Source organism: Peromyscus maniculatus, chromosome 21 (genome assembly GCF_049852395.1).
Source record: "Peromyscus maniculatus bairdii isolate BWxNUB_F1_BW_parent chromosome 21, HU_Pman_BW_mat_3.1, whole genome shotgun sequence".
Classification (NCBI taxonomy): Eukaryota; Metazoa; Chordata; class Mammalia; order Rodentia; family Cricetidae; genus Peromyscus; species Peromyscus maniculatus.
In genome coordinates, this window is record NC_134872.1 from 32,412,185 (window position 1) to 32,536,919 (window position 124,735).

Sequence of the window (124,735 nt, forward strand, 5' to 3'; positions counted from 1 at the left end):
TCCTATTCTGAGCTGTGTTATTTTAAAATGCCTTCATTTAACCCAAGGAATTTACTGTGTGCTTTCAGCATCTAGGGGTGAGAGCAGGCCACCCCGGGGCTAGTTTCTAGTGTCTTTCTGTGCAAGGCTTTTCCTATCATGTACACATTATTTTAAAATTTTTGTGTCATCTATATTCTACTGGAATATAAACTACAAAAAACATTTTTTCTCTTTTAAAAATTTTATTAAATAAATAGATTGTTTTTATCCTTAATGCATAGCAATTTATCTTCCTACTCTCTTGCAGATACCTTGATCATTACACATTTTTCAGAACCATACATATAATGATATAAGATGATCATAAACAATGAAATTTAGTAAACTAATAGTGTTTTATGATTTTTTTTAACCCAGACTCAGAAAGACAAACATGGTATGTACTCACTCATAGGAGGATACTAGATGTAAAACAAAGATGACTAGACTGCTACTCACAACTCCAGGGAGGCTACCTAGAAAACAGGACCATAAGAAAGACACAGGGGTCACCCAATGACAGAAATGGATGAGATCTACATGAACAACCTGGACGTGAGTGGGGGTAATGAAGGGCAAGGTTTGAGGGAAACAAAAAACATTTTTATAAGTTAAGTGGCCACTGCATATAATGCATCTTTTCAGGGAGGCCAAAGGAGGGACAGACTGACACTGGCCTTGGTGCTGTGGGCCTGTGAGGAAGGAAGCAGTTCAGCTCCCAGCAGGAGACCCAAGCAGCTGGTCATTCTCTCTCCTTACCATAGATTCCTTATGCTTGATGATGTCTTCATAATATCCCAGCATCGTCTCTAATCCTACATGGAGCCTTGTGTGTACAATACCTATTCAGTGTAGACCACGTCGCCTGTACTTTGGTATCAGCACGAACCATACATTATACATATAAGCCACCTTTAACACTCAAAAACATTAATTTTACGAAGCTCAATCTAATCTCAAGCTACTGAAAAATATTTATAAATTCCTTCTTGGAAGAGTCCCAGGCTAAGAGCCAAGTATTCTGAATTAGATATGATAAATTTAGTACTTAAGATTGGAAGTTAAGAAGTCAGAGTTTCATTCTCAATTTATTCTTCAGAACTTTTTGGTCAACATTTATGTGCTGGCTAGTTTTATGTCAACCTGACACAAGCTAGAGCCATGGCAGAGGAGGAAACCACAATTAAGAAAATGTCTCCGTAAGATCGGGCTGTACACACACCTGTTAGGCATTTTATTGATCAGTGATTGATGGGGGTAGGGCCCAGCCCATTGTGGGCGGGGCAGCTCCTGAGCTGGTGGTCCTGGGTGCTGTAAGAAAGCAGGCTGAGCGAGCCAGCCTTGGTGAGCAAGCCAGTAAGCCACACCCCTATGTTGCTATTTAAGGGTCTTATCGGGTCCCTTTTCTCTGCCAGGTAAAGAGTCAAAAGGCAGGTGACAGTGGAGAAATCTCAAACACCTCATACAACAGCAGACAGAACTAGCAGTTGAGGAAAGGCGTTTGTTGGGGTTGAGGAAACACAAGTATGCCGTAGACACACAGAGAAAAAGACCCTCTGCGAGGCAGGGGCAGGGATAATGGCAACAACTAAGAAAGCAAGAAAAAAAAGAAATCCAGTCTCTAGCTGGGCAGTGGTGGCGCACACCTTTAATCCCAGCACTCAGGGAGGCAGAGGCAGGCGGATCTCTGTAAGTTCAAGGCCAGCCTGGGCTACAGAGTGAATTCCAGGAAAAGGTGCAAAGCTACACAGAGAAACCCTGTCTTGAAACACCACCACCAAAAAACCCAGGCTCTTCTGGCTGGGATTTTTTAAGCCCCTGAAGAGCTTTCCTCCCCTAATTTAGGGTTGGTCAGTTTGAGAAAAGGTAAGATGGTTGACTGGCCCATAACTGTGGTGTAAACATGTCCTGATCCTGTCTTGAATTTGTTGAGCCTGCTGGTGGGAGAAAATGGCCCACAAGGCTTTGGTTTTAAGTTGCCAGGCTTTTGTCTCAGGTTAACAAATGAGATGGGCAGAGGAGATGGCTCAGTGGATAAAATGCTTTCTGTGCAAGCATGAGGACCCGAGTTCAAATCCCTAGAGCCCACTTAAAAACTAAACTAGGCAAGGTGGTGATGTGTCTGCAATCTCAGCACTGTGGAGAGTGAGGGAAACGGACAGATCTTGGAGCTGACTGGACACCAGTCTCACAGACTCAGGAAGGTGTGTGAGTGTCTATATGCATTTGCGTGTGTGCATGCGTGCATGCGTGTGTGTGTGTGTGTGTGTGTGTGTGTGTGTGTGTGTGTGTGTCTGTGTGTCTGTGTGTGTGTCTGTGTGTGTGTCTGTGTGTCTGTGTGTCTGTGTGTGTCTGTGTGTCTGTGTGTTGTTGTCGAGTGGCTTTGGATATAGAAGCAAAGGGATTTGATGAGGAATGCAGAAGTCATTCTACCCATTCAGAGTTTTAAACATTCAAGATAAAATCAGAAGCTCTGTGACTTTCACACGAGCTGGGAGCATGGGTGCCCAGACAGTTACCTAAAAGGTCAGAGGGGCTAACACTAGGGAGCACTAGAATTCTGCCATGTCCACACAGTGAGGCTTCCTGGGGAAGCTTCAGGGTTTCTGTGCGCACGCAGCCAGCAGTGTGGGAAGACCCACGCACCTGCCACATCTGCGCCACGCCTTCCTGCCTTTCCAAACTTCATGAGGTTTCTTATAAGTCAAGTCTACCTAGGCAGGAAAATGGGAGGTTCCTACTCCACCACAAGCAACCCAGGCATAGCCTGGACATTTTTGCGGGATAGACCTTGAGTTGGTTTAAATGTGAGAGCATTGCATCCTCCACCAAGTCGTCTCGTTCCCTGCTTAGCCACCAGAGTTCATTCAATCTTCCACATTAAAAATCCACCTGCTATAAAATGCTTCTAGCACAGTTACTAAAAATACCACCATGGTTCCTATCATTTGCCATTGATTTTTATCTTTTTTTTTTCTTTTGAAACAGAAATGGATTCCAGGAAGTTGGTAGGAATCTATTCAAATGAATCACCAAAAACTGCAGTCTGCTGCATGCAGAGAGAGGATGTGAGTGCCTGACACAGTGATACACAGGCAAGAAGAGGGCATTGCTGTTTTTATGCAAAATAAGCAACGCACTGGGGGTTGCCTTCAGGGCCATTTGCCTTATGTGTTATTTTGGCAACACACCTTTTTGGGACAGTCTAAATGTCATGACCCTGATCCAGGTGTGTTTATTATCTAAATAGCCACTTGCCTGTTGACAAAACCCCAGGTGTCCTCTGAGACTTAGGTCCTCACTAAATTGATTGGTCCTCACTGAACTTGACAATCCCTTATCAAAATCTGGACTAAGCTTGGCCAAATGAGCCTAGAAGGAATGGATATCTGCTCTGAAGCCTTTAGGGAAGGTTTTCTTCACTTGGGTGCCCCAAAATCTCCACAAGGGAAAGCTGGGTGGTGGTACATGCCTTTAATCCTAGCACTCAGAAGGCAGAGGCAGACAGATGTCTGTGAGTTCGAGGCCAGCCTGATCAACTCACTCTAGTTCCAGGACAGGCTGCAAAGCTACACAGAGAAACTCTGTCTAGAAAAAAAAAAGGGGGGTGTCCATAAGGGAGAACAGCTCATCTACAGTCAAATTTGTCGAACTTGGATAGCCCTAGACAAAGTCCATCCAGAGCCCAGCACAGTGCGAGGACAGACACATCTGATCCTTAATAAAGTCAGAGAGATCAGGGAACTGTTGCTGAGCCTTGCCCTTTCTTGGGACTCCTAGAGATTTTGTGCATCGTCTTTTACATCCATTGAATTGGGATTATTCTCACATAGCATCAGCTCACCTGATAACAGAGCTCCTCACCTATGATCCTGGGTGTCCTCGGTAACCAAATGAAATGATGGTACAAGAACTATTCTGCATCAGCCTTGATCTGCTGTCACCCCAATATCTTCACGTCTGTCCTTTGTTCCTCTTGTAAGTAAGGTGATGACACTTATGCATTATAAATAAGGTAGTGCTTGTCAAGTCATGGGTATAGCCAAGACTTCTACTCTGTTATGGTCCATCACTAGCTTGAGTCCATTCTCAATGGATTTAAATGAAAGCTATATATGTGGTATTAAGCACCAGGCTCTTACCATATTAAACTGGCAAACTGGATCAGGCCCCCTGAATGGGTGAGACAGTCATTTGGCTTGATCTGTTTGGGAGGCAGCTGTGCGTTGGTGCTGGGTCCTGGGCTCGTTGCATGAGTTGGCTGTTTGAATCCTGGGACTTATGCAGGGACGCTTGGCTCGGTCTGGGAGGGGGGGACTGGACCTGCCTGGACTGAGTCTACCAGGTCGACCCCAGTCTTCGGGGGAGACCTTGATCTGGAGGAGGTGGGAATGGGGGGTGGGCTGGGGAGAGGGGGAGGGGGCAAGAGGGGGAGAACAGGGGAATCTGTGGCTATTATGTTGAACTGAATGGTGTTGTAAAATAAATTAAATAAATAAATAACTGGCAAAGTGATTCCTATTGTAATAGATGGACAAATTTTATTTGGAAAACACTGGATTTTCTCATGTTTGTATAATTCTCCACTAATAGGCTAGTTCAATCATATATATGTGAACCTTTCTGTTAGGGAAAAAAATAAGACCAGGCTGGTTTCTTAAGGCAACCAATTGTGATAAGTTTAACTTCTCATTTGTATAAGGCTTTACGCAAAGGCAGCATACAGAGGGTGCTGATAAATGTATAAATAAGTGAATGAACCCACAAGATGTCTGGCTTGGAGGTTTGACAATAAAAGAAGAGGCGATGATGGCTCCAGCTCTGTTGCTAGTTACTCAGGGTTGAATACAGGCTCCAAGCCCAGCTTTGCCACTCAGCACCTGAGACCATTGCGATGATACTGAACACGCTCCACAAGCATCAGTTTCCTCATCTACAGAACTAAGGTTGAGGCAAGCACTCCCATGAGGGCTATGATCAGCGAGCTGCTGTTCTGCATAGACATGTCCATCCTGGAAGGAGCGGCTCCTTTACAGATGGCAGGGAACCACATCCAGTATCTGCTGGCTATCCCATGGGTTCTGTCTCCCCTCTCAACATACCGCTATCACTGACAAGAGCGAGAGCTAGTCCTTGTGCAAAAACTGACACCAATGACCATGTCAGGACCACCCCCGGGAGAGTCTGCCTACACCTGCATCAGGAAGATTCACAGCTTACTTATGCTAACCAGGACACCAAGCCTACCAGTATGGCATCAAGCTCAGGAGATGGAGTAACCAGACAATTCCCAAGTCAGCATGTGTCTAGTGTCACGTTAAAATGTTTCTGCCTAAGAGGTCAACTTGAATAATTTAAAAGCATTGAGAGACTATCAATTTAGTCACCTATGAGTTATTGACATAATCCTTAGTCAAGTCTGGAGATGTTTCTCTGTTTCTGTGGGTCCTTCCTCTCCGTGAAACTGAAAGCATTACTGTCCTGAAAGATACACAACAAGCCCTGGGACTCGGAGTGGACACTGGTTCTCAAAAAGGGCCCCAGGCCAGTGGCATCAGCATCCCCTGTTGGAAATGCAAATGACTAAAACAGGGAAAGGAAAGGGGGAAATGCAAATTAACCAGACGGTCCCCAGACTATAGAAGCAGACCTTGAGTGGGGGAGTTTTAGCAAGCCTTCCTAGATACCTTGTGTACATGCATGTTTAAGGACCTGTCTGATAATGGCCGGGCTTTCACACAAGGAGGAGATCACAAGACAGAAGTAAATAACATAGAAAGATCCTGAGAAAATAAAACCTGAAGGACAACATCTCTATACCAAACTGTAAACTCCAGAAACCTCAGCATGGAAAAAGAATGAAATAACCTTTCCTTATATCCAGATTTCTCCTGGGATAAATACTCTGGGACTTGGTTTTCAATGAAGTTCCAAGGATCTATATTAAGTGACAATAAAGCTACCATGGACTCCTGCATATGTACCAGGTCCACACTATACCTTCTAATATCTCATTTCATCCTCACAACAACCTAGGACATTGGTACTGATTATTATTATTATTATTATTATTATTATTATTATTATTATTATTATTACATGTATGGGCTTAAAACACATACTGAGTACAGAATAGAGTTGATATCTTAGTCCATTTCCTGTTGTTATAACAAAATACCTAAGGCTAGGTCTTTTATAAGGTAAAGATGTTTACTTATACTCATAGTTCATGAGCCTAAACATCCAGGGTCATAGACTACTAGCTGTTTGGCCTCTGATGAGGAGCATCCTAACTGTGCAGGGCATGGCAAAGCAGCTGGAAAGGAAACATAATTGCATGTAGAAGAAGCCAAGAGCATGGGCTAGCCTCTAGTAACAACAACCTGTTATTGTTAGAACTAACAGAAGTCTCACAAGATCTACAACAATCCTACCCAATGACATATCTCCATAACTCCAGCACCTTCCAAAGCCCCACTACTTCTCATAATTAGGGAGCAAAATTCCCACACATGAAACCTTGGGGGACACTTGAACCATCTCTGACATGGCAGTTGGCTTCCAAACCTTTGTGACCGGAGTCAGGGCCTCAACCATAACACTTGGCAACTTCCCTGATCTAGCAAAACACTGTAAACACCCATGACTCAGAAAGCAACTAGAGGGAACAGAAGCACGAGGCAGGGCCATTTAGGAAGATCTGGCAGTCCTCTGAGGAGGGCAGAGGACAGAGCAGCTGGAATTTGAGACCCACAGATCAAGGAAAGGCGTGCCAGGAACTCTGCTGGGAGCGCAGTGGATGGGCGATAACTGAATGCAAGGGAGAGGATGGGAGACTTGACCGAACATCAAGGGGCCTGGAAAAGAGAGAGCACGGATGGAGAAGAAAGAGCAAGTGAGTGTAGGGCAATAGTGGCCTGCAGGGTCCTGGTGGGTACGCAGCAGGCTGCCGAGACAGCCCCCTGTGAGTGGAAAACATGGGCAGAAAGCAGAAAAGGCCCTTCCAGAGGGCTTGAAGGGCCTTGGGTGCCACAGCAGACACTTGGAATTTCTATCTCTGTCATTCTGAGCCTGGGAGCATCGCGATTTATTCTGTCTCTCCTAAGAGAGGTCCTGGTGAAGAAGGAAATTGTAGAGAGAGAGAGAGAGAGAGAGAGAGAGAGAGAGAGAGAGAGAGAGAGAGAGAGAGAGAGAAGAAAGGAAGGAAGGGAGGGAGGGAGGGAGGGAGGAAGGAAGGAAGGAAGGAAGGAAGGAAGGAAGGAAGGAAGGAAGGAAGGAAAGAAAGAAAGAAAGAAAATGTAAAAATTAACAGCAATTGGAAAGGGAAACAAAGTGAAGCTTGGTCTGTGCATAAGGGAGAAGCCGTCGCTACTACAGAAAAGAGCGTCTGTTTGAATAAAAAGGTTGTCACGCATGCATGTGGTATGGCATGCCTACATAGCTAGAGCTTGGGAAGCTTAAGCAGAGGAGTGGAGAGAGTTTGCAGCCAGCCTAAGCTCCATATTGAGACCCTGTCTCCAAAAGAAAAAAAAAAAAAAGAGCAGGAAAAAGAAGAAGACGGGAGGGAAGGAAGGGGAGAAGAGGGGAGGGGAACAGAAGGGAGAGGAGGGGAAGTGACTCCTCTCAATTGAGGGTAGCTCTTATAATTTAATGATAAAAATTAATTGTAAACAGTGCCAAAGTTTACAGGAAATCCAAAAACATGAAGGCTAAATGAAGATGGGGGATTTGAAGGTGGAAAAGCAAAGAGGCTTATGCCTGACCCCACCCACTTCTTGGAACAGGCTAGCTCTGCTCTGTTTTACAAGGACCAGTAACTAGGGCTTGTAAAACACAGGATATATTTTGGAAAGCAAAATGTATTTCTTTAACACTTCAGACTCATGAAAGTAATTCTGGGGAACACATAATGTGACCTGTTCTTTTAGTTCCTTGTGGGGCAGGGGTTCCTTGTAATAAAAAGGCATTTGTCTCATGCAACTGTCTCATGTTTATTTTTCTTTTTGAATTCAGAATATACGGCTTGATTAGAACATCGAAGATAAAAGACACGGATGCTCTTTTGATTTAAAGAAAAATAGCTGATGGAAAATAATAGTAACAGAAATGGAGTTACAGAAAGAGTTACAGAAAAACAGAGCCTTCCGATGTAGCAGGACGGCTACCAGAAGGAGTAGAACAAGGAACAAGAAAGCGAGGAGAAAGGATGCTGCACCTCTACAGGACCATATGGGTGCTGGTCTTTGCTGTCTATTCAAAGCAGGCTTTGCTCTCACAAAGCTGCCATCTACGAGTCAATGCAAGCTGATCACAGATGGTGCACGGAAAACATGTATTTCCACTTCAGGAACTCAAAAGCAAGTGTCTGTCACTGTAACACAGTCACATAGATCGGGTGGCTCAGAAACACCGGAAACTCAGGAAGTCCAAAGTCAGGATGCCAGGTTAGGTGTCTGCTGCGGTCCACAGATGGCCGCTCCTGGGCTCACTGCAGTATTCTTGCCATGTCCCTACAGCACAAAGGATAACAGAGCTCTCTGGGTCTCTTTTCTGAGGATAGAATCACACTCATGGGGGCTCCATGAGGGCTCTGCACTTGTGACTTGACAATCTCCCAAAGGCCACACCTAAAGCCACATTTTGACCCTGCAGCTCCAGTTTTGATACACGTGTTTCAGGAGGACATAAGCATTCGATCTGCAACACAGAATATCTAGTATTTCAGTGGGTCAGTCTCAAAGTTGAGAAAGAAATCTGAGTGTCTCTGTCCTTGAAGAAGCCTGGCTCAGGAGCTAATGCTGCCAGTATAGAAGCAACAAGACCCTGCTCTAGGCACAGGCTGGGCAGATTGTTACATGTGTATTCCTAAAAAATATCCTTTTAGGCTATGTGAGGGCTGACAACATGGCTCAGAGAGCAAAGGCACTTGCTGCATAAACCTAAGGACCTCAGTTCAAATCCACAAACCCCCGCAAAGGTGGAAGGAGATAAACAACTCCAAAAAAGTTGTTTGGACCTTCACACGTGTGCCATAACACGTATGTGCCCACACATTCATCATACACTATACACACAACAAAAATTAGTAATTTTGTCAAAAACCTTAAAAGGAAAAGTTATATGAATACCATATTTTAGTACATTGGTTTTTATACAAAATGCACCACAACAGATAAGTAACATTTGCGTAGTGATCTCTTCACATGTCATTTAGATTAATGCACAGATTAGCCGTCATGATGTGAGTAGCATAATCCCTATTGTCTACATGAGAAAAGTGGAGCTCTCAGAAGAAGGACGGAGGAACGTCCTACCATCATCAGAGAGGCCTACAGAGGAGCCAGGGTACCACCTGTTTGTGGTCCAGAGAAGAAAGGGCTCTCAGCATGAGAAATGAGTAGCAGAGCTAGTTGGCACACAATGGACAGAACGTGGGGGCTGCAGGAGCCCAGAGAAGGGAAGAAGTGGGGCCAAGGTAGAGGTGGAAGGTAGCCCAAGCAGTATGGGAGGCCCCGGAAGGCCGTCTGAGATCTGAAGCATGACTAGCTTAGGGACAGGAAAGCCCTCGGCACAATTCTGTGCTGTCTCCCTTGGCCTCACCTAATATGCAAATCATTCCTTTGTTGTATCCAGCCTGTATATGTTACCCACCGACGTCTTACTCCATCACTCTCTCCATCTCAGGTCTACCGTCATAGTTTGCAGGTCTACGTTCAGATAACCCTTCCATAGAAGCCCATTGCTGTCACAGTGTTTGTGTGATCTACCTACATTTAACTCGCTATGGAGCGAGAGTGCCGTCTCTCCTCCTCACAGGAAGAACAGTGTATGCAATATTGGAAGGGAGAAGCAGTCTGTTTGTGTGACTCTTACTGTTGGACATAGTTAAATACTGTTATTAACATGGTACCAAGTCTAATTTATAGGTTGAACTTTATTATCAACATTAATGCACAGAAAAATAGTATGCATAAGGTTTGATGCTAGTCCACTGGAGGGTTTGATGCTATTCAACTGAAGTCTTATCATGCTTTTCCCATGGGTAGGGGACTACTAGTACCACTGAAGGACACACCAGAGTACAAAAAATACATACTGAACATATTTACCAAACTTTCTATGTTTATGTACATGCATAGAGTCCAAAAGGAGAACATGGAAGCTATCATTTAATCAAAGCCTCCTTAGTGAATGTTTTCCATATATGTACAATTTTCAGCCAACTAAAGCTTAAGTACCAAAATATTTTTAGTTAAAGCCATTTTATATGGGAATATTTCTGCAATGAGATAATCCCTGTAAAGCACGGAGCACAAATCCTGGCACAGAGCTCAATAAGTGTTAGTTATTTTGAATGTTAATTAAATGTATTATGTAAGTGCCTGCCTTAGATCAGAGTATAATTTACTCCTCTGATGGCCCAAGGTCATCATAAACATTAATTACTTAATGAAGCTATGAGTACAAGGACATCTTGGAAGTGACCAGGAACTCTGGGGTTCTTGGCCCCTGCTTAAAACAGCCCTACCATGAGGATGGCTAATGGTGGAACTGACTGTCAGCTCACCACTGCTCACTCTGTCAGGCTGTCACTTTTCATGCCTGCCCTAGCCATCTCTCACCTCACAATTTCCTACCACTCACTGTCTTTGAGCTGAGACATGGAGCCACTTGAATATTAAAATACATCCTAACAAGAACTCATCTATTGAACCTCCCTCAGCCCATTTCCCATTTGTCCGGAAACCTTGAAGCTTCCAGAGCGAAATCTGTGAGTCTAGCCAGGTGTGATGCTGTATAGCTGTAATAAGAGCAATCAAGAGCCTGAGGCAGGAGGGTTGCAAGCTTGGGGCCAGCCTGAACTACATAGTGATACCCTATCTCAAAATAATAAAATTATTAAGTGGTTCGCCAACACTGGAAATGAGAGTCAGGACCCTCTAGTGACTATGGCATCCAGAGAACAAGTCATGGTGATCTGTTCTCCAAAACTGGCAGCACCATGAGATGGCCATTTGCTCCCACAGTTGACATTGCAGCTACATCCCTTCAGCAATTTACTCTCCAGTCTCTTCTATGAGCGTCAGGCACTGGGCTGGGCAGCCTAAAGGCTGCAAGTCTGCCACTCCAAGTGTCAACTGTACTGAAACTGCGTCAGAACATGGAGTAGAGTCCTCCCACTACCTTTCCACATCCTAGGTGTAAATGCACAGACACTTGGCATCTCACAGACACATGCCCCTTCATTTTGCCAACAGTCCTCAGAGAGCCTGAGAGCAAAACTCAGAAATATGCAGTTACTCACCTCAGGCCACTCACACTGCAACACTGGGATTTGGACCCAGGTCTTTTGTGGTGGCGTTCACCACTTTTCTCCTCAGTATAAGGAGAGGGAAGGACTCTTGGCTATAGAAAGAAACAAAATTGTAGAACAGAAGTTTGTGTACATGCACATCTACAAGGAGGCTTTTTCCTGAAAATGCTTCAAGCTGGTGTTGCATGATATAGAATGTTATAGCTAATACAATAGAAAGGCAGCTTAATTTAAGGCAATACCTGCAGACTGGGGAGATACAGAAGCAAATGAACAAACAAAAATAGACACAAGAGTAGAATACAGTCCGGCTAAGTTCTGTTTTACTCTGAGAGTCCAAGGGATTCAGGGCAGAATAGTCAGACAGAATTCTATAGATCCCTAGCCCCACATGGTTCCACAGAACTCAGGCAGCAAGTGAAACAGAAGTCTCCCAACACTCACTCCTCTTTCTCTTCCCTTCCTTTGGCCATCATTTCAGCCTTCCTGGGCCCCAACAATGATGCCCCAGTTTCAGCGGAAAGTAGTTATAGAAGAGATTACTTCATACCTTATCATCAACAAAAGGCTGGCATGTTAGCTCTCAAACCCAGGACAAGGCTCACTCAGTACCCGCTCCTCCCAGCACTTCTCACCCTGTCCAACATCCATTGTGAATGGTAAGATATAGTCTGTGCCATTTTATGTTGGAATTTGCTTGTTTATTTTACAGGGGTTTATAACTACTAGATGGCCTTGTGTCTCAGAAGAGACTTTGGGCTTTGAAACACTGTAGAGACTATGTATGACTATGTGTACTTTTGAAGTTGGATTAAACTATTTTGTGTAATAATATGACTATGAGCCTACGGGACCCAGAGAGTAGAAAGTGGTGGTTGGAATGAGACTGGATCTCATAGACTAATCTGATGCTTGGTCCCTAGTGGGTAGAATTGTTTTGGAAAGAACTAGGAGGTATGGTCTTGCTGGAGGAGATGTGTCACCGAGGATGGGCTTTGAGGTTTCAAAAACTCTAGCACCTCCTGTCTGCTGCACATAGATAAAATATAAGCTCTTAGCTACTGCTCAGTGCCATGCTTGTCTGCCTTCTTCCATCCTCTTTCTTGATAGTCATGGAATCACCCTCTGAAAACTGTAAACAAGCCCCCCAATTAAATGTTTTCTTTTACAGGTTGTCTTGATCACGGTGTCTCTTCACAGCAATAGAAAAGTAACTAAGACACCGAACTGCATGTCACCTTATAATCAACTGAATACCTTCACCCTACTCTGAACACATACACATCAACACACACACACACACACACACACACACACACACACACACACACACACACACACACTCGCCAGTGAACATCCTCACCTCACACTGAACAAACTTTGAGCAATCTCACTATGGACTAGACATATTCACCTCACATAAGACACCCTGATTTCAGCTCACTCCACACTGAAAGCCATCACTTGGCAGTGAAATCCCAGAAGCAGCACTGAATGTATTCACACAGAACTGATTACCCTTACTGAAGACTGAGCAACATACAGTTGACTCAACATACTCTCCCTCAACACCGAGTCCTCTCACCCAACACTGAACAATTTCATCATGGATTGTACATGTTCCCCTTACTGAACATCCTCACCCAGCACTGGACACTGCATCCAAGACTAGATGCTCATGTCCCTCGCTGGACACCTTACTCAGCACTCAAACACCCTCACACTATAGCGAACACGGTTAACCAAGACTGACAAACCTCACCTTCACCCTACACTCTGCATCCTCCCATGGCAATGAACCCTGTCATCCTGGCTTGTAAGCTTTCTCCCCTCACTGAACACTCTCAAATAAGACAGAGCGATGCCACAATGTACTAAACACATTGATCCCTCTGTGTGCACCCTCATACCATAGTGAACATGTGTAGCCAAGACTGAGCAACTTCACAATACACATCTTCATCAGATACTGAATACTCTCATCCAAAAATAAACACTGTTGCCCCAGAATAAACTGCCACTCCTATCATTGAAAACTATCACCCCAAAACTGGATGCCATCACACCATAATGAACAAGCACAGGCAAGACTGAGAAAACTCACAATGGACCAAACACATTTACTCCACAATGAACACCCTCAACTCACAAAGAACAGTCTCACTTGGCACCAAACACCATCATCTGAGATTGAGAAACTTCACAAAGGGCAGGAAACCCTTGGCTGGCAACAGTCACATTGGGCAATGAAAGCACTCTCACCTAAAAGAGAATGTCCTCGTTTGCTTTCATTGGCTGTGATAAACAACACAACCAAAAGCAACTTGAGAAAGAAAGAGTTTCTTTTACCTTACAGCTTAGAGTCCATCATGAAGGAAAGCCAAGGCAGGAACCTGAAGGCAGGAACCAAGGCAGAGAACATGAAAGAACGATGTTTTCTGGCATGTGCTTCAGGCTCACATTCCTTTCTTCCCAGAGGTGATACTGCCTCCAGTGGTGGGGTGGGCCCCTCCACGTCAATCATTAATCAACACAAGCCTCATAGACTTGAATTCAGGTGAATATGATGTAGGTGTTTTCTCACTAAGGCTCCTTCTTCCCAGATGACCCTAGTTTGCACCAAGTTGACAAAGAAACTAAACACCACAGATAGCAACCTCATAACTTTTACTCCACAAAGATTACCTCTGTCTGGCGATGAACACTCTCACCTGGCACTCAAGAGCCTTATCTAAGATTAAGGCAACTCACAAGTGACTGAACACTGGCTCCTACACTGAAAACCTTCATTGTGCAATGAGTACCTTCACCCCAGAATAGACACCCTCACTCATCTGAGACTGAGCAATGGCACAGTGGAGCAAACACCTTCATACTACACTGATCACACCTGGTAATGGATACACTCACTAGGCACTGAACTCTTCTTGCAAGATTGAATGTCACATTGTACTACATATCTTTACCCCACGAAAAATACCCTCAACTAGCAATGAACACCCTCATCTTGCACCGAGCACACTCACCTGTCGTAAGTAAGCACACTCACATACTTCTCCCTCTTTGAACTCTTCCACTGTCTTGGTTACTTTTCAGTTGCTATGACAAAACATTGTGACCCAGACAACCTTATAAAAAAAAAAGGATTTAATTTGAGGCTCATGGTCTGAGAGGATTATAGTCCATGCCAGTGTGGTGGAAGCATGACACTAGATAGGGCAGGCATGGCACTGGAACAGTAGTTAAGAACACACTTTTTGATCCACAAGCATGAGGCAGAGACCTAACTGGAAATGGCTATCCCCGGTGAAACACCTCCTCCCAAAAGGCCACAGCTCGTAATCCTTCTCAACAGTTCCACCAACTGGGGACCAAGCACAAAAATATGTGAATCTAAGGGGCCCATTCTCATTCATACCACCACATTCCACTCCCTGGCCCCCATAGGCTCATAGCCATACCATAATACAAACTGTATTCTGTATAACTTCAAAAGTCCACATAGTCTTTCAGTCTCAAGATTGTTTTAAAGTCCAAAGTATCTTCTGAGACTCCCAGAAATCTCTTAATCATAACCCCCTGTAAAATAAGAAATCAAATTCCAATATGGTTCCAACATGAAATGGTACAGGATATATAATATTACTCACAATGGAGGAATGGAAGCATAGTAAAGAAATACTGAACCAAAGCAAGGCCAAAATCCAGCCAGGAAAACTCAAATCCTACAGCTCTTCCTTAGATGTCAACGGGCTTAGATGGCTCCATTCCTCCGTCTTTCCTGACGGCAATACCCTTCTCTCTTTGGAGCTGGTTCCACCGCCGTGCCTAAAGTGGTCCTTCAGAGATATCCCATGTCTCTGGAATCCTCAACATCTTGGAATTTCCAACACAATCCATGCTTAACTTTCATAGCTCCATGCAGTGGCCTCTCTGGGCCTCCATGCAGGGACGCCCCTGCCACACACCTGGCCTCAGCAGCTTTCTTTAACTATGGAGGAAAACTCCCCAAACCTTTTGCTCCTGTATTCATTGTGACTCTGAAGCCAGAACCACTTGCTGAGTGAGGCTGCATGCTCCAGATAGAACCTAGCCTCTCCTTGAACTATATTAGCATAAGCTTTATTCGTTACTTTTTCCTTAGTTACATAGGCTTTACTTTGTTTCCCGAGTTGAAAATTCCTTAGATATTTCCTTTTTTTTCCCCCTACAAGTTGGAAGCTTAACTGAGTGGGGCTTTTGCCCTGAGGGACCACTCTCTTTAGTCCATTTTGCATCTGGCCTCTTATCTCTTTGAATACAAGCCTTGACTCCAACATTAAATTTCCTGGTGTTCTTTTTCTCCTCAAACTATACATTTTTTTATTTTATTTTACAATACCATTCAGTTCTACATATCAGCCACAGATTCCCTTGTTCTCCCCCCTCCTGCCTCCCTCCCCTTTCCCCCCAGCTCATCCCCCATTCCCACCTCCTCCAGGGCAAAGCCTCCCCTGAGGACTGAGATCAACCTGGTAGACTCAGTCCAGGCAGGTCCAGTCCCTTCCTCCCAGACTGAGCCAAGCGTCCCTGCATAAGCCCCAGGTTTCAAACAGCCAACTCAGGTAATGAGCACAGGACCCAGTACCACTGCCTAGATGCCTCCCAAACAGATCAAGCCAATCAACTGTCTCACCTATTCAGAGGGCCTAATCCAATTGGAGGCCCCTCAGCCTTTGGTTCATAGTTCATGTGTTTCCTTTCATTTGGCTATTTGTCCCTGTGCTTTATCCAACCTTGGTTTCAACAATTCTCGCTCATATAAACCCTCCTCTTTCTCGCTAATTAGACTCCCGGAGCTCCACCCAGGGCCTAGCTGTGGATCTCTGCATCCAGATTCCTCAGTCGTTGGATGGGGTTTCTAGCACGACTATTAGGGTATTTGGCTATCCCAATCACTAGAAGAGCACTTGCTCAGCTATGTTCACATCAGCATTGTTTGTAATAGCCAAAACCTGGAAACAACCTAGATGCCCTTCAACTGAAGAATGGATAAATAAATTGTGGCACATATACACAATGGAATACTACTCAGCAGAGAAAAACAATGACATCATGAGGTTTGCAGGCAAATGGATGGATCTAGAAAAAATCATCCTGAGTGAGGTAACCCAGACTCAGAAAGACAAATATGGTATATACTCACTCATAGGAGGATACTAGATGTGGAACAAGGATGACTGGACTTCTACTCACATCACCAGGGAGGCTACCTGGAAAACAGGACACCAAGAAAGACACGGGGATTGCCCAATGACGGAGAAATGGCTGAGATCTACATGAACAACCTGGACATGAGTGGGAGTAATGAAGGGCGAGGGGCGATTGAAAGAGAGCCTGTGGGAGCAGGAGATCCCAGCTGGATCAAGAACAGAGAAGGAGAACAAGGAATAGGAGACCATGGTAAATGAAGACCACACGAGAAAAGAAAGAAACAAAGTGCTAGAGAGGCCCACAGAAATCCACAAAGATACCCCCACAATAGACTGCTGGCAATGGTCGAGAGACAGCCGGAACTGACCTACTCAAACTATACATTTTGTATTCCACCCAAGCCCTGCCCCTGTTCTTTTTCATTGTAGATCTGTGTAAGAGTGAATACTAATAACCACATAACAGAGTCAACATTAGGCTGTCTTAAAAATGTCTTCTGCCAATGAAATTAGTCCATTACATTTCAACTTAGCCTTTGGTAAATTCTTAGGACAAGGGCAAAAATCAACCAGAGATTCTTTGGCAAAATCTCACAAGAATGGTCTCTAGCCCAAATGTTAATATTGCCTCCCTCTGAAACCTCTTGAGCTGGGCATTCACAGTCTGCAAAGTTCTCAGCACTACCTCCCAAGCTCCTTCTAGAATTTTCCACTAAGGCCCCACTTACAGTGTCCCACCACTTTTATAGTCTAAAATGCTAGTCTTCCACATTCCTTTAAAAGAAAAACAAAGCAAAACAACAACAACAAAAAAAAACCCCACAGTCAGGCCTGTCACAGCAATACTCTACTCTTTGGTATCAATAAAAGAAAGCATTTGGGGTCACAGTTCCAGAGGGTTAGATAGAGTCCATGACCATCATGTCAGAGAGTATGGCTGCAGGCAGGCAGGCAGGCATGGCACAGGAGCAGTAGCTGAGAACTTATATCTTGATCCACAGGGACAGGGACAGGGAGAGGGAGAGGGAGAGGGAGAGGGAGAGAGAGAGAGAGAGAGAGAGAGAGAGAGAGAGAGAGAGAGAGAGAGAGAGAGAGAGAAGTGCTAACTGGGAATGATATTTACTTTTGCAGACCTCAAAGTTCACCCCCATTGACATACCTCCTTCAACAAGGCCACACCTCCTAATTCTTCCCTAACAGTTCCACCAACTGGGAACCAAGTATTCCAATATATGATCCTATGGGGACATGCTCATTAAAAACATCTTAACCCCACATTGAATACCCTATCTTTGGACTGAAAACCCCAGACTAATCACCTCCTTGTGGGACTGATCACACTCTCCTCAGCATGAAACCCTAATCCTAAACTCAGCTCTCTCACCTCCAAATGAACATCCCCACCATAGGACACTCCTGGAAGACAGTGCTGAGGGCAACTTCCGGTGGCTTCCATGGAACTGTTGTAACATTATGAGATAATGATGAAAGACTAATCCTGAGAAAGGTGCTACACTGTGTCCAGGAAATTTCCTTTAAACAAATGCTCATCTGTGATGCTTATTCTATTTGAAAATTTTTATAATAAAGTTTAAAAAATAATTTTATGTTTTCATTTAATAGTTATATATAATACATAAATAAAATACTCTAAAGTAAAAATTAAACTTAAAAAAGTTTTCACTCTCTTTAATTTTAAAAGAAAAATTGTTGCCGAGTGTTGGTGGTGCATGCCTTTAATCCCAGCAATTGGGAGGCAGAGCCAGGCAGATCTTTGTGAGTTCAAAGCCAGCCTGGTCTATAGCATGAGATCCAGGAGAGGCACCAAAACTACACAACCCTGTCTAGAAAAACAAAACAAAAAAAAAAAGAGAGAGAGAGAAAGGGAAAAAGAAAAAGAAAAATCCTTTCCAGGTGAGCGATTCTTCAGAGCACAATTTCAGTAGCCCATTCCTGATGTGATGAGTACACTAGCTAAAAAACTGGATGTGTGAATTCACTCAACCACATGAATTATACACGACGGTTCTCTCACATGAAGGAGAATATTCTGATCTGTAGCTTAGGTGCTAATTAACGCCTCCAGGTAAAACACCATCTTCTCCAAACAGCCATGGAGTCTTTGCTAGCTCAAATAAATTTCACCTTCCTTCCTAGGGAAGGCGACAAGAATTCCCAAGATGGTCTATTAGCACTTTTTTTTTTTTGGCAAGGGTTTTGAGTTTTCACTCTTAATACAATTGTCCAGTATCACTGCGTCCATGATTTAGTTAATGCGCTTAAAATGAGTTGGATTCTGGTAATGAACAGATTCACAGCAGGTCGAAATGACGAGAAGGAACAATGTGCATGCCCTTGACACCAGTTTTCAAAAGCAGACTGTGAACAGTGAACATGTGCATGCAGAGGCTGCCCTCCTAATGGGCTGATGCAAAATTAATTGCTGTGCACACTCCAGAGACATCACACTTCTTAATTTAATGTTTGCTAGTGCAAACTTCATGAAATAACCAGTTGAAAAGTTGGTTTCCCTGTATAATGTGCTTCCTGGGAGTCGGGTGGCCAATAAGTAATACCTAGCAGCCACAACAGGGCATGCACATTAAAGACCAGAATTCATTATCTATTCATCAGACAATATCCTACCAATGAGAGACAGTGCAAGACCTCAGAGACTAATCACAGTTCACACTTTGCAGGATGTAGAAGACCACAGGAGGGAAAGCTTTAAGGAAAACCTGAAGGACTTTTCTTTCCCTGTCCATCACTAACACAGCCAAAGGCACTCAGGTTACTGTGTGTTCTTCCTGCTAGTATTCCAAATGAAGACGTTTGGAATTAATCATTTCAAAAACCCTACTCATCGCACAACAGTGTTCTTTCTGGAACTGATTCAATGTATCAGCAGCAAATTCTGTGTTCTGATGTTTTGTTGGATGGCCAGGAGGTAGACAGGGAGAATGGTCTAGAAAGACTGCCATGTGAGTATTGAAGATCCTTGTCTCTACCCTATCCAATATGTGCCTGTGTTTTTATATAAAATAAACACTATCAGATGCTAGAAGTAAGCACCCTGGAACCCCTTCTTACACCTCCTAACACAACGGTTTTGTCCAAGGATCATCGACCCTGTCAGATCAGCCCCTGGAGTTTTCATCTGGCTTGAGAGGGCCTCTGCTGTGCATTATGCTCTAGTCCCACTTGGTCCTTTAGTCATTCGGTGCCTCTTATTGCCTCAAGTGGAACAGACTGCTTTAAAACCAATGCCTAGGCTTACTCCATATCCCCATAGTACTGGACTTCCGGGAGCCAACAGGAGTCGAGGTATAGCTGAACTCTCCAAGTCGATCCCTCAATATTGTCCCTGCTTCAGGAATTTCCCCAAGTTTTGACAGTCAGCCTGTAGCTCAAGGTTTCACATCCAAGGATTCAGCTTGAAAAACCTGGGCATGGTATACACACATAATTTCATCCCTCAGGAGGTAGAGGCAGGAGGATCTTCAATTCAAGACTAGCTGGGATATGTGTGAGATTCCCATCTTCATATACCCATCCTCATGGAATAAAAAGAAAGAAAAAAAGAAAAGGAAAAGAGGATGTAGAGGGAGAGAGATGAGGGAAAACAGAAGGAGAGAGGAGAAGGAAGGAGAGACTGTTTAAGATGTTATTTCTGTATTGAACATGCAAAGATCTATTTTCTTGTCATGATTTCCTAATAGCCCAATGTGTTTGCATAGTATCAACATTGTATTGGATGTTGTAAGACATCTAAATTGATTTATGGTCTAAGGAAGATGTGGCTAGATTCTGTGCTCATACTACAGTTTTATATAGGAGGTTTGGACATCCCCAGATGTGATAGTGATGAAGGGGCCTATTACAAAAATCTCATGAATACAGAGGCCTGGCCTGTATGTTGACTGTTAACTACTCCTATGGAAGCTGTCAAGGTTATGATCAGAATCCAGGGGACGACTCATTAATCCATTAGTCTGGCCCATGTATGGTTAGACAGGGTCAGTGTGGGGGAGGTAGCGCAGATTCAAACAGTGTTCACCAAGACACCCCCCCCCCCCATCTTGTCTTTGATCTGGTCCCTTCTCTGACAAAAATGGTCCAGAGAAAAAAGAAGAGAAAACCAAGAGATCATGACTTTCGGTGCTCTCTGTTTTTTAACTTCTTCCTGAAGACATCTACTGGGAGGGCCACCTGCAGGAGGTGGTCTAACATGACCAAAACCCTGAGCTCTCCCTCCCCTTCTGCACACCAAAACCCTGAGCTCTCCCTCCCCTTCTGCACACCAAAACCCTGAGCTCTCCCTCCCCTTCTGCACACCATAAATAACCATTAATCACAGGCACAATAGTCCTTTTCAGGTGAGGACACAGGAAAGAAGCTGGGATCCAGTTCTCCTGCTTTTCAAGGCCAGGTTATGTGTGGTCTGATGAAGCCAAGAATTCTTTTAATCAAAGCAAGAAAACATCTATTGCTATGTGCTGAGAATCAGCTTTTGCTCAGGGTGTTCCATACCTGCCCAGTAACTGAGTTTAGATGTGGTCATAAGTAGAATTCATATGATGGCACAAGTGGATTTAGAAGAACAAGTAGAGAAACCTTAGCCAGCATATTTGCTCTGTCTCGCCATGTCATGCCCTCATCATGTCATGATATAGCAAGCAGGCCCTCATCAAACACTGTTGCTGTGTTCTTGAATTTCCCAGCCTCCAAGGCTATGAGTCAAACAAACTTATTTTCTTTAAAATGTATCCAGTCTCTGACATGTTGAGATAATTACAAAAATTGAACCAAGATACTCAGTATCTTTGTTTTGTTTTCTAGGCAACTTGAGTATAGAAATATTGAGGGTTAGAAGTACAGATTTAAACAATTTTTTTAGGGCCAGTGAGATGGTTCAGTGGGTTGATGATCTGAGTTCTAGCCCCAGAATATGTATTGTGGAAGGAGAAAACTAATTTCTACATGTTGTCCTTGTGGTTCCCCCATCATGAACCCCCCAGAGATCACCAGGAGTCTGAGTTCATATGCAAAAGCAAAGAGCCTTTATTGCAAGATTGAGCTTGGGCTTTCCATCCATTCCGACACAGCAGTTGAATCAGGAAAGCCTTTAAACATAAAATCCATGTTTTGGGGTTGACATATTTCAGTTGACAAAAACAATTAGCCAGAAGCAGAACTAAAGGGGTTAAAAGCAAGGCTAGCACATTTGCATATTTGCCCAGAACTATAGGCATTGATGAACTAGATCTTTGTTTTAAGGCTACCTATGTAGCCTTCTGATTATTAACCTTGTGTTAAAGTTTTGAGTTAACCTTTTTGTTACAAATATTATAGATTTTAACTATGACCAATAAATGTATAAACCAATAATTCTTGGTTGCTCTGCTCTTGTTCTTTTTGTCTGCCAGTTTTTAACCTCAGACATAGAGACTTTAAAGCAAGTCTGAGTCTGAAATAGGGTGAGCCATTGCCTAATTTCAGAGGCAGTTTTTTAATAAAACAGAACAGTGCAAAATAATTTTTATACAGGGTGTAGTTCTAATAGCCAGAATGCCCAGGGATAAATTCTGAGCCCGGCTGGCTGGTCAACATTGAGTTGACCCCATGCATTCATAGTCACACAGTCCTAAATGCAAAAAAGGGATAATGTGTGATGGTCGAGCTCTTCCCCAACATAAAATACCATGAAGAAACTCAGATGGAATTAGCCTTGTCTACCCTCACCCCAAATCTGAGAGGACTATAGGAGCAGCCGCAATAATGCTCTCCCTGCTGTATCATACCAGGAAGCCCAAGCTCAATCTTGCAATAAAAGTTCTTTGCTTTTGCATACGAACTCAGACTCCTGGTGATCTCTGGGGGGCTCATGATGTGGGCATAACAGTCTTCTTATTTCTACATGTTCACTCTGGTCCACACACATGTGTGCAAGTAAACACATCCACCCACATGAGCAAATAAATATTTTAAAGTGATTTGATTTTATAATGTTTAACTCAATAATATTAATAAATATATTTACTGATTTAGCTACACTGCATCACAAAGCAATGAAATACTATATTCATTCAAAATATTAATTTTTCTACTTTTATTTCCAGTTTTATTTAACTCTTCATGCAACTCTTGGCTACAGGTATTTTTATAATGCCTATAGTCAATGCTGAGCCTTTTATAAGCCTTCCAAGGTGCATGACTTCTGGTTTGGGCCCACAGAGGGTGTGACACTCTGTCTCCATGAGATATGCCCACCGGGAAAGAAGTTCAAACCACAAGCTTCTGTTGACTGGAGAATGAACTCAAATCACAAGCTTCCACCTCATGACTGACAAAGAAAGATGATTTTTTTCTGTTCATCTTGTCAGACTCTTCAGAATTTAAACAACTACCCCTTTCTCAATTGATATTTAAAGTCTGTGTACAGTGACTTTCAACAGTTCCAATGTGAGACACTTATACTGATCATTAACCTTTCACAAGTGGATTTCCTTATTTGTTTTCTTTATTAATGTTTTCTTGGGTGGCCTCAATTATCACCCTAAACTGACATTAATGAAGGCCTTTGTGGAGTTAAATGTTGTCTAAACCAAATTAATTGGGATCACATTCTATGCTATGAATCTTTGTGGTGACTTAATGTTATAGAATATTATTTTAAGGCATGTTACATTTTTTTTCCTACTGCTTTTGTTTTATTTGTTTGATTAAATAGAGTTAACCTACAGTCAGGAGGCTGAATCAGCAACTAGCTGACAGGAAAAGGTAGATGGGATAATTTAAAGTTAAGAAAAGCTGGCAAGAAACAGTTCAAGTTAAGGCATTCATAATTAAGAATAAGCCTCTGTGTGTGATTTATTTGGAAGCTGGATGGTGGGCCCCACAAAAGAGCAAAGAGTAAAAAAACAACCATCACCAACTTGACATTAAATGATTCTTCCTAATAAGGAAACTTCAGGAGAGGGGAAAGAGACTGTCTTCTGGTGGGGGACACAGGATGTAGTTCACTGTTGATCATCACAAGGACCAACGGTTGAGCTTCCCAACTTGGGTGCTGGGAACAGAATGCAGGTGCCCTAGAAGATCAGCAACTGCCCTTAACTGCTTAACCATTTCTCCAGTCCTGAAATGTGGGTTTTTAAAAATAATAATAATAAAATGAAACTGAACAAAACCTTGCAGAGCAAAGTAAAATGAAAACACTCCTAAAAATATGGTAAACAGAAAAAAATGGGGATACAGGGGGTGAAAAGGGGAAAGACAGAAACAAAGATTGCCCACCAGTGAATGAATTTAGGTTGGTTGTTATTTTCCCTTTAGGGGTCCCATTAGCTTCTGCTTTCCATATTTTGTAATGGATATACTTATTTGGAGCCCAATGTTTATCTCCCCCCCCCCTATTCTGGAAGTTTCTCTTTGAATTTGATGTTTTGTGACTTCTATGATAAAAGCAGCTCATTCTAGACTTATTTATTTATTTTGGTTTTTTGAGGCAGGGTTTCTCTGTGTAGCTCTGGCTGTCTGGAACTTGCTCTGTAGACCAGGCTGGCCTCAAACTCACAGAGATCTGCCTGCCTCTGCCTCCCAAGTGCTGGGATTAAAGGCATTCATCACCACTACCCATCTGACTTTTTTAAATTTTAGTTTTTATATATGACTCACAATTTGTTTTCACTCTGAAATACTAAGCCATGGCTTCTTCAAATGTAGCTCTTACTCACCTCTTGTGATTCTCTTCTTCTGCAACTCTTTATCCATATGTTGGGTTTTCCTCTTTTTATGTGTTTTATGACCCATTTCATATATCTATAGCTCTACACTGCATTTTAATCACATTTATTTATGTGTGCATACATGTGTGAGGGTGTGTGTAAGCCTCAGAGGTGCATGTGGAGACCAGGAGACAGCTTGAGGGACTTAGTCCTCTCTTTCCACCATATGTGTCCCAAGAGTTGAACTCAGGTCATCAGACTCTGTGGCAAGTGGCTTTACCTGCTCAACCATCTTGCTGTCCCTGGCTAAACACTGCTTATCACAACAGGCTTCTTAAGGAGAATAATAGAGCTCTTTGGCTTACTTTACAGCCAAACAGACTCAGTTGCAAATGCTTATCTGATAACGACACACACTTTATCACTAAAACATTTTTATGCAGACAGGTACCGCAAAATGCTGACATAAATCCATGAGCACATGACTTCACTGAGATCACCCGTTGCTCAGGAGCCACCCACCGAAGTTTATCAGATCCTTTTCTTGGAACATGTTACTTTGCATATCAAATTTCAGCTTAGCCATTTATAAGCTAAAGCTTCTTAGCTGCATTATTAAAAAGAGTTTGAAACGTGTGAGTCTCTTTTTTCCTTGCCTTGAAGTCTCATGCATACAGCGAACACTAGAACTTCAGTTCAAAAATGAAAAAATGTATGCACTGTGACTTTCATGGAAATAGAGACATTGTTTCTTCTTTTAAACATGGCAGCATGAGGGGTGCATAAGCAGCTTGGCAAACTGTGAATGAAACATTAGTTGTTATTGACTGGCTTCCCAACCGGTTGAGTTTTGAATGCAAGTATTGTTTTACCCTGTAATTTTAGGATAGATTCATTAAGAAACATCATTAAGCCTGTGAAAAAGGTAATTCCCAGAGCTATTCAGTGTTTAATAATGGACTTGGTGCAGTTCTTTTGTTCAGACACACTGTACCCCTGAGCTAAAACAAAACAAAAAACCTGCAGTAAAATTTTGCCATTGGTAAGCCATGGATCTGGTGTGCAGCGGAGAAGGGTAGAATATGATAGGGGTGAATGGAATTTCCCCTCTGCCCTCTGGAGGTTTGCTGGAATAAAATGACGAAGATAAATTAAATGGGAGAAAAGTGGGAAAATGCATTAGTGTGAATAGCCCAACATGATTCAGAAGTGTTTGTGCTCCATTCTCTCCCGGGGAAGTGAAATACAGGAAATGTCAGGAAAGCAGTGTGCCGGTTGGTTTTTGTTGTTTGTTGGTTTTGCTGTTGTTTTTGTTTTATTTGTCAGCTTGATATAAGCTAGGTTCATCTTAGAAGAAGAAGAACCCTCAATTGAGAAAAGGCCTCCATGGCCGGGCGGTGGTGGCGCACGCCTTTAATCCCAGCACTCGAGAGACAGAGGCAGGTGGATCTCTGTGAGTTTGAGGCCAGCCTGGGCTACCAAGTGAGTTCCAGGAAAGGCACAAAGCTACACAGAGAAACCCTGTCTGGAAAAACCAGAGAGAGAGAGAGAGAGAGAGAGAGAGAGAGAGAGAGAGAGAGAGAGAGAGAGAGAGAGAGAGAGAGAGAGAGACTGGCCTGTGGACAAATCTCTTGGGCATTTTCTTGATTGGTCATTGATTTGGGAAAGCCCAACAAATTGTGGGCAATGCCACCTCTGGGCAGAGAGTCCTTGACTGTATGGAAAAAAAAAAAAGGCTGAGCAACCATGGGGGACAAGGCAGTAAGCAGCCTTCCTCCGTGGCCTCTGCTTCAGTTCCTGCTTCCAGGTTCCTGCTTGACAGGGTTCCTGCCCTGACTTCCCTTCATGATAGATTGTAAGCTGCGAGATGAGATAAATAAAGCCCCAAGTTGTTTTTGATCGTGATGTTTATTACAGCAGTAGAAAGCAAATTAGAAGGAATGGTAAAAACTTTTAAGGGAAGTCATGGGGTTTGAAGAATATACAATAGTTTGGGGTAACATGCATTTGTTCTGGAAACCTTGTAAATAATTCTCTATACGACCAAAACCTGAGAGCAAGCGTGGGGCGATGCTTATGTCAAATCTTTGAGAACATCACACCCGAGGGCTCCATTATTACATCTGATGAAAATCCAGCAAAAGGCTGAGAGGACTTAGGGGGACACCTCTTGCACTGTGAATGTCTTCTGGCACAGAGCTGCTAGATCATACCCTGTATTTTTTTTTTTAACCAGCATCTGTTGTTTGTGACAGTCCTTACCAGGTAATGCGACACAATTTTAAAACGGATATTTCTTTCTTCACTAAGAAAAGCAGTTGTGAGGCTGAAGAGATGGCTCAGTGGTTAAGAGCACACACTGTTCTTGCAGAGGACCAGAGCCTGGCTCCTAGCACCCACATTGGGAAACTCACCAAGTGCCTGTAACTCCAGCTCCAGGGAACCAGATACCTCTAGTGTCAGAAGGCACCCACCCACACACACACACAGGCACACACATACTAAAAATAAATAATTTATAAAAGAAAAGCAGCTGTCAGCTTGTCTTAATAGTGCATTTTGTATATTTTTGTTTCTGAAAACAGATTGGGGGGGGGTGAATATTAGCAAAGTTCAGTGTTAACAAGACCACGTGGGAAGGATGTCATTGAAATCAACCCAAAATGCTAATTGCTAGAGTTGCCTTATTCCCGATCTCCTAACAGCCCCAATGATGTGAAAAAGCTGTTTACCAGTATCTGCTTATTGTTGGCAGCTGTCCCGCATAGACTAACAACATTAACACCAATGACAGAAACAGTAACTAATGTTTATTTTTGAATGCTTAAGTATTGTGCTGTTTACTGCATATTCTGCCTCGAAGTGGCTTGTTGTTCTCTGGGTAATACACTGATATTTGCTATATGAAACTTTAATCTAAATATCAAAAGAAGCACTGAGCATATTTTCTTATGCCAGCATGAATGTAAACATCTCTCCACAGCCAACGATGACACAGATATTTATTTAGTGAAGAGAAAAATCCCCGAATATTGCAGACCACCACCAGTGCAGTCAGGGGGCTTCAGTCTCAGTGATATGCCCTTATCAAAAAGACATGTGAGGGCAAAGGAAACATCTAAAGCTGGACTTCTGGTGAAAGTGCGTGTGATTAGTCAGTTCAATCGGATTGTCATGAATTTTCATTCTGTGAAGCTCCAAAAAGGAGCGCCATAAAAGAAATTAAGCCAACTGAGCTGGAGATCTAAGTAACAGTCCGCACAGGTTGGCAGTTATTGCTTGCAGAGAGCACTAAGGTTTTACTATGATTCTGACCTCTTCCCAGCACAACAAAGCCAACACCCACCATTAACAAAGTCAGCCAGAGGAGTTTCCTGCCAGATTTCAACAGGCACCTTAGAAAAGACCTTGATAGACATTTTAACGTTACTTTAATTTTGAAATATACACGAATAAATGGAGTGAAATAGTTAAGAAATTGACCAAAGTAGGTTAACATTGCTGTTACTGAGTTCCAGCTTTACAAGGCCCACATCCCTGTCACTTTATGGTGAGGGAGAGCCTTTTATTTACTATTATTTTAAAATATAGATAACACGAAAGATATCATTTTTATCTTTCTAAGTTGACAGCTGAGTGACATTAAATACATCCACGGTATTTCGAGACTAATTCCCATCCACTGCCAGAATTCTTTCATCAGTCCAGACTTGAAATTCTATATCCAATAAACACTAACTTCCTACTTCTCCCTCTCCTGGCTCTTGGCAACCAACAGACTACTTTCCATTGGTACCAGCTTGGTATCTCCAGGCTCCTGTGCAAGTACATTTATATAGTACTTGTCTCTGGCAACTGGTTTACTTCTTTGTGTGTAATATCCTTGAGGCGTCTACGCTCCGGCATGTGCCATTGCCTTTAGTCTGGATCGTGTTCCATTTGTATATAGTGTGTGTTCATGTATGTCTGTGTGCATCTGTTGACCAAATGTTGACCTTGGGTATTGTTCCTCAAGTACTATCCACCTTGTTTTTGAAGCTGGATCTTTCACTGACCTTGAGGTTAATAACTTAGGCTAGACTGTCTTGGAAGTCAACCCCAGAGATCAGTCAGTCTCCACCTCTCCAGAGCTGGGATGATAGGCAGAACACTGTATATCTGGCTGCTGGATTTTGTTGTTATTGTTGCTTGCTGGTTTGTTTATTTTTGCGTTGTGGTGTCTGTATTGCGTGCACGTATGCGTGCGTGCGTGTGTGTATGTGTGTGTTTCTAAAACCAGCTTGGGTCTCTAGTTAAGTTTTAAAAAAATGTTTTACTAACATATATTATACATTACATATTATACTATACATGATAATGGGTTTCCTTGTGGTGTTTCTATGCATATAGGTAATGTATTTTGATGATGTTCCCCAACCTCCTTAATTTTTCTTGGATTTGCATTGACTCTGTACATTGATTTTGGTGGATGGCCATTCCATGAGCATGGCAAGTCTTCCCATTTTCTAGTGTCTTCCTTAATTTCTTTCTTCAGCATCTCAAAGTTTTCATTATAGATGTTTTTTCACTTCCTTGGTTTAGTTTATTCCAAGGAATTTTTTGCTTAGATTTTTTTTTTTTCAAGACAAGGTTTCTCTGTGTAGCCTTGGCTTCCTGGATCTCACTCTGTAGACCAGGCTGGCCTTGAACTCACAGAGATCCACCTGCCTCTATGCCCTGGGTGCTGGGATTAAAGATTTGTGCCACCACTGTCTGGCCTTGAGATTTTTTTTTAAGTGATTATGAATGGAGTTGTTTTCCTGATTTCTTTCTCAGTATACTTTTCATAGATATATAAAAAGGCTACTACTACCGACTTTTATTATATCCTGCCATTTTATTGAAAGTATTGATCAATTCTATAGGTTTTCTTTAGAGTCTCTGATGTATAGAATCATATTATCTGCAAATAGAGATACTTTAACTTCTTTCTTTCCTCATTATATCCTTTTTATTTACTTCTTTAAATTGTTGCCCCTAAGATTTTCAGTACCGTCTTGAATAAGAGTAGGGAAAGTAAAAACCCATTTTTTCTCCCCTTAATGTAATGTAATGTTGGCTATAGATTTACCATATATATTATTATGGTGAGATACGTTCCTTACATTATGAATTTCTTTGAGATGTTTGACATGATGTGATGTTGGTCTTTTCAAAAGTTTTCTATGTCTATCAAGATGCTATTTGATTTCTAGCCTAGAATCCATTTATGAGATTTATAAAAAAAAATTATTGATTGATATATTGAACCATCTCTAGAATAAACCCAACTTGATCATGGCGAATGATCCAATTGTTGTGTTATTGAATTGAGTTTGTATTTTGTTAAGAATTTTTGCATTTATACATATTCATCTTAGAGATAAGTCAGTAATTTTCTATTTTGTTTTTATCTGATTTTAGTATCAGCTTTCATATTTAGTTTCATATAGAGTTTGGCAATATGTCATTCCTTTCTTTCATGGAATAGTTTGAGAAACATGGGTGTTATTTCTTCTTCAAAGGTCTGCTCATTTCTTTTAATTGGGAGATATTTGATTACTGCTTCAATATTTTTTGTTTGTTTGTTTGTTTGTTTTGACCCAGAGTTTCTCTCTGTAACTTTGGAGCCTGTCCTGGAACTCCCTCTGTAGACCAGGCCGGCCTTGAACTCGCAATGATCCACCTGCCTCTACCTCCTGAGTGCTGGGATTAAAAGTGTGCCACCACCACCCGGCTACTGTTTTTTGCTTCCATAAAGTTGTTTCAATTTTATATCTCTTCATGGTCTAAATTTGGTGGGTCATATGCATCCAGAAATCCATGCATTTTATTTTAGAGTTTTCCAATTTGTTTGAGCATATGATTTTTAAGGTAAGACCTAATGATTTTCTGAATTTCATTAATGTCTATTATAGTGGCTCCCCTTTCCTCTAGTTTACATCTAGTTTACTTTGCATCTTTCCCCCTCTATTTTTATATTTAAAGTTTCTGATAATTTCATATGTGAATTCTGTATTTAATATTGTTTTCACACACACCCTTTCCCCATGTCAACATCCTCCTATTTCCTTTCTCATACTTGTGACCTTTTCTTTCTTTCTTTCTTTTGGCTTATTTGACTAAGGGCTTGTCTGTGGAGGTCTATAAAGGTTTCCTAGTGATATCTGAGCTTGCTTTACCCAGCAGAGCTGCATTAGAGGATTGCTTGACCATGTGCACGATTACTACGTGATTGGAAGGGTCTACACTTGACTATGCTAGGGGGAGGTCTTTTGATCCACCCCTTTGCATTCCTATAAAATAGCTCTTTAGAAGAGACAGCAGGGGCTGGTAGGTAAGGATCCAGGCCCTCTTGAGGCTATCCTATATTTCTGCTTCTCTACCCTCTGTGTTTCTATCTAATATCTCTTATCCCTCTTTCCTCAAGAGCACCCTTTTGTAAAATGTGGGAGCTGGTCTCCCACACTTGTCTATTTTCTTTATATTTTTGCAGTAATGACTCATTTTCACTGAATATTTGTATTTTGTTATGGTTTTTGTTCTTGTTTACATTTAATCCATTCCTGACCTGATCTTGGAGATTTCTTTCCATATACTTATTTGGGGTTTGGTGTATTCTTTTTGTAGCACTTCCTGGTGCATCATTAAGTTATTTCTTTGACATATCTACTTTTTCCTAATGTAGACACTTAGAGATACAAACTCTTATGGCTACTTCCATTATGGCCTATAGATTTTGTACTGTTGTGTTTTTTCATTTTCACTTGATTCCAGGAGTATTTAAATTTTCTTCTTGGTTTCTTCGAAGACTCACTCGTCTTTTGTTACTGTGTTGTTTTAATTGTCATGAGTTTGTGTAGTTACTCTTACTGTTCACAGGTAGCCCTATTCCATTGTGAAAAGAGAAAATATAAGGGATAATTTCTTCTTCTTCTTCTTCTTCTTCTTCTTCTTCTTCTTCTTCTTCTTCTTCTTCTTCTTCTTCTTCTTCTTCTTCTTCTTCCTCTTCTTCTTCTCTCTCTCTCTCTCTCTCTCTTTTTTTTTTTTTTTTTTTTTTTGGTTTTTCGAGACAGGGTCTCTTTGGGTAGCTTTGCGCCTTTCCTGGATCTCACTCCATAAACCAAGCTGGCCTCTAACTCACAAAGATCTGCCTGCCTCTGCCTCCCAAGTGCTGGGATTAAGGCACGCGCCACCACCGCCCAGCACAAAAGATAATTTCAATGTCCCTCTGTTAAGTCTTGTTCTGTTTCCTAATAGAAGCTCCAATTTAGAGAATGTCCCATGGTCTGCTGATAAAAGCCTACATTCTACGGTGTTAGAAAGTAATATTCTGTAGATGTGTGTTAAATCTGTTGGATCTATGACATCAGTTAATGTAAATTTTTGCTGGGATGATCTTTCAGTTGAGGATTGTGAGGTATTGAAGCCATACACTACTGTTGTGTGGGGGTTAATCTGTGACTTTACATCTAGAAGTGTTTGCTTTATAAAATTGGTTGCACCTGCCTTTAAGACGTATATGTTTAATGTGGTCCGGCTGGGTTGCTTTCTTAACTAGGATAAAGTGGCTTTTGCTACCTGGTTTCATTACTGTTGGTTTGAGTCTATTTTGGCAGATGTTAGAATAGCAACAGCATCTTCTTCTCCTAGCCCATCTGATTGGTATCCTTTTTTCCATTCTTTTACTCTGAGGTAAAGTCTATCTTTCATGGTGAGGTGCATTTCTCAGAAACAACACATAGACAACTCTTGCTTTTTGATCCGATATACTAGTCTGTGTCTTTGAGAAATTAAGATCATTAATATTCAGAATTTTAATCCAAACGTGTGTACTGACTCCTGTTATTTTGTAGTGGTTTTATTTTTCCTTCCTTTCTTGCTTAACTTTAACTCTAGCACAGTTTTCAGTTTGTTTGTTTGTTTGCTTAAGACAGGGTCTCACTATGCTGCCCTGGCTGGCCTGGAACTTGCTATGAAGACCAGGCTGGTCTTAAACTCATAGAAATCCTCCTGTCTCTGACTCCTGGGTGTTGGAATTAAAGGCATGACCATCACCTTCTTTAAGTGGTCTCATGGATGGGTTTGCTTTTTTTCTTCATTCTGGAAGATTCCTTCAAGTACCTCCTTTAGAATGGTTATAAATTCCTTTAGTCTGTTTTTAATCATGGAAAGCTTCTATTTTTCCTTCAGTGGTGACAATTTTGCTGGATACAGTAGTCTGGTTTGGCAGTTGTAATGTTTCAGAACTTGAAATATATCATTCCAAGCCCTTCGGGCTTTTAAAGTTTGGTTGAATAATCTGCTGCTGTTCTTCCAATGGATTATCCTTTATATGTGACTTGGTATTTCTGTCTTGCTGCTTTCAGTACAGTGTTCTATTCTGCATATTTAGTGTCCAATAGGATGCAGGGGTTCTCTTCTGGTCTTCTCCGTTTGGTGTCCTAAGTCATGCCTTCTGTGTCTGGATTGGCATCCCTTTTACTAATTCCAGGAGAAAACTTCTGTTCTGATTTCTTTTGAAAATGGCTTCCATGCCTTTAGAATGAGATTCTTCTACTTCTTGATGTCTGTAATGCATAGACTTTGGCATAAATGGCTGGCACAGTTCCCTGAGTGAGTTGGAAGGTAGAGAGTCCTCTTTCTGCCGTCTTCCACCAGATGTCCTCCAGCTTTGGAGGGGATGATACAGTTGCTTCGCTTATGGCCAAGCATTCGGTGGTCACCTATTCTCTGGACTTGGACCATTTGGAAGTCTCTGTAGTGACTGCTCCATACCCACAATGCCTAGCTTTTTTTTGTCCCTACCATGAGGTCTAGGATGGAACTCAGATCCTCAGGATCGTACAGCAGACACACTTTCACTGACTGAGCTATCTCTCCAACCCCTCCATTCTAAACTTACATTCCATTTCTTTTCCATGCTTGAGGATCATGTGGGTGATGCTCCTTCATCTCAGTATTATTTATAAATACTCCTGAGGGTACATCATTCGAAGTTCCCCATTTTTTACTGCAAATTTCACTCAGGCCAACTTTGATTCAGGAATAGCTTCTTTTAGGATGCCAAGAGAGCAAGACCTCCTGGAGCTGCTGTCCCCCCAGCGCACTCTGCTTCCCCCGAATCCTGCATCTTAAACTGGGCCCACTGGGCTTGGACATGAACAAATGGGTATCCATGCATGGAGCCTTCTGCTTTTCTCTTCCTCCCCAGTCTGTTTCGTTCTGCTAAGAAGTTCTTTCCCACTGACATTAAAAGCCTCCTCTCCCATCCCAGCTGAGGTCTGCATACTACCTTCCAATGGAGATTTTGCCACATCATGATCTCTGCCTTTGCCTTATGCTGGTCATGGACAAGCACAGGAAGTCTGATAGTAAAGAGTGCCTGACTTTTGCATGTGTCCATATGAATGTTGGCCTTCAAAATCATCACCTTCTTAAAGGGACTGTTTTCCTGTCTGTGTTATGAGCTGTATAGTTCCATGGTGACCCCCTCCCTTTCCTTTGACTCAGTTCAATCCCATCCATCCCCTTGCTCTATCTCTGCCCTCAACTGTGCATCTCTGTTCAGTGGAGTGGAGCTGGAGGACACGGGGAGACAGACTATTTTATGGATGCTTTTCATGTTGCAGCAGCTTGCTGCCTTGGAGTTGCCTTAGTAATCATTACCTGGCAGTGCTCCAGGAAACCCTATTAGAGCAGACCCAGCTACACAGCTACACAGCCCCTTGGCCTTTACCCGTGCACAGGGAATGCAGTTTCTTCCTTTTTTTCTCTTTTACCTTTACATGGCATCACTCAACCCCATTTCCTTTCCTGGACGCACTTATGACGTACACTTGTATGTCTGCACAATGTCACAGACAGTAGAGTATATATTTATTATGACAATTCCCTGGTAGATGCATGTAAGGTGTCTTAAGGAAGGCAGAGGGGGCCTTCTCTGATTCTTATCTAATACCCCAAGGTCTAGCAGGACCTGGGCTTCTGAACTCCTTTGTATGTGTTCTTTTTAGATATAAGGTCTGACAGGTACAATGCAGTACTGGCTGATACAGTCAACAATGAACTCCCATCTACTATCACTACTGCTTAGAGCAAAGCCATGGGTCAGTTTTAGGGACCTCTGGGCTCTACATCATTCCATAGTTACTTTTGACTGGCTGTAGACCAGACAAGAAAGTTTTCCTATGTGATAGGACGTGGAAATTTTGCTCAAAATTATCCTTTTATTCCTGAACTGGAGAGGACTTACAGGTGGAGACTTGAAAACCCAGAAAGAGTCACAGTCTCCTGTCCATGTCCCTCCTTCCTTGTCTTAGTTAGGGTTTCTATTGCCGTGAAAAGACACCAGGACCACAGCAGCTCTTATAAAGGAAACCATTTAATAGGGTCTGGCTTGCAGTTTCAGAGGCTTAGTCATTACCATCATGGCGGGGAGCATGGCAGCATGCAGGCAGACATTGTGGAGAGGGAGCTGCTACATGTTGATACAGAGGCAAGAGGAAGTAGACTGAGGGTCAGACTGAGTGAAGATTGAGCAAAAGAGACCTCAAAGCCCACCCCCACAGTGACACATTTCCTCCAACAAGGCCACACCTCCTAATAGTGCCACTTCCTTTGGGGGCCATTTTCTTTCAAGCCATCACACTCCTCAAGCAGACATCCCAACATCACAGTACACTCCCACTATCTGGAGGATAGCAACCCTTTGTCCATGATCCCCAAACCATCCTCATGTTTCCATCTTCTATCAGGGCTGTCATCATGTGAGTCTCTCGGCCACCACTGAACCTCATTTATATTCAAGCACCTGAGAGGAAAAGCACCTTCGGTCTCATTGAGCTATGCCCCAGGAGAAGCCATGCCCAGACTATGACACAAGAGTCCCATTTGAGCAATCTGTCTCCCTTTTGACAACTATGATCAAGAAAAGTGTCTATTGTTCTAAAATTATTCCCATATACTTTGTACCATGATTCCTGATCAGTCTTGCCTTCCCTACTGCAGGAGGGTGGCACCCGCCTTTAATCCCAACACAGTCTTCCTGGACAAGGAGAAGCCAGCAAGTGACTGACAGTCATATACCATGGTCTGTAGAAGAGAGAGCAGACTCTTACCCCGATCAAACTTACGATGTGATTTTTAAGGATGAGAAACAAGGGAGGGAACATGATTTACATAGAAAGATGGTTTTGCTAGCAAGAATAGTAAAAGGAACTGCCATTGGGATTGTAGCAAACAAGGAGTCAAGAATTCTAGCATTGGTGTGAGGGGACTAAGTTGGGGGGGGGATAATGGGAGAAAAGCAGGAGGAGTGATGAAACTAGGGTGGGGTAGGGGGCCTACAGTGGAGAGGGGACAGGAGAGAGACAGGATGAATGATGGGACTGTCGTGAGCCAGCCAAAGCACCTCGAGCGACACCGCTATCCATGTGAATTGGAACCGAAACATTTGACACATGGAACACAGACGGCAGGAGTGGGTTGCTTACTTTGGGAATGAGAAACTACAGACAAGCCAGAGTGGGACAGAATGATCCCTGTGGCAAGAGATTAGCATTTGAGACCATCAGCAGAAAATCTCATTTATAGGACCACAAGTTATCTGTAGAGATATTTAGTGACGTATGTATCCATGCAGGATAGAACAGACACACACACACACACACACACACACACACACACACACACACACACACGCAAATGCATGTGCAGATATAGACACACATGCACATGTCTTCACACAGTTAATTAAGAGGAGCCTAGAAGCAATCACTCCATTGCTAGCAGCACACATAGCTGCAGTTCATGGTTTCCAGTACCATTTCTCAACAAAAGGAATGAGGCATCCTTGGAGAAGTTACTGATTAACTTGACCTCCCCTTGATCTCTCCAGTCAACCGAGCTTCTACTGGGCCATTTCTGAAATTATTTCCACATCCTTCAAACATGGCTATGACCAAGGCAGGGAATTGAAAGAAAGGCTTCTGGCAGCAGGGGGAGTCCATAACGATAGGAGGTAATTAAAAGGGCACAGGAGCCACCGGATGGTGTTCCCTGTAACATAATCTTGAACAATCTGAGCAATACAATAAACAAGGCAGTATACTTTAAGTCAGAGTATAAAATAAACATATGAGTCAATACTAGCATAAATGAATGATAGAATAAATTTAAAAAGGGAGAAAAGAGATAATTCCAGTGACTTCCAAATAATTTATGTATATTCCCAGGCCTCAAGGAGAAAGTGTCTCCTCCCCCACAGTCTTTACGAGTGGCTTCTTCCAAAAAGTGCAGCCTATGGGCAGAGTGTGGGGCATTTACTCACCAACCCCACAGTTCCCCAGTTTTCTTGAGTGCAAGCAGCAGGAAATATTAGATAGAAGGATTTAGATTGTGGAGATAAACAGATAGAAAATAAAGAATAGCCTAAAGAGGGCCTGGAACCTATTCCAACGAGCCCTGTCTGTCTCTGCCTCAGGGTATTTATAGAGATGCCAAGGGGTGGAGCAAAAGACATCGCCCCAGCACAGCCAAGTGAACACCATCTCAGACACCTGCACTCAGGCCCATGGTCCTAATCATCCTCTCTATGCAGACCTGCTGGGTAAAACCATGAGGACCTGTAGATATAACCAACCGTCTTATTAAATAAGAAACACAGAACCAATGTAAAAGAGAAAGCCGAGAGGTCAGAGCTCAGAGCTAAAATCTCACCCTTCCTCCTGCGTGCTCCTAGCTTCCTGAAAGAGACCTATTTCCTGTCTGTCCGTCTTTTCATAGTATTTTGTTCTGCCTTCTCATTGGTTGTAAACCCAAACATGTGACTGCCTCGTCACTGTCTGTATGTACAGCTCCCAAGGTCTTAAAGGCATATGTCTCCAATGCTGGCTGTATCCCTGAACACACAGAGATCTAGGGGATTAAAGGCGTGCACCACCACCGCCACACTCTGTCTATGGCTCTAATAGCTCTGACCCCCCCCCCCCGGGGCAACTTTATTTATTAACATACAATCAAAATCACATTTCAGTACAATTAGAATACCACCACAAGGACCTGAAAACGGGCTCCCACAACAGAGTGTCCTCACAGTGGAGAAATCTGATTAACACTATCTGGTAAAGTATGGGGATAACCTGAAGCCTTGATATGAACTAACAAAATCTCATATGAATGCAAGGTATAGGGAAATGGGCATGGGTTATTTGGCAGTTTAAATGAATATGGCCCACATAAGCTCATATGTTTGAATACTTGGCCCCAGTTGGTGGAACTGTTTGGGAAGGATTAGGAGGTGTGACGTGGTTGGAGGAGGTGTGTCACTGGGAGTGGTCTTTGAGGCTGCCAGAGCCTCCTTCCATCCAGTGTGTTCTCTGCCTCCTGCGTGTGGGTGGAAATGGGAGCTCTCAGCTGCTGCTCCAGCCATCCACTGCTCTGCCATCATGATCCATTTCTGTTTTAAGATGCCTTGGTCATGGTGCTTTATCACAATGACAGAAAAGTAACTACTGCAGGGTATAAAGACATCTTCTTCTCTCTTCAAAAGTTTTCTGTAAAACTATCCTTTAACAGGAGGATTTGGGGGCTATGGGGTTGGCCCAGTCAGCACAGTGCTCTCCACAAGTCTTACTTTACATGTTGCTGTGAGAAAAGCAACTTGAGGAAGGAAAGGTCGGTTTTGGTTCACAGTTCCAGGGTACGGTTCATCATGGCAGGCAAATCATGGCAGCAAGGATCGCTGAACCAGCGCTGCCCTCTGTCCTTCACATACATACAAGTGAACACACATAAACACACGAGAACATGTGTAACACACACAATCTCAATTTTAAAGGGTCTTTATAAAAGTTTGATCCTGAAACCTCTTGTACATCCTCATGTTTTGAATGCTTGTTCTTCATATAGTTGTATGATTTTGGAGGTCTATGGAACCTATGGTGGTGGGGCCTATGTGGAAGAAGTCCAACACTAGGGTAGACCTTTGAGTGTTGTGTCCAGCCCCTGGTTCCTCACTTGCTTCTTGTTCTATGATGGGAACAGCCTCTGCCACATGCTTCCGCCACCAGGCACTGAGAGGCTTCATCACACCATCCCTTTCCTCCCACGATGAACTAAAACCATGATTAAGCCAAAATGAGTCCTTTAGACCCTTAATTGTTTCTGTTGGGTACAGTGCTCAGAGTGATCCAAACCTCCAGGAAGATAAGACATCCATACTTATTCTGGGATGATAGTCAGGTAGGAAAGGTACAGGGCAGAGGGTCCCACTTCTCCATCTACCCTCGGTTGAGAATCATGGAAAGTGAGTACCATTCTCCAGAAAGGACTGTCATACAGACACTGTGCTCATCTACCAGCAGGAAATAGCCATGGTCAGGGCAGAGCTTGCACGGTGTCATGGCTCTTTTCAGTGATATAACTCAAGAAAGGCCTGGACCAAGTCTTGGATCTCAAATTTCCTAGAGGGCAATGCACCAGAGAGGCCTTGTCAAGGGAGATACTGTAAATATTCCAAATAGGAAGGATTTAATGTAAGGGTGTTTGGGCAGCAATTTCCTTTGTGCTAAAAAAATCTTTCCTGGAGGGAGGAGGGAAGAGGAAGGAGAGAGGACAGAGGAGGGCGGAGGGAGAAAGGAGGAGGGAGACTTTTAAAATTCAGGCATTCCATGAAACTTTATTAAAAGGCTCAGGAAGACTTATGAAACTCTGGAGTCCCGGAAAGGTATAAGATCCACAAGGTTTCTTCCCAAGGTTACATACAAAAGCAGCAATTACTGGGGAAAAGAGGTTCTGGAAAAGGTAAAGGACACAGCTTTTCTGCATCATTATCTATGCTTGGGTGTGCTTTATTGTGACTGAAAAGTCCTCATATTCTTATAAGAACCCCCTCACTTAATCTCCTTTAAATATCCGGTCAACTCATTGGTTCACTAGGCTAGACCTAAGTGGGATTACTTTCTTGGTCTGTTGTGGATTTACGCAGGATCATTTTTGGATATGTTACTGGTACCCTATCTAGGGTGAAGAGATGTTTTCTCCCGTGTGACCTGGAAAAGTAACACACGTGGTTTAGATCTAAAGGTGTTGATAGGATGAAGAAAAGGAAGGCGAGGTATTGTGTAGGAGCAGAGAAGATGAACTGATCCTGAGACCAGAAGACATGAAGGCCTGTGGGTGGTCAGTTCTGACCAGCCAAGATGACAGGTTTCCTTCCTTCCTTCCTTCCTTCCTTCCTTCCTTCCTTCCTTCCTTCCTTCCTTCCTTCCTTCCTTCCTTCCTTCCTTTCTTTCCTTCCTTCCTTCTTTCTTTCTTTCTTTCTTCCTTTCTTTCTCTTTCTTTCCTTCCTTTCTTTCTTTCTTTCTTTCTTTCTTTCTTTCTTTCTTTCTTTCTTTCTTTCTTTCTCTCTCTCTCTCTCTTTCTGTCTTTCTTTCTTTCTTTCTTTCTTTCTTTCTTTCTTTCTTTCTTTCTTTCTTTCTTTCCTTGTTTTTTTTTTTCGAGACAGGGTTTTTCTGTGTAGTTTTGGTACCTGTCCTGGATCTCGCTCTGTAGACCAGGCTGGCCTCGAACTCACAAAGATTCGCCTGACTCTGCCTCCCGAATGCTGGGATTAAAGGCGTGTGCCACCATCGCCCAGCCAAGATGACAGGTTTGAGAATGAATTTTCCCTAGTGGTTGCTGCTGACCAGAATCCCCCCACTCCAAGTGCTGCTAGAGTAAATGGCAGCCATCACCTAAGCTTAGCAGCAACTTGCCAAAGGCCAGAGGCAGAAGCACCTCTCTTCTACCCACTGACTTGCAACCCAAGTGTCTCCTTGGCAGAACCTCAGAGAAAGCCAAAAGGTCCAGGATGCATGTGCCCAGTCCAGTCAGAGTTCAGAGAAGGATTCAGAAGTGAAATGGAAGCCCGGATGGCAGAAAGCTGGCCTTGCTAAGGCATGATGGGTGCTTGGTTTGTATTGACCCATGGACCTTTTGGGGATCTTTTTCCTCCCACTTGATTGACTGATTTCCTATCCAACTGTATCCCGACCTTTGCTTCATCTCTGTAAGAAAGATTCTCAGGTATGTCATCTATAAGCCTGTCCATCCCCAGGACTCTCTTTTTGCCAGAATATTCATTATATATATAATGAATACAGAATATTCATTACTTGCCTGTTGTTGCGATCAAACACCATGACCAAGGCAACTTACACAAGAAGTTTATTTTGATTTATGGTTCCAGGAGGACAAGGGTTCATCACAGTGGGTAGGCTTGGCAGCAGGCAGGGATCACAGCCAGAGCAAGAAGCTCAGAGCTCTCATTCTCTCCCACAAGCATGGAGCAGAGAGAGAAAGCTGGAAGTAGGTGTGGGTTTTTAATCTCCCAAGTCTGTCCTCAGTGATGTATTTCCTCCAGCAAGGCCACACCTTCTAAACCTCCCAAACAGTGCCATGCCACCAACTGGGGACCAAGTGTTCAATTGCCTAAGAACATGGTGGACATTTCTCATTCAGACTACTACATTCCACTCCCTGGTCCCCACAGTCTCATCAGCCATATCATAACTTAAAATGCTCTTAGTACAACTTCAAAAATCGCCACAGTCTTTCTCAGTCATGACCCTGTTTAGAAGTCCAAAGTCTCTTCTGAGACTCAAGGTAATATCTTAATTGTAATCCCACATAAAATCAAAAATTAAATGACAGACTTCCAGCATATAAAAGCATAGCATAAATGTTACCATTCAAAAAGGGAAGAATGAGGACATACTAAAGAAATCACAGACCAAAGTAAGATGGAAACCCAGCAGGACAAGGTCCAAATCCTGTAGCTCAATGTCAGATGTCAAGGGGCTTATTGGCTTCACCCCTCCAGCACTGCTGTATGCAGCTCTCCTTGGCAAATATCCCACAGCTCTGGCGTCTCCAGCCTCTCGGGATCTCAACCACAACCTAGGCTTTGTTTCCACAGCTTAATGCAATGATTTCTCAGAGACTGCATGCAGCAACTACCCTACCACACACAGTGCGTGGCCTCGGTGGCTCTCAAATGGTGGATAAAGAATCCATGACCTCTTTACTTTTGCATTATGCATGCCTCTGAAACCAGCACCCCATGGATGACCTGCCAAATCGGTGGATAATATTGCCAAGTTTGGCTCTCAGCTTGGGATGGACTCTGGCCCCTTTGAATCACATTAGAGGCAACTTTTGTTTGCAGTTGCTTTCTAGGAGCAAAAGACTTTATTATTATTATTATTATTTTTTTCTATTCATTTTACATACCAACCACAGATTCCCCTCTCCTCCCTTCTCCTGCCCCCGAGCCTTTCCTCTCAACCCACCCCCATTCCCACCCCTCCTCCAAGGCAAGGTCTCCCATGGGGATTCCCAGAGCCTGGTACATTCAGTTGAGGCAGGTCCAAGCCCCTCATCCCTTCACCAACGCTGTGCAAAGTGTCCCACCATAGGCACTGGGCTCCAAAAAGCCAGCTCATGCACCAAGCATGGATCCTGATCCCATTGCCTGGGGGCCCCCTAAACAGTTCAAGCTAAACAACTGTCTCGCTTATCCAGAGGGTCTAGTCCAGTACCACGGGGGCTCTTCAGTTAGTGGTCCACAGTTCATGCATTTCCTCTAGTTTGACTGGCCATCTCTGTACATTTTCCCATCATAATCTCAATGTCCCTTGCTCACAGAATCCCTCCTCTCTCTCATCGATTGGATTCCTGGAGCTTGGCCTGGTGATTAGCTGTGGATCTCTGCATCTGCTTCCATCAGTCACTGGATGAGGGCTCTATGATAACATTTAGGGTACTCAGCCATCTGATCACTGGAGTAGGCCAGTTCAGGCACCCTCTTGACTATTGCCAGCAGTCTAAGGTGGGGTCATCCTTGTGGATTCCTAGGAGAGCAGAAGACTCTTTAAGCCTTGCCTAAGGTAACAGATGCATGCGCCAGCAGAAAATGGAAGAGGGCATCAGGTGTGGAAACCAAACTCCAGTCGTCTGCAAGAGTGGCAAGCTCATTTTACCACTAAAGCCATCTCTCCAGCCCCAAATCTATACTTTTTTTTTTCCAGAAAGCAGTGGGGGTTAGAGATCCTCCCACTCTATTAGGGTCCTATGTTTATAGATTAGAGGGGAACAGACAAAGGAGAAAAGGAGTTTGTTGATATGTGCCCTAGGAAGACTTCAAATTTGTTCAGTTGTGAGTGGGGTTTAATTGGTAGATATGTATCAATCTGAATGGACCAGAAACTTTTATACGGACCTCCTTAAGTCTAGCCCTTCTCATTGAGTATTTATCTTACTGCCAGGCACTATTGCCAACCACCAGCAGCTTGGACAAAGTGCATGGAAATACTGTTGACATCACTATCACTAAAGTTGATACTGTCGTCCTCACTGCCAACCAGAAGGTGTTGGTGTCCCAAGACCCTGGCGACACTCAGTGTGTGCCCAGTGGAGGTAAGAAGACCTGAGGACAGGAAGATACAAAGAGGTCCTGGAGCTTTTCTGCAAAGCCTTGACCCTGGCAGCTCCTTCTACACTCCCTACCTTCACTTCCCCAAAGGGCGGGACTCCTGTCCCAGCCTCACCTTGCCCTTGCAATCAACCCCTTTATTCTTCTAATAGATGGGTCCACAATATTTTCAAGCAATTAGTAGTCATAAGACAGTGTTCTTGGCACTTAGACTAATTTTCAAAAAAAAAATGAATCATAATATAGCTCCTTTTCTATGGGGGGGAAAAAGCCTGAGGGGCTTTAAATTTTTTTTTTTAATTAAAGTTTAACAGTGTCCTAAGGATACTAAGACCTCACCTGTTACCACATTTCATTTTGTAATAACACTGTGAGGCTGGGTACAGTTTTGCTATCTATTAAAACACACACACACACACACACATATTTAATCGACAGATTTAATCCAAACTCTAAATGTCAATGAGGAAAGTAATGCTGGAAAACAAGTGATTGCTGCATACATGTCTGCTCTGGGGAATGGCCTCCCTGGGAACCCGGGAGTAGGCTCCCATGCCAGGCATTTTGTCATCAGGCATAATCCTTGCTTACCTCAGGGGCAGGTTGTTGGGCTTGCAAGAAGCAGATAAGGATAACAACAGATGACTGTCCTTTGGGGGCACTGATCCCTGGGTCTCTTAAAGATTGGGAATGAGTTACAGGGAGGGACCATGAGGGAAAGATATTTGAGTTAATTAGTTTAAATGATGGAATATACTATCATTTGCTTTATTGCCTGTTGGGACATTTGTCGTGGGGATTTTCTTTTTTCTTTTCTTTTTTTTTTTTTTTGAAACTGAGTTTCTCTGTGTAACAGCCCTGGCTGTTCTGGAACTTGCTTTGTAGACCAGGCTGACCTGGAACTCACAAAGGTCCACTTGCCTCCGCTTCCTGAGTACTGGGGTTAAAGGCGTGCTTCTGGATGCCCAAAGGTTGTCTTTGGGGGATTTTTAATAAAGCCAAAGTACAGTTCTCAATGACTGAGTTTAGTAGAACTGGGGTTGTAAGAGGTCAGAGGCTCTGCTCCCTCCAGCCTGAGACTCGGGGAGGGCTGAAGATCAGCAGCTCCCAATCCCTTTGGAAGGAAGGTGAGCATAAATAACAGTCAAACTTCTCTTTGGATCTCGTGGCCAGCTTGATCCTCCTGGACTCTATGATCCATTTGTTTGAGGGAAGCATTCAATACATATTTATCTAAGAAATTAATCCAGGCTGGAGGGCTGAGATGCACACCTATCATCCCAGCACATCAGAGTCTGAAGCAGGATTCTCAATACTGGATTACAACGAGACGCCACCTCACATAAATAGTGCAAAGACACGAATTCAGTTCACAGGCAGTCTGCACAGCATTACAATCACACAACAAAGATCATTCCCCCCCCCCACCCCGGCAAATCACTCAATTTTATTTACCCCTTTCTTCCTTTATCTAGGAAATTTTATTGGCACATAATAATCAGAGTAGCTTTCATTATGGCATGTTCATACATGCATACGGTATACTTCGATCATAGTCATCCGCTATCTACTCCCTCCAAACCAATGGTCCCTCTTTTGCCTCCATGTCACCTTTGACCATGGTTTGTCTTAAACTCCTATAATTAGCAACATCTTTATGATAGATAATATGCGCTTTATCTTTAAAAGGAAGAAACTGCTGTCGGTGCGAAGAAACAGTTGCCGATTCGCTGGCAGTGTTTGGGATTTATCACTTTCCTGCCCTGTTGCAACTGAAGCAAAAACGAACAGCTTGGAAGGCCGGGCAACTTCCTGCGCGCTGCGTTCACAGAAATGCAACTGTTCATTGACAGACCCACCAACTTCAGCGTCGCCCGCGATTCAGGGATAGGGACGCGCAAGCGCCCAGAGGGCTGCGGTCGCACCTCCGCGACCAGTGCCAACCGTCTAACGCTGCATCGCCCCGCCAGAGCTTGCAAACACATCCGTCTGGGCATGCGCGCTCCGCGCTGCCCACTACGCCCGCCCTTCCCTTCTTGAGTGACACTGTCTCAGAAAACTCAGGCGCCACACTGCGCCTGCGGGAAAGGAGGAGGCGGAGGGCGGGGCGCGGTTGTGGGCGGAGCAGGAGGCCGGGAAGGAGCCGCGCGAGCGCAGTGGCTCAGCGGGCAGGAAGCGGAGCGCGCGGGGGCGGGGCGGGCGCGCGGGGGCGGGGCTCGGGCCGCCGCGCATTGTGCAGCGGCTGGCCGGCGCGGCAGGCCCTGGACCCGTGTGGTTCCCGGGCATGGTGAGCAAGGGGCTGCTGCGCCTGATCTCTTCAGTCAACCGCAGGAGGATGAAGCTGCTGCTGGGCATCGCGCTGCTCGCCTACGCCGCCTGTGAGTGCGCGCGCGGTGGGCGGGAGCCCATTCATTCCCGCGCGGCGGGGAGCGGGCGCTGCGGCCGGCCGAGCGGCGGGCTGTGCAGGGTCGGGAGCCGGGTCCCGGCTTCCACGAGGCTGCACTTGTGCAGTGGAGCCGGTGGCTGCTTGGCTTGCAGACCGCCCCCGCGTAGGCCCGGCGTCCGATCCGGTGACCGGTGGAGGGGCCTTTGCCCCGGACGCGGTGGTCACGTTCCCCGCCCGAACCGTAGGCACTGCGGACTCGACCGACCTCGTTGTCCCCGGCAGCTCGTACTGGCCTGAGCGGCTACGGTGTCCATGGCGTCCGGGGAGCCCGCTCGGTCCGGGTTAGCGATCCTGGAGAGTGCCGCTTGGGGACACCCTTCGAGACCGTGCTGGTTAAGTAGGATATAAATACTGTAGCCATTGGCAGGGACCCCGCTCTGACTGTTTGCTCCGCAGGAAAATTACTCAGCATTTAACTCTGGGGGGAGCTGAGTGTTGCCATCCCCCGTGGATGTCCTGTGTTGCGATGCTCCGGTATCGAGGCTCCCCGCCCCCCATGCCGCGCCAGGTACTCCTCAGGCGTGGCGGGACTAGGGCCAAGCCCAGGAAGGAGGCACAACATAGGGGACCGGGCAGGGAGGATGTCATTTGGGTCCTTACAACCTGGCTACTGGAGAGAGGGTAAAGCCACTGCGCAGGCAGGTGAGGGACCCTCAGCTTCTCAGAGGAGGCAAAGTCCTATTTTATTTTGTTGTTGTCTTTGAGCTTTGCCGTGGGGATATAATAGCTGCTATTAATACTTTACCAAGTACCAAAATTGGGCTAAAAATAGCTCTCAGAGTGAGCTGCTTCTAAATCCTGGCCACCCTGGCAGACATACTCAGATGAAACCTGCTAAGTGATTGAGTTTCCAAGGCTGTGATTCCCAGGTGAGTAGGTACTTCGGAAAGTGAGTTTAGCTGATGGGTTGTAGGCGCTGGTAAGATGCAGCCTGCCTGCTACAGCTCAGCTGATCCAGGAGGAGGAGCCAGGACGCTCTGGAAAGGCTTCTGGTTGCTAGGAGAAGTTTTAGGTCTGGGTTGCTTGGTAGATCTGATTGGTTTCTGCAGGAAAGGAAGAACTAGCCTCAAGTGTGATCTGTGTTAAGAAGAGCCCACATTCAAGAAACAAGACCCCTTACAACCGTGTAATTATTACTGTGATAATAATAGTAATGCCTAAGTTAGCTGAGCGCTTAACTGTATGTGTAGGTAGGATTCCTGTATGGCCGCATTTGATTACTTCACATACCTGAAGATGTGGGTAATATGATTATTTTTACCATTTTATGGGTGAGAAAATTAAGAGCACGAGAGATGAGCACCTTTATTATCCTGAGCCCAGATTCATTCCGGCCTCAGAAAGGGCGTGAGCTGGGGCTAGAACTCAGGTCCCTGGACAGCAGTTTCAGTGTTGATTTACTTACCGAGGGCTTCTAAGGTGAGGCATCGGTGTTTAGAATTAGGAAGTGGGGAATTTTTGGAGCTATGGCAAGCGTTTTTACCAGTCGTTCATTCCACCAGCGCATTTCACTCGGTTTTCAACGTTGTCAGTTGTTGAATGTGGCAGCCAGGCACAGCATGAGTGCAGAAACACCAGGCTTTTGCTTTGGTGGTACAGACCCTAGACCCAGTAGTTTGGCACAGGGTTCTCACACTTGAGTGCATCAGAGTCACCCAGAAGCTTTTTAAAAACACTTTGTTTTATATTCAGCAGCTCTGGGATGTGTCCTGAAAACTTTCCGTTTCTAATAAAACTTCTCCTAAGATGCTTTTGTTGTGGTTTAGAGAATCTTTTTTTTTTTTTTCTTGGTTTGTTTCATCCTGTAGTCCAGGGTGGCCTTAGATTCTCAGTAATGCAGAAGTCCTTCTGAGGAAGATCCTGCTTTGAAAACCATTTGCCAGGAAAGAGAAGGGCACAGATCCAGTACTCCTGCAAATAAGGTTAAGCTCACAAACTGAGGTGGCGGGGGTGGGGGGGTGGTGGTGGGGGTGTTCAGTGTTTACGGCAGGGACTCCTAAGTGAGAGCAGCCAAGGATGTTGGTTTCCCTAAGAAACCAGGATGTGAGCTGGGAATGAAGGATATGGAGGAGTTAACAGGAGGGGATACTTTCCAGAAAAAGCAGCGCTTGAAGTGGTCCTGTGGCACCGAAGAGCAAACAGTAGTCTAGAAATGCAAGGGAGAGCAGTGTTCTGGGAGTGTGGAATCGCAGCACAGTGATGAAGCTACCCAGGCAGGCAGGCAGGCAAGGACTAGAGTTGGCAGGCCAGGAGGTCTTGGCTCAGCTCAGAGAATGGGTACTGAGTGTAGCTATGAGGATTTAAAGGCTAGGTTGGAGAGAGTATTAATAATGAGAAGTAATGGTAAGTCTGAGTTGCTTTGCCATGAAAACATTATTACAGGGCTTCTGATTGGTCATATCAGAGGATGCTGAAAGTGTAGTCTGTGGCACCACCTGTGATGTCTTTTTAACTAGAATACTGTTTGTTCTTTGGCAATTTCACACATGGAAGTAATGTATCCTGATCATGTCCACCCCCCCTCTCCTAGATACCTCCAACCCCATCATGTCTTCCTTTTTGTTGTTAGTAATTCACCACGTCCAGTCAGTGCTGCCTGTTGGAATGGTAGTGACCCATCCTGGTGACTTGATCTTGCGCAGGTAACCATAGCTGCAGGGAGTCCATGGGTGCGGTGGCTGTGTCGTCCTAAAGACAGCATTTCGCAGCACTCCTTCCCATCCTCCAGCCCTTCGGTGGTGGTTTGTTCCTCCCTCCTGTTTTCTAAGATGTTCCCTGAGTGTTGGGGGAGGGGCGAAAGAGATGCCAGCGTTTAGGACTGAGGATTCAGTAGACACTAATGTCAGCGCTTTGACCGGATCTTTTTACTAACTTGCAGAGAGAAGCTTCTCCGGCCGAGGCTGAGGGCAACACTGACCTGTGGGCCTGAGCATACATATTTAGAAGCAGTTGGACAACATGTCCTTTAGCAGGCCCTGGAGCCCGCGACCTTCTGAGCCGGGTGGTGGGCTTTTAACCAGCTGTATAGCACTAGGTCTGAATTCACTCTTGTGGGTCAGGATTCCGACCAATCCGAAGCGACTGGTTGCCCTCTATCACTTTTGTGATGTCATTGCAGCTCTGGGCTCATCTTGCCTGGAAGGTTGCTGTCATAGCCTGAGAGTTGCCTGCAAGGATACCATCAGTGATTCCCGGCCCCCCCCCCCCACACCCGTGTAACACTTTTTGCCACAATGCATGCTGGACAGCAGGGAGGATGTTTTCATACTGGTTCCAGCTTGATGTCTCTGCGTCCCGCAGCCACAGTGTGTTGTCTTCAGCGGTGAAGATTTATCATCTAGTTCTCGCAATGCCCGTGATTGCTAATCTCTGTTTCTCTTATTAATAATCCCGCCTTCCTGTTACAATAGAACACCTCTGTGTGACAGTACACAAATACCCCTAGTTATGGCACTTTCCCCTTCAGTCCGCTCTCTAGAAGTGTTCTTTCTGTTCTGCCAGAAGAGCACGAGTTCTCTGAGCTCTGAGCCCTTGTCGTTCTCCCAGCCTTGGCGCCTGCTGGGGCCGACCTGCTGTCCTTCCTGCTGTCACTGTACCTTCTGTGTCAGGACAGCAGGCACGTGTTACCCGAGGCTAACTCAGTGTTGCACTGGAGTTCTTTTTCATGCAGATGGATGTTTCTGTCTGCATGAAATTCCCTAGCCTTTGCATCGGCCCACGTGGTACTTAAGGCAGTGCCCATTGAGAGAGCCCAAGGGAATGAGTCGAAATTCACCACAACCTTCCATGTAGCTGGCAGAGGTTCAAAATGCTCACCAGTAGCGCTTTTGGTTTTCAGCTTGGGTAGAACTGAAGAAGATCCGATGAGTCTTCGCAAGGCCTGTGGTCAGCAGTCTCCTCTGCCACCATTGCCCCAGCACTTAGCACCAGGCACCCCACTTCGGGCTCATGGTTTTGATGGTTTGGGTCTGAGTCTTAGGTTTCTTGATTTTTCAGATGGAGCTGTAACTTGTGACTTCATTCTTTGGAAAGTGATCAGGTGTTTGCTTTCTTTCCCCCCTCCCTCCGCCATGCTCCTGCTGACCCCATCCCCACGTCCACACGGTATTATATTTGAGATCATTTGGTGTTTACATACGTGACTAAATGCTGCTGGATGGCAGCCATGCATGCCCTGTGTTTTTGTTCTGGGCTGTCTCCCCTACCCCCTTTTAAACGTGTTTTCTCTGTATTGTGACTGATCCAATGCGATTTTTTTTTCTCTTTTTTTGCCAGTTGTCTTTGTCTAGGCTGCTTGTGTATTAGAACACCCTTATGTTGGCGCCTTCCAGAGATGTGGCTGGGGATAGGCTGCCAGCCTCAGTACTCCCATCTGCCTGGCTCTGCCTACAGTCGGGCACTTTGACATGATGCACGGTGCCCTTTCTGTGTTCATATTTAGGGACTGAATGAAGATAGAATTTCAGAAAAGCATCTTTTCAGGATTTGGAAGCATTTTCCATTCTTTCCCAACTTCTAGTACTGTTTGAGAAGCATGAAACCAGTTCTAATGTTTCTGGAAAACGTCAGGTTCTGCACTGTGCCCCTGGTAGCCACTGTTTCCAGGCTACTGTCCCTTCTCTGGTAGCACTTTCTCTTTGCTTGGTGCCCAGGACAGAACAGGCGTGCTGATCCTCACCTTCGGGCTAGAGTTCTGATGTGAAAACAAGCTAAGTTGTTGCGTTTCATTTCTCTTCCTCTGGCGTGGCAATTAGCCACGGTTAAGGCGATGGAGCAATTCACTTCCTCTCCATCTTGATTTTGAGACTGGTCTCTCACTGAACCTGGAGCTCACTGATAAGGCTCAGCTGGCCGGCCAGCCAGCCCACGGATCCTCCGGTCTCTCTCTCCCTGGTGTTGGGATTTTACAGACCTGCACTGCTGTGCAAGCTCTTTGGCATGGGTGCTAGGGGTCCAAACTCAGGCGCCCATGCTTGTGTGGCAACGCACTGTACCCATTGAGCCATGGCCTCAGTCTTCTTATTTTCTAAATAGAGAATCCAGTAAAGATACACGTGTTGCATTTCATTTGGTTGCCATGTCTCATAAATTTCCTAAATGAGGAGCCTTACACACACACACACACACACACACACACACACACACACACACACACACACTTCTCATGATATTTACCTTTTTGAAATTTAAAGCCCGCGTCAGTGGTCTCGCACAACACTCTCATTTTGGGATTTATCTGATTGCTTCGTTGTTATTAAACTGGGGTGTACATTTTAGTACAGACTTGGGATACAGTTCCGTGGCATTGTGGTTGTTGAGCACCAAAAGCAATTTTCCTAATTAGTGCTTGCTAAGTGATATCGCATTAGGAGACACGTCGTGTTGAGTTGGTTCTTCTGCTGGTGATGCCAAACCTGATGGACTGGAAGGGCTAGCTCTTGCATTGCTTCACTTACAAGTGCATGCCCAAAGCATCGCTTTAGAGTGATTCTTGAGTGATTCTTGTGTGTGTGTCTGGTTCTCCTGCCTGGTGCAGTATTTATATGGGGAGGGGGGTTACAGGTGGTGATTTTTCTAATGTAGTTAATCCATCTGCACAGACTAATCTTTCTGAAAAGAACTTTCCATCCTTCCCTTTTCTCTCATTCTCTGTATTAGTTTCCGGTGGGTGACTGCTGTTGCCCAAGTTAGTTGGTTTTAGGACAAGAGAAATGTATTCTGACGTCAGAGTTGTCAAGCCTGAGCTTCCTCCTCAGGCTCTCAGGGCTCCAGGTGCCCCTCCCTGGCTTGTGTCTGTATAGCTCCTGTCTCTGCCTCTGTGGTCACATGGCTTCCTCATCTTCCAGCTGTAGAATCCTCATGGTGTTTTTTCAGAGGGCATTTGTCACTGGTTCTAGGACACACCTAGATAATCCCGAAGGATTGTTTTATCTTGAGACGCTTATTCACATCTGTAATAAGTTTATTCAAGTTCTCGAAATCAGACCAAGATACATTTTGTGAGCTCTTTCTTTCAGTAGTCTTTGTATGGTCTTTAAAACAAACAAACTGCGGCGCGCTCCTCGGTCAGCGAGGAAGAACGACCACCATGCGAGGATCCGTCTCAGAACACACTTTATTGGAGCGCCTCTTGATTAAGGGAGAGCGGGAGGTGAGGGGCCCCGAGGACTAAACTACAGCTGCTTATATAGGGAATCAGGCAAATGTGCCGTACTGTGATTGGGTCCCGCCAGAATGCTAGCACGGGGAGCCACGGGATAGGCTGAGGACATAAGGCCAATTACCATACTCATGCATCATAGCCAAATATGGAGTTGTTTACAGCTAGGCTACCAGGAAGCCAGCGCCATCTTAGAATGGCGGCTCCCTACAACAAACAAACAAAAAAAAAAAACGGCACTGTGTACTCATGCATTGTCTTTGAACATTTGTAGCTTCTCCATGCTCCAGCCTCATCTTGTTCTTCCTGTACCCTGAACCTGGGATGACCCATCCCTGCTCCTCACAGCGGAGCCCTAATGCTGTGCATCACTGATGGGTATCATTGCCCTCAGTCCGTCACTGTGAATAGCTGGGAAATGCAGCTATTTTTTCTGTGAGTTTTTGGTAATACTTCCAGTATAAATTTCAGTGTGGCTGGCTTCTTCCCTCCCTCCCTCCCTCCCTCCCTCCCTCCCTCCCTCCCCTATTTCACAGTGCCATTTCCAATGTGTTTACTTATTTGTTCTGTCTACAGGCAAAATACTTCAGATAAATTTTCAGCTTTATGGTGTTGCTAAAAACGTTCAAATTTAGTAGAAACCAGAGTTCAGATTTTCGAATTTGGGTCTTCCAGGCTAGCAATATGCAGTACAGCCCTTGAGGGTTGTTGGGCAGTGGCTAAGAAAAGCAAAGTCCTGTAGTGCCCACAATCTGGATCCTGAGGGGAAGCTGCTCGTGGTAGATAAGGTGCTGTGCTGCTCAGCCAGCATGCACAGACGTTTTCAGTTTGTGAAGAGTGTTTACAGTGTGTAAGCCATGTACACGGTACAGAACAAGACCATCAGAACGGTCTCTTCCTGCTGCCCCACCGTGTAGTTCCCATCATTAGCTTGGTTATCCATCCTCTGTTGGATTTTGATAATATAGGCACACTTGTGTGTCTGCATGCCTGTCATCTTGTTAAGAAGAGTGAGGATTTATGGATGCCACCCCTTTTTATTGATGTGTAGTAATCCTCTGAGCAGTGCTTTATTGTTCTGGACCAGTATCCCATGGAGAGGGGACGTGGTTTCCTAATACTTGTGCAATGGATAGACTTCTGTACAGGCTCCCACCAGCTTCATGAGAAGTGTGCCCCCCCCAAGAATGTATTTGCAAATGTTTATTTTTTACACATGTGTGAAAAGGGAAGTTGGGGTTCCCTTTTGTGGGTTCTTAGATTCATTGATGAGTACTTAAAAAAAACTGCAAAGAAGCTCGAGAACCATCTTATCAGAGAGAGCAAAACAGCAGGGCAGGCAAGCTGTAAATCCCCAGGGCTGCTGGGAAGAGGTAGAGAGGTCGGCTCAGCAGCAGAGGGCTGTGGAAAGAAAGAAGGTTAGAGTGTATGAGTTAGACGGCAGGAAGTAGTGAAGCAGCTTGGGAGAGTGAGGGGGCAGGGGCGGGTTCTTCAGAGACGGTGAGAGTGCCCAGAGTGTCTGGGTTGGCAGCCTTAGGGTTTGGGCCAGCATCTAAAAAATCAGAGACGGGAAGACAAGTTGCACTTGATGGAGAACTCCGACAAGCTGGATTGGAGGGCACAGCAGTGAGGCTGGGTGAGCATCTACATGGAGGGACATCTGGGATGTAGGTGTACATAAATCTCATTAAAGGGTTAGTTATTGTTGTCAGCTTTCATGAAGGAAGGCATGTCAGGTGATTGACGGGCCCATTTGAATGAACTCTTGAGAAAGAAAGCAGCAGTGTCTCTGTGATGGATAATTTTGGGGCAGTTTGGAAGGCCATGTTTCTACAAAGCGTCAGAGACAGGGTTCATACTTCTTTCTGTTGGCTGTGTTGGCTGCTGTTGGCCTTCAGGAATGCTTTGCCAATGCTGGTCTAGCCACCTTTGGGGGTTTGAATGAGAGTGGCCCCCATAGGCTCATGTATTTGAATGCTCGATCTCTAGATGGTGGAACTGTTCTGAGAAGGATTAGGAGGTGTGGCCATGTTGCAGGGGGTGTTTCACTGAGGGTAGGCTTTGAGGTTTCCAAAGCCCCAGCCATTCCCAGTCTCTTGCTCTCTCTCTCTCTCTCCAACTTGGGGATCAGGTATAAGCTCTTAGCAGCTACTGCTTCAGTGCCGGGCCTGCCTGTCCGCCGCGGTGCTCCCCAACGGGATGCTCATGGATTCACCCTTTGAAGCCGTAAGCATCCCATTAAATGACTCCTTTTGTAAGTTGCCTTGGTCATGGTATCTCTTCATAGCAGTAGATCAGTAATTAAGTCACCACCTAACACTAGGCCTGTAGTTTTAATTTGTCCTTCTCCACCGCTCTTTTTGAGTGGCTGAACATCTTTCAGATGTTTGAAAGTTATTGGTATGCCTTTTTCTAGTGAATTTTTAGTCTACTCTCCTCTCATTTATTGGGAGTCAGTATTGGGGTGCTAGCTACTCTTCATGTTGTAAATGACAGTGTCTCAAGCCTGGTGTGATAAAATACAAGGATATATTTGGTTTTGCTCTGGGTTCTTGGCACAGTTGTTCTAAACCCTTGGAATCTACTGAGTGATGGGAATGTCTTCTGCCCCTTCTTAAAATACTCCAGTTTATGCCAGCTGGTCACAAGGGAGCCTGCCATTGAGCTTGAAGCGTCAGCCCCACTCACTGGACCTGGGGGCGCTGGCCACAGACCTTAGTACAGTTAATTTGAGTTTCCTCATTGGGTCAGTAAAGCTATCTGAAGTGCATTGGAGAGGGCGTGGCTACTACCCCAGTTCTGACCTTGGGGTACGCTGCTGCTTCATTTGACTGTTTCCGGTTACATCCTTTCTAAACAAACAGGCAAACTAGTAATTATAAGCAGAGTGCCCTCGAGTTCTGTAGCTACTCTAGCGGGGGTGGGGGGTGGGGGGGGGGGACGGGGGGGGGGACACAGGGACTCTGCTGTGCAGCTGGTCAGATGGAGCCACAGATGGTCTCTCAGGTGGGAACGGCTCCAGGGCTTAACTTTTCCTGTGAGGTCTTGGTGGCAGAATGAATGTGTTTGTTGGGAGCTCAGATTGGCATTTAGAGTGAGTGCGCTCCTGGTGTGGGGAAAGTCCACACATTGGGTGTCAGAAGCAGGGCTTAGGACCCGTGGTCTCCATTGTCAACGGTTCCCTGATTCTCATGTCGTTCTTTAGAACTTGGTCAAGATAGAGTGCCAAGTGCCATCAGAATCGGAAGGAACAGGGCGCTCTCAGTGCAAGGGCAGCGTTCAGCTGATAGACAACATTTGGATGTTGGAGTTGAAGGCAAAGGGGAACCTGAGCCAAACCAGCAGGAGGCAGGGCACGGGAGCCTGAGTTCTGAAGCCAGCAAAGCAGAACATGGAAGAGAGTGGGCTTGGAGCAGAACCTCTCTTTAGACTTTCTGCCCTGGACGCTGCCTCTGTACATCTCGTGGGTGTTGCATGTTGGTGTTAGACCTGCTGGTGGGTTTTAGTCCTGGCATATGCTCTCCATGCCAGCGCTGTGGACTGACCACGGCCTGGAATTCAAATGTTGAGGAAGTAGAGCCCTGGGAAGTGATTGGGTCACGGTGTTGGAGGTCTCATGAATATTAATGCCCTGGAGGGCTGGTTTGTTCGTCAGCCCTGTAACCACTTGTTAGGAACGTGTCATCGTGTCATCCACAAACCTGTGAACTCTCATAAGACAAGAGCCTGTTTATTCTCACAGCTCTTAGCTTCAGAACTGGGTGAAGCACAGTTAGGCTGCTTATAAGTCATGGAGTCTGGAACTTGGTCACAGCTGTCTGAGTTGACTCACACAACCCCAGGAATGTTGGCTGTGGAGTCTCGTGGCTCTCATGGAGAAGCATCTAGCTGAGGAGACTAGTCACCAGATTCTCTGTGTGCACCGACCCACATTAAAAGAGTCTTTATAGTCTGCAAATGTGACAGTTTTAAGAACACCCAAGAGAGCGGATGAGCGTCAAGGCAAGGAACAGTCACTTAGGGCTGTCTCTCTTTTTGGAAAGAGTGATATCCTCTGTCCTTCTTCAGGAAATCGTCACTTGGGACAAGCCTTGCTATTTCCCTTAGAAAATGCAACATATTGCACTATGCTTTTCAGGGATAAATAAATACTAAAACCTACTGTGAGGAAAGGCCGGTGTGTGTAAAAACCATGGAAACAAACTTCTGGTGTGGGTGCTTCACTTGAAGGGACCTGTGGGCCCGGAGGGCAGCGGCGGCTCTGCGCAGTGACTCTCAGGTTTATTGACCAGTTTTGTTTTCTTTCCTTGCTGGTCAGCTATTTTGAGTTTCTTTAACCAAAACAGATAAGTGAAGTGGAGCAACAGCAAAAAACACTTGGCCTCCTTCAAGCAGCCTTCTTTTCAGAGGGAGTCTGAACGTGCTGGAGAAGAAAAACAGTGTTGTCAGGGTGCTGAGATCCTGGAGTGCTATTCTTAGTATCCTGGAGCCTTTTTATGGCCTCTTCAGAAATTGCAAACAGAACACGCCAGTTCTCGTTGACATAAATACTGGAGGTGCCTGGATTTCATTTGTTTTTGTTTTAAAGAAGGGAGCAGGCAGCTGGGTTATGTCAGCAGCAGCAGAGTGGGCAGAGTGGAGGTGTGGGGGCGGCTGGGCTCTAATCAAGAAAAAGAATCCGATACCTGGGATGCCAGTGGGTGGGAGCTAGTGGTGGGCAGGTCTTGTGGGATGGCCATGAACTCTAAGGGGTTCTCTGAAGGAGACTGCCAAGTTAGGATCTTTTTTACTCTTAGTTTCCTTTGCGATTGTGTAGCTTACTTATAATACCCCGCTCCCTTTACTCCAGTGCACCTTAGTGATTGAAAAGACCACGGCGGCTCTCCCAGGTTCTTAATGTGGTGCAGGAAACCCCACCACCACCACACACACAGTGAGGCAGCCTGTGCCCTCTTCAGGCCCCCACTTGCTTGTGTCCTCTACCCCTCTCCCCACCCACTAGTACAGCTGCAGCCGTGGGTGCTGGAGCCGGAGTGGGGGCCCGCTGGGTCCGTTCACCTGGCTGTCCTACTGGTGAGTTGAACTGGGGATGTGCTCTGTTTTATAGATGGGAAAACTGAAGTACACAACAGTTATATATTTTGCCCTGGTTTAGTCTGGCAGTGAGCTGTGTTGTATCGTATAAGGATCAAAAACATTCCTATGACCATTTGTTAGCTTTTAGGTAGGTTAATGCTTTGTTTCAAAATTATGATAAATACACATAAAAGATAAAATTTACCACTTTGGTTCTCTCTCTCTCTCTCTCTCCGTGTGTGTGTGTGTGTGTGTGTGTGTGTGTGTGTGTGTGTGTGTCTGAGTATGCCGATATGTGTTGTATCACTATTTCTGGCTCAGCCTGTGTTTTAACCATTTCTAAGTATATGGTTCAGTAATGCTAAGTATATTCACATTATTTTATAGTCAGGCCCCAGGACATTTTCATCTTCCCCCACTGATGCTGTGGACCTTTTAAATAGCTCTACCAGCCCTCCTTCCAGCTCCAGGAAATCATTGTGTTTTCTATCATATGAATTTGACCACAGTGAAAACTTCCTTTTCATGTATTCATACATTTTGTGTGTGTGTGTGTGTGTGTGTGTGTGTGTGTGTGTGTGTGTGTGTGTGTGCGCTTGTGCATAAGTGTATGTCTGAGCATGTGTGTGCATGTGTCTGTGTGTGAGTGCCTTTTTACTTAGGCGCATCCACATTGTAGCATGTATTCGAATTTCCTTAAGTCTAAGTGATATCCCACTGTGTTTATCACATTCTGTTTATCATTCATCTGATCATAGGTACTCGGGTTGCTTCCACCTTTATACTGTGGAAAATGATGCTGCATAGCTATAATAATAGCTTGAGGCTTTGCTTTCAATTCTTTTTTATTAAATCTTTGAGAATTTCAAACATACACCATGTATTTGGTCATATTCCCCTCCCACTCCTCTCCCTAATTTTTTAATATAAATTTACTTATTTTGGTAGTTTGTACATGACGTGGTATGAGTATGGAGGTTAGAGGATAATTTTGGGGAGTCAGTCCTCATTCTACCTTGTTTTAAAGGCCTCTCTTATAGTTTCTGCTGCTGCTCTGTCTATTCTGGCTAGCTGGCCCTTGAGCTTTCTGGTCGAGTTTTCAGTATAAATGCTGGGATTAAAGCTGTGTGCTACCTCACCTGGCCTTTTCAAGTGGGTTCCTGGGGCTTTCATGGCAAGCCCTTTTTACCTCCTGAGCATCTCTCTGGCCTCTCTTCTTTGGTCTCTATACTCAGAACTGAGTAGGTAGATCATATGGTAATTGTGTTTTAATTTTTTTAGGGAACTGTCAATTTATTCCACAGCAGCCGTATTGTGTTCCTCTGGCACTAAGCTAGAGACCCAACTCATAATTTTGTCTTTGCAGCCATTCTAATGGTCCTGAGGTGGGTATAAGCTTTTCATGAGATAAGTCCTGAAGGAAATGTTTCCTTGAGGCAGTTCTATTGGGATGCAGATAAGATGGAGGGAGCAGGAGGTATAGTCAGCTGTATGTATTTGTGTGTTCCTATTAGAGAGCAAACCAACCATGGACTGAAGATACTAAAAAGTGGTATTGAACTTGCCCAGTTTTTTCTTCTGATTAGTCCCTAACCAAAAGCATAAGCATATTTATACAGTATTTATATTGTAGTAAGTAACCTAGAAATGATGTAAAGTATGTGATGGGTTATATACAAGTACAAGGTGAGGAGGAGGTGAGCATTTGTGAATTTTTCATTCCTGAGAGGAGTCCTGGAGCCTTGGCAGCATGGATACCAGGGAAAACTGGGTTTGGTTGGATTGAATTGGGGGTATTTTCCTTTCCACCTGCTGTTTTTTATTGGTGAGTGGTCAGCAGCCTCCTGTCTTCTTCCACTGGACATTTGATGTGGCTAAAGAGGAGAGGGCTGCACTCTATGGTCCTAGGTGGTCTGTTGTCAGTCTGTCTAGACCAAGTCCTCCATAGACTGGGTTCCCTGAGCTTAGGTAATGGGATAGCACATTCTTCTAACCAAACAACGATGGTCTCTTTCTGTGTACCGTGTCTGCGGGGCCCTCAGTTATTCTAAGCATGGTGGCAATGAATCTGCTTTGTAAAGAGATGTATTGAATGTACTGTATATGCCTGCCCTGCTGTACACATGCACCTGCTGCGTTTTACCATGACTGGCTCCTCCAGAGACACCTCCCCATTCCTGCCTCCTTTGCCCCGCCCCACAATTGCTGTCCCCCTCCACTCTCAGAGTCCCCCACCGCAGCCCACCTCTCCCACTCCTCACACCCCTCCCCTCCTCTCTCCTCTGCTCCTTACTCTTGGGCTCACCCCTGCTCTTGCAAGACGCCCATTTCCACACATACTTGACTCCGCCTGCCATACTCCACCCCAGGGCACATTGTTAGCTTGATCTCCAGGAACAACTGTTCACATAGGGTCCGCCCACTTTGATGGCTACCCCCATGGAAAATGAGCCCAGCGTGCTTCCTCAGTTAAGGTACAGCCCACTGAGGGCCATATTTGTGGACAGAGGAACAGATGCAAATTGTGCCCCTGGGCATTTGGCTTAGAGGTTATCATTCTAGACCCCCTTCCCCACATTCTGGCCCTTTGCTCCCATGAACTCAAAATGAAAAGACTGACTTAACCATTCAGAACTTTAAGGCTGTGTTCTAGGTTTTCAGGAGAATCCGCAAATAGAAAAATAAGTGCCCAGTGTGGGAAAGATGGGGTGGGAAGGACAGATAGGATGAAGGTCACGGTGCTCCTAAGTGATGCGTAGAGAATGTCTTCCCGTCTAGAAATTGGCACAGTTCTACATCTAGGCAGCTCTCTGTCTTGGCTCTCTGGAAAGTTTTTGTAATTTCTTTCACATAGATGTCTGCTTTATTTATTTTAAAAGTAGTTTATTTCCAGTGAGTCTCTTCGCATTCCCCCAAAAGTTCCAGCAGCAATTCTGATGTACACAGTGAGCAGGAGCATTACCCCAAGGCTTAATTCATTAAAAAAAAAAGTTCACCTTTCCTTCTGTGTTCATCCTCAGTATATGTATGTTCCCCCATGTTATTCTTTTGTTGTTGTTCTTGTTTATTTGTTTTTTGTTTTTCGAGACAGGGTTTCTCTGTGTAACAGCCCTGGCTGTCCTGGAACTTAATCAGATCTGTACACCACGCTGGCCTCGAACTCACAGAGACCCACCTGCCTCTGCCTCCCAAGTGCTTAAAGGCGTGCGCCATCACGCCCGGCTCCCCCATGTTATTCTTAAATACCCGTGTCCATGTTGTTCTGAGTGTTCTGGGTCTGGTTGGGTGGCAGGCACCCCTTTAGATCAGGAAGGGACAGCTGGATTGATTTCCTTTTCCTCATGACTACTGTTCCTCCCCCATCCCTACTTTCTTTGTATCTGTGACTCTAAGACTATGGTCCTAGATGGCCTGTTTGAGGTTGTTCTCCAGCCCTGTCTGTGGTGGGATGGAGATGCAGGTGGAGAACAGTGTTTGCGACACACTGCTGTCTGTCTGTTTTCTACATCAGCAGCCCGACAGACAGGTGGAGCGGCTTGCTCTGTCTGTGCTGGGCCCCCAGGTACTGCCTTCTGCTTCTGCCTCTTTAGTTTGCACCCTTGAATGACGAGGCCTGGTGGCACTTGAGCTTTGTGGGTACCAGAGCAGTGGGGAGAGTGATGCCTTAACAACTTTCCCCACAGACCTTGTCTGATGCCGGGGTACTGGGGGGAATTTTCTCCCTTTGTTGTTCTCTTTTTAACAATTCCATTTTCATAAGAAAGGCTAAAGAGATAGCACTCCTTTAGTAGCATCAGGGGAGGTATATTTCCATTCCTTGAGAAAAAAGTATTGCCACACTGTCCTTAGGGTCATCCTATATCTGTTTAACAAGCACAGTGAGAAACACGGTGTGGTTGTGTTTCCTGAACCACCCGGGTCTCTGTTGGTGTCTGAGGTTCCTTGGAGAGAGTAAAGGTGAGTTCACACTCCTTATCACTTAACTCTGTCTCTTGATGGTTGCAAAGTCACTGTTGTTTGTTTTAGAATGAGTCTCACCCTGGAGCCTAGACATTTGCTGTGCAGCCTGGCTGTCTACACACTCATGGTCCTCTTGCTCCAGCCTCCTTCGGTGCTCTGATTATATGCATGGTCCACCATGCCTGGCTCTTCAAAGAAGTTTTGCTATTTGAAGATGAAAAGTTGTTAGGTGTATTTCTTTCCGTTTCTTCCTGATGTCTTTACCAAATTCGATGTTGCTCTCCAGACTTGTAAAGATTGGGATATGTTTGTGTTAAGAGGAGATTCCAAAGACTAGGACTTTGAGCGTGACACAAGACCCACACATGTCCTGCTGCAGATGGCAGGAATGGTGTGGCTCTGTGGCAGAGATTTGCAGACAGAATGCCCAGTTCCAGCTCTAAGAATTAGCCACACCACTGTTATTAATGCCCGTTCCCGGCAAACTTTCTCTCTGCAGTCCTGTTACTGTGGAGCGCCAGGTTCCTAAGGTTAAGGGCAATTTACAGTTGGATAGAAAGGTTCTGGGCTTACAGAAAATTTACATATCCTTCTGAGGTTTAGTTTTAGTTCACAAGTCAACATTCAAATAACCCAGGACACTTAGAGAGTCTCTTCCCCTTCTAGGTAATCCAGTTGCCCTCCCCATAGGTGTATGTATATGGTTCATCTAAATAGCTTTCTTTGCATCCCATGTCTCTCAACAACACTTAGACATTTTTAATGTGCTGGTGGCTTTAAACCATCAGTTTTTCTCTGATGTACCATCATTTCTTTGGAAGAAAGTTTTCTGTGCAGGGCACATCTCATTCATCTGATGGTTGCACAGATGATGTGCATAGACATCCTACTGTATCCTCATTTAGCTGGAAAGCCTGTGCATGAGGACCTTCAGCATGAGTGTTCTGCTCCTGCAAATTGGTTCTTACAGCATCCAGGACTAGTAATAGAACTGTAGCTTAATGCCTGCCTCAGGGTTCCAAGGTCAGCTGTTTTAAAGTTCTTCCTGTCATCTGTACTAGCTAGGGTTTGCTAAAGGAAGGTACATGCACGTGCACACATACATACATACACAGAAGAATTCATAGAATGCACACATACAACACACACATATGTATGCACACACATTTATTAGAATGTATTGGATCAGCTTAAACAATACTCAGGAAATAGTAACAGGTTGCATCACACTAGAGAAGACCAAGAGTCTAGTGTTTGCTTAGTTTGCAAGGCTGGTGCCTCACCAGCCCATGTCTGATGCCAAAAACCTGGAGGATTCCTGGAGAGCCACTGGTCCTCAGCCCAGTGAAGGCAGGAAATGTGGGTTCTAATATCTGAGAAAGAATCAGCAGCAGCAACAAAGTAAATTTATTTGGTAGCAAGAGGCAAGGCCAACTGAGCAAAAGGCAAATGATTTTTCTCTTTTCCATGGTCTCCTGAAGGTGCTACCCAAGTTTGGGGTGGGCCTTCCTGCATCATCAGTCAAGGGTAATCAAGACAATTCCTCAGGTGACACTTTGCTCAGGTGATTCAAACTTGTGGGAAGTTGACATTTAAAAGCAGCCATTACAGCAAGTTCATTCTTTGCTAATGGAATCTACATTGTGTTTGTGCAGGTAGTTAGGACAGGGACATGTCCTCCCTGAGCAGGTGAGGGCTCTGCAGTGGAGCAGAGGAAGGACCCAAAGGAACATCTGAGGGGCTAGTTGTCAGAATCTGGGAAGGCTGGAGACAGGAGAAGAAAGGATTGATGTGAAGAGAGTATTCGGTGTTGTGTGATCCCTAGAGATGAGGCCAGAAAAGTGGTGGCAGAGTCTCATTATAGAGGGTTCTTCCAGCAGCCTGCTCAGGAGTATGAGACAGGGGCATTCTGGGGTTCACCTCTGTGGTAAGAATGTCCCCCATAGTCTGGGACATTTGAACACTTGGTCTCCAGTTGGAATTGTGTTTGGGGAACATAGGGGGTGTAACCTGTTAGAAGAAGTATGTCACTGGAAAGTCGTGCGCCGCTTGTACTTTGCTTTCTCTGCTTGGTGCTTACAGTCAAGGACATGAGCTCTTGGCATAGCATGCATGATAACATGCTTACCTCTTCCCTACCATGATGGAGCCCTTACCCTTCTGGAACTGTAATCCCAAATGAACCCTTGTTCTATAAGTTGCCTTGGTCATGGTGCTGGACTGTGGTCATCATGCCGGACTTTGCTGTGCTGAGTGTAGGGCGCGGAACTTACACCAAACGGCTGCCCTGGAATCCTGCACAGCAGCACTTGGGGATGGTCAGAGCGAGCTGCCTCAGCACCTTCCTGCTTTCCGTCAGAGAGACTGATTTGTGTTGAGACACGGATTGTTTGAGGACGGGATGCACAGGTGTGATGGAAGAGATGGGAAGGTGCTCCGTCCGGGTCAGGGAGGCTGCTTGCTGCAATGGAAGTTCAATTACAGCACGAATGTTGGAGAGACAGTCAAACCGTAGCAGTAGAGCAGCAGGACTTTATGACGTAAGCCTGGGCAGTGTGAGCCTCTGATAAGGGTTTTGTAACTGAGGTTCAGGACCTATCAGCAGGGGCTGGTTAGGGGTTGGGAGCCACAGGGCAAGGCTAGGGCCACAGGGAGGTCTAGTAAGTCTTGCTGTGCCTGTGCCTGAGGCTCACGGCGTTCAGTCACCATTGTCGTGGGGACTGGTTTCCATCCTGGGTGATCTCTTAGCACATACACACAGGACCTGGCCTGTGAGGATGGAGAAGCTGCAGTTAGAGTGTGGGCAGCCCCTTCAGTGAGGTTCCTGTCGCCTGGCCTGTAGCACCTCAGCTCTGTCTGCAGTGGGAAGTGGGAAACTGAAGCTTCCCTTTTGAATTGGAAGGATGAAAAACCAGCATCTTCTCATTTGAACTTTTTGGCTAGTTAGACCAGAAGTTCACTGTTGCTCTTATCACAAGGATGATGGATGTTCTCGCGTGCTGGGGGGGAGGATTTTAACTAGGTCACCCTAAAGCCCATCCAGGGTTAGTCACATGTTTACCCCATCCATAGTTTTTGCCTTGTTGGGATTTTGAAGGTTTGCAAGGCCCATCTTCCCCAGGAGCAGCTGATATTTCGTTGGGGGCCTCAGTCACTGGGTGGTGAGGATCTCCTCGGAACTGTACCCTATACACCACTGTGTCTAAAGACAGTCTGATCCTGTGAATTGGTTGCTTCTGCTGAGGGAAATGCAATAGGTAGGCTGGTTGGAATGCACCTCATACCTGCTTCTGCTGAGGGAAATGCTACAGGTGGGCTGGTTGGAGCACACCTCATACCTGCTTCTGTTTGAGGGCTGGAATTGATGTCAACATCTGTGAGTTAAAGGGAATGATGAACCGAGCTCTGCTCTGACTCAGGCTGTTTGACCACTTAACTACCATTACATTGTATCGTGGCCTTTGTGGTTGGGAATTGAGGGGAGATGAGTCTTTTATGTTTTCTAATGTCTGGGACTTTGGTTAGAGTTAAATCAGACAGCCAGTGGGAAGACCCACCAGCACACGGCTTCTTGGCTAGCCCAGGAGCAGTACACTCAGCACTGGCTGTCAGTGTGTCCACAGTACTCCCCATCCAGCCTTCTTCCACGGTGACGCAGGGCCACCAGGTTGACCGTGCCCACCTTCAGAAGTCACCTCTGATCTCCTTGTTTGTGGTCAAAGCAGCACAAAGCCCATGGAGTTCAGAGAAGGACACAGAGCCACCCACCCTTGCGACAAGTATTACAGGTGTAATCTTTGAGTCCCTGTGGTGGTTTGAATGAGAGTGGCCCCCACAGGACCATATGTTTGAATACTTAGTCCTCAGTTGGTGGACCTGTTTGAGGAGGATTAGGGGGTGTGGCCTTGTTGGAGGAGGTGTGTCATTGAGGGTGAGCTTTGAGGTTTCCAAAGCCCATGCCCCTACCATCTTGCCCATTCTCTCTGCTTGTGGATCAGGATGTAACTCATCTACTGCCAGCGCCATGCTTGGTGCCATGCTCCCCACCATGATGATAATGGATTAAACCACTGAAACTAAGCAAGCCCCCAGTTAAATGCTTTCTTTATAAGAGTTGTCCTGGTCATGGTGTCTCGTCACAGCAGCAGACCTGTGACTAAGACAGTTGCGTTGGTCTTTGCTTTGTCACAGTGATAGAGAGCAGTGACTAAGACAGTCCCTTTGTGTAAGAACACAGTGACACCATAGAGCTTTGTCAGGAGCACTTAGCTGATAGAGCTGTAGGTCAGAGCAAGCATTTTGATTCACTAAACACACTCAGAGGAGCTAGAGGCAAGCACTCACCTGTCTACTAGCAGAATGGGTGCAGTAACATTGTTCTGGAACTTTCTTTGCCAATTGTACTTGAAATGTGCTCAGGGTGCCTTCTGTTTGTACAATTTCTGTTTTGAATATTTTCTAAATTAAAGTGTTCTGGGCTTTAAATTTAATTAAAGTGGTGACAATAGCTGGTCATTTTCCTGGACTGCTGCGAGTCCTTCATAGGGGAGCAGGTTACTGTCCACCAAGCACCTCTCTGAGGGCGGTATCACTGGGGAACATTTGCCGCATGGCATCAGGGTTGGGGATCAGCTTAGAGGGCAGTTTTGGAAATGAGCACAGTGCCATGCTTCTCTGAGAAAGTTTTTAGATGGATGCAGTCTAGATGCTGGTAGCTTGCACCAGTAATCTCAACACTCGAAAGAGTTTGAGCTAGGAGGATTGCCACAGGTTCTCATCGGCCTGGGCTACAGAGTAAGACCCCAGTTTAAAAAACCAGTCAAGCAGATCACCTTTCATCCCAGTACTTGGGAGGCAGAGACAGGTGGATCCGTGAGTACGGGGCCAGCCTGGTCTACTTAGTAAGGCCAGTCAGGTCTGCATAATGAGGCTGAATGAGAAAACAGGCAATAACAGAAATTTTAGAAATACTCTACTTAGTTTGTCTCTCTTTTAATTTCTCCCATTTCTTGCTTCCCACTGGTGAGCTAGTTCAGGGCCCTCCCACCCCCCCAGTACTTTCCTCCTCTCCTTGAGTGAGGTGTTTTTTCTATGTCAGCTACATTCCCCTTCTTGACAATGAGATTTCTTGTGTGGGATGCTTTGGATGCTGATCCTAGTCAGATCTAATGGCAACAAGAAGATGCTTGGGCCCATTGCATACTAACTTCAAGGTCTTCCCAAGCTCACACAGTACCCAGCCCTGTCAGCAAAGACATTTGTCCACAGCGTGTGTGAATTTCCCATACCTGACAGGAAAGAAGACAGAGAGGAATGTGGGCAGAATGTCAGGACTGAGCATTGATAGCATAAGTGTCTATGATATAGTCCTCTGCACGGTAATTTAAAGTGGTTTTGCATAGTCTAGTAAGTTCCCTATCCCTTATCCAAAAAAAAAAAAAACCAGGGGCTAGATATGTTTCAGATTTTCAGAGTTTTTTTTATTATTTTGTTTTTTTAAAAATAATTTATTTGATTTTATTTTATGTGCATTGGGGTGAGGGTGTCAAATCCCCAGGAACTGACGTTACAAACAGTTGTGAGCTACCATGTGGCTGCTGGGAATTGAACCTGGGTCCTCTGGAAGAGCAGCCAGTGCTCTCAACTGATGAGCCATCTCTCTAGCCCCTCCAGAGATTTTTTTTTTTTTAAAGAGTATTTGCATGTCCTTGAGTTGTCTTGAGAAAAGAACAGACTCTAAACGCAAAGTCCATTTGTTTCTTATACTTGCAGCCTAAAGATAATTTTATACAATATTCTAAGAAATTTTGAGCATGAAACTGAATTTCACGGCATGGAATTTCCTGATTGTGGTAGCTCTGAGCCAAGGCTCAGAATCAGATTTGGGCACTTTTCAGATACCAGATTTAGAGATTCTCAACATTTTTATGTGTTTAGATATCTATGAAAAGATGTCACTGTTGGGTCGGGACGAATTCTGCGGAGTTAACTAGAGGTCACTGTGCTCAGACACCTGGTAGATAACCCGCTGGTCAGGTGCCTGTAACCAGATGGGGAGAGGACTGGCAAGTACCCACTGTGGAAGGAGGCGGGTAAGTGCTGCAGTGAATAGCGGACTGCCACCTCGGGCCCAGTGAGCCGCTCTGGGCTCTGACTATCGCCATGCATAGGGAGAGCTTGGACTGAACCCCAGCTTCTTTAAGGTGTGCAATTCTTTGACTTTTTTTTTTCTAGGAATGAATCTTTCTTAAACAGAATATTGAGGACAAAATGTTTTTCAAAGCACATCCTTGTGTTTCCAAATGCCAGAACGGCAGGAGTACATAGGAATCTTATTTTCCACTTTTTAGATAGTCTTGATTTTCCTGAAAACAGAGTATATGTTTTACTGTCTTTGTGAATTGTTTTTTTTTTTTCAGTGAACTTTAAAAAGTGTATAAAAATTAAAATTTGATCAGTTGGAATCCCTGAATATTATAGATTTAAATACTGATTTTGTTTTTCTTTTTCTTTCTCTTGCAGCCGTTTGGGGCAACTTTGTTAACATGAGGTAATTGTTTTTCATTACTTGGGCATTATGGTTGGGTTTTATAGAGTCAGTTGTAACTCAGTTGGCTCATGAGTTAATTGAATATCTTTGATGAGCTGCTGTGCTGTTCACACATCTGGGTGTTTCATTTCTCCTGTGGGTGTTCTCAAGGGAGGCAACTGATTTTCGAGTTCATCCCGGTGACGTTCAGATAGAGACGATGGCCAGTGTGTTACCTGACTCCCTCCCCTCCTCCAGTAGATGCACACTGTTGACACTCGCCTTTACCACTCACGTGTGAAGTGCATTCTGGGTGGCTAGAGCTCTCCCACAAGGAAGATGTCTTAGAAGTCAGGGTTGTCTTCTTGCCTCAGGGAACCAACTACACCTTGAGCCTTCCCTATCTCCAAAATGCTCAGGACCAGAAGCATTTAGATTTTAGAGAGTATTTGTTTGTTTGTTTTCTTTTACATTTTTGGAATATTTTTGCGTGTAGAATGAAATTGTGTGGGGTAGGACCTATGTTTAAACACGGAATTCACTTGTATTTCTTACACTATACATAGCCCGAAGGTGACTTTATAGATACTTCTGGTGAGACTATGTTTTAACCCTGACCTGTCCCTTGAGGTCAGCTGTGGAATTTTCTTGTTGGTGTCCACCTTGTTTCAGATTTCGGGGTATTTGGGCTTTTAGATGTTTGGATTTTCAGGTTAGGGTTGTTTGGTCAGTATTAGATGTGGTTGTCTAGACCTTCCTGTCTCGGGTTAAGGCTTGTGGGACCCTCTAGTTTGAGCGTGCATGTTTTGTTTTGTTTGGGACAGAGTATTACCATGTAGCACAGGCTACCTTTGAATCCTCCTGCCTCAGCCTCCCAAGTGCTAGAATTAATAGCCATTCATTACCAAACTGGCTTTCTAAATGTTGTACCAAGTTTAAAAACAAAACTTAAGAAATCAGCTGCAGAGTAACAAGCATTCATTTTGCAATCGGATTTGCTACAGTAGTGCAGTTGTCTGTATAAAGAGACTTTTGCTCCACTCTGTTATCTCCTGGTATCGGGACACGGAAGACTAGCGCTGCTGTTCTGATGGGGAAGTTGGCACTGGGAGCTTAAAGCTGAGCACAAGAAACAAGCTGGCCTCCCCACCCTCGGCAGCCTCCCCTTGTGGAATTGGTTGTGTGAGGCTGGTGGGGCTGTGTTGATCTGATCCCACTGCCAGTGTGTGTCCCCTAACAAAGGCGGCTGTGTGTGGATAGGTGGGGTGCTCTGGTCTCCTTTAAAGGTACTCTGTTTTTACTTGGAATAACTCCATTTTGTGTTAAATCCCCGAGAAAGCCCAATAGACAAACACAGACCCCTATAGACACGCTACACCCTGCGTCTTAAAATTTCTTGTTGGGTGTGACATGGAAGTAAGATTATTTAGTTTAATTGAAACAATCTGTTGGGGGGAAAAATGCCACTTGTTCATAGACCTGAGGAGATTCCCTCACACTGTCCTATTTTTCTCTTCTGTGCCCCTGCTGGGGAGAGCTGGAAGTGGCGCTCAGTACTTGAGCAAGCTGGGCAGAGGGTCCAGGATTTGCTTTGGGGTGATTGGTTCAGAAACAAATCTTGAAGACACGAAGTCTTTCAACTGATCTCAGTTCTGCAGCTTTCTGCTCAACAGGTCTATCCAGGAAAACGGTGAACTCAAGTTCGAAAGCAAGATTGAAGAGGTTAGTCTGTCTTCCTTCTGCTCTGTTCCTGTTTCATTCGCTTATCTTATCAATCTCCCCTTCCTGGGGGAGGGGGGGTTCTTCATGGCAGCTTGATGCTACTCAGTGCTTCTGCAGCTGAAGCGTGATCCTCTTCCATATGGGGACTTTCTGCTGGTCAGTCTGAAGACCATTTGCCCTATTAAAATCTGTTTTGCTGTATGTGTGACCCTCCCGTGCTAAGCTAGGGCAAAAGAATGGAAGGTCTGTGTGCTCTAAAACCGATTTTTGTTCTTGTTCCAGATTGTTGAACCACTAAGAGAGAAAATCAGAGATTTGGAAAAAAGGTATGCACCCCTTTTTTTTTGTTTTGGTTTTAAGAACGTGTCTTAGATGGGTGACAGGAAATATCAGTGTTTAGAATGTTCATCTCAGTTGAGTTCATTATGTAAGAAAATACATATGAACTTAGAGAATATAAAAGAAATTAAGGCATTCTCAAGAAAGGACTCGCCCCTACACCAGAAGCTGGGTGTTTAAAGTCAGAATGCAGCCATGCTTGTTTAGAGACAGCCTGTCTGTGATGTGCAGACTCCTGGAGCCCACTGTATCCTTACGGGCCTCGAGCTCACAGCCCTCCTGCCTTGTCCTCCGAATGAATGCTGGAATTATGAGCCAATACTACCACACCAGGTCCTGGATGTGGTCTTCTGAAACCCTTTATCATGAAGGACTATTTCCTATGAAAACCATAGAGGTCCTTTAAGAAAACAAAAAGGGAGATTTTATTTGTTTGTTTGCAATCTGTTTGAAGTTAATTTTTACTGTGGTTTTGCTGAAGCCTTAACAAGGGATCCTAAACTTAGAAAAAAAATCCTTCTAAAATCAGGACTAGGGAGATACTACAGTGGATGAACACTTACCCCATAAGACTGAAGGCTGGAGTTAGGAACCCCAAATCCCACATGGAAGTCCCATAGATGTGCGGCTCCTGCAGTGCTGTGGGACTGTTGATTCTCCTGCCCAGTTCTTTATTTTTAGTCTACCCCCCCCCACCCCCCCACCTGTGTGGTTACCCCTCCCCTCCCCCACCCCTTCCTGTCCCCGCCCCACCCCCTCTCACTTTTTTGCTGTTGTTTTTTGGTAATGCACTGAGTCCAGTTAGTGATGCCTGCTGCCATGTTGACCAACCTTGTGCAGGTCACCATACCTGCTGTGGGTTCATGGGGACAGTGGCCATGTCATGTCCCCAAACAGTATTTCACGGCATTCCTTCCTATTCTTTGGCTCTTTGCTTCTTTCTACCACTTCTGCGGTGTGGATGAGCCTTGGGGTAGGGACATGGGCTGACACTTAAGGCTGAGCACTAGCAGTCACTTGTTCTCAGCACTCCGACAGGTTAGGAGTCTGTGCATTAACTACTGCCAACTGTTAACACAGGTGACTCTGACCAAGGTTAAGATAAGCGCTAATCTAAGGATATATATACATCAATGTGTCCATGAGGTAGTTTGACGTTATGTCTATATAGTAAATCATCAGTTGTGTGTACCTGCCTGAGGCCTAGCACCTCCCTAGCGACAGCCTTTTGACCAGGTTTACAGTACCAGGCTTGAGCTCCTTCCTGTGCCTCAGTCCACTCTGGAAGCAGTTGGCTATCCTGTAACCTTTATACCACTATGGCACTAGTGGGTACATCTTACTGGTGGTTGGTACTGTGGCATTCTGGCTCTTCCGGTTGACTTTCCTCCCCAGTGGCTGGCACAGTACCATTTGGCTGTGTAAAGGCTAGCCAGCAAGGGAGAGGTTCTCAGGCCAGTTCTAGCCTTATTCCTCAGTGCTCAGTAACCAAAGTGTCTTATATCTTCCGTGACAGAGTCTTGGCACCTGGTTATAGTGCAGTGGTGACAGCTTGTATTATTTTGGGTGCTATGAGGCCTTCCCTATAGATAACACATAGACACTGAGATTTTAGTTAAATAATCTATGTCTTCTAGGGGCATGATTGTCCACCCATGCAGGGCACCTGTATTAACTAGTGGTAGCTATGATATAACACCATTACCATAGCAACTTAGAAAAGGAAGGGTATATTTGGGTTTATGGTTCCAGAGGGATGAGTCCACGATGGCAGGAAGTAGCAGGCACGGTGGTGGCAGGAGCAGAAGCTGAGAGCTTTACATCTTAAACCTCAAGCAGTTCCTCAAGCAGAGAGAGAAAGTAAACTAGAAATGGTATGAGTGTCTTAACTCTCAAAGCTTTTCTCTAGTCACATACCTCCTTTGGCTATCTGGGTCTTTGCTTCCATGTGAATTTTAAGAGCCCCCTGTAAAGAATATCATTAGACTTTTGATATTGCATGGAATCTATAGATTGCTTTTGGTAGAATAGCTGTGTTCACAGCATTAACCTTGCAAATCCATATGCATGGGAGGTCTTTCCATCTTCCACTGGCTTCAAACCTGGGCTAGTCTTCTTAGAGGAGCTCTCTTAACACTGAAGTCTTCAGTTGTAGTCCAAAAACCCCAGGGAAACTGGCTAAAAGCCAGCCTGTTTAAAAAGTCTATACGGGCCATAGCTTTATATAGGTTCAAGTGGGTGTATGCAAAGGAGGTATAGAATAAGGACCAATCAGGAAAGAGCTTGTCAGCCTGGGAAATGAAAACAAAGCAGACCAAAACGAGGATTTCCAATCTAGCTCATCCATTGATGTTATTGTGCAAGTGCGGAAAGCAGGGCATAGCCACTTGGTACTTAGAGCCTTGACTGCCAACCTGTGTAGCTGGGACCTCTCCAACCCCATTACCAGCACTTAAGAGGTGGAAATGGGATCCTTTCTGACAAGCTGGCTGGCTGTACTCAGAATCAGTGAGAGACCCTGTCTCAGTAAACAAAACGGAAAGCCATTGGAGACACACAGCATCAGCTTTGGGCCTCTACACCTACACACACACACACACACACACACACACACACACACACACACACACACACACACAATCCTTCTAAATTCATCTTGATTTTTATAAACTATGACAATCTAAATATATGTCTATATAAACATTTTTGTTTCTTTCCTCCAATTAAGTATAGTATCTCCATAAAACACTGGAAGAAAAATGTAGGTGTGTTGAGGTTTTCCTTATCCAAGCTATGTGAATTCCTAAATTCTCAGTGCACATAGATTGAGGCTAATCCTTCCCTGCTTGCACTTGTGCAGGGTGGTCTTATAGAAAGGTTCAGAACAGGAGAGTCATCTGGAGGGTATAAAATAAAATGCTGTGTGGAGCCTGTGGTCTGTCTGCTCAGTCATCCGTCTGCCCTTGCTGCAAAGTTGCTCAGATTGTCAGAACTTAGTTCTGGTCAAGGGGCTGGGAGGGAAGAATTGAACGGCGGAGGCTTCCAAGTGGATCGGGCTCCAGCAAATGTTCTCCTTATCACTTTGACTTGGGGGTATCTCCCCTTAGTGCACAAGTCTGTCGTACAAGCAATTTCTCTTTATCACTTGCAATTCTAAGTCAGTCACATCTCAGGCACTAGGACTTACTCCTGTGTTAGGTGACAATTTTGTGGCAAGAGTAACAGTTGAGGGCCTAGAGAGATGGCTCAGCACTTAAGGTCACGTGCTACTTTTGACGAGGACCCAGGTTCAGTTCCCAGCACCCAGTTGGGCTGCTCACAACCACCTGTACCTCCAGTTCCAAGAGATCCAATGCCCTCTTCTGGCTCCTGTAGAGAAACGCACTCTAATATACATATATCCACACACTAATACACATGTACTAATTTTGTGTAAAAACTAAAATACATCATAAAAAAGTAATGATTGAATCCTCAGAAATTTAAAAAAGAAAAACTAATACAAAGGTTTTCTTTCCTGGGATGTTTTAGTTATTAGTGTTAGCATTCTGTAAGCCCCTTATCAAGTTCAGAGCAAGGAGGAGGAAATGGAGAGTCATTCCTCTTTGATTTTAAAATGTCTGAATGACTAATGGGCATAGGAATGGAGAAGGAGCCAGCAAGCATGTCCACTCATTTTCCTCCCATCTTGAGCTGAGCAGTCAGGCAGACTCTTACCTCCAACTCTCAACGAAGGAGAGGTCATTGTCAGCAGGTTCCCTGAAGAACACAGAGCGGAACGAAGCAGAGGCAGAGGAAGTACAGAGGAAGGCCCTGTCCTCAGCCAATTAATACAGCGTTATTTGTGGTTTCAAAATCTCCTTACCATGATTTGTGCAGAAATTCTATTGCTGTTTACATTTTCATTGGCTAGAAGCCAGAAACTCTTTTTCCAGTAAGACTGTGTAATTTAGAAATTTTTTGTTTGTTTTTGTTGTTGTTGTTTGAGACAGGGTTTCTCTGTTTAGTTTTGGTGCCTGTCCTGGATCTCTCTCTGTAGCCCAGGCTGGCCTCGAACTCACAGAGATCCACCTAGCTCTGCCTCCTGAGTGCTGGGATTAAAGGCGTGCACCACCACCACCTGGCAATTTAGGATATTTTAATATTTTAATCAAGGTTTTTAACAAATAAAAACTTTGTTCATGTTGTTGTTCATGGGAAGAAACAACCCATTACAGGGTTTCATTTCTTTAAACAGACTCACTGGTTAACTTACAGAAAACTCAGGGAGGCAGGCAGCTTCCCCGAGGCAAGGGTTTGCAAACAGAATCCCTCAGAAGGCAGCGGTGGTGTGGCTCCCATTGACACCTTTGTGATGTTCTTTGTGCTTTTAAACTAGAGGAGACATGGGAGCATTTCCACAAATGCAGTTTTGTCAATCTGAAACAGAACTGCCTTAAGAAAGAGGCAGGGCTTGGCCTCTGGGTCTCCATATTGATTTCTTGCTAAAACAGCCCGGCTTTCCTTGGTGAGTGAGGCCTGGGGGAAGAGCTGGAGTGCTTTCTTCCCTGAGACCATCTCAGGTGTGACTCAGAAGGCTTTGTGCTGGAATTCACTGGACCCCTGGTTTCACTTTCTCAACTGAAGCATCCTCTTGACAAGATAGGAATGCTTCTGGAAATAATGTGCTTTTTTTTTTTTTTTTTTTTTTTTTTTTTTTTTTTTTATGTGTTTGTTACTTTGTACAAAGTGGTCTACAAGAAATGAGGTGGTTGACAATTATGTATAGGGAAATACGTGAGGACAGTGTTCTGAACAAGCCTGAGCAGCAGGAGTTATATGTGGCCTTCCCCTCCCCTCCCCTCCCCTCCCCCTCCCTCCCTCCCCTCCCCTCCCCTCCCCCATTCTCTCCCCACATAGCTCCCATTCTCTCCCCTCCTCTCTGCAGACAGTCACACTGTAGCTCATGTTGTCCTGAGCCTGCACATTGGTTCCCATTTGTTAATACTGATTTTGCAGTCATTCTTGGTGTTTGGTGTGGTTCTAGTACCTTCCACAGAAAAGTAAATCCTCAGGTCTTCCTTACATAAGGTGACATAACCTGCACATTTAAATCATCTCTAATGATTTGCTTTGCAAGTAGGAAGTAATGACAGGGGGAAAGTGTCCACTTACTCCATACACTGAAAGCATTTCTCATCCACAGTTGGTTGAACTCAAAAAGCCTGTTGCATGTGTCGCTTTGATTCATTTCCATTTCTCTCAATGTTCTTTGACTATACTGAGTAATGATGATGATTGGATTTTCCTTTAGTGTGGTGTGGGGTTTAGAACCCAGGGCCTCTGCATGCACAGTAAGCACTCTGCTCCTATGCTGCATTCTTAACCCAGTGGAGACTTAGTAGAGTCCTAATGAGGTGCTTCCTGGTCTTCTGAGTGTCCTAAAAACCCAAGACTAAAGTCTAGAATGACTTTAAATAATTGATAAAGTGATAACTGGGTCCTAGTTGTTTTCTGGTGAGGTGCTGTGTGTCACTTTGATAGCAGGGATTCACACCATCGGCTTTAGGTCTAAAGTATACTCCCTGAGAAAACTACTTACCATTTTCTTCCTGGGATAAATCACACACCAAGTTTGCTAAGAGGCTGTAGTTGGCCTTCCATATCCTCAGATGGCCTTCCACATCACTTTCAGCCAACTATAGTTAGAAAATATTTGGGAGGACATTGCCTCTGTAGTGAGCATGAGCTGAAGTTTTGGTTACTCCCCAAACTACGGCATAGTGACTGTTGATGTAACCTTGGGTTGGTGTTGGATGCCACATGAGAGGATTCAATGCGCTACTGTCAGGTCTGGACCAGGTTTGTTCACTCTTCCAATGAAAGGCTTTAAAGGCAGGGGAAATCTTGAGTGCAGCACACAGTTGCAGCAGGGAGATCTACTGCAGGGGGATCCTACTGGGAGGGGTGGGGGCTGTGGGAGGTGCGGATCCCACCAGGCCTTCAGGCCTTTGTCTCAGGTCATGAGTTTCAGGAAGAAGCTGGAAGTTTGACATCTTTGTTATCCATTTGTGACCCTTCCATATCTGCCTGTCTGGGATTGCTCTAATTCCTAGTCTCAAAAGCATACTGGTGTGTGTGTGTGTGTGTGTGTGTGTGCGCGTGCGCGCGCGCTCTGTGTAAGAGACTTGAGCATCCTTCCCTATTAGAATCTTCTGGTGTCTTAGAGCTAACCCTCGAGAATGCTGAAGGGTGACACTGTGTCCAGAGCTAATAACTTGGATTGGTCTGTGGCTGATGGATACGCTCGCTCCTGGGATTCGCCTGGCAGTCTCGTACATTGGTCCTCTCTGAACCATGTCTCTCCTCTACCCCTTTGTTTTTTCCAGTGTGTACCTGCCAGCTCACTCCCCTGAGACACAGAGAGTGAAACTCCCGGGTCGGCAGTGTAGTTAGCAGTACAGAGAGCTTGACTAAGATCTTAGCAGCCCTCAATTTGATACCCAGCTCTATTCGAAAACAACAACAGAATAGAGAGAGTCTTGAAGAGGAAGCCGCAGGGAGGGAAGGAAGCACCACCGTGTCCAGTTCTTTCTGCATTTTTCCTGGCCTAGTAGAGGTCATGTCTCTGCTCTCTGTTGCTGCTAACTGGTGGCTTCTTTCATCACTACCTCTCAGCCTGTAGTATGGGAAAACAAAGTGACCTGGGACCCAACTGAGAAGCTGGAGCGGTATGTCTGGACCAACTGACTTTACACACCATCCCTCACATGCCTCAATGAAAGAGATGGTATAGCAGAGAATCATTTGGCTTTTCCAGGTCTTCCAACATAGCCAGAGGCCTCTGTCTGCTGTCCACAGCACGGAGCATTCCACATTTGCTGGCTCTAAGCAGCATATAGCAAAGACAGTCTGTGACTGGGATGGCCACCGTGGGCCCTGGGGGAAGCAGGAAGTGCTGAGCTGCACACCGCTGCCCGGCAGCTTGCTTGGAGGCCACAGAGCTGAGAGCCCAGGGTTGCCGCACACGCCTTCAATTGTGCTTCTGTCTGCCTGTGCTTACAGTGTGCAAGGAAGCTTGTCATTTTGAGAACAGGAAAGCTCTTTCTAGGGAAATTCTGCAAAGGAAAGGTCTCTGCTCCACTTCAGCCTGACTGCCTGTTCTCAGGGAACAGCCCCTGTATCATGAGTGTGGTGTTCTGTTCAGTTCAGTGACCATCAACACATGCTCTGTGTACCAGCTCTGTGCATGCTGGGGGGGGGGGGGGGAGGGTTGCCGACAGCCTCACCCCTCTCCTGTTACAACAGGAACTGCAAAGCTGCACACGGATTCATCTAGAGTGCTGCCAGGGAGTCTGGCAGAAACTTCTAGAGCTTTTATTCTGTGTCTTTGCTGTCTTGAGAATCAAGTCTTCCCCATGGACCTGTGACTTCACATTGCTCTTGTGCTTTATCTGATGCAGTACCCCCACAGAACTGCCAGTGTGTGTGTGTGTGTGTGTGTGTGTGTGTGTGTGTGTGTGTGTGTGTGTGTGTGTACTGAGGATTGAAGCCAAGGTCCTTCCGTGTTTTATCACTGTTACATCCTCAGCTCTTTTTTACTACAGTTGTGGGGGAAGGCAGAGTCTCACCGTGTTGCTCAGACTGGCCTGGAACTGTTGATCCTCCTGCCTCTGCCCCCCAGGCTGAGGATTAATGTGTGTGGCAGGCACTACCACGTCTAGTACACGATCTTACCTGGCTGAGTACAGGAAGTGCTTCTCCTCTGCTGCTGCTGCCAGCAGCTTCCTTAACCTTAACTCAGCCTGAGTCTCCAGCTGGAGCCAAACAGGGATATCAAGGAGTGTCTCGAACCGGAACTAGCCGATGTCCCCTCTGTTCTCCTCTGGAGGAGAAAGGAGCGATGAGAGCCATGCTCTGAGAGCAGACGGAAAAAAAATACTCACCTGAGATGGTTTACTTCAACAAAAAGATATACATGTATATATACTTTAAGCCAGGCATTCCTTTATCAGTACCGAAAAAGGTTCAGAGCTGTTTGTCGTAAAACCTGTAGGGCTGGCATACACCTCGGTGGAGTGCTGCTGTTTCCTGCATGGATTGCCAAGCCAGGCTTTGTCCACAGGGTTCTGAGAGTGTCCCCTATACCATCTATGCAGAGCCTGGAGAGTGACCCAGGAACCACATTGGACTGACTTTCCCTTTTAATCTCTTCGTATTATAGTTTCACCCAGAAATACCCACCAGTAAAGTTTTTATCAGAAAAGGACCGGAAAAGGATTTTGGTAAGTTTGCACACCAGATTCACATTTATATTATTAAGAAATTTGCTCTATGTTGAGATTTCTGCACTATTAAATTCTACCTCCTCATTTTTATATTTTTAAATATAAATTTTGGGTATAAATATATATATAATGTATATGTATATTTATATCCCATTTGATGTTTTATATTTTGTTGGCATTGTTTTAATGGCATCACATACAGACAAGGAACCTTGTACCATTAGCAGCTACTTTTCCTTTCTGGCTCCCAGCATCCACTAAAGCTGCTCTCTATCCCCAGGACTTTGCCCAATTCGAGTGTTTCATGTGATGAAATGATGCACTGTGCCTTCTTGTGTCTGGCTTCTTTGACTTAGAGTAATGTTTCCAGTGTTGTCCCACCACCTTCCTTTTCATGAGTGAACAATGTTCTCTTTTATACATATGTGCCATATCTTGTTTGTCCATTTCTCAGTTGATGGACACGAGCAGGTTCTACTCTGAAGCTGCTGTGAATCATGTTGCTGTGAACATAGGTGATGTTGTGTAGGTGTGTGGCTTCTTTCTTTGTACTCAGAGATAAAGGAAATCTACATTGAAAAAGCCAGAATTAAACTGTCTGTAGTCAGAGATGACATGTTTGTATTTATAAAGCCCAAAGAATCCTTTAAAAAAGAATTATTAAAACTAACCAAAGGGTTCTGAGTTGAAGGATACAGTCTATATGGATATCCTCGAAGCTCCATACATGCAACTTTTAACCTTCTCTGGTTTTTGGATCACAGTGGTGACTACTCTGGGGGCTTCCCTGACTAAGAGTCTCCTTGTTTAATATTAATTCGAGCTCTCCAGGAGAGAAACCATATCTTATGATTTTGTGGGACACCACAAAAAGATTTTACTGTTGTACTTTTTTTAGTTACATCTTTTTTGAGGCACCATACACATAACATGCAATTCACTGTTTAAAGTGTAATTCGTTGGGTTACTTTCTTTTGTAATCCCAGAATAGTACAGCCCTCACCAAATCCAGTTTACCGTAGTCATGATGCCTCAGAGCCACCATATGGTAACCCTAGGCAACTGCTTACCTCTCAATCTATATAAGTCTACCACTCAGCTTCATCATAACAGATAGGGTGATGCCACATTTGTTTGTATGTGATGGCTCCTTTTACTTAGCATGTTTCCAAGGTTCATCCATGATGAACTGGGACTATTCATGAGCTTATTAACCATTTTTGTATCTTGGGATATTTTTTAAAGGTGGCTTTTCCTTCTTATTACTGGATCATAATAGAGGTTTTTGTCTATTTTTGCAGGTTATTACCACATTTTTGTTTGCATGTTGTTTTCCCATTTTGTGAAAATTCAAACCATCAAATCAGCATGCATTTGGAGAGATGGGAGAACTCCTCTTTTTACATGGGCTGTGACTCAAACTAATGCTTTGGAGAAGTCCAGCACCCTCCTTAATAGGTCAGGTGACAGTGTGGTCACCCAGCAGTGGTCCCTGTGTCCCCTGACCACCAAAAGGAATTTTTTTTCACAGTTAAGCCTGTTTAAAGGAGCAGAAATAGCAAGAACAGATGTTTTGCTGGTCCATGTTTTAAAGATAGCAATAAATGCACACACAAAAAAAAATTGCAAGCAGCGTAAAGGCACACAGACTTGACAGGTAGCCATAAAAGTGTGCCTTTCTCAGCTAACAGACACACAATATGACTTTTGTTCAGATAGCTGGACACAAGGGAAGAGAGAGGGCATCTGTCCTCCAGGCAGTATCTAGCAAGTGTTTGTCTTCCCCAGATAAAGGAGTTGGGGCATTAGCCAGCAGGTAGAAATCAGCACACCAATAAAACTTAGACTTCTGCTAAACTATCATAATGAGATGCACATAAAAGTATGTGTGTATGTGTACGTGTGCGTGTGCGTGTGCGTGTGCGTGTGCGTGTGTGTGTGTGTGTGTGTGTGTGTGTCTGTATCCCTATCACTTCTACTTCAGGTGGTCTGTTTTTTGCTTATTTTTTTTTAACTTTTGATGTTTGTGTTTCGATGGTACAGTTCAGAAGTTATTGTCCAGTCTAAAGTCACAAAGACTTGTCCTTTTCTAAGAGTTTTCTAGATTGGAATTTAAATTTAGGTCTGTATTATTATCAAATGTGAGAACATGACTGCTCCACGGTACGGTAGAGGAGAAGGTTTTTATTGTGGATGAGGGAGAGAACAGCCAGAGGGCATCTGGAAGAGTCCAGAACAGGGAGAGAAGGTAGTAGACTGGACAGGGCCAGTAGACTGAACCAGGCCATGAGAGGAGAGATGGGGGCAGAACAAGAGAGGAAGAATAAAGTGGGGGGCTAAAAGGATCAAGAGGGCACATGGCCAGAATGGCAGGATTATGTAGGAATGAGAAGCGAGGGCCCATGAGCTGGAGACGTTTAGGGTAGGGGTGGGGTGAGAAGAGCTGAGAAGAGCCACGGGTACCGAGTGAGCCTGGAGTCCAGCAAACACTTTGGTGTGCTGCTAGGAGCTACAGTTAGCCATTTGTCCTGAGTTTCTTTTGGACCTGACAATTTTATTTGTAGTTAATTTCTGAATATAGTGTTAGGGAAAGGATCTTCATTCTTTTGCCTCATTTGTCCTTTACAGTTTGTCCTGGTATATTTGCTGGAAGTGGAAAATCATCTGAATATGATTATTTATATCTGGACTGTTGTGTCCACTGACTTATAGATCAGTGTTGATTATTATGGTTTTGTAGTAGGTTTTGAAGTTAAGCGGCATGTCATATACTTTGTTACTGCTCCCCATCTGTGTGTGAGTGTGTGTGTGTGTGTGTGTGTGTGTGTGTGTGTGTGTGTGTGTGTGTTTCTCCAAGATAGTTTGACTATTCTGGGTCCCTTTGAAATTCCTTAAAAACTTTAGGATCAGCTTGTCAGATTTCCCCAGGTTCTGGTAGAGACTGTTAAATCCGCAGCTCACTTTGGACCATCTTGCTGTCTTCACATTAGGCTGCATTACTCTTGATAGGATCATGGCTGTCTTTCTGCGGTTCTGGTCATCTTCAGGGTGCCGGTAGCAGAGTCTGTTCTAGTCCGTGTTGCCGTGTGTCCGACTGACCACAGAGCTGAAGGTCTGCACTCGTATTTGTGTTGCCGTAATTTCCACGGTGCAGAGTCAATAGTTTCTGATGATGAGAAATGTCGTGGCCCGTGGTTCTGGAGACTAGGGTCCTGCATCTGACTCTGTTAACATGTCACCCATCGACAGGAGTAGAGGGCAGGGGAAGACAGAGGCGGAGCCTTTGCCTTTATAAGGACCCCACTCCCACAGTGATGGCGCTCATGCGCCCAGGAGGGCAGACCCTAATGACCTTAGGCTCCACCTCCCATCCCTGTTGCCTCAGGAAGTGACTTTCTGACAAGGGGACTTGGATGGACTCAAAGCATAGGCACACTGGTAGGTAGATACCTATCATGGTCTTGCCAAGGCTTTCTGGCAGGTTTTCTTTCTCTTTATACCTTACTGCCACAAATGCGCTTAGAATTTCTGGTTCATCTGCCATCTCGTAGGTTAAGGACATTTCAGCATCGTTTGATACCTGAGTCTGGCATATTGTCGCTAAAACCTAAGGCCTTTTGCATAGTGGTCGAAGCCTTAGAGGTTTGTCTGGAAATTTATTTTTGTCGATTTGAGGGGCAGCGTAAATTAAATGCTCACCTTAAACAAGACTATTTGAGCTATCCATTAGTATCCAGAAGAGCAAGAAATGCATGGGTGTTGACATGAGCTGGTAAGTTCAGAGCTGTGCCATGTCTGGGTTCACCATTGGTCTTCCTGGGGTTGTTTCCATGTGAAATTGTTGTCTGATGGGATAAAATTTACAATTAGAACAGTATAACTACCTAGGTACGTTAGGAAAACCCTTCATTATTTTCTCTAGAAAGGAATTGCTTAAAAAGGAAACAAAAGGAATCTAGTGTACCTTAGTCCATGTTGGCAAAAGATGCCTCCAGGAGTTGCCTGCTGAGGGTGTGGGAATGTTAGAAGCAGGCATGTGTAGGTAGCCAGCTGCATTTCTGCTCCTTTGGATGTCTGCAGGTCTTCTGGCTACAGAGACACTAGAGCACCACGGAGGAACTCACCTCAGAAGCATTTGCGCAGGGATAGGTGGAGTGTCAGTCAAAACAGTGAGAGTTTTTAATTTGTAATCATGGACCTCTTGAGAGGTGTAACTGGGTGAAGCCGATGAAGATTTGCTGGAACTGGTGGTACCTCTGGCCTGTAGCCCTAACTACTCAGAAGGAAGAAATCACTAAATCAAGGCTTCTCTGGACTACACAGTGAGTTCAGGCATCTTAGCAAGACCCTGTCTCAAAAGTGAAAAGAAAAACAGCAAACAGAAGATGGCCAGGGATCTGGATGTGCACAGCTCTGGAAAAGAACATTTGCTTAGCATGTGTGAGGTCTGGATTCAACCCCCAGAACCCCCAGAAAGGAGAGATTAAATGAAATGAGCTCTCATCCCGAGTCAGGAACTAGAGAGTGTCACATTTGGATCAGATATTTTCCCAGAAAATAATTTTATTATAGATATTGTATTCCATATAGGTAGAATATAAGTATACTACTATAACAAAACACTTGAAGGTGGGCACTTTTAATTCTGCCTCACCCTACCCAGGACTAGTATTGTAGGGGCATTAGAACATCAGTTAACCTAGTCCCAAGTGGAGAAAGAACAGGACAAGAGAGTGGCTGCCATCCCTATCTGCCTCCTGAGCTGGTGCGTTGCATTCCCATCTTCCGTTCTCTGCTTGGAAGGAAGCCATCTTTTCCTCACCCCACACCCCATGGTCACATTCAGTTTGAGCGAATTCTTCTTTTCATTTTCAGAATACTTTTAAACATAATTAGCATGGCACATCTGTGGTGATTAGTTAGGATTTAGGAAAGATGTCGCCTCTTGCCCTCCAGTGCTGGTCCCTTCGCTGCCTCCTTGGCTCTGGAGAGCTGCGGCCCTCGTGTTTCTGTTTCCACTCAGATGTAACCAGGCAGTGGAGCATTACTTACGGCTTTCCTCTGGAACGTCGATGCTTCTCACTTGTTCTTAGAACTGATCGGGACGATGCTAGTTATGTATGACAGCTTTTTTGTTGTTGTTGTTTTGTTTTGTTTTGTTTTTTGGTTTTTCGAGACAGGGTTTCTCTGTGTAGCTTTGCGTCTTTCCTGGAACTCACTTTGTAGCCCAGGCTGGCCTCGAACTCACAGAGATCCGCCTGCCTCTGCCTCCCTGGGTGCTGGGATTAAAGGCGTGCGCCAGCACCGCCCGGCTCTGCATGACATGTTTTCTAAGTATAACTGAAATATATACTTTTTTAGTAGTTAGCCAAGTCCTCTGCGCTTTGCTGACACTTTTCTAAAGTGATTCTAAACATTGACAGTAGTGGTTTTAGAACTGTGAACCATCATCCTTCAGTACCCATAAGGATGGCTTCCAGGGCCTCGTGGGTAACAGAATCTGAGGGTGCCTTTTTATGTAGCCTGGGTTGGTATTTGCATAGAACATGCACCTCCCCTTCTACGCTTTAAATTATCTGTAGATGGCTGTACCTCATATAATGTAAATTACACTCAATTATGTATGATATCATATCATTCAGGGAACGATGCCAAGAAAAATCACCTGTGTGTATTTGGTCCAGATACAGCCATCATAGACCACACTACAGTTCCAGTCCAGATCCCTTGAATCAATGGGTGTGGACCCTGAAGATATGGAAAGGTTGTCTGTTGGAGTAGTCAATATTTCATCTGTTGTAATACACGTTTTTGTATTGTGCACCTCTGCTGATGGAGGGGGTTTGAACCGAGTAGCTGGGTAGCTGGGTAGCTGGGTAGCTGGTTTTTTGTGCTCTTCCTTGAACATTGTCTAATAGTTGAAGATAGCTGAGCAATGTTCAGGTACTAAGGCTTCTTTGCTCTGGAGGGAGTATGTCAAGATGCTGCCATGAAGCCTTTCCTGGTTGCGCCTTACCCGCTGCCAGACTTTGAGTTGTACGCCAAAGCTGTGTCTCCATGTCATCACTGTCTTTTCTGGGGGTGTCCCAATACAGATCACTGGAGGTGCGGGCTTTGTGGGCTCCCATCTCACTGACAAACTTATGATGGATGGCCATGAGGTGACCGTGGTGGACAACTTCTTCACAGGCAGGAAGAGAAATGTGGAACACTGGATTGGCCATGAGAACTTCGAGCTGATTAACCATGATGTGGTGGAGCCCCTCTACATTGAAGGTGATTGTTATCACATTGCATTTTTTGATGTTTTTATCCTATGTAAGGTGCAGTCCTAGTTTCCAGAAGAAGGGTGGTTATCGCCAGGTGAATGCCTCTCCACTGTCCTGTGGCTTCCCAAGTCTTCAGCTTGGTCTGTGGATATAGCCTATGTGGTGCACAACATTTATGGTCTAAGTGTTGCATGTTGAGGTTCTAATTCCTAGGGTAATGGTGCTGGGAAGTGGGGCCTTTGGAGGATGGTCAGCTCATGGGGATGGTTCCCTCCTATAGGGATTAGTGCCCTTAAAAATGTTCAGAGCACCCCCTCACCCTTAACACAGTGAGACACAATGAGAATATACCATTTATAAACCAAGAAGTGAGTCCTCCCCAGACCCCATGTCTTCAAGCACCGCTGTCTTTGACTTCCCAGCCCCCAGTGTAGAAATGGATTTCTTCTGTTTACATGCCAGCAGCATATGACATTTCATATAGTGAGCCGAGTGAACTAAGACAACATCCCTGCTCTCTGAGAAGGCTGATGCTTGATGCTTACATGTTGTTACTTTTAGTACCTTATAGGAAGTTGGCCATTATAAAATGGACCAAAGATCCATCTATAAAGCTTTGGTTTTATTGGATGGTTTTATTAGCAAGTATTTTAGACCTTTGGGATAGGTGGCATATAGACTACCTTAGGTTGTCATGAGTATACTCTTAAAGAGGATTGTGGGTCTTAGCCCATTCTCTTTCTCCGCCTCAGGGTTGATAATAAAAATGTTGTTCCATCATACACTTGTGCCATGATGTGGCTTCTTCCAAAGGTCCTCAAATCATGAAACTATCTGATTTTAGATTATAGCCTCTTGAATTGTCAGCCAAGATAACCTCTTTCTCTTATAAGTTAATTATCTTTGGTATAAAATGCTGTGGGTTTGTTGTTGTTGTTGCTGTTGTTGGGGGGTTTGAGGGGTTTTGTTTTGTTTTGTTTTGTTTTGCGACAGGGTATCTGTGTAGTCCCAACTGTCCAGAAACTTACTCTGTAGGCTTGGCTGACCTCAAACTCAGAACTCACAGAGATTTATCTGCCTCTGCCTCTGCCTCTCAGATTAAAGGCATGTATCATCAGTGCCTGGCCAGAATGCTGTTATTGCAACTTTTGAACAATGAGATCTCAGTTTTAAATGTATAAAGCCTTCGGGGAACCTGGCCACTTTATAAGATAGTGGTTGAGGCAATTGTGGGTGGATGGTGGCTCTGCAAACGCTGTGACCTGCAGAAGTTGTCAGTGAGCATTTCTAGGGACAGTGGGGTCTTTGCATAGGTGATTGAGAACTACAGTTTGGCTTTCAGTTTTAGTGGAAGCTGTCTGTAGTGGGTAGCCATTCCAGCTTTGATCTGGAAGTTCCAACCCCCATTGAGGCTTCGGGAACTGTCTTGCCTACAAGGCGGGGCCGAGAGAGGACCCTGAAGACCCACGTGGAAATCAGGAAGGACACAGACACTCGGGGAGAAGGGCCTGTGAAGATCCAAGCTGAGTGCCGTTGTGCAGCCCCAGCCCTGAAAAGGAAGTTTGCCCTTGGAGCCTTTGTGCATGGACAGCCGGAACCTGTGTCAGACATCTGGTTTCCAGAACCATGTGGAAGTAAACATCTGGTGTTTTATCCCTTGGTTGTATTGTATCGGTCACATCTATCAAAGGAAGTGAGTTCAGGGGCCTGAGATAACATTGAAAGTGTCCTCCGAAGTCCTCCACGGTGTGCTGGTGAGAACTGCCATCTGCGGACCTGGCATCGTGCTCTTGTTAATCTAACAGTAGCACAGGAGCTAAATGGTGTCACACTCCACCTCCCTTAACCATACAGAAACCCCAGGGTAACTGGAGCCTGCTTTAGTCAGTAGAGTCCTGCTTGGGTTGTTGGAGTTCAAGGCTTCTGTAGCCACACCCGCTCCCGCCACCACTCCAACCACCACTGAAGGTCATGTGCAAGCTTCTGCCTTCACATTGCTGCCTGTGAAGGAGTGTGTTGAGGCTGTACAGCATTTATGTAATCGTATGTAAGGCCCTCCTGTGTGCTTTTTCAGAAATGCCATTGCTGGAATTTCATCCCTCAGGACAACAGTCTAAATAGGAGTCATACAAATGATACTGCATCTCCTTCATGTATAAACTGACAACATGACGGCTCCATGGTATGGGGAAAGGGAAGGTTTTTATTGTAGGTATGAGGGAGAGAATAGCCAGAGGCACCTAAAGGAGTCCAGAGCAGAAAAAGCAGCAGGCTAAATATGGCCAGCAGACTGGACCTGGTCATGAGAGAAGCAGGGGACGGAGAAGGGGTGAGAGGGGGGAGACAGGCAGAGGGGAGAGCAGGGAGACAGAGAGGGCACCGCTAAAATAGCAGGGTTAAGGAGAATTCATAGTTGGGGTGGGGCCGGTGTAGAGCTTTGTTCTGGAGGAGCTTAAGGGAGGGGAGAGGAAAAGAGCCAGGCTGCCGCGATGCTAGCATGGACTTTGAACTGTGTAATGGGTTGAGGAAACATGGAGGCCAGCATGTGACATCTCAAGATGACAGGGTTATGTGGTCTGCAGTGGTTTCAAACACAGCCATGGTGTTCTTTGTCAGGTTCCTCCCCACCCCCACCCAGTGTCCTTTTAAAGCGCTTAACTTGTTTAACTGACCTGTGGTGGCTCATCGGGCACAGGCTGTAGTTCTTACAGAGTGGATCAGGTGACCTCCCCTCCCCTGGGCGTCCTTGTGGGTGGCTCTTGGTCAGCTGAGGAAATGCTTGCTACGTGCTAGCAGTAGGGGTTCTGAAGTTTCCTCCTAGAACTCAGCCCGGGGTACAGCAGGTACTAACAGGCTTCTGCGGCTGCCTCAAAGGCCGTGCACCAACTGTGCAAAATACAGACCCATGTGAGATAGTCCACGTATAAACAGAGTGTGGTCTTACTCCCTTTGTTGGGCGTTGGTGTTGAAGCTGTCAGAAACACGCTGCAAAGGCCATCCTATGGAATGACCTCTGGAATGGTCATCCTAGGACTCTCTCTTGTTCAGGCTCCTGAGGCAAAGAGCCTGCCCTTTGCTCGGAGCTCTTCCATTTTGGTTTTCCAGCATCTGCGTAAACACAGATGTGGATGGAGGGCAGCTCGTCTGCAGTGCCCAGAGAGCAGCGGTACCCATGAAGGAGCCCAGGGGAGAAGGGGTGAGAGTGATCGGTGGCAGCACTTAACAGCAACGCTGTCGGCTTGGCAAGCTCGGCTTTCCCTGTGCTCGTGTGGCAGCAGGAGGTACCCCCATTACACCAAGCCACAGCAACCCCTTAGCAAACGCTTCAGTGTGGGGAGAAGCCATGGGAAAGGACGCCAGGGAAGGGAAGTAAGAGAGGTTGAGCTGCCTCTCGCGGGCACCCAGGTAAAAGCAGGCTTGGGAAAGTGCATTTGCTAAGGGGCTTGGGTCGTTGGTGACGTAAGCATTAGGTGCCTGTTGTGCTCATGAGAATATTTTAGTTTACTGTAATTTATGAATTAATGTCTCAACTTTGATTTTTACACCCAAGTATAAATATATACTGAAGGAAGTGGTTGATCTCAGAGGTCCTTTCTGTTTAATTTGCAACAGAGGCCTTCATGCAAAGCATTGTGGACACACAAGAAGAGAGCCCTGAAACACCCCAGCCCTGTACGACAAATTGCTAAATGGTTTTATTAATAAAAAAACTTGAGCCAGATATTGGGGTGAAAACTGAGAGATCAGAGGAATAGGACAAGCCACAGGCAACCTCACCTTACAGACTCCTCGGCCTTCAAAGAGTCCTACTTCCTGTATACCCACGCCTATATGCCTTTCTGTCCCTGCCATCTCACTTCCTCTTTCCTCCCAGCTAGATCACTTCCTCTTTCTGCCCAGCTCTGTCACTTCTTGTCTGTCTGTACAGACCTCCAGACCTCTATGGTTAACTCGTGTTGGAATTAAAGCTGTGTGCCACCATGCCTGGCTCTGTTCCCATTGTGGCCTTGAACTCACAGAGATCCAGATGGATCTCTGCCTCCCAAATGCTAGGATTAGAGGTGTGTGCTACCATTGCCTGACCTCTATGTTTAATACAGTGGCTGGCTTTTCCCTCTGATCCTCAGATGAGCTTTATTGGGGTACACAGATAAAATGTCACCACACAGCCCCAGGCCGAGCCAGGCCTTTGGCATTGTTTGAGAGGAATCAAGGCCCAGTCCCACTCTTGCATTGAACTGAGAGGAGTATGCAGAGTTGTACATGTCCTGGAATCCTGCTTCTCACTGTAAATGCTGCTGTCAAGGCTAAGGCTGGGGCTACTCTCAGCCCCATGTTAGGAGCGCATCCAGACAGTCCTCCGGAAGTGCCTGTGCTTGTTGGTTCATTGCCAGCTTGACACAGATAGAGAGGTTTGAGAAGAGGAATTCCTTCCTGTCTTGAATTCCTGCCCTGACTTCCTTTGATGAGGAACTCTGATGTGGAAGTGTAAGATGCAGTAACCCCCCCCCCCAGTCCCCAAGTTGCTTTTGGTTATAGTGTTTTATCACAGCTATAGAAGCCCAGGTAAGACAGTGGAGGATGGTCCCAGAGCCCCATGGGCACAGCATCCATAGATGCTCAGGTCCCATACAGAAGCTCCACACACCTATCCGGCACTTAGTGTATCATGTGCACCCTGGTTGCTGCGAAGCAGTTGCTAGAGTGGAATCATGACAGGGAAAGGCTGCATGTACTCAGTGGAGATGCAGTCCTGGGGGGGTGGTTGTGATCTATAGTTGGTCTCAATGGTGGATGTAGATCCTTTGGAAATGGGGCTGACTGCATTTCCGCCATGTCTTTGACGTGGAATGTAGAAAAGAGAGTCTTACAGAAGCTCTCTCAATGCACACTTTCACAGAGAGACACCTAGTGATGCCAGTCTTTGGTGTCATGGTGCAGTCCTTAACTGGTGTGTGGCAGTGCTGTTTATAGCATGGGCCCCATCCCAGAGGGACCTCAGTGCCACCTGAGACATTGACTGCATGAGCATCTGTGTCTAGAGGAAGACAACTCCGGATTTCTCTGGTGCCTTCTGAAAATGGCTCTGGGTTCTCTCAGGAGTCTTCCATCTGCAGGGCATGCAGGCAGCCCCTTTCTGGTGCCAGTTTTCCCCTCCCCTGGCAACCTCAGTGCCCTCCTGCCCCACCCTTCCAGCATACAGGCGAGTGCCTGCCTTTGGGAGGCATGCCTGATGATCGGGTGGAAGGCTCTCAGGGATTTTCCTCCAGGTTCTTTTTCCTAGCTAAGACCACAGCTCATAGCCTTGCAAATGCAAACGGGTCAGGCGGCAGCATTGGCAGCCCACATCCAGAGACACCACAGAGCAGTAGATGCAGTGGGTGCGTTGGCAGCCTCTCTCCACTTCCAGCCTGAGTGTTAGGCTCATTTTTCCTGTGCTTTGAACTCACAGCTGACATGTTCTCAGGCTTTTTCTCTGGCTATTGAGTGTTATTAACCTTGTAGCTTTATTGACATTCCAGAGCCAGCTATTAATATTGCTTGAGGCAGCTCACATTTGCACTTGTTTGCCCCTCCTCCGAAGTTTCCCTTTCCTCTTCATACATCCTCGGCAGATTAATTAAGTCAACAGTCCGTGCAGTTGTCCTTTTTAGGACAGGAGCAGGGGTATTGTGGGCAGTGTTACAAGTGGAACACATTGGCAGAGAAGTGGACTGTGTAGAGCCTGGATTTCCATGCAGTGTTCAGGTTCTCCTTCACTGGACCCCTGGACCTAAGTAGAGGTCCTGATGTAACTGTGCAGGACACCCCTCATCTTTCCGGGAAAATCAGGCGGACCGACGTGTCACATGGCAGAAAAACAAACCAGATAGAGTAGCTCTGGCGGGGGAAGGAGTGGGAAAGACAAGTTTATGTCTTAGCTCACTATTCTCTTAACTTGGGCTGTTCCCAGGGCCCTGGCTGAAGTCCTGGGGAGGGCTGTCTGTTTTCCATCGACTGTGTCCAGGTCCACCAAGAGGTGCTGGTGGCCGTAGTGGGCTTGGGACTCTGCATCTGGGGTTTGAGGTCATTGCTGAGTGGAGGTGGGAAAACAGTGTCCAAGCCGCTTGTTGGTTGCTGGACAGATCACTTGACAGTTGAAGTCACTGGCTGGCAGCATGAGTGGCCAGCCCCAGAGGGGTGATTTCTGACTAGGGCAGCAAGACATTTCCCATACAGAACGGCATCAGGGTGAGCCCAGAAGGCTGGGCTGGAGTGATGGGAAGGAGGGCAGCTTACAGCTCCATGGCTTCTGTTCGATGTCAGGGAAGTGCAGTGGACTCACAAGATACACTCGCCCTCTTAGTTCTCCCGGCTCCGCCCTCTTAGGACAGGGCTCTATAGCCCAGGCTGACTTGGACTTGTTCTGTGGCTAAGGTACACACTGGGAATCCAGGCACTTGGGAGTTAGAGGCAAGGGGATGAGAAGTTCAAGGTCCCGGGCTACATGAGGCTGTCAGAAAAGAAAGAAAAACAAAGAAACCGCAAATTTGTGCTGAATCCGAGGTATTTCTGGCAGTGCTTGGCCATGGTTCATTGTGCAGCCTCAATGTAGCCTTGATCTGAACACATGGCATGCACATGGCACTGCATGTACAATGCAGTTCCTGCAGTGCAGTGCCGTGCATGCCAGCCAATGCTCCGGTGTGAGACTGTTGTACATTATGAACTGTGCTGCTTTTACCAAAGGCATCACAGTTTTCCTATCCCCAGCACAGAATTATCGAATAGTATAGGTTGTATTGTATTATGGTGTTTGATTTTAAAAAACACTATGTGGGTGGCTGACTTTGAAACAGGCAGAGTTTGCAAACCTGAGCTATCCTAAGCCCACTCTGCTGTTGGTACTGCACACTTACAGGAAGTGATGTTCTCAGCGTGGAGGATTCTGAAGTCAGAATCTCCATCAGTTCCGAAAAGCATTAAAGGTGCTTCTGCCCTGCAGTAGCAGTGTTCAAGCGGGATCTGATTGTCTATGTAAAATAAAAACTACGTCCATCTCTTTAGTGTAGATTTGCTTCCATCCTCAATAAATGCTGTAATTATACACATACTAAAGAATTATTCTAAAGTCAATTTCTTTGTGATTTATTATTAGTGTTTGCTTTGTTTGAAGTTGTTGAGAATGTAATCGGTATCTATATGGAACCATATATTAGTAAGTGGAATTTCAGCATAAGACAAACTGGCACTGTTTTACACTCTAGTTTAGGATTTAGAAACAACGTCGTTGTTCTTAGAAATAATACACTTCTCTTTTGCCTCCTCTAGTTGACCAGATTTACCATCTGGCATCTCCGGCCTCCCCTCCGAACTACATGTACAACCCCATTAAGACGCTGAAGACCAATACAATTGGAACGCTAAACATGTTGGGTCAGTAAGTTGCCTTTTTTTCTTCCTTTCTGGGAATAGTTTAAGCAATCCTTAGTGTGCAGAGTGGCGAGACTTCCATCTATAATGTGTATTCCAAGACCCCTGTGATTGCTCAAACTTAGATTGTACCAAATCCTGCAACTTAGTAACTTTTCCATTTTGAGTCAGCAAAAGCTAGTACACGTTTCTTTTTTTCTTCACAACTACTCCAATAGAAGATTCATTCTTAGCATAGATCTTTTCACCCTCAGCATGGGGGTGGCCAGCATCAGGGCTAGAAGGTGATGGACTTTTCCACCGTATGTTGGGAGTCCGGGACAAGTGTGGAGGACTCTCCCTGTTTGCTTGACCCCACACTTAGTGGTGGTCTAGTTGTTCTTGTGTGGGTGCTGAGTGTAGGAAAGCAGTTTAGGGGCAGGACTGAGGATTGTGGTGGCTACCTGTATGTGAAGCCTGGAAGACAGCATCAGAATACAGGTGGTTGCCCAGGTAGGGTATGCAGAAGAGGTGGTAGATGTGCCATTTGGGAAGGTGGGATGAGAAGCATCTTATCTTGCTATGTAACCTGCCAGGGTGGTTACTTAGTATAATACAGGATAGCCACAAAAGACAATGCAGAGGAAACAGTCATGCAGACACTACAGGACTGATGGACATGTGAACTCACAGAGACTGGGGCAGCACACGCAGGACCTGCACAGGTTCAAGCCGGACAGGCTCGCAGCACTGACAGGACACAGTAGACACAGCTCCCACCCCTAACCAGGAAGCTATCTCCAGTTGGCATCTGCTTGCAAAGGAAAAATTACTTTTCTCCAATGGAGTCTCACTGGATATAGTAACCACACTTTAAGGGTTGGCCCAAGCCCAGTGATGGTCAACACAAAATGAATGCAGTGGTCTTTTTGTAGATTTTTGTTGTTGTTGTTGTCTCATAATGCTTTGTTGGGCCTTTTTTTTTTTTTTTTTTTTTTTTTGAGTTTTCCAGACAGGGTTTCTCTGTGTAGCTTTGCGCCTTTCCTGGAACTCGCTTTGGAGACCAGGCTGGCCTTGAACTCACACAGAGATCCGCCTGCCTCTGCCTCCCAAGTCCTGGGATTAAAGGCGTGCGCCACCACCGCCCAGCTTGTTGGGCATTTTATGTCTTACAGATCTTTTGCTTATGTATTATGGTTTCCAATTTTGTATTTTTATGGCTTGTGTATTATGGTTTTCAATTTTGTGTTTGTGTAGGTTTTGTTTTTGAGTGAATCATTTCTGTGTGTGTTTCTTGTGCTTTTTCCTTTTAAAATTTGGTTTGTTTGCTTTTTCATTTGCCTATTTGTTTTATATAGAGAGAAAAAGAGTTGGGTGGATGGAAAGGTGGAGAGGAGCTGGATGGGGGGAGTTGGGGGAGGGGAAACCATGATCAGAATATCTTCCATGAATAAAAATTGTTTTTCAATTAAAGAAACAAAACCAATGGTGTGAGATAGTATTTTTGGAGCACAGAAGCTCCTGGACCCACATTGTACTTACTCATCAGAGTCTGGATCTGGCCAAGCTTGTAGCTCCCACTTTTAACTTAAATGCTACTGTTTTAAAGGGTCCATTTGCATTTTTCTTCTTGCTATTTTTTTTTCATTGTGGTTCCATGGCAGATGTACTAGGAGTAGATAAATAATTTGGTGGACGCTCGGGCACCTGCAGGACTAAAACATTGCTTACATTGGTCGCACACATGCACGCACGCACGCACATGCCTGCCCTTGTAAGCTGACAGTTCTTCTGATGACATGTACACTTTCTGCAGGACTGGCAAAGCGCGTGGGTGCCCGTCTGCTCCTGGCCTCCACATCTGAGGTATATGGAGGTGAGTGATGGGGCCCCTGAAAGATGTCCGCTGACCCATGGGGCTGTTTGCATCCTGTTCTAGATAAGATGGAATCAAAGTCCAGGATTCCATTTAGAAAGCTCAAGCAGTTGACACAGACTCTCTTTTGGTGTCTACGCTGTGAGGCCTGGGTCAGGTGAGCTGTCCAGTGATGATGAGGTGGAGGTTTTCCATTCTGCTCTGAAAACATCTCAGAAATTACCAACATGAAGTCACTTTTCACCTTTTGCTGGCACATTACTCTTCCATGAGAACAATGAGTGCTGGCTGGCTGGCCAGCCATGAAGAGCCTGCAGGGTGACCTGAGAGCTGCCTGGTGATGGACACCTGCTCACCGCCTCACCCGTTACAGAAAGATTGCTGGAAGAACCTTAGTAGACAGTGCCAGTAAACTCCAGGTCACATTTAACCCACCCACCGCCTTCATGGTCTCCCCTGAGCTATCCACGCCCGGGAACTTAGGTCAGGAATGGGGAGGGGGCACATTTTCAATTCATGTTGGTTCCTACCCAGTCCAAAGCCAGGTGGCTGCAGGGTGTGGAAGAACCTTCACCTGGTACAGCGTGACACCAGACCCCGACATTTTATGTACAGATATATCTATTTTTTTTCTCTTTTTACGTTATCCTTCTAGACAAGGGAAATGAGGGTGTTAAGGTGTGAAATGAGAAGAGACCATCTTTGAAGTAAGTCTGCCAGGTAGAGAAACAACATAGCAATAGGAAAATTCTACAGAAATCGGTTGTACCTGCCATGAGAGTGTAACACGTCCTCCTCTTTTTTGAAGTCCTGGGCAATTGAAGGGCAAAATAGGTGCCCCAGCCCCCACCCCATTGTGTCTAAAAGGCACAGTGGCCCCCTGCCTTCCTCAGCAGCATTTATTTGCATATTTGTCTTGGGGAGTCTTAAGTAATAAGGGTGGTATGATTCCTGTGGTCTGGCACTTTCTCCTCCCGTGCTCCTAGTGCAGCGTCTGCCTACCCTGGCAGCTTCACAAATGGGGGTGAGGAGGGCAAGGATCAGAAAGCTTTCCCTTGTTTTGTCTTTTGAAACAGAACGCAGCCCAGGCTGGGCTCCAGTTTGCTCTAGCCTAGGCTGGCTTCCACTTGTGCCGAGATGATTGGCACTCACTGCCACACCCCAGTGGCTTTGGGGAATCGTTTTTTACTAACTCTTTACATGCATGCTCATGCACACATGCTCGCTGATAGGAGCCTGAGCACATGGAGGTATTCCGTGTGCATGCAGGTCACATGCGTTTGTGAAGGGCAGCGACCACTTGGGAGTCTGATTCCTCGGTGTTGTTCACCTAGTCTAGGGCTCACCCGGCAGGGTGGGGTGCCTGGCCACAGACCCCAGGAGTCTGCCTCTCTCTGCCTCCTCCGTGCTGAGATTACAAAGTCGGTGCTACTATGCCCAGCCTTTTTGTCTTTTTTAGTGGGTTCTGGGACTAGAACTCGGGACCTTGTGCTTGCAAAGAAAGTACTTCAGTGAGTCACCGTCCCAGCCCCAGCCCTTTACCCCTACCGCTCCTGCCCTGCCCCCATGGTGTCCTGAGGTAACTTTGTGAAGGAGCTTTTTTAGAAGCTTGACGCCCTGAACATTCCAGCCCAGAATGGTGCCAAGACTGAAGGGCTATGCCTGGCTTCCTCCCGTGCCAGAAATGTGTGAGCACCTCCTCTGGGGTCTGGCTTGTCAGACGCTAGGAAGATGCCTGATCTTGGTCATATCTTTGTGAACATAAGTCATTAGTTTTCTTTTTTCAGGGAGTCTTTGCCTTTGACCTCTTCTCTCTTGTGTACCTTGCCTCTTGCTGGGGGGATTTCCACTCACAGAATCAAGCCTCGCTGCACTGTATGGGACTGCAGAGTCATAGCTGCTTTCTGAAGGAAGGCTTGGCTGACTCAGAGCCACGTGCCAGGGGTCCACCCATATATTCTCCTCTCTCTTACTCCTGACAAGTCTGGGGTCAAGCCACGTGCAAAATACGTCAGCTGTGGATTTACAGCACAGAGTTGCTTATGGTTTTGTCTAGATTTCTTGGAAGAGACTTATAGCATTTTATAGCATGGTTGGATGCACATGTATATGTAGGAAGCTCTTGGTGCCCTAGATAAAATAGGTATTAATTCCTGTTTTACAAATACACTTGAGTTAAATAAAGACTTTGTCATTTGGTTGTTTTTAGTAGTTTATTCCTTGAATGTGTCTTTAAGTGTTGATTTATATATGCAGTAGCAAAGCAAGGATTCTGTCTACCTGTGGATGCTGTTGCCCAGCATCTGCCCTGCACAGGGCCCCAGGATTGTCTTCATCATGGGCCTCAAATTGTTGGACAGAAGGCCAGTGTGCTCCACACAAAGGCTGTTTTAGACCCTTTCTATGAGTGTTTCCTTTATTCTAACTACATACTTTATGAAACCGAGCCATGTATCTTCCGAGAACATTAAGAATCATTTCAGGGATAGAGGGAAGACAAAGTTAAGGGGCTTTGGCCTTAAAGTTAAGGGGCTTTGGCCTTCTGCTCTTTAGCCTGTGAACAGCTGTTGTGACTCGCTGAGACAGGGAAGGTACCAGGCGCCCTGAAACTGAGGAGAGAGAGGCACAGCACACTGAGCTGACCTCATGCACTTCTCTGTTTTCAAATGTTTACCTAGGCCCATCGTAAGCAGACATTGTTCCTATAATGGACTGGGATCTGGGTAGGGACCAAAAATGAAGTCTCATTTTCTCATGCTTCCTCATAGATCCTGAGGTCCACCCTCAAAGTGAGGACTACTGGGGCCATGTGAATCCCATAGGACCCCGGGCCTGCTACGACGAGGGCAAACGTGTCGCAGAGACCATGTGTTATGCCTACATGAAGCAGGTATTGGTCCAGACTCGTGCTGCTGCTTTGGACACATGTGAAGCACTCTGGGGACGGGATAAACCCCAGGGCTGATGACATCTGCGAGTGGGTGTTGGGAAGGCTTGGTGTCCACTGTTACAGATGAATGGCGTTACCAACCGTTTCTACACATCTCCTTGTTTTCAAAATGAGATGAACTGGTTTCTAGTACTGTGAGAGGACTGGGAACAGCATGCTTCCCTATTGTCCCTTGCCCATCAGCAGCTAACATCCCCCTCTTTTTCCAAGGCTTCCAAGTTGGTGTGGCTTATTTTTAATAGTTATTGATTATGTGTGTGTATTTATATTCTTGTGCGTGGGTGCATGTACATGTGCATGCATGTGTACTTTCGTGGAGGTAGCAGGAACTTGCAGATCACCTGGTCTTGCTAGCCAGCTTGCACCAGGAATCCTGTTTCCCTCCCGCAGTGGGTTGGGAGGAAACTGGTTTTTATGTTGGCCCTGGGCCTCCGGCCTTCATCCTCTTATAGCATGCACTTTGCCCCCTGAGCCACCTGCCTAGCCATGGTAGAGTCTTTAAATCATCCTTCTGGTCATCTTTTAGTGTAGAATGGAATTGCTGGTTGCTTTAATATGGACCTCTAGAAGGTTCTGTTTCACTGTCTCTCCTACCTGCTTGATTATTCATGGTTCCACTGGGTGCTTCCATCATGGGTGTTTCATCATACTCACAGACCAAGAGGCCAAGGGTCCCTCACTGGCTCTACCGTAACATGAGTTGGAGATGGCTGGGCACCCTGATCTCTAATATGAGCTTGTGGCTTTGCCCTGTAGCATTGGGCAGAGCAGCAGAAGGCATGTTGTATGGCCAGGCGAGGTCCTGTGCTGTTCCATGCATTTTCTCACTGAATTTCTACTGTGCTTGGGCCAACGCTCTCTGATCCTCAGGAACTTGATTTTATTGAAGCAGGACACGATGGGAATGTAGTTTCAGGACAGCTGTGTATAGATGTGCTGTTCACCACATCTAGCCAGTGGGCAAGAGAGGAAGGCAATATGGGAGTACATGGTACCAGAATGTGGAAACTGGAGGAATCCTTGGTCCCGTCTACTTTGTGGAGACTATCAGTCATTCTGTGACATGGATGACAGTACAGCATGAAGCCAAGGCTGCCTCTTTATGGAACACTCAGCTTCCTCCGTTTTTTAATGCTAAGATAACTTGTGCAGGTATCAGGTTCTAGAGCTCTGCTTTGTCTATCTGCCATGGGTAGGCCTGGATTCTCATAGATGTAATGTAAATCATGAGGTGAGCTTCCAGCTTTCTGTCCCCATTCCCTGTGTTGTAAATAGCGGGCTCCTACACAGGGAGAGCCACGAGCCTGGACCGTGGCACCAGCCAGCTCAGAGATGCACCCCGGCACCTGTTCCTCTGGGTCTGAGTAGGTGCTAAGGAAAGAGAAAAACCCTGCCTTTCCTCTCATCCTGACTGCTCTGGGTATAGCGGGACGTTCTGTGGGTTGTAGAGGTGTCAGAAGACAAGGATAAACAGAAGAAAAATGGCTGCTTGTAGTGCCATCTAGAGACAGATACCAGAGGGAAAATAAACGAGACAACCACCACCACTGAGCATCCAAGACACGGAGAGCATCCTGTAGCTCTGGCTTTCATGTTAGGAAGCAGCAACTTGAGTCAGGTACCTGTGAGCCTGTGTGGGTTTGCGCTCTGGGTAAGATGTCCTCAGGAACAGGTACTGCACTCCTTCAGGGCCCAGGCTGTATGTATGGAGACAGTTCCTGTCTGTGACTGAGGATTCGCTGGTCTTCACTTCTCACTTTAGAGAACATAACCCATAGATCCTGATTACCGACCCCACTGCCCTGCTGGGTACCATGGTGCCCTGCCTGTCAGACGTGCCACCATCTAGAGATGACACAGCACCTGGGGTTACCCTGCGTGGCTAGAGTGAGTGCCCAAAGGATCAGGATCTGGGGCTAGAGTGCCTGCAACATGCTTTGGCCTTGTTCAGATCTGTCTAATCTTCCCGCTTTCCACCAAGCAGTCTTGAAGTGAGTACGGGTTACCTGCTCCACACTTGCTCCCTGGCTCCTAAGTGGAGCTTGAGCCTATGGCTGGCTACCTGTACAGCATGCTCTGTCTGCTGTTTTGACAGGTTGCTGTGGATAAGGAGGTATCGCTGAGTGAGAAGATGATGCAGCTCCGAATCCAAGGGCATCAACTCTAGGGCAATAAGCACAGTCACTGGTGACACCCGGGACAGCAGCCCATGTGGTGATACTCTAGGTACCAGTTGCTTCCCAGCCAGAGCTTAGCACACATATTACCATCAATTTTGAGTTCTAAATACGCATCCTTTTCTGGTAGTTTTAGAGAAAAGCATTTCAGTTGTTAGGATTTATGCTTTTAGAAAGTCTAAGTTGGACATATATTAGCATATTGTAGATTTGGTTATTTTAATAGCTATAGCTTTTTACACACAAAAATGTATCCCTTTTCATTAATAAGTGTCTTTTTTCAGGGCTCTACATGGTGTGTAAATAAATCAAATGTAAGGAATGAAAATGTAAACAAGATAAATCAAAGTCTGAATAACCTTTTTTATTAAATAAAACTTTGCTTTTTCTTTTTCTTTTTTTTTTTTTTTTGGTTTTTCGAGACAGGGTTTCTCTGTGTAGTTTTGCGCCTTTCCTGGAGCTCACTTGGTAGCCCAGGCTGGCCTCGAACTCACAGAGATCCGCCTGGCTCTGCCTCCCGAGTGCTGGGATTAAAGGCGTGCGCCACCACTGCCCGGCTAACTTTGCCTTTTCTTAAGGAGTTTCTTCCAAGATTCTCATAATTAGTGAAATACCTTGATTTGTTCAATGTAAAGTTTTATTTCTCTGCACATCTTTTGTGGAGATCAAAGGACAGAACAGAGCATCCTTCATGAATAGTTTGAACTTCTCAGGGAAGAACTAGGTTGCTGCTTCTGTGTGCCTATGGGATGGAGCTTTTATAATGTGGGGGCTCCCCCTCAGGCTGTGGTCAGAGCTCAGGGTACGTTTACACTCCTAGCCCCCTGTGAGTCTGCTTCTGAAGTCATGGCCCACCCACTCTCTGAGCTGAGTCTGCCTAACAGGCCACCATTCATAAAACCACAGACCAACAGAGCAGAAAGAGAACTCAGAAGTCAGAAGTCATCTGGGGCAATAACCTTGAGGGCATGGCTTTCATTTACATTTTGGCATTAGCATACTTTACCAAAAAAAAAAAACATAGTTGCTATGTATATTACTCTTAAATTGAAAGAAAATAAGCAGCCCAACAAGCCCAGTGTTCCATGGGTAAAACTCGCCCTAGAGGGCTTGCTGTGTTTGCCGGCCCTGGCGTGGTTCCCAGGTTGCCTGCTGCCGCATTCTGCTGTCCCACATAGGCATCTGCAGCGTGGTATTCGCTCCCTCCTGGCTTTACAGTGGTCTCAGTATAACGTGATGCATAGCAACCAGAAGAGGGTCCACTTGTTAGTGTAGTAGTCACGTTATGTTTGAAGGAGATATACCAGCGGGTATCTGAAGCTGGAAGTTCAGGAGCATACATGTTAAGCTGTTTCTGGACCTGTACAACTATGATACAATTTAATGTATGAGTTAGGCATAGGATAGTGGATCCAGTGCACTAAAGTAGTCCATTGAAGAGGATTGTCAGGCAGCTGACGGCACACATCTGGCATCCCCCAGCCTAGGTGGCCTTCTGCCACCCTCTAGAGTGAATGTGAGAGTCACCCAGCCTGGTGAGCTGTATTCCACAGTGGCCTAGACCTTGTCCTTAGGTACAAATGTGAGAGGCAGCAGAGAGTAAGATGCTTCAGCCTCTTGCCCTCATCGCTTCACACACGTGCAGGGTGTGAGGAAGACTGAGGAAACATGGCAGAGTAGGGATGCCCTTCCTGGGAGCACTGTTACAGCTTTCAGGTCAGTCTACCCCAGGCTTCTCCTGCAGGACAGGTCTTTGTATAGTAGAGGGTGACACCTGTGGGTAGACCCATTCCCCAGCCTGTGCAGTACTCCTCTGTCCTTTAAGGACTTTCCATCGTCGAACAGCGATCCTATTACAGTGCCCATGGCTTGATAGAACACTCTTCAAGACATGGCTTACATTGAAGAGCAGACTTGAGGGAGGGCCATTTGACTCCATACCTCAGGACTTAACCACTGTAAGTGAACAGTGCCATGGCTGATGCCAGCCTACCCTTGGGGGATGGCACACTAGTCCCATCCAGTTGCTCTTCCCCAAGCCTGTGATTAATCCTCCCAGGGTGCTGTCCTGGGACAGTGTAGTCCTGTCATCCTGGTGGGATACCTGGGAAACATTGTACATGATCACTTCTTTTTCATTGAAAGTAATTTTTTAAACAATATATTCTGATCATGGTTCCCTCTCTCCCAACTCTTCCCAAGTCCTACCCATCCACCCAACTCACCTTCTTTTTCTCTTTAGAAAGCACAAACAAAAAAAGCAAACCAGATTTTTGAAAAGGAAAAGTAACAGCGTGAAAGCACAAGAAACACACACACACACACACACACACACACCATACAAACACAAAGTGGGAAACTAGAACACACAAGCAGAAGGCCAGTAAGACAGAAAAACCCCTAAGTAAAGCAATATGAGACAAAAGTCTACAAAAAACCAAGTCTATTTTGTGTTGGCTGTTTGCTGCTGGGCATGGGACCTACCTACCCTTAAGTGTGGTTAATATACCTAGTGAGTATGCTAGAGAAAACTAATTTTTCCTTTGCAAGCAGATGTCGCTTGGAGATAACCTCTTGGTTAGGGGTGGGAGCTCGTGTCCCTTTGCCCTCTGAGTGCCAGAGCCTCATTGGGCTTGACCCTGTGCAGACTCTGTGCATGCTGCCACACTCTGTGGGCTCACGAGTATGTCAGTCCTGATGTGTCTGAAGGACACTGATTCCTTAGTGTCATCCAGCCCCTCTGGTTCTTACACCTCCCCTTCCATATAGCTCCTTAATCCCTGAGGGAAGGGCTTGCTTGATGAAGGCATCCCATTTAGGACTGAGTGTTCCAAGGTCTCTCCGTCTCTGCACAAGGTCCACTTGTGGGTCTCTGTGTTAATGACATCTACTGCAAGAAGCAGCTTCACTGATGTGGGCTGAGCAAGGCACTGATCTGTGGCCACAGCAGTATGTCATGAGGAGTTATTTTATTGCTGTGTTCCTTAGCAGATCAGTAATAGTGTTTAGTTGGACCCTAGACCCCTAGCCTATCCAGTCTCAGGTTCTTGGTCATCCAAGCATTATCCAATGTGGGTTTCACCTCTGCGTGGGGCTGTAAATCCAGTATTGGTTGTTCCCACACAGTTTGTGGCTCTATAGCACCGACATGTTGTGCTGGCAGGTCACCACTGTAGATCTCAGGTTTTGTAGCGGGGCTGGTGGTTACCAGTTCAAGGTAAGTTAGCCTGATCAGGAGTCAGAGACAAAGGGCAGGTACAAGTGCAGGCATCTCCCCTTCATAATTGTGGATCTGTATCAGTCATGAAGGGAAAGCATAGGGAAAATGGTACACGTGCTGAATTTGTATATGCTCTTCCCTGGAGCGGTACAGTATACAGCTTTGTGCAGGGCACTCACGTCACACTAGGTATTGAAGTCTTCCAGAGCTGACATGTGCGATTGTGAAGGTTTTATGCAAATCCTGTCCGGGACTTTGAGATCATCAGATTTTTCTGTCCGAGGGAGGGATACTGGATACCAAAAAATAACCATCTGTCTTGGGCTCAGAATTGTGACATTGCCAGTTTTTAAAGAAGCATCACTGTTTTATAATCCTTGTGACATAGCAGAATGGACATTGTTGTTCCCACTTCACACACCAGGACCGTAAGTCTTAAAAAAAATTAAATATAGCTGGAGAATGCCAGGACAAACCTGGAGCGTTCCCTCTGCCCACGTGCTTGTGCTCGGTGGCCTTGTCTTCAGGCTGGTGCTCTGCATGGGGCTCTGCACAAGTCTGTCTCGTCTTAACTTGCTGATGTTCTTGTCCTCAATGTTCAGAGTCTTGGGTCCATGACACATGGCTCCCCATAAAGGACAGAGTACACAGTGGCATGAAGCACTGGCTAAGAATGAACCAGTAGCTAGTTCTGTGAATGTTGGTTTGTACAGGCTGAGTCCCTGCACCACGGCATGATGGGAACTCACAAGTCTAGTAGGTGGCAGGGCTTGGCTATGCAGATGGATGTCATATGATCTGGAACACAAGGATGTGCTTGCCCATTGATCCCTCAGAGATTGACTCTGCCTTCAATGACATACTGCCCTGGTGAACCTTCCCCAGTTTTCAGCCTGCTGACACCTCTTGGCTCTAGGTCAGTATCCCACTGAGAGGGTAGAGGATGAGTGTCAGGTGAACTGTGCACGGGTTACCTTTGTGTCAAGGCAAAGGTGTGCTGACAATGTGAAGAAAGAGCTGGGCATGCTAATGCCAGAAGATGCTGGTGTCCGGGAAGGGAACAGGTCTCAACTGAAAGGAGCTTCAGGTTTATCTCCTTCAGTGTAGCTAATGTAGGTGTGAACTCCAGGCTTAAGAGTGTCCATTTGGAAAGCCACAAGGCTGCTGTGGGCAGAAGTAGCAACCGTGGCTACAGCTACTTCAGTGTTTCGTGTGAGTTCTTAAGAATCTTCAGCTGATTCCAGTTAGCTTGCCTGATGGTTTCAGGTCCAGATGGAAAAATCTGCAGGTCTGCTGTTTATGTGTTGGGCAGTAACTGTCTGCAGAGGTCAGTTCATAAGGCCATGCTTTGGATGCTTGTTCCTGAGAAGGGAGAGCAGATAGAGGGCAAGAGCATCTGATTTGAGCTCCCCTCCGCTGCATGCCTGTTTGAGTATTGTAATACCGCTGAGGTTTTCCAGTCTCTGCAGAGAATCACGCCATGTTCTGATCATCCCCTTCTGGTTCTTTCCTAGTCTCATCAGTTAAATGCAAGTGGACACTTTTGAGTTATCCTATGATGAGAGCAGCATCCCTGCTCCTTCCGCTCCTCCCCTCTTTAGTACATTATCCCTGCCATCCCCGGGGATAGGCTCTAAGATCTGTGCTGGATTCCCATAACCACACATTAGTCTGCGCTGTGTAATTTAATGCCATTTCCATCCTAACCAGACATTTGGCATGCACCATGGCTGTAACTTGAAGTGCATAACAAACATACGTCTGTTTTCTGTCATTGGTTTTACAGACAGAAGATTCCTTAATAAATTTTAGGGCGTGACCCCCACCCCCACCCCATGGGAAAATCAGCACCTGTTGGAGAACGGTTTTATAAACAGTTTACCCTCACACAACTGTCTCATAGCTTCCCCACCAGAGTGCCCAGACTACTGGCCTTTCCTCAGTGAAATCTGAGGCAGCTTGGGCTTTGATGTAGCTCTGCAAAGCCCAGTGGCTTTATGATGAGCGAAAAACAGCCTGTTCTCCATCAGTGCGAGGCACTAGAGATGCAGAAGAGGACTGCCCACTGCAGAGAGGCATGCCTCACAGCCTTTCTCTCCGTTCCAGGAAGGTGTGGAAGTACGGGTGGCAAGGATCTTCAACACCTTCGGGCCACGAATGCACATGAATGACGGGCGGGTGGTCAGCAACTTCATCCTGCAAGCACTCCAGGGGGAGCCGCTGACGGTGAGTACTGCTCTCTGGGCCCGGGGGACGCATGGAGTGAAGCCGGAGTGACTTGATTCTGGGACTTAGGTTTCCAGAGTTGAGATTTCATGTTCATGTGTATCTCTTCTACCCATATGAGAGGAACAGAAACACGTGGGTGGAACACAGACCAGGAATGCCTTCCAGTGAGCCCGGGTGCCTGCTGCATTCACCCTGGACTCCTGGACTCCACCTGTGCCCACTGGCCTGCTTAAACTACCTCCACTGTTTTCTTAGGGCTAACTCTTAGTGAAGGCCAGGGGTATGAATGGATGTGGATCTAGGAAGGTGCATGTCAGTGTGCGAAGGAAGTTGAGCCACGTCTTTATAAGGTCTTTACTCTTTTACAAGGAGGGATGAAAACTGCTCAGGTCATTTCTAAGAGCCCAGTGCAGCTCCCATGGTCCAAGCTTAGTAGTCTGAACACATGCTGCTCCTAACCTGTCAGTCCAGGGTATCATCTAGACAGCAGGACTAAGCACCCCACACCCATCCACAGCCCTCACCTGCCCGGGGAAGCTGCACCCCTGGCCTGCGTACAACTTGGCTTGGGTCCCCTTGTTTGATGAGTCCCCAGGCTCTCCCCATCTCTGCTCTTCTCTTTCTTCTGGCCTTCCCAGTTCTATCCTTGGTGGTCTGCCTCCACATCTTTGCTCTGCTGTTGTGTTGAAGTTAAACATCCCTTTTCTCAGAAGTTCTGAATAATAGTTTACAGATTTTTAAAATTCTTTTCCTTTTGAAAATGATTTAGTGTGTGTGTGTGTGTGTGTGTGTGTGTGTGTGTGTGTACTTGCACGCATGTGTGCAGATGCATATATATGGAGTCCAGATGTTGACCATTGCTCTCCACCTTATTTTCTGAGGCATTGTCTCTCATTGAACATGGAACTAATCAGTTGGCCAGACTGGCTGCCAGAATCCTCTAGAATCCCCTAGAACCCTCCTGTCCCCGCCTCCCTAGGGCTAGAATTACAAGTGCACAGTGCCACACATGGATTTCAGTGTGAGCGCTAGGCACCTGGATTCAGGTCCTTACATTTGTGTGGTAAGCACCCTATCCTGTGAGCTGTCTCTCTAGCTTTACTTACGGATTATCTCTCAGGGGAAAGGCTCTTTTGACCATTCACGTACTTATCCACATTCCACAGGTTCCCTCCTGATAGACCCACTGCAAAGTCAGAAAATTCTGTGTCAGACCATTCTGGGTCTACTTAGGCCTTGACTTTCGAGGGGTTTCACACAGGTGACCCCACTGTAAAGTTGATATTTCAAGAACTGTGTATCCATGTGTGTCCCCACCAATGGGTTGATCAACAGAGTTAGAGCACTGTTCTCTGTTGAGTGGTCTCTATTTCTGCTGACTCACTTAATACTCAGAGCAGGGCTGCAGGTGCCTCTGACCCTGATTGTCCATGTGAGGAGACTGGGGTACAGAGATCAAAGTGCTTGAGCTTCTGTAGCCTGTGACAACCTGGATCTGGGGCCTCTCCTCCGAATCCCTGTTGTCTGTTGTGTGTCCTTCGTATGTGTTAGCTCTGCTACCAGTGTAGGACAGAGCCTCCCCGTCCATAGTGGGTAGCCCCTCCAGACAGGCACACTATGTTGGTGAGTTTTGATGAGTACCTCCCAGAAAAGAGGTAATTCTAGACATCTGCTCCTGCTCTCTAATGGCCCAAGCTCACTCTTCTCCTCTCCCTAAATGACACCTTGCTGCCCCTTGATGGAGGTTCTGTGGCCACACCTGGCTTCTCTCTCCATACCATTTATGGGCTCCGCCACTCATCCCGTGGCCTGGCTCTGGATCTGCCCTGCCAGCACAGTGTCCCATCCTTGTTCTCCTTCAGTCATGTTCTCTCAGCCTGGCCTAGAGCCAGCCTCCTGAAGAGGAGAGACCCAAAGACCCCTCATCTCAGGAACAGCGTATGCCACAGACCTTTCCCATGGCTCCTACCTCCCCACTTCCCACTCCTCACACTGGCTTCCTCAGCTCCTGTCTTGCCTGTTCTGGGAGTGTTTCCTCGGCATTCTCCCTCATTCTCTGTGGACAGTGCTGACTGGACCACTCTACGTGAATGTACCATTTGGCTTTTAGTCATCGTGGTCTGGTTTCCATTGTACCTGCTACCAAGTGTGAAACACTACATTTCCAGGCCCCTAGCATAGCATTAGCTCTGGGAACCAGGACCTTTGTTCCTTCCATTTACAGCTGGGTCCCTGGCCCTAGCACACAGGCAGTATGAGACAAAAGTCGATTGAATTATAGATCAAGTGTGTGATGGCTGCTTTGTATTGCAGTGAGTGGAAAGCTGCTCAGTGGTTAGCCACAGAAAGCAGCAGTTTGCAGCTGTAACTGCTAGGTGAACCTGTCTTCCATATCCCCCCTTGTAGCATCTGGCTTTTCTCCAAAGGTTTCCCAGCTGCTGATTCAGCCAGCTGCCAAGTCAAAGCATTAGAAAATATGGTGTCTGTGATAACACGGACAGATGTTGTTTTCCTGTATGGAGAGTGTACATAGTTTATATTCAAATTCTAAACCATTTCACAAAAGGGACTTGGCCATCCTGGATTTTGATATCTATGGAGTGTTTTGGAATCAATCTCCATGGAAGCTGGGGGACAATTATATTTGGGGTTCAGATGATCTCTATTGAGAAAGACAACGACATCCCAATGCCTTTCCATCCACCATATACAGTGGCTTACACACGGTCCGAGCAGCTTTGTTTGCAGAGGAAACTGCTAGCAGCCTTCAGAGGAACAGCTTTCCAGTTTATTGCCTCCTTGGCGGCTTCAAGGGCCCCATGCTAAGGAGGAAAGCAAGTCCTCTGGCAGCCTCAAGAATGCACACATTGTTGGCAGAGGTCATATCTCACGAGTTGTCTTCTGGCCCCGCATGACTCAGTGCCAGAGATGTGGGGAGAGATCACTGGCGCCAACCGAATACCATTAATCCGGAGCCTGCCACACTTCCTTCTTCCCTAGCCACCCAGGCAGAAGGCCTGAAGGGGCATTTGAGTGTTTGGGGTTTTTTGTTGTTGTTCCACAGAATTCTATGCCCATCAAGAGCCCAATGAACTAACTGTCCATGCTTTGGATCGGGATACCATTTCTTCCCCTTGTCAGGTGGTTCTGTGTAGAAGTGAGCAGGGTAGAGTGGGAGAGAGATGCTATGAACTCACAGCCAAGGAACAGAGTGAATCTGTGGCAAGAAAAAGAAAGAGGAAGAAGCATTTGGGGAAGGGGGTCCTGACCACTCTGACCTCCCAGATTCTTGCTGAAGGAGGCCAGGCAGCCTCACAGCTTGGGGGGTTGAGGAGAGATGAGAAGCCCAGGCAGAGTTATGAGGGCTGGATTCACTAAGCAGGGCTTCTGTTAACACAGTCTGGGAAGTGCCCAGCTCGGCCTAGACGGTTGGAGACTCTGGAACTTGTTCAGCTCAGCGGAGGTTCTCAGAGCTAAAGTACCTAGTACACATGGTAGAGGACGGTGCTGTGACAGCTCCCTTTGCTGTTCTTGCCACCCCCTAATCATCTTGGTGACTCCCGAGTCACCGTACTGCTGTGACCTGAACACAGACAGCACTTAGTCCCCTGAGAGCAGTTTGGAGTCCCCAGAATCTCCTTGAGTCTCTCTTGTCCTGTGATGTGAAGCCAGAGGGCTCACGTGGATGCCAGAGTGCGGGGCTGTACAGACTCGTGAGTGTGGCTGTGTACTCTCTCTGCCTGGCCTGTGGACAAGGAGTAGCCTCCAGTCCCCCGGCGAGTGTGGCAGTGAACCAGGAGGACACGCTCACTCTGAACCAGCAAGACAATGGGGCTTCTCGAGCCTCTGTCCTCGTTGCTCTGCTGAGATTTGCTCCTGTAGTTCTTGCATCCTGTCCACAGACGACTCCATATACAGCATTGTTCACCTTTGTCTCAGGGGCCCTCCATCCTTGAGCAGACTCTGAAAGCCCCAATCCCTGAACTCGACATGTGTGGTAAATGTTAGCATGACAGTCTAGGCACATCAACTATGCTTTTCCCTACTTTCCAGAAAAATCTATAGTGGTTAGAATTTTTGAAATTTTAAATATCATTTTCATTTTTCTGAGGGACTTCTACCAGGCCCCTTACCTAAATCAGAATAAAGCTCCATAGTTGTTCCAACTGAGGTAGGCTGAGGGCTGCCCAGATCTGTATAGCCTATATCCTTATAGCCACCACCTCACCCTACAGTGCCCTCGATGGCCCTAAGATGCCTGGGACAGCATTTGCTTGTATTTGCTTGTGTATGTAAAAATCAAGACAAACATTGGTAGTGTAGCCACATTCCTGTCATTATGGAGTTTTTGTAAGCATGCATGCATGTCCTTTAGTGCAAAGGTTCTCAGATCATGAGCCCAGAAACATCAACATCACACATCAGAAGTCTCAGAAAGGTGAATTCTCAGGCTCAGCCCCCAAGATCTTGCAGATCAGAAGTGAAACATGTTTTAGTAAGACTAAACCCCTCTGGATGTGTGCTAAGGGGCTCTGACCTGAGCTGCACCTCAAGAGTCTTCCATGAGCTTGAGGAATATATATAAAGCTTGGTTTCCCTCACAGAAGCTAATTCCAGCTGTGGCTGGCACTTGGGCATTACTTTTAGGGGAGTGGGAAGACAACTGTGCAGACCTAGTCAGATAAGAAGGGTTGGCAGCCTCAGGTGAAATAGTTGATCCCACCAGCCAGGACCTCCTGGTTCCCACTGTTAGTTGATTTTAACTGCTGAGTTCTGTCACAGTAGGCTTTTTATGAGCACTCAGGTCCTCTAGCTCAGTTCTTGGCTCACAGGACTAAGGGTGTTCCAAACCTGTACCTCTGGATCCTCTCAGTCTTTTAGAGGGTCTCAATTTGGCCTTAGCCACATGTTAGAATACCCTAGGAGCCAGCTAGACAGCTATGAACAAGTCTGCCCCATAGTTTACTGCCTGTGTAGGCAGAAGTCTATCATTTGTAATGCATCCAGGGTGTAGAGCCCCCTCCCCCTGAATATTGTTCACATTAGTGTCTATGTGTGTGTATATATGTGTAGATACCCCACTGAATATTGTTCACATTTGTGTGTGTGTGTGTGTGTGTGTGTGTGTGTGTGTGTGTGTGTGTAGAGCCCCGACCTAACAGTCTTCACGTTAGTGCTTTCCACACGACCGGCCTCTAGGATGCAGTCCCAGAGTCTTATGTGGCTCCTGACGCACTCTAAGACATGGATAGAAGCCGGTAACTGGACATTGTCTTCCGAGGAAAAACTTGATGTATATGTATATACATGCTCATCTTAAGTGTCAGTGCTGAAGTACGGAGTATGAGATGTGGCTCAAGATGCTTTTTGTTTTCCTTAATAATTTATTTTAATTAAAATATAACTATCTTAGCCGGGTGGTGGTGGCGCACGCCTTTAATCCCAGCACTCGGGAGGCAGAGCCGGGTGGATCTCTGTGAGTTCGAGGCCAGCCTGGGCTACCAAGTGAGCTCCAGGAAAGGCGCAAAGCTACACAGAGAAACCCTGTCTCAAAAAACCAATATATATATATATATATATATATATATATATATATATATATATATATATATATATATATATATATAAAACTATCTTATTTTCTCCCCTTCCCTCAACCCTCCTGTTCCTTTATCTCCAACATTTCCCATTTTCCTCTTTACTCCCTTTCAAATTGATGACCTCTTTTCCTTTGATTATTATTGTTACACACACAAACACAGAAGCATACATGTATAAATACACCTGCTGAGTCCACTCAGTGTTGCTTACGTGTATATGATTTCCTGGCTGACCACTTAGTGTTGTATAACCAGTTCAGGGGCCCATTCTTGGGGAAGACTGATTTTCCCTCTCTCAGTAGTTGTTAGTTGCCTGTAGTTCTTTTGCTAGGGCTGAGGCCTTGTTCATGTGTTTATAAGTGTTGTCAGTGTCTGAGTCCTGTTTAGCATCCATATCGTTGCAATATTGTGGATGTATCTTCCTTGTCATTTCTAGGGGACACCATCTGATCTCCCAGCACGTTTCCTGTTCCCTTGGCTCTCTAAGTCTTTCCACCCCCCTTTTCCATAATGTCCCCTGAACCTCGGTGCAGGAGTTATATTGTAGGTTGAACTGAGCACCCCGTGATCAGTTCTCTGTATTTTGACCAGTTGTGGTTTTCTGGGATGGTCTCTGTCTGCTGCAGAGAGACTTCCTTGATGTGGGTGACAGTTACATGGATCAGGCAAACAAGTTCATGAACTTCAGTATGTTGTAAACCCATGTCACTGCCTCTTCAAGGATCGGTTCTGAAGTCAGACCCATAGAATTCCAAGGAGTCCCACTAATAGTGTCAGGGTAGTTTTTCTCAGGTCTAACTCTTGGTTTCCTTCTAGGTATATGGATCCGGGTCTCAGACAAGGGCATTCCAGTATGTCAGGTAAGGCTCTGGTCCTCAACTTTGGTTTTGAGTAGAGGAATACAGTAACATTGAGTATATATTGTCCATGCTGGTTATTTCCACAGCTCAACTGTGGAGTAAGTTCATTTTAGTATTTGATGAGGAACCTCTTGCTTTTCTCTGTTCAAGTTGGTTTTCATCCACCATTTCTGTGACTCCTGGCTAATCTTCCACTGCCACCTAGTGTTGCACTGTGTGCACAGATGAAGTTATCTAGCACTGTGAGGGTAGCTTGGATAATCAGTGCTGCGGGGCAGTTAATCACCCATCAAACCTGCAGACTCAGTTGTCCAACCGGTTTTTTCAAATCTTGGCTTTCTAGCATGGAGAGAGTCTTTAAGAATATGTGATAAGAGTTTCTTAATGGTGACCTTGTGTTGAAGTTGAGGCAGGCTCAGGTCCTTGAGAATAGTTTCACTTGGTGACTTGTATTGTTGTCTTTGGAAGACCACCTAGAATTTGGTTGGTCAACGCAGTTGGTAATGTTAAACAATTACTACACTGAAGTGTCTTTTACCTATTTGCAGTGATTAAAGATTCCATAGAAGTTTCGAACACCCTCGATCATTGTAAAACCCACGTCTATATTTTGACACCATGTACTTTTGCTCTTAAATGCAAATACCTCAAATGACTCTTGACCAGGAAATGCTGTCCCAGGCATCTTAGAGCCGTCCAGGGGTACTGTAGGGTAAGATGTTAGCTGTGGGGTGCAGGTCTGAGTCACCCCTAGCCTCAGCCCGAGCAACCATGTCTCAGTAGCTGAGAAGCTCAATGGAAGTCACTTAGAAAAATGGGAATGCTGCTTTAATTTTTTTCCCAAAAGATAAAACAGCCAGTATAATTTTTTCCTTGCAAGTATATACATTCTTGCATGTGATCCAAAAGAAGCTGTGAATAAACACGTACCACAGTCAGTGTTTGTTTCTCCTTACCCATGTATAGCTCGTCAAACAGGGCCAAAAGCCTGGAAATGAGATTTAGCTGGCCATGTGTTGTCCAAATAGGTTAGCTTATTCCAAGAAACAATTTCACCAGGGGACAAGTGGCGTCTCCCTCCTGGGACAGTTTCTGTTTTCGAGTGTGGAGCTCAGTCTGTGTGCTTGGAGAAATGTGTTGGGGCAGGTATCTGTAGCTGGATTGGACTAGCTATACAGACCACCATGTACTGAACCATCTCTTCATAATAATAACAATGCGTTCTCATTCCATCCCCCTTCACCCCCCCCAACACACACACACACCGCCCCAGTCACAGACTTCCAAGGAGGTCTTAATGTCTTCAAGTACACAAATTCATCCTTGAACTACATAATCAGGGCCCCAGACTTTCTCATCGTCCACCATCATAAGACTTGGTGTAATACAAAGGGCACTGGTTAGAAGCCTGCCTCCTTTCTGTCATCCTGCCTCAGTGGCGTCAGCTTCAGATATATTTGGTGGGGAGCAAAGAGTGTAGGTAGCTGATTAAAATACTTGAAGAATTCAGCAGTGTGCTAACCCAACTAGAACAAAACACCAGGCCTGTCATGGCCACAGCTCACACGTCTAGTTGCTGTGACAGGCACATGGTTACCTCCTGGACCACCTGACACCTTGGAAAGAGGGTGTAAGTAGTTTTCTGTTCACAAGAGTGGGCCCTTTCAGTGGGGCCTCTTTCTATAATGCTGCCACTGTGGTGCTGAGATCAGCAGGGCTTAGGGATGCTATTTAGTGATTCAAGTCTCTGCAGAGACCTGACCAGAGGCTTGCTGTTTTAACACCCCCCACCCCCCACCCCCCCACACACACACCCCTTTAAGAAACGGAAACTCTCTTACTTTGTACAGTGTTTGAATCTGCAGTTCCAGTCCTTGGTTACCTGTCCCCAGAGCCACAGTTGCCTCCGCAGCGCTGCGGGGACCCAAGGCCTACATGGTCATCCGCATTGACATCCAGCATGACGTGTCTGATACTCTCATGGTTGGGTTGTGTCCTCATTCACATAACACGGGCATGTGATATAGTTCTTAAAAGTCACTTTGTCAAAATGACACTTTTAAAGAGCTTCAGGCTGAATGAGTATGACTTAACACAATTTTGACTTTAAAAGTTGCCAGCCTGTTACGTACAAGGTGCATGGCCCTCCCTCCCTCCCTCCTCTCCCAAAGAGGATGACTGCTTAAGAACCAGCCATCTTCCAACTCCAGATGACCCCACCCTTACTTTCATGGTTAAGAGCCAGTGTGGATGCTGCTGATGGTAGCCTTTAATGTCTCCTCACACACACAGATGGGGGCCGTAAGAATGCGTGGTGGATGTAGTGACTACTGCCATGGTGATGAAGTGACTTTTTTGCCAGCTTCTCTTAGAAAAGAAATCATTCAAGGTCAATAGTGGTTTGCATTTGCACTTGATCTGTTAAGAACAGAACATTAAGCATATAATGTTATCATATAAAATTCCCATTGTTGGAACCGGGAAAGCAGAAATAACCTTATTAAATGACACACCAAAAAAAAAATTTCTTTTTCCAATTAAAAGAAGAACAAATCTTTCTTGGGTTTTCTTTTGGAAGCCAGTCATGGCCCATAGTGGCCTGTGCCTTGTGGGAAAGCTGGAGGCAGAGGGAGAGGTTCCCAAGTGGATTCATTCAGAACTGTAGCTGCTGACCATGGGCGTAGAGCAAGCACTTAGATTCCCAGTGAGGTGTCATTTTTACGAAGTAACTTTTCTTTAACAGAGCCACACTTTAACGCTTCTGAAACTAAGAACCAAACCTTGGTAAGCGGAAGTTTGCTTACTTCTCTTCACCTTCATGGCTCAGCCGATCACACTCCATCTGAAACATCCAGCTGCCCCCGACAGCCAGCCAGTGTCAGAGGATGTGCCGAGGGTGGGCTGGGGGCGGGGGCGGCAGCGCTCATTGATTGCAGTGCTCAGTTTGTTTGGCTTTCGCTGTGATTTGCCAGTATGGAGTTTGCATACTGAAGTCCATTCATTTCTGTGGAGCTTATTTTATAAACGGTTGTAACTTTTGTTTTGGCCGACTCACGTGGGTTACGTTAAACATGGGGCTTTGGGGTGTCGTTAAACATGGGGCTTTGGGGGTGTATACCTACTTTAACTTGTGGTCCTTGATTGTTTTCAGAAATGCGCAGAAAGGGTAGATTTAGCCCATTCTCTCCACCCTGTTCACCACCCCACCACACCCACCAAAAGCAAATCCCAGTGTTACAGGATTCATTTCATCCATGAACATGCTAGCGTTACAAACACCATCTTGATTTATAGGGTTTTATTTCCACATTCAGTTTTCCATTTGGGTTTTGGGGTTTTTTTGTCTGGGGAGGTTTGGTGTGTGCCCTCAGCATCCCCGCTCTATGGTGGGCGTTGCCTGACCCAGCTCTTCCTCTTTTCCAGTGATCTGGTGAATGGCCTGGTAGCACTCATGAACAGCAATGTCAGCAGCCCTGTCAACTTGGTGAGTACCGTTCTGCCTCTCCTCTGCAGCAGCTGGAGGGTCTTTCGTGGAGGGCTTTGCTTGCTCGTGACTGGCTTCTGTGGGGTCTGCTCATTACTCAAGGGAAACAAAGCAGAGGAAGACACTGAACCACGACCCTTGCGAGGCATGCATGAGCAGTGTAGTGAACTCCCTCTGCCTGTAGGGCTTTGTGTGAAGATCACACTTAGAAGGTGGGTGAAGGCCGGGCGGTAATCCCAGCACTCGGGAGGCAGAGCCAGGCGGATCTCTGTGAGTTCGAGGCCAGCCTGGGCTACAAAGTGAGATCCAGAAAAGGAGCAAAGCTACACAGGGAAAACCTGTCTGGGGGGGGGGGGGGGGGAGGCGGATGGAAGCTGTGAGTGGATAAAGGCTTGTGATAAAAGGCCCTGTTCTGTTGTTTATGCCCGAAAGTTCTTTTATTCCTTTACTCTTTTTAGGAAGCTTTTGCATAAGAGCATTTAGGAACTGTATCTGTTTAGAAATATGTCTTCGCACAAATCAGAAAAGCGTCTGCGAAGAGCCCCCCATAGCCCCCTTCTCCCACCCTCCTTCCATCACTCTGCTCTGCTACTCGGGGTCTCTCTTTGTGCCTACAGTTAAGCCCCGCCCTTCCGGATGCTTTGTTCTCGGGGTCCAGGATAGTCTCAGAAGTAGGAAGCTGGAGGGATTTAGAATGCACAGCTGCCAGGCTTTTCCGTGGTCGGTGCTGTGGTACTCGTGGAGTAAGAGTAATAGGTTAGAGCAGTGGTGGGGGACCTCCTAGCGTGAGCAGGGTCCTGAGTGCCGTCCCCGGCCCTGCAAAAATGAATGCCGCGCGGCGACTGTCAGAAAATGTGATGGAAGGACAGGGTTTGCTTAGCAGCGCCACCCCAGTCAGCTGACGTCATCAAGCCCAGGGAGACGGTCCCTGTGGCTTTCCCAGAACACTGGCTGGTCTGTGACAGCATCCATTGCTGCCTTCCTTATGGGATCTTCCGCCCTGCACTGTGAGAGGTTGGCACGGTTCTCACAGAGGAAATATGTTGTCCTAGGAGAGCCACATGCAGAGTAACACTAAAGGGACAGAAAAGGTAGTAGATTAAAAAGTTATTGTCCTGGAAGGTCACCCAGTGTGGGTGACTCCACTTTCAATGACCTTGTCCTACCTGAAGGCTATTCTTTGGAACAGATAAAGGTCTACGACAGTATAGGTTTGTACCTGGCCAGGATAAAAACCATCCCAGAATGCTCCAGTGGCACAAGAAGCTGGGGTCAAGTTCCTTGGAGGCAGGCTAGTCTGGGGGCTGATGATGATCCATGCAGCCAATGTCTCTGAAGTCGTATGTGTGGCCCAAGTAGGGGAGTTCTGCCATTGCCATGATGCTTATAGGAGAATCCATTTCTTCCTTAGGGGAACCCAGAAGAACACACAATCCTGGAATTCGCTCAGTTAATTAAAAACCTTGTTGGTAAGTATGCTAGATCACTCTGACTGAAGTCATCTGCATTTACCCTGTCTGGTAGTAGTACTTGCCCTAGGGAGTAGGGAATTAGTACAAGCTGACTGACTGAATCAGAGTAGCATTGTTTATGAGGAACATTTCCAGCTCCTCTGAGTTGGGGATCAAAGAGAGGATGGAGTGAGATGAGCTTGGCTCCCAGGTCTAGTTGCAGGTCTGGGTGGAGTGTGGGGCAGAGATTTGCCCTCCAGGTGTGACAAGGTTAGGTTAGCACATCCTGCATGGGTGACCGTCACTGATTCCGAGCACTACTCCCATGGAGACCAAATTTCAGGAGCAAGGAAAGAGTGACATTAGTTCTGTCCAGGCTGGATTTGGCTGTGCGACATTGGAGTGGTATTCCCATCAAGCAGCAGATGTTCCTGGGTCTGGCCCAGCCCTTGGGTTACAAGTGCCAAGGAGGTAGCCCCGGCTTCATTCCCAGGCTTGCTGGAGCTCTAGGAAGTCTGGTCTCCAGTCCAGAAACTTGAGTTCAGGACATGCCAATCTGGCCTGGACCACGATATATGTGTGCTGCAGGCTGCTCTGATTTGACCCTGCTGCCCCCTTGGCTGAGTGGGCTCCTCCATGTTGACATTCCTGGATCAGGGTTGTGGTGAGCAGCTGTGGACAGCTGGAATCCTGTTCTGCGTGACAGTGGAGACAGAAGTCTTTCTGCCACCTAAGCCCAGTGCTGTGTGGTTCCTGCAGTCCCCTTCAGACTCGCTTCCCAGCCGTGCATGCCCACTGGTGAGGCAGGGTCTGCTGCGGTCACCATGCCCCTCCGGTCACCCTGCCTTTGAAACCTTTGCTGTGCAGATGGAAACCACGGGCCGGAGACCTTGGTATCATGGCGCTGGAGATGTGAGCTCTGGCTTCCAGATAAGGGTGCCCCAGTGATCCATGTGCACATTACAGTCTAGGAAACCCAGACGTGCAAACTGAGGAGGACTTAGGATCCCCACCTGCTACTGTTTGACTGTGTGCCACACTTGCCCAGGTCTGCATGGTGGTCTCTGTAGTCGCTTTCTTTTGTGGTCACTTGAGTCTAGCACCCCACCTCAGGATGTTTGGCCAGGCTTTTCTGTCCTCCACATGCCTCATCCAGCAGCAGAGCTGATATCTTACATGTTGGTTCTGGGCTTGCTCTGGCTAGATCATCAGGCTCTAAGTTACCATTGCATGCTGTTGCTTAAGAAGGGTGTTGACTACCTGATCTCCAGGGGAGGGCATTCCTAGGTTCCGGATACCCAAGCTGGCCCACTGGGAGCATCCGCCTTCAAGGTGGTTCCACCCACATTTGTATATTTGTGTTTATGGGATTGTGCCCCATAGGCACATCTGCATTTGTTACCTGACATGTAGGTTTGTCCTTGGCACAAGCCCTTTTGTTCTCCTGGGAGGATCTTGTGAGACCAGAATCATCCTGCACATAACTGCTTAGTAATGGCCGTGCAGGCGCATGCCTAGGTTTGTGAGGCCTGTCCTATGGTTTTGTCAGAGCTGCCTGTGTAGGGTCCTTGCTCTTGTTCTAGCATAGGTATGATTTTTATCCTGCCATAGATAGGAAAACAGTGCCCCCTAGTGATAAGGGATTCACATGGCCTTACCTTTTTTTTTCCTTTTTCAAAAACTCAGGTAGTGGAAGTGAAATTCAGTTTCTCTCTGAAGCCCAGGATGATCCACAGAAAAGAAAACCAGACATCAAAAAAGCAAAGCTGATGCTGGGGTGGGAACCTGTGGTGAGTATGAAGGAAGTCCCCGGCCTCAGGGGAAAGGCATCCACCGCCCATGTCCTTCTCCTCCCAAGCTTTTGGCCCGTGTTGGGAGGGAAGTCGGGTGGGCCTGAGTGTCCAGGCAGGTCCAAGGTTTTCTCCAATCAGTGGTATCTCATCCTCTGTTAGTGAAAATGACTCGGGCCTCCTGTGAGCTGTTTTCAAGAGAGTACATTAACATGTCCTCATTTCATTCTGTTGCTCTGATAAAACACTGACCGAAAGCACCTTGAGGAGGAAAAGGGGGTTATTTGGCTTACACTTCCAGGTCATAGTCTATCAGTGAGGGAAGTCAGGGCAGGGACCTGGAATCAGGTACCATGGAAGAGTACCGCTCACTGGTTCATATTTAGCTAGCTTTCCTATACATCTCATAATAACCTACCTAGGAAACGGCATCATCCTCAGTAGGCTGGACTGTTCTATAACAGTTAAGACAACCAGGCAGTATCTCACCGACATGCCCATAGATCAGCCTGATAAAGACAGTGACTGCATTGAGATGCTTTACCAGGTAGTTCTAGTCTGTCAGGTTGAAGGTTACTGTTAACTCTGGCATACATCAGTCTCTTTAGAGTGTTAAGGGGATGTTAGTTGTTTTCCTCATTGCTGCAACAACAACAACAAACAAGCAAAAAAAAAAAAAAAACCTTACAAAAGCAACTTGGAAGGGAGGGAAGGTTTATTTTGGTTCCCAGTATCAGGGGGTTTCAGTTCGCGGCAGGGAAGGTGTGGCAGCCAGAGCTGCAGAGCCCATGGCAGTGGTTTCTTGCCATGCAGGGTCAGGAAGTAAAGAACAGGTAGGTATACCCTCCAAAGGCCCACCATAGCACTTACCATGCTGGCAAGGTCACACCTCCCAAGGGCTCCACCGCCCTTGAAAAAGTGCCATGAGCTGAGTGACATTTCAAGTTCAGAGCATCCAAGGATGACAGCAGCATCTCGGCAGGGCCCTGGTGTCCTGGGCTGGACTGGGCAAGGTTTCATGTGAGCGAAGGTGATCTAGTGGTCCCAGTGCTGATCTAACCCCAGCTAGAGAGTGTGAAGACGGAAAGAGTCGGAGGAAGGTGGACTTCCTTCCTGGGGCTCCTAGACTGTCAGGCTCTCCACAGGCTGACCTATTAGACCAGTGGTTTTCTGGGGTTGCATCTCAGATAGTTGCGTCACAATTGTAACATGAAGAACTTTATTGAAGGATCGCGGTATTAAGAAGGTTGAGAACCACTGAACTAAACACTGAACTCTATCCAGCTCCCTCTCCCTCACTGCTAGGCTGTAATTCACCCTCTGAACCCCTAGTCCCTTTTGGTGGAGAGCTCCTCCCCTATCCGTGAACACCAATATCCCAGGGCTGTCTGTAGCCTGTAGCACAAATCTTAAAAGATCTCATTAATAAAAACAAACCCGGAGCCAGGTATTGGGGTGAACGCTGAAAGAGCAGAGAAACAGAGCAAGCCAACCTCACCTCGACAGTTCCTTAGCTGATCTTGTTTCCTCAAACTGGAAGCCTCTGTGTCCTCATCCAAATGGATCTCAGCTGAACTGCTGCTAAAAGCTTAATGGGGCCTAGTTCCTGGTCTTCACATCTTATATACCTTTCTGCTTCCTGCCATCACTTCCTGAGATTAAAAGTGTGTGTCACCATGCCCGGTGGTTTCCAGTGTGGCCTTGAACTCACAGAGATCTAGATGGTTCTCTGCCTCCCAAGTGATAGGATTAAAGACGTGTGTGCCACCATTTTCTGGCCCCTATGTCTGTCTAGTGGCTGTTCTGTTCTCTTCACTGACCCCAAATAAGTTTATTAGGGTGCACAGTATATTGGGGGACACAGTATGACCACAGTCGCCCCTCAAGTGTCTGTGCTTTACAGGCTCACCTCCTTATAGAATATTCTCCTGGCCCACCAGGCTGCAGGAGGGAGATGCCTCTTTGCATCTACTGTGTCTGGCCGTTGGCTCTTTGCTGTGCTCCTCTGGAAGTGACCTTCCCTGGGTAGAGCATGTGGCCTCATAGCATGGCAGCCATCCCAACAGCTGTTGCAGAAGCAAAACCGTATCGGGTGGAAGGTAAACATAGGGCAGGTGGGGCTGCCTCACTGTGAGAGCAGTAGAGGACCCACCAGGAGGCAGAGTGCTGCCCTGTGCTCAGCTTACCTGTTGAAAAGGCTTGGCATGGTCAATGTGAGGAGGTAGAGTCTAAAGTGATGATGAATTCTGAAGGAATGTTAGGATTTTAGTCCAACTCCCGTGCTGCTGTACAGAACCTTGAGTCTGAGAGATCCACTGAAGGACAGAAAATTAGTAAAGAAAAATGAATATGCTCAGACTTAAAATCTAGGAATCCCATCCGAACAGAGCAAATTGTGGAAGCAGAGGCCCGGGGTCTCTGAGTTTGTTGTTTTAATTCATTTATTTTATATTTGTAAGTGTTTTACCTGCTTGTGTGCATGTGTGGCACGTGCATGCAGGGCCCACAGAGGGCATCAGCCCCTTTGCTACTGGAGTTACAGATGTCTGTGAGCCACAGTGTAGGTGCTGGGAGCTGAACTCAGGTCCTCTGCAAGAGCAACAAATGATCTCAACAGCTCAGCCGCCTCTGCAGCTCCAGGTTCTCTGGCTTTGGGCAAGAATTTGTCATTTGTCCTTTTGTCCCCAAAGCATGTGTTTCAAACAAAATGTTTTGGGAAAATAGTCAATGTGTATTTACTAAATACACACTCTTGGTTTTAGAGGTGCATGTACAGCCAGGATATGTGCTTAGAACTTGTAGCTTATCAGACATCATCGGAAAGACACGGAGATACAGAAATTTGCCATTGGATTCTTTGTAATAGGAGTCTTAATTGATAGGAAATGCAAGTCTCATCCAAAGACACCTAGACATCTCAAACATAATTGTGTATGCATGTGAGTACGGGCAACTTAAGTAGAGAAAGCATCTTAACTTGGTGAAGAGGTGTTTTTATGTTCATTCCCTTAATATTTGGTGATCCTGAGCATTTTCATAAACCTATTGGCTGTTTCTGTGCCTTCCCTTGAAAAAAATGCCTACTTAAATCTGTTTTTTAAAATTGTGGTCCTTATATGTTTTTACTATTAACTCTTTATCAGCTACATAGTTGACAAGTATTTTCTTCCATTCTGTAGGTTCTCTCTGCCTGCTTTTTATTTTGCTGAGAGAAGCTGTTTAGTTTAATCGATTTGTCTAATTGTGTTTCCTCTGCTTTCAGGGTCTCATGTAATGCGTATATAGTGAAATGCCCATATTTAAAACATGTAATAGGGTGTATTTTGTTGTATTCTGACACCTACAACACTATCACCATCATTAGGACAGACACACACCAGCAAATTGACTGTAGTTCTTGGCAATGCCTCGCTCCACAGCTTTCTCTTTAGCCTGTGTGACTCAGCACACTTCTGGTTCCTGCTTCCAGCCCCAGGTTAAGATTGCTTTAAATGTTGTCACAGTCCATGGGGCCTTCCCTACCTAAGCCGTCTGTGTGAGTGCAAGTGTGTCGTGGGGGAGGCCCAGTGAGGCAGGTGGAGCCCGCCTCCTCAGAGCATCTTCCTTCCAGTTTGTGGAGGATTTCCTCAAAAGAGTGGACCCACATACATTTCAGAAATGGTCTCTGCAACTGGCTTTAGTAGGCATGCCTGCAAGAGGGGACTCGGGAGCCTTGGGACCTTGAGGTCACTGATAGTCAGTGTCACTTGCTAACTTGTAGAGTGTGTTCCAAAAGTAGCTCTGAAGAACTTCGGGCATCTCCAAAGTGGCCTTGATAGACTGACTCGTGGCCAGAGTGAGGCTTTGTCTGTCCTCATGAAGTGGGCAGCTGACTGCACACTCACATCTCCAGGGCACTTCGCTGTTTGCCTTTCTGTTGATGGGACCTTGTCCCTTTTTCTCACTCTCTCCAACAGGTCCCATTGGAGGAAGGATTGAACAAAGCCATCCACTACTTCCGGAAGGAGCTAGAGTACCAGGCCAATAACCAGTACATCCCCAAACCTAAGCCCGCCAGAGTGAAGAAGGGCCGGACGCGCCACAGCTGAGTTACCCTTAGGACATGAGACTCCGTTTTACATTTAATGAAATGGACTTTTGTGGGATTTTTTTTTTTTTTTAAAGACTTAAACAGGTGTCATGAAGAACAAACTGGAATTTCATTCTGAAGCTTGCTTTAAAGACATGGATGTGCCTAAAAGCTCCCTCAAAACCTGCAGACTTTGCCTTGCACTTTTGAAATCTGTCTTTTTATGTACAACAGCCTAGATGCATCTCTGCTATTTTCAGGTTTTTTATCTTGCTGTTAGAGTGTATGCTGTAACTGTCGTTGACAGTTTTATTTACTGGTTTCTTTGTGAAGCTGAAAAGAAACATTAAATGGGGTGGAAAATGCCAATTTTATTTATAAAAGTGGGTACTTATAAATGAAACGTTACACTATGCATAAGGAGTAAAAATCCTAGTGGTATTGTCAGGGGGGCGGCGCACCAGCGTTTATTTGGGGATAAATGAAAAGTGTTGGAAAGTTTTATTTCTTTTTTAATTTAGAATTTTCTGAAGGTCTGGTTCTTAGTTGCAGACTTGACTTTGAAACATCTCCGTTGGTTCTTGATCAAGGATATTTGAAATCACTACTGTGTTGTGCTGCATATTGGGGTGGGGAGGTCGGGGAACAACGTTAACGTATTCTTGGTTAACCATTGTTAAATATGCTATTTTAATAAAATATTGAAACTCGCTGGTCATGGACTTTGAGCTACAAAGTTGGCTTTCGACTTTGCATCAGATGTTGGGTTGCTGAGAATAATACTGGAGATCTTAGTTTGAGGAAATTATGAGAACATATGGTTTACACCATACTTAACTTCATGTGTGGGCATTAGAATCATCTGTGTGCTACTTGGGCTGAATCTATGTATATGGTACACACTGTATGTGTCTTTATCTGAAATGCTTGAGATCAAGTGTTCCAAATTTCAAAATTTATTTTGTTTAACTTGGGAATAGTTTCATAGAGTATAGTTTGGGTATCATAAATCCCAAACCTGAATTGTTCTGAAGTCTGAAATCCGAGTGCCCTTTCAGCACTGGGGATTTGGAGTTTAGAGGCACTTAGGCTCTGTTAACTATGGTGTGAAGTTCTCAAAGCTCAGCCTGGGTTAGGAGAGGTTTTGCATCCTGTAGCATCACAAACCCGATGACACAAAAGCTTTCTTCATTTTTCTAGTGTAGAACTCAAGCAAGTTTTGCTGAGTGAAATGAAAACTTCAGGAGTTAACATTTTCATTAAGAACTCTCCCAAAGTCTGTGCTAGGATTGAATTTTGTCCTTTAAAATAAATGGAAGAACAACACAGTGCGCAAAAGCAGCCTATCTCCAAGCAGACTGGCCCTGCGTGGTAGCAGCAGAAACCCGAACAGATGCCCACGCGGTGGTAGAAGTATCCACAAACAGGAGCACCTGTGATAGCTGAGCTATGTTTGTCCTTCAAAACCACGTTGGGCTTTTTTTAAAAAATAGAGTATGTTTTTTGAATGAAAGGCCCTGGAATCCAGCCAAAGGTGCTGTGACTCTGTCATGATAAATTTACCAGAAGACTCTGGAACTGGGGCTAAGATGGAGCATGATGTAATATCAGAAATAACCTACACACACACACACGCACACGCACGCGCACGCGCACGCGCACACGCACATACCCGCATCCACATGTGGTTAATCGGTCACTGACTACACCCCCCAGCCTCTTATTTTTAGTTCCCATTATTTTGGACTGAACTAAGTGATACATCATTTAGAGAGGTGGGGTGGGCAAGTGGAAGCTTGCTTGGAAATTAATGATGGTGCATCTGGACCAAAGAAGAATGTGGACAGAAATAGCTCGGAGCTATTTGTGTTGCTAAGCTAGCCAGTATAATCTGGGAGTATCCAGTAGCCTGAGGACCCAGAATTCTCTTAGCTTATTACTAATAAGCCAATATCTGAAATTCCTTCATAAGACTCACTCTTCTGGGTAGCCATAGAATATTTTCCAAGTAGTAGAAGAGAAACAGATGTGTACAATTTCCCCTAAGGGGGTCATGCATCCAGGAAAACATGAGCTTTGAATTAAGCATGATAGTATCTTGAGCCGAGAGGGAAATGAAGTTGAGGGATGGATAGGTGATGTCTGCTGAGGTCCACATGTTTCGGCCCCTCTGGATCTACAGGTTTAGGTACCTACTCTTCAGTGCACTAGTGTTAAGAGATGAGGTGTCTGTGTAGAGTGATGAGGACAGAAGGGGACCTTTCCTGGAGGAGTGCCAGTGGCTTCTGCTTGCCTTTTACTGTGACTCTGAGAAGGCACTTGTCTGTGAACTAGAAAGGGACCCTCGCCAGACACCAAAGTTTCTCAGCACCTTGATCTTGGACTCTGGAGCCCTCAGAACTCTGCGCGCTGATTTCCTACTCTTTATTAACTACCGAATCTATAGCATGCTGTTAGAGCAACCTGAACCTGCGTTTTGGAAGTGGTCCCCTGTTGTGGTGTCCCTGCTGTGGCTTATCGGGGAGAGACTGCTGCAGTTCTCTTGTTCGTTTAGTGACAGTCCTGCAGCCTTGAGCAAGGTCGACGTAGCCTGAACTGGGTTGCAGCTGTGGAGTTGAATACTGAGCCCGGCCCACCAGCCAGCGGGAACCTCATAGCATTGTCTTTGATTTTGACCCTGATCCTGGATGGTGGTCCTCGGTCATGTGACCTCGACAGAAGCTGGGGTGAGTAGAGTATTACTCCTGTGGTTGCTGTCTGTTTTGTCTAGTAAGATTGTGGGGGGGATTTGGAGGTCCTCTGATGATTCTGCTGAAACAGAACTTGTGAGTTAACTTTTCCATGTATCTATCAAAAGAGTTGGTTTAGTTGACCTACCCTTTCTTGGTGGTTAATCGGGACCTTTGATGCGGGGGTGTTAGAGAATTCTGTTGTTCTGAGAATTGGATACCACAGTATCCGGAGGCAACACGGCTTTGCTGTTCTCATCTCCAAGGTTAGCCCACATGTTTTCTTGATTGTGTCCTGTTTGCATTTTCGTTCACAGCTGTGTGGCAAGAAGGAAGATACAGATTTTTATCAGGAAACTTGAGCTGTGCTGTGGGTGGGGCTGGAATGGAGCTCACTGGTTCACGTGATAAAACTTCAGCTCCCTTTCGTGAGGTACTGAGAGGGATAGAAGCGCAGGCCTAAGGTGGTGCCCCAGGGTGGTGTCATCCAGGGTTCACTAGGGTTTGGTCATCAGAACACGCCCCATGCCTGAGTTCCAGTGACCAAGAGGAGACAGCAGAAGACGCAGATGTTCCCTGTCACCATTTGAAGCCATCGACCACTGCACTGAGCAGCTGTAGCCACTTAGGACTGCTGGAATGGGTCCAAATAGACCTTTTCTTTCAAAGGTACCCAAGCCTGTAGTATTTTCACAGCATAAAACATCAATAAAGAAAATTTATACCTGCTTCAGGTTTTTGTTTTGGTATAGTAACAAAAGACTCATACAAACGTCAGTGTTTTTAAAAGTCTTGTTTGGGTCCTTGCTAGATTCTGTGTGTTTTGTTTTATGTACATTTGTTTAAAGTTAAGCCAGTGTGATATAAAGACCCAGGATAAAATCCAAATACCTGACTCTCCACTATTTAAAATGTTTAAAATGCAAGGAAGAAACATTTGCAAGAGATCAAGGTAGATATATTCCTCATAGGCTTCTAACTAAGTACAGTAAACCATTTTGGACATTGACTATGACACAAGTATCAGACTATGTGAATAGAAGTGGTAGCCTGCCCAGGGACCTCAGGACTTGGCGAAAGACATACTGGTGTTAGAGGCTATATTGCATTGTCCCAGGTTCATGTTGTGACCTAAACTTTCCCGTCTACTTCAGGAACCCAGAATTTAGAAATAGATTCTATAAAGTTGATTAAGTTGTGATGAAGTCTTCAGGGTGGGCCCTAATCCAGTCTGACTGGTGACCTTGCGAAGGGAAGGTTAAACACCATGCATCGGCACACACAAAGGCCCTGTGAAAACACAGCAAGACCACCATGTATAAACCCAGGCAAGGGGAGAAGAAGGGGAGGGAATGTGAAGAAAATAGCCTGCTGGAGTTTTCTTTTTATTCTA

At 45.7% G+C, this 124,735-nt stretch overlaps 1 protein-coding gene across 6 annotated transcripts; it reads left to right on the forward strand.

The window, feature by feature from the left end:
• Positions 1–44,945: 44,945 nt before the first annotated feature.
• On the forward strand, positions 44,946–121,335 carry Uxs1 (UDP-glucuronate decarboxylase 1). 6 transcript variants are annotated; one of them, XM_006993542.4, is made up of 15 exons: positions 44,946–45,125; positions 66,912–66,939; positions 68,577–68,640; positions 68,923–68,966; positions 77,183–77,243; positions 83,342–83,522; positions 90,827–90,931; positions 92,724–92,783; positions 95,552–95,673; positions 103,237–103,356; positions 109,776–109,819; positions 113,243–113,303; positions 114,715–114,772; positions 116,441–116,544; positions 120,501–121,335. In XM_006993542.4, exons 1-15 carry the CDS (start codon positions 45,032–45,034, stop codon positions 120,630–120,632), a joined length of 1,278 nt encoding a protein of 425 aa, XP_006993604.1. In that variant the 5' UTR covers positions 44,946–45,031; the 3' UTR covers positions 120,633–121,335. The 6 variants fall into 6 exon arrangements, with proteins under 6 accessions (XP_006993604.1, XP_006993605.1, XP_076413367.1 ...); XM_006993543.4 differs by having other exon boundaries at positions 68,592–68,640; XM_076557252.1 differs by lacking the exon at positions 44,946–45,125 and adding an exon at positions 45,173–46,062 and having other exon boundaries at positions 68,592–68,640.
• The last annotated feature ends 3,400 nt before the right edge of the window (positions 121,336–124,735 follow it).

Bases quoted from the DNA above. Each gene is read 5' to 3' on its own strand.
- Uxs1 (XM_006993542.4), top strand. From the start codon at position 45,032: ATGGTGAGCAAGGGGCTGCTGCGCCTGATCTCTTCAGTCAACCGCAGG. The intron at 66,940-68,576 runs GTAATTGTTTTT...TCAGTTCTGCAG, and splicing joins GGCAACTTTGTTAACATGAG to CTTTCTGCTCAACAGGTCTA. The intron at 68,641-68,922 runs GTTAGTCTGTCT...TTCTTGTTCCAG, and splicing joins TCGAAAGCAAGATTGAAGAG to ATTGTTGAACCACTAAGAGA.